This window comes from Panthera pardus, unplaced genomic scaffold, assembly GCF_024362965.1.
Source record: "Panthera pardus isolate Hobbes unplaced genomic scaffold, ASM2436296v1 HiC_scaffold_8, whole genome shotgun sequence".
Taxonomy (NCBI): Eukaryota; Metazoa; Chordata; class Mammalia; order Carnivora; family Felidae; genus Panthera; species Panthera pardus.
The window spans coordinates 96,758,615-96,902,793 of NW_026527013.1; the positions used below are offsets into that span (position 1 = coordinate 96,758,615).

A 144,179-nucleotide genomic window follows, 5' to 3' on the forward strand; every position below is an offset into this window, starting at 1 on the left:
TGGTATTTAACTAAACAACTGACTTTCATAATCTGACCAAGTGGATATGTATTCCAATTTTTTTTAGCACCATTTGCTGAAAGATTATCCATTCTTCATTGAATTGCCTTTGTACCTTTGTCAAAAATTAGTTGACAATATTTTCAGAGGCTATTTATGGTCTTCCTATTCAGATGGGTTTCACTGATCTATGTATTACACTTTTAGTAATACTACACTGTTGTATTACTGTTGCTTACAGAAGTCTTGAGATTACTCAAAAGAAATCCTCCCATATTGTTCTTTTCAAAATTATTTAGACTATTCTAGTGTCTTTGTTTTCCACATAAGTTTTAAAATTGATTGATATCAACAAAAAAGCTTGCTAGGATTTTATTGGGATTGGATTGAATATGTAGATCAAATTGGGAAGAATTGACATCTTAACCATATTGACTTTTCCAATCTATGTACATTTATTCTGAATTTATTTTGATATTCTTGGATTTCTTTAATCAGTATCTTACAGCTCTGCATACAGAACTTGTATATTCTTGGATAGATTTATACATAATTCATTTTTGGTGACATTATAATTTTGTTTTATTTTAGATTACTAATATTAGTATATAGAAAATCAACTGACTTTTGTATACTGACTTTGTTTCCTGAGCCCTAGCTTAACTCACTTATTACTAGTTTCATCCAGTAAGTTTTTTAATATATTCCTTGGGGTTTCCCACATAGGCAATCCAGTCTTCTGCCAACAGAGAGTTATATGTCTTTTTTGTGATAGGTGTAACTTTTCTTTCTTTTTCTTACCCGAATGAACTAGCCAAGTCTTCCAGTACGGTGCTGGCTATGAGTGGTAAGAAAGGATATCCATGCCTTGAGTCTGATAGTGAGGGTAAAGTATTCAGTCTTTGGGCATTAAGTATGATGCTAGGTTTTCTATATGTATCCTTTGTTAGGTTGAAGGAGTTTCACTGCTCCAAATTGGGGAGGTTTTCATCATGAATGGGTTTTGAAGTGTATCATATGATTTTTTATACTCATTGATATGATAATACAGTTTTCTTTCTCACTCTATTAATATGAATTGCATTGGTTGATTTATGAGAATTAAACTAGCATTGTATTCCTAGGATGAACCCCATGTAGACATGATGTATTATTCTGTTTATATATTAATGAGTTTTATTTCATATGTGTTGTTAGAGATCTTTGCTTCTATGTTCATGAGTGATATTGGTCTTTAGTTTTCTTTTGTTGTAATGTTTTAGTCTGGTTTTGATATCAGGGTAACTATGACCTCAGAAAATAAATTGGAAAATATTCCCTTCTTTTCTATGTTCTGAAAGATACTGTGGAATTTATATTATGTTTTCCTGAAGTATTTGAACAAATTCACCAGTGAAACAATCTGGGCTTGGTGTTTCTTCTTTCTTATGTTTATGGAATATTTTTAATTAATAAATTAATTTCTTTAATAGATATAGGGATATTCAGGTTATCTGTTTTCCTTGAGGGAATTTTGATAGTTTGTATTTTTCAAAGAATTATTCAATTTCATCTAAATTTTTGAATTTATAGTTATAGGATTGTTCTTAACATTTCTTTATTATCAATTTAATGTCTATGGATAAGTAGTGATAGCCCCTTTTATCATTCTTCACATTGGTAATTTTTGTCTTTCTTTTTCTTTCCTTCTTAGCATAGCTAAAAATTTGTCAGTTTTATTATTCTTTGCAAATAATCAGATTTTGGCTTCACTGATCTTCTCTATTGTTTTCCTGTTTTTAACTTAATTGATTTTGTTCTCATTTTTACTGTTTCCCTTTTTCTGCTTGTATATGTTTAGTTTGCATTTCTTTCTTTAACTTGAATTTTCTTTCCTAGATGGAAACCTAGGACATTGATTTATTGGTAGGTCTTTCTTCTTTTAAAATATATTCATTTTATGCTATAACTAGCCTCTTGGCACTGCTTTTGCTGCATCCTACAACTCAAAAAAAAATTTAATATTTATTTATTTTTGAGAGAGAGAGAGAGCGCGTGCGTGCATGCATGAGTAGGGGAGGGGCAGAGAGAGGGAGACAAAATCTGAAGCAGGCTCCAGGCTCTGAGCTGTCAGCACAGAGCCCAGGGGAGGGCTTGAACTCACAAACCATGAGATCAGGCCCTGAGCCAAAAAGGGATACTTAACCAACTGAGCCACCCAGGTGCCCCATCCTACAAATTTTGATAAGTGTATTTGCATTATAATTAAGTTCAAAATATTTAAAACTTCCTTGATTTCCTTTTAACCCACTGATTATTTAGAAAGGTATTGTTTATTTTCCAAGTATTTGGGTACTTTTTTTTTTTTTTTTAGCTTTAGTACTGACTTTTAGTTTAATTCCATTATGGTATCAGAGTATCCTTTGCATAATTTGTATTCTTTTATATTTGTTAAGGTTTACTTTATGAACTGGAATGTGGTCTAGCTTTGTGAATGTTTCATGTGCAATTGAGAAAAGTGTGTATTTTGACGTAGGTGTTTAGAGTGTTCTATAAATATCAATTATGCCAAGTTGGTTTATAGTGGTGTTCAAGTGTATATTTATCCTTACTAAATTTTTGCCTGCTTGTTTGTGGTGGTGAAGTCTCCAACAATAAAAATGGATTTATCTGTTTCTCCTTTTAGTTTCATCAGTGTTTGTCTCATGCATTTTGATGTCATATTGTTAGGTGCATACATGTTTAGGGTAGTTATGTCCTCTTGGAGAGTTGACCCTTTGTTATTGTGTAATGTTGCTTTTTATTCTTGAAAATTTTCCTTGTTCTGAAGTTGGCTTGGTCTAAAATTAATATAGTTACTTCAGCTTTCTTTGATTTGTGGTATAACTTTTTCTATCCCTATACTTTAACATTTTTTGTTGAAATAAATTTCATATGACATAAAATCTAGCATTTCAAAGTGTCCAATGGAATGGTTTCCATTATACTCAGTGCTGTGTGACCATCAGTATTATCTAATTCTGGAATATTTCCATTACCCCAAAATAACTTCTAAGCTGTTGACAACCAATCCTGATTCCCCACTGCCTCCAATGCCTGGCAGTCCCTAACGTACTTTCAGTCTCTATGGTTTTGCCCATTCTGGCTATTACACATAAATGGAATCATATACTATGTGACATTTTGTGTCTGACTTCTTTCATTTAGCCTAATGTTTGCAGGGTTTTCCACTTGCAACATATTTCAGTACTCCATTGCTTTTTATGGCTGATTAATATTTCATTGTATGAACATATCACATGTTGTTTTTCCATTCATTAGTTGCTGGGCATTAGGATATTTCAATTTTTAGGCTATTATAAATTATGCTGTTATGAACATTTGCGTACAAGTTTTTGACTGAACATGTGCTTTCAATTGTCTTGGATATATCTATAAGAAGAATTTCTTGGTCATATAGTAATTCTTTGTTTAACTTTTTGAGGAACTGCCAAACTGTTTTCCATAGCAGGTCCACCCCTTTGCTTTAGTCCATATGATTCTATATTTGATGCGGGTTTCTTGTAGATGACATGGATTCAGGTCTTGCTTTTTTTTTAATATATTTTTTTAATATTTATTTATTTTTGAGAGAGACAGAGACAGAATGCGAGTGGGTTAGGGGCAGAGAGAGAGGGAGACACAGAATCTGAAGCAGGCTCCAGCTTCGAGCCGTCAGCACAGAGCCCGATGTGGGGCTCGAACCCACAGAGCTGTGAGATAGATCATGACCTGAGCCGAAGTCAGGCGCTCAACCGACTGAGCCACCCAGGCGCCCCTAGGTCTTACTTTTTTATCCAATATGAAAATCTCTTTTAACAAAGTGCATTTAGACCATTCACATTTATAGTGATTATTGATTGTTGGATTAGAATGTACCATCTTGCTGTTTTCTATTTGTTGCATTTGTCTTTGTCTCTTCATTTTCTGACTTCTCTCATTTCACTTGAATATTTTTTGTGATTCCATTTTATCTCATCTATTCATTTATCATTCATACTTCATTTTAAACTTTTAAAGTGCTTTGTAAATATAAACCATGGATTTACAATATATATTTTCAAATAATCCAACTGTCTTCAAATAATGCTGTACCTTTTCATATGTAGTAACTTAGAATATTTCCAATCAGTCTCCATTTTCAGTAAAAATAAACTCTTTCTGTAAAAATAAGCTCTTCCTCACATTTGCCAAGACCCATCATCTGATACAACCACAATGAAATGTAGTAAGCTCATATAAAGTAGCTTACAAAACTACTCCTTCAATTAAGTGGTTCATTTTATGTAAGTTGCTATTCATAATGAAGATGGAGAAAATAGGTTATAGATAATTACACCATATTTGAAATCTCATTTTCATGAGTGACTGCAATTAAGAAAAATATTGTACAATTTTATCTAATAAATCATAGTGCAAAAAATCAAGATGATCCTGTTTTTGTAGTGATGGCTCCTTAATTGTTCCCTATTTAGCTTTGTATTTGCCAATGTCCATACAAGTGCCAGTCTCCATTGAAATGGGATTTGTTTTTTTGTTTTTTGTTTTTTTTCTGGTATTAGGAATAAATGAAGTTCTTACCTGGAATATAAACCAAAACAATAAACATAGGTAAACCTAACAAAAGTTGTTGCAGTATAAAGTAGTTTAGTCACATTGTAGGAGAGTTTAGCAGTATTTCTTTTTTTAAATTTTTTAATCGTTATTTATTCTTAGAGAGTGAGAGAGAGAGAGCGTGAGCAAGCGTGGGAGGGGCAGAGAGAGAGGGAGACACAGAATCCGAAGCAGGCTCCAGGCTCCGAGCTGTCAGCACAGAGCCTGATGTGGGGCTTGAACCCACAAACTGTGAGATCATGACCTAAACTGAAGTCTAGGCTTAACCGACTGAGCCGCCCAGGCGACCCAGCAGTATTTCTTAAAACTGAAAATGTGTACACCCTGCGACCCAGATGTCCTGCTTCCATGTGTATACAAGGAGATATGTAGAATGCTGTTTTGTTATTATAGTGGTATGAAATAAAACACAGCCTAAATGTCTATCAACAGATAAATGAGCACTGCATATGCATGGTAATCAAAATAGAATAGATAAAAGTGGCATATTCATATGACATGATACTGTGTAGCAGTTAAAAGGAATGCATTAGCTCTCCATGTGTGAACAGAAATATATGTAAGTATTTTTTATGAGACTAAGAAAGCTGCCCATTACACATGGATAGAGAAGTAGGACAAATGCTAAGAAGACTCAAAGTTATAACCATTGTTAAATGGTTCCAGAGACAGACTGGGATAGACAGAGTGGGAGAAAGCTGGAATTGTGTTTCATATTCCAATAAAAATTTAATTTTTATTACAATGTTTTATTTTTTATAAGCCATATCAGTAAGATGAGTCTAAAATATACTGACACACATGCCCCCACACACCCCCCCCCCCCAAATATCACTTATTTAAAATAACAAAGGTTTATTTCATACTCATTTTGCTTGTTTATCATGGTTTGGCAGAGGTGACTATTCATTTAATTTACTCAGGGACTTCTGATGGAACAGCCACTATGTCAAAAGCTAGAGGATAAAGGAAATGCTAGTGGCTTTTGCACTGACAATTAGAACCATGAACCTGGGGGGCGCTGGGGTGGCTCACTTGGTTAAGCATCCAACTTCGGCGCAAGTCAAGATCTCATGGTTTGTGGGTTCAAGCCCTGCATCGGGCTCTGTGCTGACAGCTTGCTCAGAGCCAGGAGCCTGCTTCGGTTTCTGTGTTTCCTTCTCTCTCTGCCATTCTCCTTCTCACCCTCTGTCTCTCTCTCTGTCTCTCAAAAATAAATAAATGTTAAAAAAATTTTTTTTTAAATATTAAAAAAAATGTTGAGCCTGGAAGTAGTATTTAACAGTTCTACTCACAAGTAATAGGCCAGAAATAATCATATGGTGCCACTAACCCATAATTGGTTGAGAGAGTGCCATAATAAAAGAATATGAAGAAACAGAAATATTCAGCGTGAAAAATTAATGCCCACCACACAGCAGAGTTTATTTTTCCTACAAGTGATTATCTAAAAATTGAATGAAACAGTAATTTAGTTCATGAAAAACGTATGGCAAGTGTAAATGCACAGGCTAATATGACAATTATGTGAATTTATAGCATAAAAAACTTTGAGTAATGGATTAATGTAACTTTTGAAAGAGTATTCTCACCGACAAGTTACAAAGTTTTGTCCCTGGTCTTGAACCTTGCAGCATTTTTATGAGGGAAATGCATGAAAATAAATGATGCAGATGACATTCCCTTAATGGTGAATAATATTTACTACATCTTACAGTCACTAGTCGTGAGAAAGGAGCATAGGCCCATTTGCTTCTAGCCAAAATGGAATATTAGAGAACAGATTTTTTTTTTTAATTGAGGATAGTTGACACACTATGTTACATTAGTTTCAGGTGTACATCAGTGATTCAATGTCTATATGTTATGCTCACCACAAATGTAACTACTATCTCTCACCTTACAGTATTATGACAATAACTGATTAAATCCCCTGTGCTATGCCGTTTAGTCCTGTGACTTATTTATTCCATAACTGGAAGCCCATATCTCCCGTTCTCCTTCATCCATTTTACCCAATCCCCCACAGTCTTCCCCTCTGGCAACTGTCAGTTTGTTCTCTGTTTTTATAGGTCTGATTCTGCTTTTTTGATTGTTTATTAATTTGCTTTATTTTTAAAATTCCACATATAAATGAAATCATACAGTGTTTGTCTTTCTCAGTCTGACTTATTTCACTTAGCATAATACCCTTTAGTATTTGTGACATTTGTGACATCCATGTTGTCACAAATGGCACTATCTCATTCTTTTTTTATGGCTGATTAATATTGCAGTGCATATATATATATATATATATATATATATATATATGCTGCATCTTCTTGATCCATTTTTCTATTGATGGACACTTACATTCCTTCCATATCTTGGCTATTGCAAATAATGCTGCAGTAAACATACAGGTGCATATGTCTTTTCAAATTAGTGTTTTTGTTTTCTTTGAGTAGATACCCAGTAGTGGAATTATTGGATTATGTGGTATTTCTATTTTTAATTTTTTGAGGAACCTCCAACTGTTTTCCACAGGGGCTACACCAGTTTGCATACCCACCAACAGTACATCAGGGTTTCCTTTACCCCACATCCTACCAACACTTATTACTTCTTGTCATTTTGATTTTAGCCATTCTAACAGGTATAAGGTAATATCTCACTATGATTTTGATTTGCATTTCCTAGAATATTAGTGATATTGAGCATTTTTCGTATGTCTGTTGACCTTTAATATGTCTTCATTGAAAAAATGTCTATTGAAGTCCACTGCCCATTTTTTAATTAGATTGTTGTTTTTGTGTTTTGTTTTTTGTTTTTTGGGTTTTTTTTGGTATTGAGTTGTAGAAGTTCTTTACATATTTTGGATATTAACCCCTTATCAGATATATCATTTGAAAATATCTTTTGCTTTTTTGTTTTGTTTATGGTTTCTTTTGTGTTGCAAAAGTTTTTATTTTGATATACTCACAATAGTTTATTTTTGCTTTTGTTTCCCTTGCCTTAGCAGACATATCTAGAAAAATGTTTGCTCAGCCGATGTCAGAGAAATCACTGCCTGTGTTCTTTTCTAGGATTTATATGGCTTCAGGTCTCACATTTAGATCTTCAAAACATTTTGAGTTTATTTTTGTGCATGGTGTAAGAAAGTGGTCCAGTTTCACTCTTTTGTGTGTAGCTGTCCAGTTTTCCCAACACCATTTGTTGAAGAGATTGTGTTTTTCCCATCGCGTATTCTTGACTCTTTTGTTGAAGAGTATTGACCATATAATTGTGGGTTTGTTTCTAGACTTTCTATCCTGTTCCATTTATCTATGCATCTATTCTTGTGCTAGTACCATTCTGTTTTGATTATTACAACTTTGTAGAATATCTTTAAATCTGGCATTGTGATACATCCAGCTTTCATTTTCCTTCTCAAGATTGCTTTGGCTATTTGAGGTTTTCTGTGATTCCATACAATTTTTAGTATTATTTTTTCTAATTCTGTGAAAAATGTTATTGGTATTTTGATAGGAGTTGCATTGAATCTGCAGATTGCTTTGGGTATTGTGAACATTTCAACAATATTAATTCATCCAATCCATGAGCATAGAATATCTTTCCATTTTGGATTGCATTATTTTCAGTTTCTTTCATCGGTGTTTTATGGTTTTCAGAGTACAGGTCTTTCATCTCCTTGGTTAAATTTATTACTAGGTATTTTTTTCTTTTTGATGAAATTGTAAATGGAATTGTTTTCTTAATTTCTCTTTCTGCTACTTTGTTATTATTGTATAGAAATGCTACTGGTTTCTGGGTAGTAATTTTGCACACTGCAACTTTACTGAATTCATTTATTAACTCTAGTAGTTTTCACTGGAGTCTTTTGGGTTTTCTATGTACAGTAACATATCATCTGCAAATAGTGACAGTTAAACTTGTTCTCTTCTTTATTTCTTCCTTTTTCTTGTCTGAATGCTGTGGCTAGGACTTCTAGTACTATGTTGAATAAAAGTGGCAAGAGTGGACATCCTTGTCTTGTTTCTGATCTTAGAGGAAAAGCATCAAAGAACAGATTTACATTCCCACCTAAAACAAGTAAAAAACTATATGTAATAAAATAAACAATAATATTCAAGACTTTAGAGGTAAGACTACAAAGGATGGTAACACATGAAACATGAAAAATAAATAGAATGAGTCCTGTGATTAACCCAGCCTACAGCCTTGTGAAATTTACCAAGCTGTGGTTCAAAAAGAAGAAATCTAGGTAGGGCTCAGCAGTTTCACTGGTTAAGGAAAAGAATCTCAGAATTTTCAGAGATCAAGGGAACTAGAGTTCATTGGAAAAGTACTAGAAAGTAGCACGTTGAATAGAGAGAAATATCTGGATAATATTTGGAAGATTACTGGTAGGTAGATGTATACAAGTACTCTTCCCAAGACTAGAAAAGAACTACTAAAAATGATTAGAGGGAACAGTACTCAGAGACCACTGCAGACAGGAATGGTGCCTTTTTCCATCAGCCAGACTAAGGAAACTCATAAGTCACAGCACATTGGGTAGAGCACTAAGAAGGATCTTGCCTTAGTAATGCAGAATAATTAGCTCTAGACCAATCTTGATTTCATCGTAAAAGCAAAATGTAAAGTAACCAAACTATTTCCAAATAGCTACATCTCAGAAGAAAGCTCAAGAATGGAAATAGTAATATATTCAGCATCCAATAAGGTAAAATGCATAATGTTTGACACCCAATCAAAAACTACCAGGCATGCCCAAAAGCAGGAAAACTCATTCTATAATGAAGAGAAACCTCAATCAATTGAAACCAACCCAAAACTGACACAAATGTCAGGTATAACAAAGATATTAAAACAGTTATTAGAACTGGGTTCCATATGTTCAGAAAGCTAAAGGAAAGATTGAACATGTTAGATACAGGCATGGTTTACATACAAAGACCCAAATCAAACTTCTAGAGGTAAAAAGTGCAAAGTCTGAGATGATAAATATTCTCGATGACTTTAAAGGATGATTATACATTGTAAAGGAAAGATTACTGAACTTGAAGACATAACAGAAATGATCTGAAATAAAACATACAGAGGGGGAAAAAACCCTCAAAAGACTCAAAATAGATTAACAGAACACCTGAAGCTGTAGGATAACTATATGCAGCGTAATATATATTTCATTAAAGTATCCAAAGAAGCATCAAGTGCAAGCAGGATAGAAAAAAAAATTTAAAGAAATAATGGTCAATTTTTTTCAAATTTGATGAAAATTATATATCAACAAATTTAAAAGGCTGAAGAAATTCTCAGGCATACTGTGATTTTTCATCAAAAACAATAGAAGCTAAAATACAGAGGAGCAACATCTCTAAAGTAACGAAAGAGAAAAAAAAAACAACCAAAAATTCTATATTCGTCAAACACATCTTTCAAAAACAAATATAAAATAAAGAGATTTCCAGACACACAAAGCAAAATAATTCGTCACCAGAAGACCCACACAATGACCAAGGAATTCTTTTAGTTAGATGAAAAATAATACCAGATGAACATATGGATCTACAAAAAGGACCAAAGAACATAGTAAATGGTAACTGTGAATATACATAATATCTTTCTTATTATTTAAATTGATATAAAAGACTATTTATTGTTTAAAGAAGAATAAATACAAATGTAGTATGGAGTTTATAACATATACAAGAAAAGAAATCAGGCCTGATTTACAGAGTCCCTATGGTAGAGTAGCACTACCTCGAAGTTAAGATTTCCAACAGTATAGCACTCCATGGTTGGCCTAAAGGAGTATAGGAAAGGGAAATTGCCATAGCTAGAATCTTATATTGACGTTTTGAGATTTGACATGGAAGGAGCAAAATTTGAAAATTTAGATCAGTTGATAGATAGATGATAGATGGATAATTATATCTAATATATGAGTGGGTTTCTCAAGATGAACAGAGTATGAAGATATTTATATTTAATATGCATGCTCACCAGTCATCCCATTCGGAGGAGGTTCTAAATAATTAGGTGGACATAATAATATCTTTTCTCTGCTCTTCCAGAGGGCAAGTTCTAGGCTAGCTTGTTAGTGGTAACTTTGCTGACCTTTACTCTCCCATTCTTCCAATTTAATGTAAATCTACAATTCCCTTTATTATAATGATTTATACATGGAATGCAAAGAGTGGTTTCTTTTTTGATGACTAAAGCCTGGCAGATACAGCATGCCATAAAGATAATAAGCATGAAATATTACACTTTTTTTTAATGTTTATTTATTTTTGAGAGGGCATGCACACATGAGCTGGGGAGGGGCAGAGAGACAGGGAGACAAAGAATCCCAGGCAGGCTCCCCGCTGTCAGCACAGAGCTTGATGCAGTACTTGAACCCATGAACCACAAGATCATGACCTGAGCTGAAATCAAGAGTTGGATGCTTAACTGACTGAGTCACATGGGCTGCCCCAAAATATTTAGAGGCATAACTCCAATTACAAATTTATAGAATTAGAAAGATAGGGCTTAGCAGCATGTTTGAATGACACAATTTTTTCATTAATAAAACTTCAAGTTGCATGAATAGTGCAGTATCTCTATTAGAGACATTTTTGCTCCCCTTTATACTTTTTAAGAACAATACCTAGAGTAAACCATTCTGTTTTAGAGGCTGCAATTGAGTAGACACAGATGCAGGTTAAGAGAATGCAAGCTATGCCATGAACTGAGCTATTTAAAGTCTTTTGAATTTTAGCCTGGGATAGAGAAGATCAGGTAGGGTGGAAAACGTAGTGGGCTAGAGGATACAAGGCTATATATTTGTAGTATTATTATATGGAAGAAGTTTTAATTTTGAATTTTAATATCATAAAGGTACAGGACTAACCAACCAAAAATTTTATTGTTTTTGAGGCAATTAGTAAGATGTCATATATGCATTTACAAATCAGTGATCTCAAATAATCCTCTTCCATTTCATTTATTCTTTCATTGAACAATCACGTATACACTAAGTTCTGTGTTTCTTCTTCCAAAATATAGCTTTTCTGTGTCTGCTTTTTACCACCTCTGCATTCTGCTCTCTACCCCAAGCCACCATTCTGGAAAATGGCTATAGCTCCTGGCTGGCTTCCTCATCTCCATTCTCAGTTTCTTATTTATTCTTATCAGACCGACCAGAAAGATAGTTTAAAATGGGAATTGTGGAGCACGTGGTTGGCACAGTTGGAAGAGCATGTGACTTGATCTTGGGGTCGTGAGTTTGAGTTCCACACTGGGTGTAGAAATTACTTAAAGTAAATAAATAAAATTTAAAAAATAAATAAAATTTTTAAAAAATATGAGTTAAGAATTGCATCTTTTGATCTTACCACTTTCCCACTGAAAACTTTCCTGTAGCTTCCTGTTTCTCCTAGGATAAATTCTAAAACTCCTTGACAATAGGTAAAAGACCCTTCTTTTAACCTTTTGTCTGCCTTCTTTTTTTTTTTTTTTTTTTTTTTTTTTTGCCCTACTGTGCACTGATCTTTTTCTCTTTCAATATACTCCTGACATGCTGGCCTCCTTTAGTTATTTAAATGTTCTTTTCTGCCCACTGGACTTCCCATGATGTTTCCTCTTCCTGGAATAATGTTCTTCTGACCTTTTTTCTCCTTCTTACTTCTAACCTATGTATTTCATCTCAGTTTAATTTAATGGCTCTCTACCAGCAGTGATTTGGCAATATCTTGAGACATTTTGGGTTGTTACAACTGGAATGGTCCTTATGACATCTAGTAGGTAGAGGTCAGGAAACTGCTAAACATTGTACAATGTAGAGGACAGCTCTCTACAACAAAGAATTGTCCAGCCTAAAATGTCAATAATGCTGGAGTTGAGAAACTCTTGTTTATTTGTGACTTCCTGAAAGTTTTCAGTTAATATAAAATTAATTCACTTTCTTTATCTCTTACCATGCTGTTCTTTTGCTCAGCAATTCATCTAAATTTTTAATTATGTATTCAGTTCTTTATCTATTTGTTTCATGCCTGTTTTCCTCACTGGACTGTGAATTCTATGAGAACAGAAAACCTATCTGTTTGTTTCCCTGTTGTATAGTCAGTGTATGGCACAATATCTGGCACACAGAAATAATCAATAGTAATTGTTCAAAGAATTATTAAATGAGGTTTATTATTGCGTAGGACACTATTTTAGAAATCAGGTGTAAACAGTCATTCAACACAGTGTCATTCAAGTCCAGGAAAAATGTAGCAGAGGACTAAGACATACAAATAACCAATTACAGTACAGACAAGATGAAAATAACATCCTAAATGGAGTTTAAAGTAATGAGATAGATAAATTCAGAGGAAGGAAGGCATAATTACCATGAATTTGGGCTTAGGGAAGACATTATCATTGTCCTCACTATCGTTTTTTGGATGATAACCAATTGACTGGCAGAATAGAATTATCTTTTCTGATCTGTGAGGTGACACATGGCTTAACTCACCACATTACCAAATGGTAATTTCTTAGAGACTTTGCAGTATTAATTTTCTCCACAATTGTAAATGAGAAACTGGAGCTTCATGGGCTTAAAATAATAATTCTATTTTGTGATGGTCATTTGAATATATTTCCAAAACTAATTATGGTGTTCTGAGAAGCCCAGAACTCTATTTATCCTGGATCCCAATTCCTAGATACTGATAGGATGCAATCCCAGATCATTCTAAATGTGAAAAGATTTATAATTAGCTAGTTAATATCACTTCCATTTTGGAAATTTAAGATTGTCTGGGTCAAAATTGAGTTAGGGTTAGGGGTGCCTGGGTGGCTCAGTTGGTTAAGCGTCTGACTTTGGCTCAGATCATGATCTCGCAGTCTGTGAGTTCAAGCCCCACGTTAGGCTCTGTGCTGTCAGCTCAGAGCCTGGAGCCTCTTTCAGATTCTGTGTCTCCCTCTTTCTCTCTCTTCCCCCGCTCATGCTCTGTGTCTCTCTTCTCAAAAATAAATACACGTTAAAAAAAATTGAGTTAGGGTTAAACTTTCTGTGTGTGTGTGTGTGTGTGTGAGTGAAAGAGAGAGAGATACACACACAGGCATATACATGTGCATATGTATATACATACACACCCACGTAAATACACAGGAACATCTCCGACTACAGATATGCACCAAGCCCTATGTACTTGATGCTCAGTTAAACAATTTTTTGGCTCTTCAGGATTTTGGGGTTCTGCACTTCTGTTTTCTTTAAGGTACTAGCTATTTTGAATTTTGGTCCCCAGTTTAAACTGGGCACTGAACATTACCTGGCAATGCAGTTTCTCTCATTATTTCCCACTCTCCACACAAGACATTCAAATAGTTTTTTGCTCACTTTAAAGCCCTGATACCGTGTGTGTATGTGTGTGTGTGTGTGTGTGTGTGTGTGTGTGTGTGTGTACGCACGCTTTAACTCAGTTTATACTTTGCAAAGAAAGCAGAAGCCATTGGTAGTGGTCCCAGAGCCACCACCAATGCAACTTCTCAAGCCAAATCTACCAACTGACGGGTACCTCCCTCATTCCTTTCCACCCAACCCAGTGGAGGAATTATTTTTCCCTTTTCCTAAGCCAAATTTCCTGTATGCTCAGAATGTCCTTCCTTCCCTCTTTTTCACTCTCCTGGTGATCTTATATTGCTTATGTATATTTAGAACCTCCCTCTGTACTAGATACTTTTCATCCTTCTTTAAATCTTTGGACCTCATATTCTTCTCTGGTGTGTTTTTGTCTTGCTCACTTCATAGTCACAGTTTTCTTGGCATTCCTACACCTTCATCCCCTATTCATCGAGTCAGTCCAAGAAGACTGCTGGACACACCTAGACACACCTGTAGAACATCCTCCATGTCACAGGATATAATGGACACTCCTTCTGGCCTCTCAGCAGCCTTAGACAGAACTAAACATTCAGTCTACATTAAAAAACTAGATTCTCTTCACTCTATGCCACTCCTACAGCTTTGTTTCTACCTCTGTGTCTAGTTTTTTTTTTCTTATTAAACTTTTGTCTATAGGAGTCCTGATAGTTTCACCTCAGTCCTTTTCTTCTCTCTTTGTTTGTTCTTTCTTATTGGTATTTACCACTTTGGTGACTTCAGTTCCATCTAGATAGTGATTATTCTCAACTTTATGTCTTCAGCTCAAATGTATCTATTCTAAAGTTATTCTAAATCTCCACCCATATGATCCATATGGGTCCTTCAAAAATACCATGTCCCAAACTAAAGTTTTGATTCCTCCTAGACCTCCCATGCTCCTTATAACTCAAAAAGGCACCCACAACGAACCATACGGGAGTCAATGAATCATCCTTGATGTTTTCTGTATATCATCTTCCATATATAATCACACGTTATATATTATGAATCCCACCTCCATAGTGTCTCCTAAAAGCTTCCACTTCTCTTTATTACTTTTCTTCTACCTTAATCCAAGCTATTATCATCTTTTGCCTGGAACAATGCATTTTCTTCCCATGACAGTCTTGTTTTCACTCTCATCACCTCTGGTCCATCCTCTAGAGCAGGACCTCCTGCTATCTGGTATAGGACCTTCTATGAATGGTGAATGGTGAAAGTGAATGGTGCCTCCCTGAGTTGCATGCATCATGGCTCTGATCTGAAGTAATCTTCTGAAAATAGACATCAGCTTCCGCTCAGTTCTTGGATAAGAAAGCTAGCGGCATGGGCCCGGGCAGTGGTCCTGGTGGGTTTCTTAGCAGTTGGTGGTCTGAGGCCAGGACTCAAGTAGCAGTGGCATTACTATGATGAGCAGGCGGCCAGGGAAAGTGCCCTTATAGTTTCTGCCGCATGAGGCCTAGAGTCTTCCCCAGCCCAAGCTGACCGACCTGTGGCTTGTCCACTTCTGCTTCTTGGGTGACTGCTTTGGCCTGATTGATAATGCGATCTGGCAGATGCTGGTGGTGTTGGCCGGTTTGCATTGCCAGCTTCTATATGTTACTTCCTTTGTTTTTATTGGATATGATCTTTTAAAACATCAAGACTACAAATATGCTGTGAAGGACCATGGTATGTTTACATATGTAAAATAACATCCTGAGGATTTTCCTGAAAAAGATAAGAAAACTTATGGTGAATTTCTTGAAGAATTCCATCAGTGCATTGAAGTCTTTAAAATGCATACTTTGGTTTCACTGATGCCAGTGGTTTCTGAATTTTGTGGAACATGTTTCCATGATATTTGAAGTTTATGTTAATCTGTCTGTTAACACCTTGTGATTGAAATGGTTCATCATGAAAAAAATTACATAAAAATCAACCATGATTCTCTCCACTTAATTTTTTCAGCGGCGTTCACCTTCTTTTAAATTTTAAAATACTAAACTTGCCTGTAAATTGCTTTATGATCTGACCCTGCCCTCCCTCCTTACTGTGCTCTGCCATACAGAGTTTTTTTCATGTTTTGAATGTCTTGAATTCCCCTTATTTCCAGCCAGAGCCTTTTCAGATGCCATTCTTTCTTGCTGGGAATATCTTTCTCTGACTAGTCACCTGGATAAAATCTATTTAGTTTTCATGTCTTTGCTTAAAGATCATTTCTTTGTGGAAGCATTCCCTGACATGTCATATCAGTTGAGGTATACTCATTAGAAACTCCCATAGACACTGTTTTTCCTTCTAACCTTTATTGCAGTTGTAAGCTTCAGAGGACAGAGACTGTCTGCTTCATTTATCTATACATCTTCAGTGGAAAACAATAGACACTCAAAAAATATTTGTTTAAATGAATGAAATATTTGGACTCTCAATGAAAACCGCAACTAAATTATTTATATAAGGAATTTACTTTCTGTCATGAATTGTACTGGCTGCTTACATAGTCAAAAGTAATCATTTAATTGCAAAACTGTATTTTATCCTATGTCCTGTTAGCAAATAGACTTATCTAAAGATGATTCTAAGTGGCATTTCAAACATACTCATATTAGTTTCAGAAAATGTGGTTGGACCGACTTATTGTATGTCTTAGGTCTTTGTTAAGTGACAGTGTGATGTAAAAGAATGTTTTTAAGGAGATCTCCATAAAAGATTTGCAACTAATCCAGCAGGCAGTTTTGAAATTATATCTTTATTTTCAGCAAGTTGCATGGCTTTAAAAATAACATCATCTAGACTATACACCAGTGCAATTTGATATCCTCGTAGTTAGAATTACTGAGTCTTTACCAACTGTGAAAGCAAGTAAGACAGTGAGTAATAGGCAAGCAATAAATATGTCAGAGGATCTTATTGAACACAGCCTTGGGATTCTGTTTTGCTGGAGGCACAGGAATTTTAGAAGCAGTGAAATGTTTTTGATTTAAGTAATTGTTCTATTGGATTTATCTCATTTATCTCAAATGTGAAAATGCCAGTGTATAACTTCTCCAAAGAAGTTGCTTGAAGTTAAAAAACAAAACAAAACAAAACCATATCATATGATAGACTATAAATCAGGAAAACCGAATTTTTATCCCAGATCTGACAATTACAGTGATGATAACGTAGAGTAGCTTAATATCTCAAAGCTTTTGTTTTCTAACACATGAAATAGACATATAAATGTAAACCTCACTTAATATACAGTGTTGTTATTTCAACTAAATAAAAAAAATTACTTGGCACGGTGGATGATGCTCTTTTCAACCTGACTGAAACAGCCTTCTTGCATGTCATCTAGTTAGCCTTCTTACTCATCTCCCTTCTTCCCTGACTGCCCCCTGCACTCACACACACACACACACACACACACACACACACACACACACATCAATCAATTCTACACATGTAACACCAAATTAATCACTGTTTCCTACGTTCTGAACCCTTTAATACTTATGGAGAAAAGGAGAATAATATTTTTGAAATGGTGCGTGTGCTTTTGTTATTTTCTTCTTACTAGTTTTCAAGAGGCATTATTTGTCATAAATGTGGCTAAGACTGTTACGATGTCAAGAAAATAAAGAGAAGCATTTTTATTGAGCCTTTGATATTCAAACTAGAATTTTGGAAGTCCATGGTAAGACAATGGTTCCGAAAGGCAGACTTTGGGATGAAAACATTCTTAAGAAAATACTTTAGTATTTAGTATTTTAGCCAGTTCTGGAAATTTTGAACATAAAATTTTACTCCATGCCATACAGAGGTCTCAGTTTATGACACAGGAAAAAGGAAGATAAAAAGGAAGAATTGTCTATGCCTTCTGGCTCTGGGTCTTATAGGAAGGAAAGACAAAGGTAGTCAGATGTGCAACATGTTCTTAAATCACTTCTCTGAGGCTAAATCCCAAGAAAAGAGGATTTTTTTTTTGTTGTTTTAGGTTGAAGAAAAATTCAAATCATTTGGAGACTGCCATGAAGGGTGAGTGCATGCTAACATGATAGGGGCAGTAGCTGTATCATAAAGGTGCAGCTCTGTAGGAGACCAGAAGCAGTGTCCCTGGCTCCCAGTGCCTTGTATACAACAGAGAAAAGACCAATAAGTTTCTACATGCCTCAAAGGGGAGTGAATAACTAATAGCAATAGTGAACATGCGCTGACTTTATAAATATACCAGGCACCCTTCTCATTACATTATATTTATTTACTCTTTTTAAAAATGTTTATTTATTTATTTATGAGAGAGAGAGAGAGAGAGAGAGAGTGCAAGCAGAGGAGGGGCAGGTGGAGAGAGAGGGAAAGAGAGAGAATCCCAAGCAGGCTCTGTGCTGTCAGTGCAGAGCCTGAACCTTGAGATCATGACCTGAGCTGAAATCAAGAATCGGATTTTAACTTATCTGACTGAGCCACCCATGCACCCCTATTTATTTACAACCACACACTTAGGAAGGTACTCTCATTATCCTCACTTAATAAATGAGAAAATTGAGATGCATAGCATTTAAGTAATTTTATCAAAGAGATGTAGTCATTGAGTGTTAGAGCTTCTTTGCAGAAGGGTTCACTAGTGGCTGTTAGCTGGCACCATTTTAGCTGAGGACTTTAGGGTAGACTGCTTGGTTCAGCAATAGAAAACAAGGAAAGTCAAAATTTAAGGAGTATCCAGACTACCATGAGAAAAAAATTATCAAGGAGGACCACTAGATCCTGATAAAGCCAAGAAAACATACCACAGACAGAGCAAACTGAGAGCTTCCCCTACCTCAGTTGATAGCAGCAATGATGAGAATATGCCCTGCTGTAGAACCAGAATAAAGGTCACCAAAATGCTTTTCCCCCAGCGGCATTCATTCAGACAGCTTTCCTTATGCTCAGCCACCATCCTGTTAGGGAAGGGAGAAATGGTTCTGAAATGGACTTGAACTTGGAACTCTTGATTATTTATCCATTGGAAACTGTTTTAAATTAAAAAAAAAAAACTAGATTAGAGAATGCTGATTCTATTAATTGACAATATTTTTTGGCAACTTCTTCACTGTTCAATGATTATGGTTATCAACTTTTTATAGAAAATAAAGAAGCTAGATGGTCTTTGCTTAGCTGTATTATAGTATGGGTGAAATTCTACTCTTCTGCATTTGTGTATCCGTACCTGCTATTATGTCTGCTGTAACACCCTTTTCCTCTACCTGCAAAGTCTAACTCATACCTGAAGCCCTAATTTAAGTGTCATTTTCTTTGTGAAAAACTCCCAGAAACCCAGGAAGTTAGTGACTTTGTCCTTGTGCTTCTAAAGTGCGTAGTTCATACATTTCTATTATATTGTATGGCGCTCATTTCTTGGTCTGTCTCTTCTTCTAGACCTTGAATACTTTCATATGGCAGCCCTCAATAACTGTTTATCAAATGAATGAACAACCAAATGGGAATGTTTGTGGTAATGTAATGGAATGTCTGCAACTATAAAAAAATATTTCACATTGAACACAGTGTTAGAGCTCCATGGGGATGAGAAAATAACAGCTGATGTGGGTATAGAATATTTAATTCAAGACCTTTCCATGTGTGAGTTATTTTTACAAGGATAAGATATGAGGGAAAAAATCAGCAATTTCCTCAGCTCTGTTTCCCCAAACTAAAATTAAATGGATAAGACCATCACAAGCCTCCTTTACATTGTATTATTAATTTATTTTCATATATAGTTGCCCTAATTTTGTCAGAACCACCTGAAACATAGATCTTTTCTCCTTAGACCCTATAGTTCCATAGCTGAGGGCACTCAGAAAATATTTGTAAAATAAGTAAATGGGTGGATATTTTGCTTGAGTCTTGATGTTCTTGCCTTAGACAGTCAGTACTCAAATGTTAGAGTTCCTCAGAATCATCAAAAAAGCTTGATAAATGCCATACTCCCAGGATACATGCCCAGGGGTTCTGATTCACCAGCTGTGGGTTTAGAGTGAGGAGTCTGCATTTTAATATGTACCTTAGGTGACTCCAGTTGCAGGTCAGATCCAGACTTTCAGGCTAGCCTAGAGAGTCAGTTTCTTTTTACTCCCTATACTGGCTACATGTCAAGCCATCATCGAATCTATTCCTAGTGTGTATAGAGAGGTAATTTGCCGCTAACATTCACACAGTACCCAGTTCCATATAGGCATTATTCACTGCTTTTAGTGAGGCTTTCACATACTACCTAGTTTAAAATTTGCAGGACTTCACAACCCTCCACCACCTTCTCTGCTTTATTTTTCTGTAGTTCATTTATCACACATAAGTAGATTATGTAATTTACTTATTTATTTTATTTCTTTTCTGTTTTCCCCCAATACAGTATCAATGCCATGAGAAGAGGGAATTTTTTCTGTTCCCTTTATCCGTGTATCTCCAGTGCCTAGAACTGTGCCAGTTACTTTTAAAGTAGACAAAATAATTCTTGGCTTGAAAAAAATGAATGACCAGTTACTGGAAACTCTACCTGCAGATAGAGAAATCACAGGGAGTGCAGCTGGTTTGTGCTCCATCGATTCTTCCCTTTCAGCTATGTACCCGTTGCTAAATAGAAACAGGAAGCTACCTTTTATTGCCATTTCTTTTAAAATCACTAGTAATACAATTTCTCTGAAAATTGCCTATAACAACTGCAATAGCTAGAGAGAATGCTGTCTCTTTCCAGTCATAATTTCATGAATAGCAGTGCTTCCAGCCAGTTATCTTTCTGCATAACTTTTATTGAAATCTGTTTAGTCTAGATCCCTCCTTCGCTCTGTCAAGTTAAAACTCCCATATCCATGATGCTGCTTTTGAAACAGCCATTTAGCTTATAATAGAGGCCATTGGCTGGCTGTTGACTCCAGGGTAAGGTGGTGCTACTTCACATTCTCATAGAAAGCTGTACCGGGCCAGAGGTCTTTATAGACCGCGGTCCAGACTGCATTCTAACAGAATTTGATAATTATTTTTTAGAATTCCATTTTTAAGTGAATGGTGGCTGAAGTATTATGCTTTTTACTGATTCATTGATGTTACAAATGAAAAAATTGAGCTGGAAACTGAAAAACATCTGAGAAAGGTATTACAGAAGAAAATTACATTTATAACTGTATCTGCTTGAACATTTTAAAATTATAAATGAGATATAAACCTTTTAAGAGAGATATATCTACAACTGTATTTGATCACTTATTACTAAAAGTAGCTTTGGTTTCCTGATTTTTTCCACTTTATGCATGAGTTTGATATAGAATGCCATACTAAAATCATCTTGGTACACAAACTTTGAGGCATATTCAGCCATAATGCCCCTAGTTCTAAATACTTTGAATCTAACAGAAAATAGGGTACTAAAAATATAGAAGATCAGATGTTAGAAGCAAAATCTGACTTTTTTGTGTCCATTTAATATAAAAGCTGTCATCCATTAGGCAGGTAGTATAGTGCTTTCCAGTTTCACATACACCTTCTCATTTGTTATTATGATAAGCTTCTAGTTAGAATGACCACAGCATAGTGTCCTGGGCTGTAAATAGTGCTTACTTTAACTCTCAAAAGTGTGCCAGCTTGATGAAGAATTATATGGTCAGTTTTCTTATAATATAATATAGGGAGATTTTGTCATCTCTGTGTTGGATATGAGAACTCAAACTCAGATTTTTGAATTGTTTTTGCTTAATTAGTCTTGATTTCTTTTATTGCTATGATAAAAATGAAACCAGGGTGCCTAGGTGGCTCTGTTGGTTAAGTGCCCAACTTTTGATTTGGGCTCAGGTCATGATCTCAGGATTATGAGGCTCACACAGGCTCACACTGGGCATGGAGTCTTAAGACTTTCTCTCTCCCTCTCTATCTACCCCCACCCCACCCATGCACCCATATATGTGTGTACTCTCTCTCTATAAAAAAAACAAAAACAAAAACCAAAAACAAAATAAAACAAAAACAAAGAAACCAAAACTTTGGTTAAAAAAGGAAACCCCCATTTAAAAGAAAAGTTGAAAGTCAAAAAGTATTATCCACAGAGGTAAATAAAAAATAAACATATCCATGAACACATCCCCTATCTACATAATAGGTATAATATAGGGAGAGTGCTCCAGAATCTGGTTAAATTTCATTCTTTCAGTAGGGTTGCATCTTAAGATGTGGCATTCGTAAATATTTCTCCAGTGGTATGGCTTTCTTTCCCCATGCCTCCTATTCCCTTTGTAAATTGTGACATCAACAAATAAGATGTGGAGGGAGAGAAGTGGAAGTGTAAAGTTTTTGTGTGAGATTAAAATTAAGTTGTTATCAGCTTAAAATAAACTGTTATAACTATAAGTTGTCTTATTTAAGCCTGATGGTAACCACAAAGAAAATGCCTGTAGAAAACACACAAAAGTAAATGAAAGAGGAGTCAAAGCATACCAATAGAAAAAAAAAAATCAGTGAAACACAGAGGAAGACAGCAAGAGAGGAAACAATGGACAAAAGAACTAAGGATAGAAAATAACAGAATGGCAGTACTAAGTCCTTCCACCCCATAATTACTTTAAATATAAACTATCTGATCAAAATAATAGCATGTCTAAATTGATATACAAATAATTTCCACCTATATAATGTGTACAAGAGACTCACTTCAGATTTAAGGACATATATAAGCTGAAAGTGAAGGGATGGAAAAGATATTCCACGTAAATGGTACCCAAATGAGAACAGTGGTGATCATATTCATATCAGGAACAAAATGGACTTGGAAAATTCATCAATTATATGGAAATTTACAACATGCTCCTGACAACCAGTGGGCCAGATAGGAAACTAAAGGGGAAATTAGAAATTATCTTGGCAAAAATGGTAAATGAAGACACAGCATATCAAAATTTATGGGAAACAGTGAAAGCAGTACTAAGAGGAAAATTTATAGCAATAAATGCCCAGAACCGTGGTTGCCTGTGAGGACTAGAATTGAGTGGAAGAAGACACAAAGCAATTTGCTGCCATTATGTAAATATTTTATCTTTTAGATTATTTGTTTTATAGTACTTCCACTGAACTGTACACATAAAATTTGTACATTTCACTGTATGTCAACTTTAACTCAACCAAAAAAACCTTAGTGGTGGGCTGACTCAGCTCAGCAGAGAGGCTTTTATGCTTTGTCTTGCCTGTTCTTCCTGGCAACCATTATGTGACTTTGAGAATGAAAGTCATAAATAGGGATAGCAGAATAAAAAGATAGAGTGTGGAAAGTAATACATACAAGTGAATAATAATACATACAAGTGAATAAAAAGAAAAAAAAGACATCAAATCAACAACCTAACTCTACATCTCAAGGAACTACAAAAAGAAAAAAAAATTGAGACAAAGAGATGGTTATTTGAAAAGGACAATAGTATTGACAAACCATTACTTATATTAAATAAGAAAAAGAGAGGACTCAAATAACAAAACCATAAATAAAAGAGGACTCAAATAACAAAACCATAAAATAAAACCATAAATAAAAACGATGCCACAGAAATAAAAAGGATCATAAGGATCTCTTGTGAATAATTATACACCAATAAAATAATGGATGTATTTCGAGGAACATACAGCCTATCAAGACTGAAAATAAGAAATATAAAATCTGACTTGTAACTAGTAAGGAGATTGAATAATCAAAACCTTTCAACAAAGAAAAGCCCAGGGCTAGACTGCTTCACCTGTGAGTCCTACCAAACATTTAAAGAACTAACACCAGCCTTTCTCAAATTCTTCCAAAAAAGTGAAGAGGATGGAATACTTCTAGACTCATTTTATGAGACTACCATTGCCCTGATACCAAAGGGCAAAGAAGCTACAAGAAAACTACAGACCCATGTCCTTGATGAAAAGAGATGCAAAAATCCTGGACAAAATACTAACAAACTGAATTCAACTGTACATTGAAAGGATTAGATACCATGATAAAGTGGGATTTATCCCTGGGATTCACAAGTAAGTCAACTACAAAAATCAATAAATGTGATACACTGCATTAAGAGAATAAAGGATAAAAATTACATGATCACATCAATAGATGTAGACAAAATTCAATACCCGTTCATAAGAAAACTTTTCAACAAACCAGGAAGGAAATTACCTCAACACTGTAAAGACTGCATGTGACAAGCACACAGCTAAACATCATACTCAATGATGAAAAATGAAAGCTATCCTCTAAGATAAGGAATAAGGCAAGGATATCCATTTTCATCCCTTATATTTAACATGGTACTATAAGTCCTAGCCTCAGCAATTAGATAAGAAAAATACATAAATGGTATTCAAATAAGAAAGTTAGAAATAAAATTATCTTTGCTTGCAGATGACATGATATGTAGAAGACACTATGCTAAAACTTTTAGAACTAGTAAACAAATTCAATAAAGTGGCAGTGTACAAAAATCAATAAACAAAAATCAGTTACATTTCTATACATTAACAATGAACTATCCTAAAATGAAATTAAGAAAGCAATATTGTTTACTATAGCATCACAGAGAATAAAATACTTAGGAATGAACTTAACCAATGACGTGAAAGACTTGTACACTGAAAACTACAAAACATTGATGAAAGAAGTTAAAGAAGAAACAAATAACTGGAAAGACATCCTGTCCTGTGTTCATGGATTAGAAGATAATGTTTAAATGTCAATACTATCCAAAGTGATCTACAGATTGAATGCAATCCTTATCAAAATCCTAGTATTATTTTTTACAGAAATAGAAAAAAATCCTAAAATTCATGTGGAATCACAAAAAGTCCCAAATAGCTAAAATAATCTTCAGAAATAAGAACAAAGTTGGAAGTATAATTAATACTTCCCGATTTCAAAATATATTAGAAAGCTGTAATAATTATAGCAGTGTGGTATTGTCATTAAAACAGACATACAGCCCAATAGAACAAAACAGAGAACCCAGAATAGACCCATGCATGTTTGTTCAGCTGATTATCAACAAAGATCCCATGAATACACAATAGAGACAGGATTGTCTCTTCGACAAGTACTGGGTACTGGGGAAACTGGAATATCCATTTGCAAAAGAATGAAATTAGACCCTTATATTATTTTTTTTTAATTTTTTTTTAACATTTATTTATTTTTGAGACAGGGAGAGACAGCATGAACGGGGGAGGGTCAGAGAGAGAGGGAGACACAGAATCTGACACAAGCTCCAGGCTCTGAGCTGTTAGCACAGAGCCTGATGCGGGGCTCGAACTCACGGACCGCGAGATCATGACCTGAGCCGAAGTCGGATGCTTAACCGACTGAGCCACCCAGGCGCCCCTAGACCCTTATATTAAACCATACACAGAAATCGACTCAAAATGAATTAAATACTTAAATGTAAGACCTGAAACTATAAAACTCCTAAAAGAAAACATAGGGGAAAAGGTTTATAGCATTGATCTTGGCACTGGTTTCTTGGATATGATACCAAAAGCACAGGAAACAAAAGCAAAAATAAACAAGTGGGACTACATCAAACTAAAAAGCTTCTGCACAGCAAAGCACACAACAACAGAGTGAAAAGGCAACCCACTGAGTAGGAGAAAATATTTGCAAACCATATATCTAATAAGGGACTAATATCCAAAATATGTAAGGAAGGCATAAAACTCAATAGCAACAACAGAACAAGTGATTGTAAAACAGAAAGACAACTTTAAATAGGCACTTCTCCAAAGAAGACATATAAATAACAAAAAAGAATAACAAAAGATACTTAATATTAATAATCATCAGGGAAATGCAAATTAAAAACCATAATATATCACCTCACAACTATTAGCATGGCCACAATAAAAAAAAAAGATCAGAATAGTGCTGACAAGGATGTGAGTAGTGGAACCTCATGCACTATTGATAGGAATATAAAATGGTGCAGCTACAATGGAAAACAGTATGGAGATTCTGTTAAAAAAAACAGAGGTACCATATTCCAGAGGTAGCAATTCCACTTTGAGGTGTATATGCAGAAGAATTGAAATCAGGATCTTGAAGAGATATGTGCATTCTCATGTTCACTACAAAATTATTCACAGTAGCCAAGGGGTGGGAGCAACCTAATTTTCCATTGATGGGTAGAGAGATGGATAAAGAAAACATGGCATATTCATACTGGAGTATTATTTGGCCTTTAAAAAAGAAGGAAATCCTGCCGTATGTGACAATATGGATGAAACTTGAGGACATCATGTTAAATGAAATAAACCAGTGATAGAAGAAGAAATACTGCACAATTCCACTTATATGGGGTATTTGAAACAGTCAAACTCTGAAGAAGAGAATGGAATGATGGTTGTCAGGAGATAGGTGAGAGGAGAGAGAAATGGGAACTTGCTATTCAATGGGTATAAGGTTTCAGTTATACTAGATGAATAAGTTTGAGAGATCTGCTGTACAACATCATGCCTGTAGTCAATAATACTATGTTGTAAAATAAAGACTTTGTTGAGAGGAAAGATCTATTGTTAAATGTTCTATCACAATGGAAAAAAAAAAAAGAACTCATCAAATTCACCAGTCAAGCTTGGAAAATATATGGTGACAGGCTGTGAACAAAATATGGAACACACTATTCTTTTTTTTAAAAATATAATTTATTGTCAAATTGGGTAACATACAGTACACACTGATTATTCTATGTCATGATGACTTTCTTCATTTTAAAGAAAGGACCAATTAACACAATTTATGTCTTTCTCAGGAAATAGGATTTTTGTGGTAGACAATGAGAATATTACGGTTTAGGATCACTTTGCAAAAACTTACTAACAGTATATTGCTCAATTTGATGCTTATTGTTAGTTAGAGGAAGGAGAAGAGCCAAAAATATTTGATGCCAGGTTTTTAAAGGAAAGTTTAGATGGTGAATCTAGAATAATTGCTGTTGCATAAGAGAATAATCACAACATGAACAGAAGCATCACATTAAACAATGCAGTCTTGTTATTAGGAGCTGTATAATTATAAGCAAAGAGTCCAAACAAACATATTTTGAGTTTTTACTTGATTTTTAATCCCATTGCTTTGTTTGTGTCTTTGGGCAATGTTTTATTAAATTAAATAAGAAAAAGAGAGAATGCTCAAATAACAAAATGATGAATAAAAGAGGAGATTTTACAAATGATGCCATAGAAATGAAAAGGATCATATATGGATCTCCCATGAACAATTGTACACCAACAAACTGATAACTTAAAATAATGAATATATTTCTATAGCCAAGAAAAGACTATCTACCCATTTGTTGTATTTACCCATGAATAAATCTACGGCATTAACTTTTCACTCCTTCACCACCTCACCCTCACTCCCTTACTCTATCGCTAAACAACAGAGACTTCCCTTTTCTTTCTCTTGCCACCAAAGCTTACTCAGAGAGCTTTTGATATGAATAACATGTGTTACAAGTTGCCTTATTTGCTTATTTTGTTTTCAGATTGTTATTTTCATTTATTAGGTATTTAATCATATTTTTCATTATTTACTTGCATTGTGTTATGTGTGAGAAAAAGGAGGAATAGGTGATTTGTATACAGTGCTGTGCTTTATCATTGCACATTGAGCACAATTTTATAGTACCAAGTAAGAATTGTTTTAAATGCTTTTTCTTATACAGAGATAGTTATAATATTGTTATACAAAGGTATTTATGCATTATAGAACATTTGGGGGAATTAGATGGGCTTGTCAGTGAGTTGTGGGTGCATGGTAATTGTATTTAAACAAAAAGAGAGGAATCCTATACGCAAAAGCAAAATTTTTATGACCTATTAGTATGAGAGGTCAGAAAAACTGTTCACATTTGTGATATTTGTTATTCCTTGTTTATGTTCCCAAAGTGATTATAAGTAAACTCCTTACAATGAAAAGGATCAATGGCTTGCTGAGTGAGAAGAAAGACTTAGAGGTAAAAGAGAAGTTTTACACAGGGTTATTCTAAGGAACAAATGAACAATTTCTCATGAGAGTACTATGTGAGTATAAATTATAAAATATAATTTTTTCTACTGAATTTTGACAATTCTCTAATTAACAAGAGGAAATTTGAAATGAAGGAGAAGTGCTTTGACTTACTTAAGTTAGAATTGTTTGTGATTAAAACATTGTCAGTACAGGTCATGATTCTCTCTATAAGCCAAGTTCACTGAGTTGACAAACTACACACATGGCCAAATTAAGTCCACCACCATTTTTATAAACAAAGTTTTATTGGAAAACAGCTATACTTATTCATTCAGGAATTACGTATGGCCTCTTTTGTACTGTACTCCAAAAGAAGAGTTGGTTGGTAGTTGCAACAGAATACTTATGACTCACAAACCTGAAACATTACTATCCAGTCCTTTACAGAAAATGTTTGTCTAGACCTAAGTTAGAGAATGGAGATGTTGTTATATATTAAATACTTTATTATACTTGGAAATCATCTTTAAAAAGAGTAAATTAAAGAAAGACGTCATCAGAACATATGAATGCAGTATATTCCAGACACAGCTTGAATAGCATATACAAATTTTAACATGGAACAGCTTTGCCATTCATTAAGTTCAAGATTACTTAATTTAGGGGCAGCTGGGTGGCTCAGTTGGTTAAGCGTCCGACTTTAGCTCAGGTCATGATCTTGCAGTTCGTGAGTTCGAGCCCCGCCTTGGGATCTGTGCTGAAAGCTTGGAGCCTGGAGTCTGCTTGGAATTCTGTGTCTCCCTCTCTCTCTGCTCTTCCCCCACTCATGCTCTGTCTCTCTCTGTCTCTGTCTCTGTCTCTCTCCTTCAAAAATAAATAAAAACATTAAAAAAAATTTTTTAAAGAGTACTTAATTTTTAAAGAGTACTTAAGTCTCTGTTATAATACTGATTTCTCTGTAATAATGATTTATGACTAGAAGCTGATGATGTATTGAGGAATGTTTCCATATATAGGCTGTTTTCTTTGCATATGCATAATATTTATAATTAACCTACCTTATTGATTATAAGCAAACATAAATCTGAATATGTAAACTTCAGTGATTCAATAGACTTCTATTTCTATTTGACTGTGTAAAACACTTCTTTTGGGAAGTGCCTTTTCTCTGCAACTTGTGATTCTCTTGGGACAGTTAATCATATACCTCAACTCACTGATGACAAAAGTGAGTATGTAGCTCAAGCAAGTTCCCATCAAAGTTTTTGTCAGGAATTGATAGGGATGTTGGATGTAGATACAATTGCCTCTTTTCTATGGGATCACAGGTTGTAAGGACATTATAAACCTGGGGATTCCTATGCTTATCTTTGTCTGAGATTGCAGCTAACCACATAGTAAGCAGAACAGAGAGACGAAAGGAACAGAACCTTAATGCTATTACATAAATCTATGGATACAACCATGTCCAAAGCAACCTTGAACTTACTACTGACATTAGTCAATAATTTCCACTATTTGATTAATATTATTTGACTTGGATTTCTGTCTTTGCAATTTAAAGATACCTGATTAATTTAGATGTAGTTATCAGAGTTCAAGGAAAATATTCTCATTGTGTTTTCTATATTATTTCTCATATGTATTACTTTGCAAAATATGTCAAATCCTAGACCTTTATTTTGTCTTTCCAATGATAGGCAATATCTTCCCATCAGAAAAACAGAGAATAATTTAATGACATGATGCATATGATGAGGCTTATCACAATATCTTAAATAGCATACGACCCCAAAATACAAATTTAGGCAGATAATTTAAAAATGTGCTCATTCAGGGCACCTGGGTGACTCAGTCAGTTGAATATCTGACTTGATCTCTGCTCAGGTCATGATCTCACAGTTAGTGGGCTCCATGGTGACAGGGTGGCGCCTACTTGCAATTCTCTCTCTCCCTTTTTGTCTGTCCCTCCCCTGTTTGTGCTCTCTCTCTCTAAATAAATAAACAAAAAAATGTGCTCATGACAATAGTTCTTAATGACTTAGAATTGGAAACGTGCCTGAAAACTCAAAATGACATTAACAAAAAAGGGATGTGATTGAAGTTTCCTGGTCCCCACAATATAGCAAGGAATAAGATCTGGATTTGAAGTTGTATTTATTCAGTCATGTGTATAATAATTTCAAATACTGTTATGGTACAGTATTTTTGAATCTAATGTTATGAATAACTATGTGAGGGTATTCTTAGTTCTTTCTTTAAAAAGGCTCCAAAGAAGTATCTTCAAATGGCTGAAGGAGTTTATCTTCATTTTGGAGAGAAGATGTTCATACACAATAACTATATGAAGTAGGCAAAGTGTGAAGTTGTCTACACAATGTAATTTTAGTTTCGCTTAAGAACATTTCTGGTTATGGATAGAATAAGTCACGAGAATGAAAGGCACAGCATAGGGAACATAGTCATGGTAGCCACACTAGTGGTAAGCACAGAGTAATGGATAGTTCTCAAATTACCATGTTGTACACCTGAAACTAATGTAACATTGTGTATCAATTATACTTCAGTTTAAAAAAAGAAAAAAGGAAAAATTCCGGCTACAAACAAAATGCTTACAAACTTGGACAAACTTTTCCTTAACAGCTTTATTTCTACACAGTTAAGGCTTTAAATGCCAAGGATGTGTTACATTTAAATTGCCAAATGTGGAGACTCACCTACTCATTGAGACATAAGAGATTGATGAGAAATTCTTTCCTTAATGAAATTTCAAAGGGGCAAAACAAAAACAAGGATGATGTTACAAACAATTAGTTCAAATCACATTTTTGTCCAACGAAGACCCAATAACTATAATACAAGGCTACATGCCAGTCAGATTATGAAATCAGGACTCTACTAGCCATTTGTATTAGAAAAAGAGATGAAAATATCTAACATACATGGCAACTAAGGAAAATTTGGTGAAAAATAGTAAATAAAACTGCAATATTGCTCGTTAAGGGAAAGCAAAACAATAAAACCAGAAACTGTAACCTCTTTCCCCCAAAGCTAATCTCTCTCCAAAAGGACCACATTTCTCTGAAATGTAATTAGAAGTCCTAGAAAAATATCCTGAAGATCTGAGGCTCATTGGAGGAATTACAGAGCAGGGTTTCATTGAAGGGTGAATCTCCCCAGTGTGTCCATATTGGTGGCTTTATGGGTTTGAGAGGAAGCCCAGCCTAGTAAGGTAAAGCCCACAGTTCCCCTACCTTCTCTGTCTGCAGAAAGCTGAAGTTGCCTCCTTCTCCAAGCCTGGTAACTCACTGTCATGTGATTCACACTTCCAGGTCAACTAAGTCAGACTCTGAAAATTTCACAGGATGCTTAAAATTTTTGATCCCTTTGTAGGAAGGAAATCTGTAGGAAATTTATAGGAAGGAAAATTCTGTAGGAAGGAAATCTGTAATACAAACTATTACTGCTAGTCTCACTTGGTGTGTATGGGAAAATCAAGACTTGCCCAAGGTTATGTGGTAAAAGCTAAAAATACAAACAAACCACTATTATAAATCTCCCCTGGGTCTCTATAAGAAAATGCTCTTTAAATAGACCATACTAAAAAAAACTCTTGAGTTTTGGTCTCAAAAGAACTTTCCATCAACTTTTTCTGTTTCTTATAGTTGCCATTATATAGAAAGAGGTATATTTGTACCATGTTGGATTTTTAATGACATATTCTAATCATTTCAAGAAATAAAAATTCCAGAAAGAAAAACTCCCAAACACATATGTATAGATTGTTTTGACCTCTTTCTTTTGAAATGACTTGTGTGTAGTAGATACTAAAACATAAACATAATTTATTAATATATTCCCATGACTTGATATATAGTTGTATTTTTATGGAAATAGAATGTTGATAACAGAGCATTAAAGCTTTAAATAGGCAGAGTTAGGGGGAATATGAGGAATGCTTTCTATTTAATATTGGGTAATTAATCATTCAAAGACTGAAGAATTGGAAAGTAAAATAGAGAAATGAAATGAACATCAGACAAGTGTGCTAGAAGGTGTTTTTTGTATATAAATACACAGGTCTATTTAGATGAATGTTTTTAACTCCAACTATAAATATTCAATAATAATGACTAGTATCACCACTAGGAGAATTTCCACCTAATAATTTCTACTTCCCTGGTACCCATCTCATCTCTTACATTAAGAATTTTGTGGTAACTGTTTGAAATTTACTGTAAAAAAACAAATTCCTGTGACTCCCTTTTCTTAATGTCTATTTTTTGAGCGAGAGAGAGAGGTTGAGAGTGCGAGCAGGGGTGGGGCAGAGAGAGAAGAAGACATATAATCTGAAGCAGCTCCAGGCTCTGAGGTGTCAGCACAGAGCCTGACACAGGGCTTAAACCCACGGACTGTGAGATCATGACCTGAACTGAAGTTGAAGGCTTAACTGACTGAGCCACTCAGGTACCCCTGTGTGACTCTCTTTTTAATCAGCCATACTGACTTTGCTATCCTGACATGTTTTAATTGTTTGTTTTTTGAATTACTGATGAATTTGACATTGTATCTCTCTGGTACTGTGGAGAATTCCTTAGCAATTTTTTTAAGTTTATTTATTGAGATAGAGAGAGAGAGAGAGAGAGAGAGAGAGAGAGAGAGAGAGAGAATGCGTGTGTGCTTGAGTGGGAGAGAGCAGAGAGAGAGGGAGAGAGAGAATCCCAAGCAGGCTCCATGCTGTCAGCATGGAGCCCAAGGAGAGGCTTGATGCGGGGCTCAATCTCACAATCCATGAGATCATGACTTGAGCCAAAATCAAGAGTTGGATGTTTAACTGACTGAGCCACCCAGGCACCCTTCATTGAGCAATTTTAATTCCTTCTTTTTCCACAATTGCAAGGACCAGATGCTTGTATCAAAATTAGCTTTACTTTACAACTGAAATTAATTCAATCAAACGGTAATACCGAACAACTTTCTAAATGAGACAAGGAATAGCTGAGGGATTCCAGCTATCTTTCCTCATTTCATTCTTCAATATTCATCAAATATTCTACCTTACATGTACAAAGATCATGATATTAAATTAACCCACTATGATTACGAACAAAATTATTGCTTATTTTCCTACAATAACAAGTCAAAATAAGCCAAATTCATGTTTTTTGTTTACTCACTCATGGCTTCTAGCATATCTGAAATGTAGCCACATGGCTCTTTTGTTTGCTAGGAATGTGTTAACTAACATTTCTTGAACACTATGCCATGTATTGTGTTAAGAGTGGTTTTATGCTACTTATTTCATTTAAAATCCTAGATATATACCCTATGAGTTGAGTTAAGGTTTACTATTATCCCTCTTTCACAGATGAAAAAATTGAGGGTTATCCAGAGTACTGGATTCATTTTGTGTTTCACTAACATCTGAGCATTTGCCTTGCACTGCTCCTACTCTCATGAAGACAAGTCTCTTTGTAGTAGATTCAATTATTGGTCCTAATTCATCACTCAGCTGTAAAAGAATGATTCTTCCACACCTTTGCTTATGACTTCATGATAGGAGGTACATACTTTCTCATCATTTCAGTTTGGTTTTGGATACATGAGTTGATTTGGCCATTGGGATGTTAGCAGATGTGAAGCAAGCAGAGTCTTGAATTATTTCCAGAGGTAAGATTTGTATTTTTGTGTTCTGGAGATCTCCTATGAGAACATGTGCTAGATAGTTTCTCCACTTGAGCCTAGGGCCAATTCATGACTCTGTAGCCTGGAGCCAAATCCAGCAGACTGGCATCTTTAAACAAAGCTTCCCAGCTGAACCCAACCTGTATAAGCTGAATAGCTTATTGTTTTAAGCCATTAGGTTTCAGGTGATTTGTTTGGCAGCACTATTATGACAATAGCTGACTGATACAATACTACCACTATAAGTTGACTAGAGTGGTTGCTTCACAACCATTCTACAGATTATGGACACAACATGATAGTGCATTGCCTTAAGCTCAAAGTTTATTTTATGTACCTTGTCATGAGTCTTCCCTGTTGCTTCTGAGGCATAAAATGCCTTTGAAACTGTTGGGTCCCCATGTTATGCAACACTCCATGAAGATAAACCTTGACCAATGGAAAATAGAAATGACAAGATAAGTTCTTGCCCTTTCTCCTATGGATAGATTGTTTAGAGAGAGTATTAGTGTAAGATATGACTTTTCTGAAGATGTCTTAGGAAATCAATCTGTCAACATGCCTGTGACCAACTCAATGATACATTTTGTCTTTGTTTATTTTCTAAGGATTCTTGGCTGAAAAAGAAAGATTAGGTAAATTTTCCCAGTTCAGAGAATGAGCAAATGGGATAGTTAGTACTCAAACTCAGGTTTTTTGATTCCAAAGTCAAACACTTAGTCATTGTGTTATATTGCACCATTTTAAATTATTTTAACAATTTAAAAATAAAATAAAAATTACTTTTAGGTAATTTGGTTAATCATTATCTAATGAGCAACTATTGGATGTAAGGACTTTGAAAGTAAGTCTAGGTAGACATTTTTCTTTTTATTTAGAATACTTAAATATCAGAGTTAAGATGATTTTGAAGTTAAACAGTAAGTTCATAGGCTATCCACACTCGTTACCCCATATTCTTTTAAAAAAAGAAACTTTAGTTGAACAAATTTGATACCTTCTTCTATGGTTAGTAAAGTTCTGTTATTTTTGGTTTCTCAAATTTAATTATCATTTGAGAAAATGGGGATTATAGGCTTCTAACTATCTTTCTGCTTTTATTGAAATTCAGAAAGCCAAAAGACCAATCTTTAGATAAGTGTTTTGTACAAAATGTATTTCCTTTTTGGTTCTAACAAATATTGAGCAAACTTTGTTTTGGTTTGTTTTTATTTTGTTTTTACAGTGTCAACTTCTCAGCTCTGCTGAGGGAAACAAGGAAAAGGATTTAGGCTCATGATTTCACAGATAAGTCAGCATATTCCTAGAGGACTAAGCTTGGTAGGATGAGGTCATATTTAATATTTCTTAGAATGAAAGTAAAACTGTCAGATTTGCATATTAATTGCCAGGTACTCTGCTAAGCATTGTATAAGTGTAAGCTCAACATAAATATTTTGTAGCTATTTACAGATAAGAAGGTTGAGGGTCAGCCAGGCTAAATAATTTACCAAAGATCATATAACATCTAAGAAAGCAAAGAGTCTAAACTTAGGTCAGTTTTACATTTCACAGGAGCTCTTAAATACTAATTGTATTATTTCAAAATGAAAAGCACTCCAAAGGACAAATATGACAAAACAAAAATATTGGGGATTCTTTTTAGAATTCATGTATGGTCAAATTATAGCAGAAGTTTTTATTTTAATGAGGAAAACTAGCGGGCCTTCTTTGACTGTGAAACCTGTACAACTGATTCCTGTAACTTGATTATTTTTAAAATAACCTATAATTACATAATTTAATAACTGCCTGATTCATTTATTGAAATCTGCCTTCACATTTACATATCAAAGGAAATATTTACATTTTATTTTATTTATAAATTAGTACTTTTTAAGAGGGTGTTGCTAATAGTAATGTAATGGTCCATTTTATTCTTGGAGAGATATGCCATTGTAAACCTTTCACTAGAAAATTTTCCATCCTAGGGGCTCCTGGGTGGCTCAGTCAGTTGAGGGTCCAACTTCAGCTCGGGTCATGATCTTGCGGTCTGTGAGTCCGAGCCCCGCGTCAGGCTCTGTGCTGACAGCTCAGAGCCTGGAGCCTGCTTCGGATTCTGTGTCTCCCTCTCTCTCTGCCCCTCCCCCACTCATGCTCTGTCTCTCTTTCTCTCTGTCAAAAATAAACATTAAAAAAAATTTTTAAAAAGATAATTTTCCATCCTCTATCACTGATTATCTGGTGCATGTTACACATGGTGTTCCATTTCACAGTGATTTTTTGGGGTGAATATATAAGCTACTTGTTAATTTTATATTACAGTTAAGAAAACAAATGAAAAGCTACTCTTATGTGTCTGGTGCCATTTCCAAATTAGATGATAAATGAATAAACTAAACATTTCAAACCTATTCTCTGCAATAACATTGCATTTAGAGACAGTTTGAAATATTGTACAGAAAATTTCCATGGACTATCAGCAAGAAGAATAGTTGTATACATTTTGCATCAAATTTTGGTGATATTCCACGGTAGTCAAGAAACTTTCCAAATCAGACACTAATGTCCCTTTTCTGTTCCATATGTAATAAAGTTTTTTTAAAAAGTTTAACTTAATATTATACTTTAATTTCAGTAGCTTTATTTAGGAAAGTCACTGTTACTATTTTGAAGTGACTTTGATTTCCCAGTGATACACATATGATTACATTTTGATGAAATATGCCTTGCCATATGTTCTACTTTTACAATGACTTAATATTACCTAATTTTCTGACTCATACACTCAAAATGAGATTTGTTTTCTTCATGAAACATGTACTTTGCAAACTTTTATTGAAATGTACAACTTATAAGAAAAGTGTACAAATTATAATAAATGTATAGCTCTATGAATTCTCAACAGGTGAATACGTACCATTTATAACCAGTGTCCATATCAAGAAACAGCACGTTACCTGCATCCCAGAAACTCATTTGAGCCATTACCAATCACTATGATGAGTTTTATCCTGATTCCTTAATTCTTTTTAATTTTTAAAAAAATGTTTACTTATTTATTTTGAGAGAGAGAGGGTGAGAGAGAGCTTGAGTGAGGGAGGAGAAGATCAAACTGTGAGATCGTGACCTGAGCCAAAGTCAAGAGTCAGATGCCTAACCTACTGAGCCACCCAGGGGGCCCCTGATTCCTAACACTTTAGATTCTGTCTTACTGTTTTTGAAATTTGTGAGTGGAAATATACATTAAGTACTGTTACTTCTGGCCTTTTTCATTCAACATTGTTTGTGAGTTTCATCCATGCTACTTTTGTAGCAATAGCTTTTTCATCTGTATTTCTTTTTTTTTTTTTTTTTTGCTTTTTCATCTGTATTTCTTAATATTCAATTGGACAGATATATCATTTTATTAATTTCATAGTCGTCAGGCATTAAATTCTTTCTAGGTTTTAGCTGCTTTTTAAAATAATGCTATGAAGATTATTGTACATATTCTTTGGTTTACATTTGTACTTATTTCTGTTGTATTCATACCTAGAGTGAATTTGCTAGGTCCCAGGTTTAGCATAAATCCAGCTGTAGTAGATATTATCAACCTGATTTCCAAAGCAGTTTTTATCAATTTCACCACCATAAGCAGACAATGAATTTTAATTATTCCTCATCTTTGTCAACACCTGATATTATCTGTCATTTTCAGCTTAGCCATTTTGGTAAAAGTGTATAAATAGAAAATTGTGGTTTTAGGTTGCATTTCCTTGATAATTAATGAAGTTGAGTGCCTTGTCATGTGTACTAGTCATTTGCATATAATTTTTTGTAATGTACTACTATCTTTTGTTCAATTTTTACTGGTTTGCCTAAATTGAAAATTGTCTTCTAAGGGTTCTTTATAAATTCTGGACATAAATCCTTTTTTCAGCATAAGTCTTCAAAACTCTTCTCCAACCTATAGCCTGCCATTATACTCTCTTATTGGTATATTTGGATGAAGAGAAGTTTATAATTTTAATGTAGTATAATTTGCCACATTTTCTCTTTATGACTGGTGTTCTTTGTATTGTTGAAGAACTCTTGGGCCATCCCAAGATCATAAACACATATTTATATGTTTTCTTTTAAAAGTGTTATAGTTTTGGGGCGCCTGGGTGGCTCGGTCGGTTGAGCGTCCGAATTAGGCTCAGGTCATGATCTTGTGGTTCGTGAGTTCAAGCACCCCGTTGGGCTCTGTGCTGACAGCTCGGAGCCTGGAGCCTGTTTCCAATTCTGTGTCTCCCTCTCTGTCTCTGACCCTCCCCCATTCATGCTCTGTCTCTCTCGGTCTCAAAAATAAATAAACGTTTAAAAAAAAAAATAAATAAAAGTGTTATAGTTTTACTTTTCATATTTACATCTATAATCCATGTCAAAATGATTTTTATGTGTAGTATGAAGAATGGGTCATTTTTAAAAATAGATATCCAGTTGATTTAGCATCATTTTTGAAAAGACTGTTCCCGGGGCACTTGGGTGGCTCAGTCAGTTAGGCCTTGAACTTTCCCTCAGATCATGATCTCACAGTTCATGAGTTCAAGCCCCACATCAGGCTCTCTGCTGTCAGTGTGGAGCCCACTTCAGATCCTCTGTCCCCCTCTCTTTTTGCACCTTTCCCATGCTCGCTCTCTCCCTCTTTCAAAAATATAATAAACATTAAAAACAAGCAACAAGGGGTGCCTGGGTAACTCTGTCAGTTGAGCGTCCAACTTCGGCTCAGGTCATGATCTGATTCATGAGTCCAAGCCCCATGTCAGGCTCTGTGCTGACAGCTCAGAGCCTGGAACCTGCTTCAGATTCTGTGTCTCCTTCTCTCTCTCTGCCCTTGCCCTGCTTGTGTTTGGTGTCTCTGTCTCTCAAAAATAAATAAACATTAAAAAAACTTAAAAAAAAATAAAAACAAGCAACAAAAACGAAAAGACCATTCTCTTTCCATTGCACTGACAGGTCAACTTTACCGTATATTAGAGAATTGTGAATCCTTTTCCATACTGGCATTTTCATTTCTCTATGCACCAGGCCAACACTATCTTAAATATTAGAGCATTATTAGGGCTCCTGGGTGGTTCAGTTGGTTGAACATCCAACTCATGATTTTGGCTCAGGTCATTAGCTCACAGTTCATGGAATCAAGTCCTGCTGGGCTCTGCACTATCAGCATGGAGACTGCTTGGGATTCTCTCTCTTCCCTCTCTCTGCCCCTACCCCCACTCTCACGCACTCTCTCTCAAAATAAATCAATAAACTTTCAAAAATATATTAGAGCATTGTAATGGTTCTTCTCTGCTTTTCCTGCTTTTCTATGTTTGCCTTGGTTATTGTCGGCCTTTGAATTTCTATATAAAGTTTAGAATTGGCAGTTGATTTTTAAAAAATATATCAACTGGAATTTTGATTGGGATTACAATGTATCTGTAATTTAAGGAGGCTTTACATGCATCCCGCCATTTAAAGACCTCTTTAAATTTTGTACTTTTCAATATGATTGTTATACAATTTTTTCCATTGGATTTATTACTAGGTGTTTGATGTTTTTGTGTTAAAATTATGAAGGTAATTTTTAAAATAACTTATTTTATTAATGTTTTCTGTATTAGACTTGCTATGTTCACTTATTATTTTTAATAACTATAGATTCCTTTGGATTTTCTACACACACATTCATGTCATCTGAAAATAATAGTAGTTTATTTCTTCTATTCCAATCTTAATGTCTTATAGCATTGGATACAACTTCTTGTCTAATTTTGAATAGATACAGTGACAGAGAACATCTTTGTGTCTTTCCTATCTCAAGGGAAAGTTGCCATCATTTAGTGTCATGTTTGCTGGATGTTCTTTTGCATATGCTTATTTTTCAGATTGAGGAAGTTCCTTCCAATTCTTAACTTTCCAAGAATTTCATTGTGAATGTTATCTGTGTTCTCCGCACTTTTCCCAGCTCTCTAGCAGGTCTTTGCCTTTTCAGCACCCTAACATTGGAAAAAGTATTCTTCCCTTCAGGTGAACTTTATTTTCTTCAGTTCTTACTGCTTCTACAGTTCTCCAATATCTTTGTAAACATGACACTTTAAATTTATTCCACTTTATCTAATGCAGAAGGATCATTGGCTAGCTGTAACTTAATCCATCCTGCCCAGAAGCGGACTCCATCTTAATATTTCAAAACTTTGTCACTTTGTTCAATCATTCTCTATTTTAAGTTCCACGTGGCCAAATTTTTACTTCTTTACCATGGAGAGTAGGGTTTACTCTTTTATTGGGGGAATTTTAAGACAAATACTTTTGTGACATTTATTTTTGTAATTTTTTTGCTTTCTTTTTTTACTTCTTTTTAAAAAATCTTTTATTTATTTATTTAAAAATTTTTTGATTAATTTATTTTTGAGAGAGAGAGAGAGAGAGTGTGAGCAGGGGAGAGGCAGAGAGAGAGGGAGAGAGAGAATCCCAAGCAGGCTTCACACCGTCAGCACAGAGCCTGATGTGAGGCGAGAACCCATGAAACCATGATATCATGACCTGAGCCGAAAAGCAAGAGTCTGATGCTTAACCGACTGAGCTACCCAGGTGCTCCTTAAAAAATCTTTTATTATGTGAGTCATGTTTTCTTGCCTAATACTGAAGGACAATATAGAATACTGGCTTTCGATCTTTTTCTTCTGCTGTTACACACATGAAGGATGACATTCGTTTGTATATCACATTCTGTTAGCATACCTAAAGCATAATATAATTCTCATGCCAGAAGTATTAGTTTGGCTCTAATTTTATATTTCTTATTTCTGTCCTTTTAACACTTCAGTTAGTAGAAAGTATCTGTATATGGTTAAACTATTATTCTTGTTTTTAGGATTTTCTTGAATTACCACTTTTGTCAGTGTAAGTTGTATTTTGATAGAAACATGAGCTCTCTTGCCATAGCGTTTAATATACCAAATGAGCAAAAGTCAAAGTTTTTCTTCTTTTCTTAAAAATTTGTTTAATGTTTATTTATTTTTGAGACAGAGAGAGACAGAGTGTGAGCAGGGGAGGGGTGGAGAGAAGGGGAAGACACAGAATTCTAAGCAGGCTTCAGGCACTGAGCTGTCAGCAGAGAGCCCTACGTGGGGCTGGAGCTCACTGACTGCAAGATCATGACCTGAGCCAAAGTCGGACACTTAACTGACTGAGCCACCCAGGCACCCCAAGTTTTTCTTGTCACAGAAATGAAAACACCTAAATATGTTTATGTCAGTGCAGACTGTCATTTCATTCCCAAATTTAAGTCACTTATAGAGGCATCTGCTGCAAGGACCATCTGTACTTACTGGAGTCAAGGTGAACAGATTAGAAAGAATGATTTGTCCATCAAATACACTTATGATAAAATAAATGAAAATTTTATGCTAAATAAATGCATGCTGAATTAAAATGATTCTTACTGATTCTAAAACTTTAGACTATTCCTCAGGGTTTAGTCTATTTTTTCAAAAGTTACTGAAAATGTTAAATACTAGAGCTCAATTTTTCTCTGAGAGTTCTTTTTCATAAATTTAATTGTTAATAAAAATGAATATCATGCTTGATTAAAAGATACTGATCTGGCTTGAAATAGCCATGTCTCAAAATGATATTTTTCAGATTAATTTTTAAAACAATAAGTTATATAGCTCCATATATGTAGTAGGGTAAATACAATGGTAACCTCCTTTTAAACTATATTCTCATCTGTGGCAGGCACGGATGTCTTGTGATTATTGCACTATTGTTTGTGTGTGTGTGTGTGTGTGTGTGTGTGTGTACATAATATCTGAGTTAGGCCTAGGCATATGCACTTTATACAGTTTATCACTTGTTTTGCTATACATAGAAAACTTGAGGACCACTGGTAAGGCAGTAAAAAGCTTGGAATCAGACCACGTAAAATTTAAGATTATCGCATCTTAGTTAAATGTTTGATGTTCAGAAAGTTATTTAGCCTTTCTCTATCTCTTTCTCTTATATGTAAAATGGGGATAATATCTGCAGATGGGATACTTAGATGTAATGTATGTATGCTGACCCATATGCAGCATGTCAAATAGTAATTGCTCAGTAAATGCTATTATTAACATGCTTTAAAGAAATAGCCAGGAGGGGCGCCTGAGTGGCTCAGTCGGTTAAGCGTCCGACATCAGCTCAGGTCACGATCTCACGGTCCATGAGTTTGAGCCCCGCGTCGGGCTCTGGGCTGATGGCTCAGAGCGTGGAGCCTGCTTCCGATTCTGTGTCTCCCTCTCTCTCTGCCCCTCCCCCGTTCATGCTCTGTCTCTCTCTGTCTCAAAAATAAATAAAAAAATGTTAAAAAAAAAACTGAAAAAAAAAGAAATAGCCAGGAATTATTTTAGAAACTCAGAAGTGGCTCACAGAGGCTTTCCACTGCTGATTAGGATGGAGTAGCTTGCAGCAAACTTGTCCCCACCAAACATCTAGAAAACTGTTAAATGTAAAAAGAAAAGTCACCAAAGTAAAGGCATTAGAGAGCTCCTGAAACAATTATGACTTACAGAGTCAAAGATTCTAGAAAGAGAGGAATAGAGGTTAGGTGATTTTTACAAGTAGTATTTCCAAGCATTTTGCAAGAAGTATTGCCTCTTCTGAGTGAGGGAATCCTGGGGCATTCGTCTTCAAACTCTTATTTTGTCATTGATTGGCAGCTGTCCTTGCTGGAGTGTGGGGAACGAGGGGAGTTGATTTCTTGACAATTCCAGACTACCATGTGCAAGGGCAGATGTAGCTTGGGAGAATGCCCTGGGACAATGAGGTGCAGATACTAGCAACAAAAAGAACTGGAAGTCAACTGGAGTCCACTGAAGTGATTAAGCCAGAGTGAGATGAACCAGATGAACAAAACTGGTTGAGCTCCACACTAATATTCTGATTTACACATTTCCTATGTTAAAGTGATTCTGTCTTTTCATTATTTCTCTAATGTAGTAGTCAGTAACAATTTGTAAAACAGGGTAACCAGTGGGACTAGTTATTTCAGAACCCACAACTGATATTCATCATCTCCCTCAACTACTCCTAGATTCATTTCAACTTAAGCCAGTACTTTTGCTGGGCTGGTGGAGACCTAGACCTTCATCACTCAAAGATCTGAGCTCCTGTGGTTATTATGCCCTTTTTAGGCTGTGGTTGCTATAAATGCCCATTCCTAGCTATTACTGAACATGGAAGCAAAACAAACACCCCAGTGAATCACTCGAGTTTCAGACATATCTGCTTCCGTTATGCAGCAGAAACTCTATTTCCTCATAATAATCAGGGTCAGAGTGGCTAGTACAGTAACCCCATTCTTTGGTGCTTTCAAGCACATCATATGATCAGGTGGTGATTCACAAGTTACTGGATCCTCTGGTGAAAGGATCCTTTCTCACCCCAGGCCATAGATGACCAAAGAACAAGGACTTCTAGTAAAGCAGAGCCTAAATTTATATGGATAGAAAACAAAAACTTCTCATGTTAATCACTTGCAATGATAGAGCAGTCACTCTTACTTCCATGCTTTGGGTTTGAGAACTCAATATTCTGTCTATAACAGCACCATAAATATGCCCTGACCCTGCAAGTCGTCCCTGTGCTAGTGCTTGAGCTGTTCCTGTAAAAGACCATGAGAAGTATTCCATTCTATGGAAGACCAGTGGATCCTTTGGTATGAAGCAGTAGGATGCAGTATTACACTATAATTAATCAGACGTCCTGTGAGTTCTGCAGCCCAGCTGGCTAAGAGTCTGTGGGTAGAAAAGTAAACCCATAATTGGAATATGCGTCAGTCCTAATTAGGACAAATTGCTCCCTCCTCTAGGGAAGAAGGGTTCAGATGTATTCAACTGGCCATCAAGGAGCTGGGTGGGGTCATAAGGGGTGGTACCATATTGAGGATTTTATGACAGTTTTTGCTACTATTCAGTTAGACTCTCAGCAGCAGGAATAGATGATCATCTTAGTGAGATAGACTGTATATACTTTTAGGTGTATGTGTTGCCTCCATCCTGGCCACCATGGGTATTCGGCTCATGTGCGCATTGTATAAGCACTGAGATGACTGATAAGGTAATCTGGTTAATCTCTACCAGATGAGTCATGTTATCCATCTGATTGCACATGGCCTCTGCTGCAATGAATATTCTGGGGTGGGCGTTGATACGAGATACCAAACATATACTTTCCTTATGGTTGCCTCTAGTAATTTGTTGAGAACTCTGTGAAATGGCAGTTTTGGTGCTTGAAAACTTGAGAGAGAAGTGATATGTAACTTTCAGAGCACAGGGAATTGACAAAGAAAGAAAAGGTAGAGCAGGTAGGAAAACCAAAGAAATTGAATAAACCCTAAAGAATGCCCTGAAGAAATTTAATAAACAATCAGATCCTCTCAAGTACTTTCACAACAGGCACATGAATGGAATAGCTATGGTGGCAAGAATGGAGGCAATGGGTACAACACTATGTGTCCTGTCTTCTGATCAGCCAGAGAAAGGCAGAAGAGCAATCCTGAGTTTGAAGAATTTTGTGCCAAGAGGTGGTAGAAAATTATAAAATAAGACATAATACCTTCCCTTCTCTGACAACATAGCCCAGAGCCAGGGCTAAATATGAGAGAACTACAATGTTATCACAAACTCATCATTCTAATATCATGAAGCCATTTAAGTAGCATGAATGGTACAACAATTTCCTGCATTAAATCAACAACTAAATCACTTAGCCCTTTGTTATCAAATGCCCTTTCAAATGTATTTCCACATATATTTATTCCCATGGCCCTGAGGAAAATTGCAAGTTTTGGAGCCAGCAAACCAGGTTCAGATTTTATCTCTGTAATTTGACAAGTCTGTTTAAATTATCTTAGACACCTAATACATATCCAGCCACACAGGTAAATACTAATGAATATTATTATCAGTTTTATTATTTATCATAGCCCTAAAGAAATTTAATAAATAATTAATTCCAAAATTGCCACTGTATACTCTAGAGGAAAAAAAAAAACTTCAACCTTTATAAAATAAATTTTACTTTTTTTGTAAAGACATAGATTAAATGTCACTATTTACATGTTTTGTACTGACATTTCCAAAGGAGGCATATTTGGCCTGAAGGTTCCCAGAAAACAAGACCTTTACATTATTTATTTTATAGTTTTCTATTCCTTCGGTCAAATCAGGTGCATATCAGTTGCTGCTACTTCCTCAAGGGTGGTTTATTTATCAGGCCAGCTAGACGGAGCTCAATACTGACTTAAAATTAAGAAGGAAAGTTAATGTTCTTTCCAGAGTAATACCTACATCAGTATTTCAGTCATTCACCCAGGTCATGTAAAGCTGCAGTTTAAAATTCCCAACACACCATGGCTTAGACATTTTATGACCCCAAGCATTCAGGGCAGTTGGCTTATTAACCAAAAGATAGTGTTTAACCTCTTGTGGTTTTCACCAGGCAAGTGCATTCTGGCTTGTCAAATTTACCTCTCTATGCATTCGTAGGGGATGAGAAATAATTAAAAAATAAAGCGATTTTCCCAAGCTTTATTATTAACTGCTCCACCATTCTGTCAAGATGAGGATTACTTTAGTATACATATAATATATATTACTATATATGGACAGTTTCTGCTAAATGCAAACAAAATCAGCAACAGTTGTTTTTATATGTATGCCATTTGACTCTAATGCTTTTAAGATCATGAAACATAATATATAGTCAAGTCACAAAATATTAGTTAAAATTCTTTGATCAGGGTTCATTTACAGAGCATTTAATGGAGTAGGTTTGAACAGAGATAGATTTATAATTGGGTATTTGAAGGCTTACAAAATCTTTGGAGTTACTGAAGGAATAGTCTACTGTAAATCAATACTTTCGGCCAACTTTTCTACCATGGACTGTGGACAAGCAGACCAACCGGAAAGATTTCTTTCATTGCTGTCATTCAGGGCCAGCCCTGAGGAGATCTGATATGTAGTGGTTATCAACTTTTTGCTGGTGCCAGAATATCATGCAGAAAAAACACTTTTATTCCTCTGCTAACTATAAAACAGAGCACATTTTCACCTCTTTGGGTAACTGGCCTTAGGGAACTTCCTGTAAGACCAAACATGCAGTTAAGGCTAAGTCAACTAAGTAGTAAGAACCGGGACCCTGAGGACCCTGTTTATACAAGTTATTTATCCTTTCTCATCTGCTAGTGCCCATCCCATGTTCAGCCTTCATTGAACAATGACATGCTCTATGCACATGGTTCAATCGATCAAATAACACTTCATTCACGATGAGCAGTTTGAGTGCTATAATCCCTTTGTATTCTGTGGTTCAATATTCAATCTTTACTGAGGTTCAGTAGTAAACTAGAAACTGACTTTTCAAAGCAAAACTAGTCATCATCAGAAGAAAACACTGTCTTACTCCAAACCTTTAAGGTAGTTCTGCACCATGATTCTTCTTTGGGACTGAGGCACCATATGATATTTTTATGAGTCACACACTCATTATCACTGAGACTGCTTTGTTATAAGGCTCAAGTGGTAGAAAAGCTTATGCCATACTTTGGACCTGCTACAGATCATTCTTTTTCATTGGGCCAGATTTAAATTTGGCAACCTTATGTGTTTCCTAGTAAATGGGTAGGGTTGTGAATTCAAGTATGATCTATGTGGCTTATCAAATCTAAAATATTTAAAGAAGCACAGTATGTACATGGTAATGTGCAGCAACTTTTCTCTCATTTTAGAGGGAAATTTTGACATGCCTCAGACCAATGGACTCCTAGATATTTTACTGATGTGTAAGCTCCTGAATATTTATGTGATTTATTGTCTATCCTCTCTCATGCTGTGTTTTTATGCAATTGTGATTTCTCCCATTTTATGCTCATCCAATCCATCTAACATAATATCAGTATAATGGATGGTGTGATGTTCTGTAGGATATCAAAATAATACTTCTTTGGGCTATCTACTAGAGCAAAAGAATTGACCTAGCCCTGAGGTAGTCAGTGAAAATATGCTGTTCTTCCTGCCATCCTCACACTATTTTGATTATTTTTAATTACTAGGATAAGGAAAAAGCATATTTTAAGTCCATAGCTACATATCAGGTACCAAGGATATATTAATTTGCTACCGAAAAGATAGTTATAATAAAAACTTGAATACTCCAAGGTATGTGGAATTACTTTTAATTTCTGCATGTGGTATTTTTCTATCAAATAAATCTATCGCTTGATCATTATAAGCCCTAGAATTAACTGGTAAATCACATTAGTGTTTTGGAATTCTGGGGATTAGTATTAGGTCATATCTAGTATCTAATTATCTTCATATTTCTCTTTTCCCAGTGCATAATCATAGTGGAAAATACTGACAGGTAATACCGGGTAAGACTTGGAAAAAGACTCATGTTGTGGGGTCCCTCTCAATCAATGAGTTCCAAGTCTAGCACCTGGCCTATATCTGTGAATTAAGAAGCTATGAAGTTGGGTTTCTGCCCACTAGATCTGGAATTGTATGCCTTATATATGTTATTCAACAATAACCATTTATTACATTCCTAGGAACTGCACAATTAATCTGACTCCACCACAAATGCATGTGGGTCTGTAACACCCTGATTACCACTCAGTCTCAGCCTTATTATGGGAATTGACTCACCTATTTCTTACATTAAAGTACTCAAACCCTGTCCCTTGCTTCTAATTCAGGAGAATCCATCTATTTTGATTATAAATAATAGAAAAGAAATTTGGTCATCCTCATCTAAAGACAATACAAGAAATAGGGAAAAAAAATCAATATAACATTCTGGCAGATGACAAAAACTCACCAGAAATGTTGTCAAAACTAAACTATAGTCTACCAAAATTATCGAAATGTAATTATAAAAAAAGTATTCCGTGAGCATTCAGGCAAATATACTGAATCTTTTGTGAGCCAAAGAAAACAGTTTCATGTTAGATATCTTTTTATGACAAAATTCTGCATCAGAAAAAAGATATTCAAGATACATAGGAAAAAATGTATGAACTAAGGAAATTTCCATCCTCCTCAGCTGTCTAGTGTAAAGACAATTGACAATATTGAATACACAGAAAATTAGGGAATATTGTGTTCATGAACCCTTCCTGAAAAATCTACTACAGCACAATTTCATACATACAAAGAGTTACAGAAAAAAATCAGTAAAAGGGGTGGTAATGAATAATGAATACCCTTGACAAAATTTCAACTAAAAAAAAAACCTTGAAATAAAAGCAGCAGAATGGTTTGCAAATGTTAAATGTTCTGATAACATAGAAATGACAGCTAACAAAACAGGCGTAATGAGGGGAGAAAAGGTGGAAAGTCAAAGCATATTCTTTAAAGCTGACAAATTAAGTAGTAGAAGGTGAACCATACAGCCATATGTATAAAAGAGTGCAAAGGTAAACACAGAGAAAGATAGTGTTATTGAACAAGGTTGTAAGGTAGAAGAAATGAAGAAACAAGATGCATACCACATAGTTTTCCCCTCCATATGAAGGTAAGAGTATAAAGTTAAACCCTTGCTTTATAAATACAAATTAATTACCAGTAAAACAGCAATAAAAAAGAGACAGAAATGGTCCACATAGTGAAAAAGTACCTGAAACTAGATAAATGCCACAGCAGGAACCAAATTTACTGTCATACCAATAAACATTCTTTGGCTTAATTCAATTAGAAGAAAAATATCTTACTTTTTAAAAACTTTTTAATGTTTATTTTTGAGAGAGACAGAGTGTGAGTGGGGGAGGGGCAGAGAGAGAGGGAGACACAGAAGCAGGCTCCAGGCTCTGAGCTATCAGCATAGAGCCCGACACGGGGCTTGAACCCACAAACCGTGAGATCATGACCTGAGTTGAAGTCGGAGGCTTAACCAAGTGAGCCACCCAGGCGCCCCTAAAAGAGAAATATTTTAAATTGTTTTCCAAAACAAGATCCCATTCTATGTTGTATGAAAGAGACATATCTTAACTGATTTAGAAATATTGAAAAATACAAAAATAGGCAAAGTAAACTAGAAAAAGATAGATGAAAAATAGCAGATATCTTTCAATTTTCCACAATATGATGGACATTGCTAAACTTTTAATGTGTCCACACATCCTCTAGCAAAGCACATAAGAAACAAGAAAATAAAATACATGTCACTTACGTACCATAAATAGAGGATGGCTAGGATAACTAGATGACCAAAAACTACAGTGTTTATGGAAATGAACAATAATTAGTGAAGACCAGAAGAATTCTCTCTAGAACCCACTCCAGAGCTTAAAGTCAGGTGGGCACTGTACAGAAAAGAGGACAGTGTGCCTGGTTCCTGGACTGGTGAAAAACAGATTACATCAATTGTCACCACTTTAATTGGGAAATACTGAGCATGAACTTTAAAACTTGTGGCTACTAGGAGTCGAAAGGGAAGGGGCTTAGAAATGAATGGGATCAAATGTGACAGTCTTGGGAAGTCACCACCTCTGGAGAAGAAGGGGACACCTTAGAAAGGGAGATGTCTTTTGGAGACTGGATGGTGATGAGAAAGATGGATGAAGAAAGGGCTATACTAAAACAAAATATATAGCAAAAAATTAAGAGACAGAAAAAAGTACTGTTTATTTAAGACACTTATCTCACTGTATTAAAGTAGATGGTACAAAGGTATACCATGTAAAAACAAAAATAATGAAGGGATTGTTACCTTGAAGACTGACCAGGCAGGATTAAGATTTTTAGAATAAAAGTACTAAATGAGAAGCAATAGTATACTTGTGATGCTAAAGTTTACTATTTATAAGAATTACATACAATTATGCCTACCTGTATTCCAAATAGCACAGCATAACCTTAATAAAGTAGAACCTCTATGTGTAAAGCACAAGACATCAATACCCTAGTAGAAGATTTTAACATATACTTCTCAGTCTCACAACTTAGTGAAGGCAATAATTATTGACAGACCCAAATTAATCAAGCCACATACTTTTATTAATGCAAGTACTGTGAGTATATTTTGCTTCAAAAAGTGTTTTTTTTTGAAACTTCAAAAAATAATAATGAATACAAATTGAAAGGGACAACATTGAATGTTTGAAGAGACTTTCACAGGCAAAGTATGGGAGAATTTGATAATTTTTTTAAAGTAATAATGTTAAGGGATTTCCACTTCAGCTGCTGGTAGCCATGCTATCCAACCAGCCTGATGGCAGGGCCCATCAGGCGGTGGACGGATCGGCCCACCAACAGTGAAGCTTCTTGTACTCCTGCTTTTATGTAATTTGGCCTTAATAGAAGTACCTGGGGAATTGTCTGTTGGGGAATTGCCCTCGACAGGCCCCCCTGGGAAAATAACCATTGGGGAAAGAAAATAAGGTTCTGCAAGGAAATTGTGAAGCCATACATCTAGCCCTTGCCACCCCCTATAAAGACTCCTCTACCTAAAGGAAGGATAGCCCCATATATTTCCCAGCCAAGGAGGGACAAATGGATTTGAAAGTCCCACTCCGGCAACAAAGGAGTGTATCTATGGGCACAAGTTACTCCAACGCCTAGGCCCACTTGGCTCCCCAGGAGGCATTCCAGATGATGACTGAACCTAGTCAGTTAAGGTACAGAATGGTTCATTAATTCCTAGGTGCGTTGTCTCTCTGGGAATGCATAAGGCATGGGCTCCCAAGGCCCTCTTGGCTCCCTCCTGGCACCGCAGACCGAGGCGAATACTTTTGTTCCTCAAACCGCAAATGGTTTGGGGAAACAACTAAGAGGTCATGTCCCTGTAACTGTTCCACTTGAGATGTTGAGAGATAGATGACCTTTCATGAAAATAGCAAAGCAAATGCTCTATGGATTATAAATGTAGATACATAATGAAAATAATGAAAGAAATTAATGCATAAGCAGAGGGCAAAAGGGGATGTTACAAGAAAATACCCATGTTGTTCCCTAATGGGTGATTACACAAAGGAACATTTTTAGACTTAGGTAATGCTAGAAAACATAGATGATGCACACTACAAAGAAATTGCTAACAAATATAATGCCACGTTTGCCACAATAAAGCGGCCAGTCCAACACACTGCTGTTGTCTTGTCCATTTTATTTTTGTTTTATTTTATTTTCACTTTTTTGCCAATGCCGTTCATCCTTTGGGAACCCCTGGACCTGCTGGAGCTGGACTCCGGCATCCAGCCATGACAGAGTAACTAGTTCTGAACCTACCCTTCTAATGTAAAAAATGAGAGTATTGGACAGTATATGTGTTTTAAGACACTGGACAACAGGCAGCACAGGAGACTATTATCTCCAAGAAAAGGGGATACATATGAAGTGGGAACAAATGAAGTGATCCCTATGATTGCCTTGACTTTCTACTGTAGGCATAATAGAAAAAGAAGGAACCCCAAAAAGAGCATGGAAGATATGCCAATTTGAGAAGACAGAAATGACCTGACTTTCAGAAACTTGCCCAAATACATACCACAAGAAAATGGTAGGTCCAGCTGTAAGCACTCAAACTTCAGATTTCTTGCCCTTTACTGCTACTGTATCCAGCATATATTGCCCTCTGATATATAGGATCCAAGGCTATTAATTAGAATCTAAAATTTCAAAGCTTGGCTGAATTTTATTTTGGAACCTGATTAAGATAGTAAATTCAACCCCCCCCCCCAAATAAATAAATAATGACGGGCCTTGGAATTCTCGTGGTTACGGACGCATGGTTGTTATTAGAAGCCAGTTTTGTACTACTGAACTGGAATATGCCCTATAGTGTATCAATAGCATAATTAAAGAGCTTTTATTGAAAGATAGTTTCATGTGTCATGAATAATTTTATTAAGCTTCCACAATCTGAGAATAGTGTGTTGATCAATCAAGTTTATAGCACAATGGGCTAACAGACCATATAGAGTAGGCTAATGTACTTCGAACAGCTTGGTTGGGAAATTGGCTGTGCACTTGTATGCAGGCATTCTTTCACTTTTGCTTTCTCAGGAAAAGTTCTAATATCAAACTTGGACAGGGTTCTGATACTGAAGTTGACAAAATCTACAGCAAAATTAAATGAAAGCCTAAAATAACAAGCCAGTAAAACATCGGTGAAAATTGTGGAGTAAGGACCTTCAAAAATCCTCTCATTCACGAAAGCGACAAGAACAACGGCAAAACTTGTTAGAATCAACTTTATAAGAACTCTGAGAATTGAACAAAGGCTCAGAGCAATCCAGGGAGCATTTGTACAAGAAAAACGGCTGAATCTCCATAAGAACAGTGATTTTGTGGCATTTTAGGTTACTCTGTTTCCATCTTCTATTCCTTAACTCTACAATAGCCTTAAAAACCAACAACCCCCAATCACAGTGAAAACAGATCAAATTGAGTCACTGCAGAGGGTAGAATGGCATTGAAGTTCCTTCAAATCTCCAATCCCAGAGAACTGTCATTATTTGACATGTCTGGTGGTTCAAAGGAAGACCCCATTTTCAAGGCTGTCTTTTTTTTTTTTGAACTGATTCAGAGCTTGCCTATTGTTAAAAGCCTTGTACCTTGGGCTGTTTGTCAAAGAATATCACAGGCAATTCATTAACATCATGAATGCCTGAGACACTGGAAAACAGTTGGGGAAACAACAGACTGATCAAGAAACTTTAAATGGAAATCAGGAAAATGTGATGACTATACACGGTTTTGAAAATGTCCTACATAGTCCTAGGATTTCAGAAGGCCATACATATGCATAATGCTGTGCTCATGCCAAGGGCTGTACGCGTGCTTATTAAAGTACTGAGAAGACCATAAATTCTCACCTCAGACTCTCATTTCACTCTTACACCTCAGCTTCTGAATAAAAAGGAAATAAAGGCTAAAGTAGAATTGTAAGCTGCCTGGCTGAGTGTTAAAGGGGTGCCCAAATACACACACAGAGTCCCTTAAACAAACTGTGGAGATGTATTTATTGTAGGCATTTATGGAAATTTCTGTCCAACCATTAGGTGAGTACTAGGCTAAGCAAGTAGGGATGTTAGTGGTCACACATGATAAAGAATACAGATCACAGGATTATTTCAAACCTGTCACTAGATGACAACAACTAACATCCACAAAAATAAACTCTTGGGAGGGAGAAGATCTAAGTTACAATGTTATCATATTAATTATTTAAGATGTCCAGGTTTGAAGACACTGGGTGGCTCAATCGGTAAAGGGTCCAACTCTTGATCTCAGCTCAGGTCTTGATCTCAAGGTCATGAGTTCATGCCCTGCATTAGACTCTGCACTGGGCATGAAGCCTACATGAATGAATGAATGCATGAATGAATGAATGAATAAATATCCAGGAATCATGAAACATGGAAAGTAACAAGAAAGAAAAATCCAAGCAACAAGAAAAAAAAAGCTATCAATGGAAACTATCTCTGAGGAAACCTGGACATTGGAGTTACTGGACAAAGACTTCAAAGCAGCTGTTTAAAATATCAGAGAACTAAAGAAAATCATGTAAAAAGAACTAAATGATAAATAAGAACATTATCTCACCAAGTAGATAATATCAATAAAGAGAATTATATATATTATATTAAATATATTATATTAAATATATATTTTATATATTATATAAAATATAAATATATAAATAGATATTCATATATATTGCATTAAATATATATTTTAAAATATATATCTTATATAAATCATATATAATTCTCTTTATTGATATTATATATAATTCTCTTTATTGATATATATATTCTTTATTGATATTATATATATTTTATATATAATATGTAATACAACTGAAAAGAATTGTGCAGTTTAAAAATATAATAACTGAAATGAAAAATTCACTAGAAGGCTTAGCAGTAGAACTGAGATAGAAGAAAGAACATAGTTCAATTGAAATTACCCATTCTGAGGGGCAGAAGGGAAAAAAAATAATAAAGAAAAATGGACAGAATTTCAGAGAGTTAAAGAGATTCTGGGCCAAGAGGCATGAAGAGAGGCTGATGAATCAGTTTGAGAAATGTTTTGGAATGAGACACACTTGGGAAGGGGCTCATTTCCTCACCAGTTTCTACCCAGAAGCCAGCCACATTCTGGCATTCTGAGAACCAGCAACCTTGGCATGAATGCTGGCATCATAATGAGAAACTTTGTTGTGGCTCCCCTCCCTAAATTGCTTCACAAGCTTCAGATAACTGGAGCAACTGGGAGATTGAGCAGGAGAGGGAGGGATGGATGCTGCCATGGTTTACAAAACACACATGTCTGGGAACCATCAGAAATCACTTATTATTATTTTATTTCTGTAAATCAATTTGATATGACCTCATGCTATAATGCACTTAAGAAGAAATTGCTTTATTTAGTAGTCACATACTCATGATGATACCCAAATGTAACATTTGGGTTACATTTAGAGAATAATTCTACAGAAACTATTTTTTTTTTTCCAACTTTTTTTTTTTTTTTTTTTTTTTTTTTTATTTTTGGGACAGAGAGAGACAGAGCATGAACGGGGGAGGGGCAGAGAGAGAGGGAGACACAGAATCGGAAACAGGCTCCAGGCTCCGAGCCATCAGCCCAGAGCCTGACGCGGGGCTCGAACTCACGGACCGCGAGATCGTGACCTGGCTGAAGTCGGACGCTTAACCGACTGCGCCACCCAGGCGCCCCCAGAAACTATTTTTTAATGTTGAGAAAATATCTGTACTGACATTGCAGATGAAAAATCTCTGGTCAGCCTTACTATTTTCATTATAGTAATTTATTGGGAAGGGAATATAAGTGTTCCATGTTTTACAGGTATCTGCTACATTCTGAATAAAAATTATTTTTTTAGGAAACATAAGGAAGTATGTTTCTTTAAAGTAATGTGCCAAGAAATGTGTCCTGTGTGTGTGTGTGTGTGTGTGTGTGTGTGTGTGTTATATCTCTTGGAAATGCTTCAGCCATTCACTCTAGTTTTGTTACTACCAATAACTTTTAAGGAATTTTAGCTTTCATTGTTTTTTTATTACCAGAAATATTCTGCTGAAAAGAATACTTTGCAAACTGCTGCAAAACACTGCCAATTATGAATGCTCCAGAACAACAATGTGATGTTATTTTCCATGTTCCATTCAAAACCTAAACTTCAAAATATAAGTTACTGAAAACATAGAGAGGACCATGTTTTTTATGATGTGAATTTATATGACCCAAGATATCAAGTTACTAGATACTTTATAGCACACATAACAGTGTTGAAACTGTTCCCTTGAAGGAGTAGATTATACTGCTACTGCTACCAACAACAACAATAAAACCATGACAACAGTACTTAACATTCATCAAGCATGTGCTTTGTGGCAAGTACTAGGCTAAGCACTTTTCCTGAATATTCTCATTTCATCCTAATAACAATCCTATAAGGTAGGGACTGTTATTGTCCCCATCTTATAAATGTCTTAACCTAGTTATTTAGAAAACAAAATGGAAGAAAATGCTTATATTAACTAGCACTCTATTGGGGAATTCAAGCGAGAAAGCAGGAGTTGGTGAAAAGAATAAGGGAGGAAAAAGAGGGAGAATAAATATAAGGGATATGTTAGTGAACTAGTCAGAGTTTCATGGCAAAAAAAATCCTGTAGGTCATCTTCAGAGAAGCTCTGTGAAGCTGCTCTGTCTCCAAACAGTGAGAAAGAGAAGAATGTGAGAAGAAATAATCCACCTGATCCTATCTTCAGTTGATCAAAGTTTCGAATATTAACTCCTGCACACATCTAGGTTTTGCATACTTGGGCACCAGCTGGATTCTGTGATATCTCACATGTAAGAGTCCACTGGAAAGCCCCACTGGGAAACAAGAGGCATGTCACATTGGCATAAGGTGAGGCATTGTTGTATATGCCCACAAGTAAAGTTCCCTAGTCTTCAAATGCATGTTAGGGATAGATATACTTAACCACTATTCAAGCTCTCATATTAATTCTCAGAAATGTGGTGTAAGGGTGACTGGTAGGAAGTACCAAGTAGAAGATTCTGAAATTGTCTCTCTGCCAGTCAAGATAGCAAATCAGAAGCAATACCAGAGTTAGAGGCACTTTGGTGGCTCATTGATTAAGCACTCAACTCTTGATTTTGGCCCAGGTCATGATCCCAGGGTCATGGGATTGAGTCCCTCGTTGGGCTCCACGCTGAGCATGGACCTGGCTTAAGATTCTCTTTCTCTGTCCCTCTGACCCTCTCCCCTACTTGCTCTCTCTCTTAAAAAAAATCTTTTAAAAAATACCAGAGTTAATGGCACCATTATGGAGCTAAAAGATGCAAGACAGTTTCCTGTTGTATTCCATTCACTTCATCAGATTGGCCACAGGGGGAAAATATGGATCATGATAGATGATAGTGGACTCTAGTAACCAAGTGGTAGTACCAATCACAAATACCTTGACATATTTACTAAGATGATCTAAATAGACTCTGGCGTGCGGTTTATAACTATTAATGTATTCCTCTCGATTTATATCCATAAGAAAGTGCAAAATCAATTCACTTATGTGGTATCTTTTATTTGTCTCAGATATTATGAAAACTCATGCAGTTCTCTGGCTAACAGTAAACCAATGATATGGTGTATCGGGGTCCATAGTTATTGGGTATCATGTATTCTTTTTTTATTTTTTAATTTTTTATATGTAATTTATTGTGAAATTGGTTTCCATACAACACCCAGTGCTCATCCCAACAGGTTATTCTTTTTTTTTAAATGTTTATTATTTTTGAGAGAGCGAGAGCGAGCGTGTGCAGGGAGGGGCAGAGAGAGGTGGGGGACAGAAGGTCTGAAGTGGGCATAACACTAGAGAGCCCAATGCGGGGATTGAATTCACAAACCATGAGATCATGACCTGAGCCAAAATCAGACGCTTAACCAACTGAGCCATCCAGGTGCCCCCTGTATTCTTTTTTGAATGGCCATGCTGGAAGCAGTGATCTCAGCCAGGGCACTGGCACTTCCTAATCACTACACTTCACATTGAAGTTTAGGAGGTTGAATATAGACTGAATCATCTGTTCCTCCATCTGGGCTTCAGCATTCTTACCCCTACTACAGCAGAAGAGGCTAGGTGTGTGAGCAAAATGCCTTGAACAACACATGGCTCTAAGAAAAGGATTGCTCTAAGATTCGAGGGCAGCTGGGTATCCACTTCACATTGTGATTTTGAGGAAGCATAGGTCTTGGTTTTGGGGTGTCTTTCCACCATTCTACTCTTACCAAATCACACAGAGTCTATAGGTAAGCCATTTCTCTCCCCTCTCCTCCCAAGCCCCACCAAGGGTCATGGGAGCTTTCCCTTCTCTCCAATATTCTTCACAACAAAAATCTCACTTTTGCTACTTAGGAGAATGTGATATCATAGGAATGAAAGAAATAATTGTTTTAGGGAGTGAGTAATGAGGAAGCCCAATATTTCTTAGGGGTCAAGTAAGATAAAGGCAAAAATTTTCCTTATATTTATCATAAACTATGTAGCCATATCTTTGGTAAGAGCAGTTTTAAGGAAATTTTAGAAAGAGAAGACAGATGAGAGTGAGTTGAGAAGTGATGGTGAAGAAGTAAATACTGAGTTCAGCTGTGAAGCCAAAGAAAGGATTAAGAACTAGTGAATATGGAGTCAAGGGAGTATTTTATTCACTGGCAAAAGACTTCACTTTAAAATATTTATGTAATGATAATAAAAACAAGAGATGACAAATGCATGAAAGATTAGGGCCCATGAGTAGAGTGAATTATTTGCATTCTTCAATTCATCTTCACAGAGTAATAGAGCAGTAAGTGATCGCTGAAGTAAAACTTGAGTCTGACATTTTTAAGTTATTCTTTCAAACACATTCTTTGGGATGTATCAACTTAGAAAAGAAATACCCCTCAGATCTATATGTGCATAGAAGGTATTTTTTAACATGTCTGCCAAAAATCAGGCATTTCAGTTTGACCATTCATACATGGGTTTTGCCTTCAGCAGCTCTGCTTTACTACAGTACCCCTTCCTTCTGCCACAGGTGATTGGTCTAGAATGGGCAAATGAGCTGAGCTAGATTAATAAGGATGGCTGTCCTAGAGATTTGGAATTGTGATTCAAAACAGTACAGTAGAAGTTGACCTTTGAAGAGAGGAAATACAACTTAGGAGCTGTGGACAAGAAGCAGAGTAACCTAGTCTGCAGAGAGAAAAGAAACAGATTCACCAGGTGTCTAGTGATTGATAAGAGAAGGGACTTGTCTATGTGTTCTATTGTGTTCCTGGCATCTGGTGCTATATTTGGAATACTGTAGTAGTTTTTATGTCATCTCTGTGTGCACATGTGGCCACAGTGCAACCAATTCCTTTTAATTAAAAAATTTTTTTGATCAGGGACTTTAACTTGTTAATTTAATCCAACTGAACCCTTACTTGGCCATATGTTGTGTCAGGTACTGCACGTATACAAAGATAAATGGAGAAATTTTGGCCCATAGGGAGCTCACATTTTCATGTTAGAGATAAAACAAACAAGTTATTTCAAAGATTATAAAATAGACAAACAACAACAAGCAAACAAATAGATAGAGAGTATAGTGGGAATACTAAGGAAGGAGCTGTTAACTTTTGAAGGACTTGATGTATGACTGATTTCTAAAGGAACAACAAAAAATTTCAGGCAGAAAAGCAGACATAGACATTCCCAGCAGAGGAAGCTCTGTGTATTTGGAAAATTAAAGGCCAATGAGACAACATGTTATTTTTTAAGAACCATAGACAGTTCAGTATAATCTAGCAGAAGGTGTTGAGGAAGAAGCATGAAGAATGGCTGGATACGTACACAAAGTCCAAATAATGAAGGACCTTCTGTTCCAGAGACTTCTATGCCTCGTGTGGCCCTAGGACATTTTATATTTGTAGCTAAGGGGTCAATGAAGGTTTTAATCGGGATGAAATATAACCCTATTTTCTTTATTAAACATTTCATAGATTTATGTTAAATAAATACTTACTGAAATTTTTGTCCAATGAAATGTAAATGAAAAAATTAAACTTTCTCATAATTTCATGATTTCCTATTGACATTTAAAAATATACCCGTGGAAAATGGAAATAGTATAAGATGTAAAAATTAAACCCTCTCATCCCCTACCATTTTCACTCACTCCCAGTACCTTCCCAAAGTTAATTGTTGTCAACAGTTTTTGTAAGTGCTCCCAGAAAATAAAACACACACACACAAACCTACCCCATCGTCTATCTGTATATAAAGATATCTACATATTTACTCACCTGTTACTAACTTATCAGCTATCTGTCCACAGCTTCATCTAACCTCAAGCTATGGACCTATGCATCCATCTATGATTATTAGTAATCTGTCTGACCTGCTTAATGATGTTTTTGACTCTTGCAGAATTGTGAAGATTATATGTTACTTATTAAGATAGAGAATAATCATTTGGAATTTATTCTTGGGTAAAAATGGGTAAGGATTCAGTTTATCTTTTTCCATATGGATATCCAGTTGAACCAACACCATTTAATGAAAACACCATAATTTTCCCAGTGAATTTTAATGGCATGTTTATCTTAAATCAGGTGATTACATACATGTGATATACATATACTTCACATACATATAGTTCTGTTCCTGTATCTTCTATTCTATTCTATAGTTTATATTTTCCCCCAAACTGTACTACCTTTGTAATAGTCTTGGTATCTGGTAATATAAGTCTTCTGAGTCTTCTTAGCTGGTCTTCACTGTTGTTGATGTATATATTTGGAATCAACTTGTCAAATTCCAACAAAAAAAATCTTTCTATAATTTTTATTTTCACTGTATATTACATTGACTATATATTTAGAGAAGGGGATATTGATATCTTTACAATATTGACTCTTTCAAGTCTTAAAATTTGCCTTGTATCCGGTGACCATGGTGAACTTTTCTTAATTTAAAGAAAAATTTTAATGTTTATTCATTTTTGAGAAAGAGAGTGTGAGTGGGGGAGGGGCAGAGAGAGAGGGAGACACAGAATCTGAAGCAGGCTCTAGGCTTGAGCTGACAGCACAGAGCCTGATGTGGGGCTCAAACCCACAAACCGTGAGGTCATGATCTAAGCCGAAGTCAGAGGCACCCTATTAACTTTTCTTATTAATTCTAATAGTAGCTATATGCAAATTATATTGTCTTTTAATAACTTTTATGTATGTACAAATTATATTGTCTTTTAATAATGATGGTGATGCCTTTTTAATCTTTAAGTCTTTTCTTTCTTTTTCTCTTGCCTTATTGAACTTCCTGGGACATTCAATACAATGTTTAGAAAGATGGTAATAGAAGATATTATTGTTACTTTGCCAATATTAGAAAGAAAGCTATCAGTATTTTACCATTACACATGATATTTCCTGTATTTTTTGTAGATGCACATTATCACATTAAGCAAATTTTCTAAGACTTTATTTTGAAATCACTATTGTTGTGGTTTAGAGAGTCATTATGGAGAGATGGTGTGTGTTCATAGATTAAAAGACACAATATTGTTAAGATGTCAGTTATTACCATTTTGGGGGCACCTGGGTGGCCCAGTTGGCTAAGTGTCCGACTTCAGCTCAGGGTATGATCTCATGGTTCGCGGTGAGTTCAAACCCTGCACAAGGCTCTAAGCTGACAGTGCAGACCCTGCCTGGGATTCTCTCTCTCTCCCTCTGTCCCCCTCCTCCAATCTCTCTCTCTCTCTCTCTCTTTCTCAAAATAAATAAACTTTAAAAAATGACATTATTCCCACTTTGACATACATATTCAATGCAATTCTTTTTTAGTGTTTATTTATTTCTTTTTGAGAGAGAGAGAGAGAGAGAGAGAATCCCAAGCAGGCTGCATACTGTCAGTGCAGGGCCTGATGTAAGGCTCAAACTCATGAACTGTGAGATCTTGACCTGAGCTGAAATCAAGAGTTGGACGATTAACCGACTGAGCCTCCCAGGTGCCCCAGATTCAATGCAATTCTAATCAGAATTCCAGCAAGCAATTTTGTAGATATCAACAAAATGATTCTAAAGTTTGTATGGAAGGGCAAAACACCAGACTGGCCAACACAACACCGGAGAACAGTTGAAGGACTGACGACAACTGACTTCAAGACTTACTGTGAAACTACATTAACCAACTTATGGTAAAGGCAAAAGAATAGATAGTAAATCAGTTGAGTAAAATTGAAATAGATATAGGCTAACACAAATATAATCCACCAGTTTCCAAAAAGGGAGTAAATATTCAATGGAGAAGGGATCAACTTTTCAACAAATGGACATCAGTATGCAAAAAATAAATAAAAGAGTCTAGACTTATACCTTACATCTGTCAAAAAAAAGTTAAAATAGATAATAGATCTAAATGTAAAGTGAAAAGAAAAAAACTTTTAATCATATACACATTTTAGAGGAAAGCAAGATAAAATCTATATGATCTTGGATTTGGTCATGAGTTTGTAGATATGACACCAACAGCATTATCCTTGAAAGAAAAATTGATAAATTAGGCTTTATGACAATTAAAAAATACTTTGTGAAAGAAACTTTAAACAGAATGCAAAGACAAGCCACAGACTCAAAGTATTTGTACAACGTATATCTGATGAAGGACTTGAATCCAAAATATACCAAGAAGTCTAAAATTTCAGCAATTTCTTAGTGAGTCAACAAACAACCCAACTTAAAATGGGCAAAATACCTGAATGGACACTTCACCAAAAAAGATATACAGATAATAAATAAATATATAAATACGTTCAACATCATTTGTCATTAGGAAATTACTTATTAATACAACAATGAGATGCCACTAAACTTTGAAGGTTGGCTAAAGTCCAAAAGCTAATAAAACAAATTGCTGGTGAGTATGCAGAGTAAAAGAAACTCATTCAGTCATTCAGTACTGGTGGGAATGAAGCAGTTTGACAGTTTCCCACAAAGCTAAACATGGTCTTACCATACAGGCGAGCAAATGTGCTCTTAGGTATCACCCATTTGATTTGAAAACTTATGGCCTCACAAAAACTTGTATAGAAGTGTTTTTAGCAGCTTTGTTTCATAATTTCCCTAAGCTGGAAGTAACCAAGATGTCCTTCAATAAGTAAATGAATGAACAAATTGACATATCCATACAATGGAGTATTTTACAGAAATAAAAAAGAAATGAGCTATTATCAAGCCATGAAAAGACACAGACAAAATTAAAATGCATATTTCTAAGTGGAAAAAAAGCCAGCCTAATAAGTCTACATACTGTATGATTCCAATTATATGACATCTAGGAAAGGGAAAACTGTAGAGCCGCATTAAAAAGCTTCCAATGGCCAAAGATGGGATGATTTGAACAACAACAAAAAAGTGGCATGGAATTATAACCCAAAGTATAAAATAAATACCCGCCAAGTCCAACCTAATGTAAATAAATGATTGAATAAGTTAGTTGGGGGAGAAATGACAAATCTCCCATGCTTAAGAAATCCAAGTAATTTACATAGAGACTCTGCCCTGATGGGGTTGGAACACAACTCCCTACTCCTTAAATGTGCATTACTCATAGTTACTTCCTTCCAAAGATTACAGTTTGGAAAGGGGAGAAAAAGAGTAATTTTACAATAGAGAAACCTAAGAAAAGCAACCTCAGCCAGGTGATCAAGTTTCATATCAACATTGATATATAATGGATATGTATATCAATGGTACACTGATATGTGATGAAATGACATTGTATTTCTGTGGTCTTCCTCCCCAAAACCCATAAGTCCAGTCTAGTCATGAGAAAACATGAGGCAAATCTCTGCTGAGGGACATTCTACAAAGTACCTGACTAGTGCTGCCCAAAGTGTCTGGGTTATCAAAGACCTAGACCTTTCTGGTGTGTCTTCTTCTTTACTGCATTACCATACTTCCAAGAGACCATTTGTTTTTGAAATGAAGAACTGCTTTTAGTATTTCTTCTAGTGTCCATTTGCTAACAGTAAATCTTTTGGTTTTTGCTTTATTTGAAAACCTTTATTTTCCCTTCATTTTTGAAAGATGTTTTGCTGGACAGTATTTTCTTTAATCTTTTTGTCTTTTATCATGTTGAATATTGAGCTAATCAGTCTCATTTTTAAAAAATACTGTGTCATTTCCTCTGGCTACTCCTATGATGTTCTCTTTCTCCTTTTTTCCCCAATGGTTTTACTATGCATGCTAAAATGTGGTTGTTTTTTAATTTGTCCTACCTTAAGTTTATATCAATGTTTGCATCTGTAGCTTAATTTTTTTTTATTAGTTTAGGAAAATTCTCTAGTAAGTTTCCTAATGTTGCTTCTGTTCTATTTTCTCATCCCTCTCCTTCTGGAATTCTAATTATATATATGTTAATCTTATTCACCATGCCTCATGTATCTGTATGCTCTTTTCAGTATTTCCTGTATATTTTTTTTCATTTTAATTTTAACTGGCTTAACTTCTACTTTGCCAGTCCTTTTTTTTTTTTTTTTTGCAGTCTAATATGTTTCAGAACTCCTATATTGAGTTATTTTTTTCAATTCTTCAATTTTCATTATTTTTCACAAGTTTCTGTTTTCCTATGAGACACTCTATGCTTTCTTTTCTTTCCTTTTAAAAAACATTTGAATCGAGTATCTGTTTATATTGTCTGTTTTTTCCCAGGCTTTTATTTATCCTGTTTCTTGGCATGTCTACTAATTTTTTATTGAATCCCAGACACCATATCTGAAAAAATGGTTGAGACTCTCATCAGTGCTATTTTCCTTCAGAGAGTATATAATTTTCTTCTGATAGGCAGAGTACAGGTAGATGAACTTGATTCATTCAAACCTAGCCTATTTCAAGTTTGCCTTAATTCAAAGGACTTACCCTCTCTGGTGTCTCAAATAAATCTTAAGCGTCCCTGCTTTTTAATGCATATTCATTTCAGTTTTTATTTTCTCAGGACTTTGAAATAAATGAAAACACTACTTAGCTTTTTAGCTCCTTTTAATAACTGCATGGTGATTTTTGTTTGTCGGAGTGTCACATTTCATACACTCAGCCTGGAAGTCAGTGAATGCTTTAACAGGAGATTGTATACAGGATGCTAGGTTTAATTACCTGTAGTTTCTTTTACTATAGAACATTGGCCTCTCAAGTTATGACTGCCTTGGTAACCCTGAAGTCCAATTTTGCCTCTTTAGCCCAGTGAGGCATCTCCAAACTCAAGATTTCTGCTTTCTGTTCAGGCTCCATGGCCTACAATATGAAAGAGCAAATATTCTGAGGAGAAAATAGCTATAGATATAGGGCTCCGTTTACTGAGATTCCCTTCTCTTTGGAATATCAGCCCTTATGTCCTGATTGCCTTTATAGTTCATGTATTTTTTCAAACAGCAATTCTTTTGAATTTTATCTACCTTTCGTATTTTTTTACTGGGATATTTGATTTGATATCTGCTTTTCCCATCATAGCCAGAAAGCCAACAACAATACTCAAACTCAACAGATCGGCAGATGTATTAGTTATTTACATAGAAAAATTACCAACTTAAATTGAAAAATAAATAGTAATATCCTCAAATTGTTTTTGTGTTTAGGGATATAGAAGGGGGTTAGCTGGATGTTTCTGGTAAAGGTATCATATGAGTTTATAGTTAAGAAATGTGATGAGCTTCAATAATCTGCAGACTTGACTGTAGCGAAGGATATATTTCTAAGTGACTATGTGTATGACAAGTTGGTACTGACTATAGACAGGATACCTCAGTGTCTTGCCAACTGGTAGTCCCCAAAGGGCTTTTTTAGCATCCTAAAAACATAGCACCTAGCTTCCCCAAAGCAAGCAATTCCAGAGAATAAGGTGGAAGCTACAATGTCATAAAAATGACTTAGGAGAAGTCACACATAGCCGTTTGTGCAATATCCCATGGAGCTGAATAAATAGGTCAGCCCTACTAAGTGGGGAAGGTACAATACAATACAAATACCAGAAGTCAAGGACCACTGATGACTATCTCAGAGACGGTCTGGCATAGCAGAAGAAAAGGAGTCATCAAAAGAGGGAGAAGGAAAAAGAGTCAGAAATTTAGGGAAGAGTGGAAAAATTAGTGTTTCAGAAATAAAAGAAGGTATTTTTTAAGACCGTGTTGTAAGCATCAAATGTACAAATAAGACAAGAACTAAGAAGTATTCATTAGGTTAGACATTTAGGTGCTCAATGGTACATTTTGCTAGCATATCAATTTCAAGGAAGTCTGAGGAAAGAGGATATATATGGTCCAGGTAATTGTAGCATGCTTTGGTACCTGAGAGGAATAGGATTCTAGAATTAAGGCTGTGTCATTTGCAAATATTGATGAAGCCCAGACTTTGATTTGTGCAAGAAATTAAATTGGAAGAATAGATAATCCAATTGAATAGCTATTACTGGAGCATATTAATGAGAAGTTACATTAAAAACAGGCTGTACTAATATGAAATGAAGCTCAAAAATATATCAAAACCTAATTGATATGTAGCATTACCAACAAAAATTTTGGCTCGAGAATGTGTTAGCAAGTTTCCAGCTACCAAACTGGAACACTGGGGTAGACCTAATACATTTTGGGTTGTAAAATAAAAAGATAATAGGAACAAGGATGATTAAGAGCTAGGCAGAATAGTAACAAAGATAAAGAAGTCAACAACCCAGGCCAAGATACAAAGACAAAGCCTATTTACTAAAATTGTTTTCATCATACCAGGATTGAAATCCCCAAATAATACCATTAGTGAAATGTGTTGGTCAAGAGACATTTCATCCTTATGACTTCTAGGCCTGTTAGAAGCTTTTCAAGTTGCTCTATCTGACAGTTCTTTCAGGTATGATAATGGATTTTGAACAGGAATGATCTTTGATTCTATTTCAGTATAAGGTTTATAAAAATTCACTTGTCAGCAGTTACTTTTGTTTAAAAAAATTTTTTTAACGTTTATTTATTTTTGAGACAGGGAGTGACAGAGCATGAACAGGGGAGGGTCAGAGAGAGGGAGACACAGAATCTGAAGCAGGCCCCAGGCTCTGATCTGTCAGCACAGAGCCCGACGCGGGGCTAAATTCATGGACTGCGAGATCATGACCTGAGCCGAAGTCGGCCGCTTAACCGACGGAGCCACCCAGGCGCCCCAGTTACTTTTGTTTTAAATACACTCATTCGTACATACATATATACACACATACATACATACATATGAAGGAGTCACACAAAAATATTTCAGCTAGTAAAAAGTTCATTAAAGTCACTAGGACAAATAAAGATGCAAAAACATTATACCATAATAGCCAGTCCCAGCCCACAAGAGGTAGAGGACACAAGAAATAAATATATTGTCAACATTATTCAGTTGATCCCCCTAAAATTTTGGCCATTCTGAAACTTTAGTTCTATATTTCTTTTCATCCACTATCAGTGTCCATAATCAATTTCTCATCTTCTTTCTTATTGGATTTATTCCTAGCTATGATCTCTGTTTTGGATATATTCTCTTTGCACCTCCAGATTCATTCCCCACCCTTGTCTACCCAACACTGTGCTCCTGGGGTCTGACCAGTATGGTTTCAACAGTTCTCTTACCTGCTGGCTTCTGTTTAGATTTGGCTAGAGGAAATTAACAACAAGAGATCAGTAATTGGGAGGGAAGTGATTTTGAATATTTGCTTCATTAACATCCTCTCTATCTCATGTCCCTGCAAGTTGGCTGTGGCCATTATTAAAAGTCACACAGTTCCCTTCAGTCAGCCCTCATCAGGTTTTAGAAACTCCCCATTCCCTTTGCCATTTCAAGCTTAGAGAGCAGGAACAGCTCACAGTTGGTGCTGGTGTGGGAAATTTATCTAATACTGTTTCCTATACCTTCATGCAATTCTGTAAATGAAACTTTATTACATTTACCCAGTTTGATCATGTCAACTGATTCCTTCCAAGATCCTGAAATAACATCTGTTGTTGGTTCTTCCAGGATATAAATTTATTATCTTTGATATCTTTAAAAAATCCTTATTTTAAAAATAATGCCCATGACTTTGCTTATGCTGTTGCTTCTATCTGACCCTCACTATATTTCATTTTCTTCAGCTCCTAGCCATTTTTCAACTCTTAGATGAAATGCCATCTCTTCCCAAGATCCTCACTCCAAGGTAACTCAAATGCACAATGCTGGCTAATAGCTGTTTTTGTAGTATAATTGTCAATTGCTCTCATTTCATTCTTAAAAATGTGCAATCTCAGATGATAAATTATATAGTCACCTTATCTATGAATCCTTCAACCAGAAGTAATATCTTCCGATTCTGATCTCCATATAATTTTATTTGCATTCCTTATACAGAGCATTCTGTTTATTGTTATCATGGTCCTTTATGTTTATCTCCAATCCTTTCATGACCTATATACTCCTTGAAAGCAACAACCATGTGTCTTACTTCCCTGCCCCTCTTAATCCCTAGCACACTGGAAACTATATATAGAGAGAAACTATATATATATATATATATATATATATATATATATATAATATAAATTTAAATTATATATATAAACTATGTATTTATATTGCATACATGTAAACTATGTAAACATGTAAAAGCTATATGTAGAAACTGTATATATATATATGTGTGTGTGTATATATATATATATATATACACATAATGTGTGTGCGTGCGCGCGTGTGTGTGTGTGTACACATATCCACGTGCGTATAAGTACAGAGAGAGAAAGAGAATGAATGGCAGGATTCTGCTATGTATCTCTTTCACAATGTAAAACTTTCCAAATTAATCATAATCCTTGAACTAAAGTTAGGTGATACTGAAATTTTAAGAGGGAAAAAGTTTGATCAGGCAAATATTTACCTGACTTTGAGCATTGTTACCCTTCTCAGAGAAGCCGTGAGCAGCTGAATGCCAGGCTCAGGAAGGTAACCAGTAGCATGACACAACAAATAGGTAAGAACAATATAAGCTGAAGGTTTTGCTCCAAAACACGTGTGGCTTGGAAACTCTCCAAAAATTGGGGTACCTTGATAGGGCTAATTTCACACAAATAGGTCACAATAATCTATACAAAAATTTAAACTCTTTAGGTTCAGTTTTGCAAGGCTGGGAACATGTAGATTACTTTTTAAAAATCTTCCCAATGATGTGGCATACATCTTGATGACAAGGAACATACCTAATTCATCTTTGTTCCTCTAATATCATTTACCCTACTATCAATATATTGCTGAACTGATAATGGTGGCTTCAAACATAGATCTTTTATCTTAGAGTAAAAGTATAATCATATATATATATATATATATATATATATATGTAATTTCATATGTATACAAATATAAACAATTTTAAGTGCTAAATTACATCTCCATTTCTCCATTTAAGGGGCTCTTGGGTGGCTCAGTTGGTTGAAGCATCTGACTCTTGATTTCGGCTCAGGTCACATATCACGGTTTCTGAGTTTGAGCCCTACATTGGGCTCTGTGCTGACAGTGTGGAGCCTGCTTGGGATTCTCTCCCTCTCTCTCTCACTTGCTCCCTCTTTCCGCCCATCCCCTTCTCTCTCTCAAAATAAATAAATTTCTGAAAAATTAAAAAAAAATAAAATTTGCATACTCATTTAATTGTAAGAAACACAGTTTAGTGCCAAATTAATGTTATAGAAAAGAATGCTATTTAAGATCCATATACATCACACTATGCTACAAATAATACATAGCAATTCAAATCAAGCCTGTTCTCTGGCTTTGCTTAAGCTGACAAGCATGAAACTAAAATTTGGAAAAGGTAGAAAGAGCCCACCTCTTTTGTCAGTGGTTTGATTTGCCTACCATGCATCTTCCACATTCGCTATACAGAAGTATCCTCCACTTTAAACCAATTTCACATATTATTAAGAAATTAAATGTGTACTCTTGAGGTTTCCCCTAGCTCAATGTTCAGAATATTCACCAGCTTTAGAATTGTAAGAGATCAGTGCGTTCATTGAGACCTTCTCTCCTCATCAGTGGCTGTCAGTGTGGTGACATGAGAGAAACAACTGTGTACCTTTGATTATATTACCTGCCCAGGCTGTACTTCTGAGCTATTATCAATAAGGTCACTTATAGCTTGAACACACTAGAGAATGTATGACCGAAGAGGAGCTAAACCAAAAGAGTAACAGCTGTGTCGCTCGATGCCAAGAGGGTGGGGATGCTTTGCTGCATCAGACTGAGCTTCTAGGCCTCCAAGTTTTACATTATTTCTTCTCTCTTTGCTGTTTCTTCCTATTGGCAGAAGACGTTAGGTTAACTGAAATGACCCCACAGTCCTCTCTTCCTCCCCTCTGGGGTGATGTATCTTGGCAGGTAGCTATTACTTTACCATACACATATTCCTATATATGGAGAGATGAGAGGGGGAGTCAGAAAATAAATAAAAGTAGTATTGTGATAATCTATGGTTACTAATAATAGTTCAGAAATCTGAACATTTCTATCAGCCACAACCCAACAATGCATGTTAGGGATGAGAGGATACAGAATATAATTTAATTTATCCACACTGGATGTAGAACTAAATAAGAACATTTTCCCCGATTCACTGTGGAGCTTCTAACTTTAGTTTAAGAGGCAAATTTTCCCCAAATAAGTCTGAAAACCACATCACTGTGGTTCTCTCCATAGTTCTTTTATTTGAAGTACCCATGATATTTTAGACTAGGTAACCTCACAAATACTACAGATTTACAATACAATAGAATATCAAACTGTTTTCTGCCCTGCCACATTTTCAGCGGTTCCATAGTGAACATAAAATTACATCAAAGCATAGAATCGTACAGAGAGTGAGCAGTAGGTTCCATTTTACCATTTTAAAAATAAATTCTAGCTGTTCTTTTGTAACCATAAAAGCTGATAGCGCAGTTTGCTGGCTCACAGATAGAAATGTCATATTTTATGTTAGAAGAAATGTTAGGCATCATTTCGAAGAGGGTTCTTCACTGACAGCTCGTGAACCAGATGATCTGTTTTGGAGGAATGGCTCTGCAGTAACTCTGCCCTTCATATTATCTTTGGCATTAGTCATATATACATGTACGTGTATTCTTTTACTTCCTCAAATTCCTTTTAGAAGACATTAGAATATTAACTATTCAAATAAATAATCATGTCCTCTTCTCTCAGCAACAATTATTTCAGTATCACGGAACAATCCAACTGGTCAGCTTTACTAAAATGCTTCTTTTAGCTTCATTCTGGAGTATGTGGCTTTAAATCTACACCTCTACTGTGACCAACTTGAGATAGGTTTGTTTTCTTCTACATGATCATTCAGTAGCAAAATTTGTAATTCAGCTACCTTTAGGAGCTACTCAAAGCAATGGGATCTAATCTGATCGCATAAGTATGTTTTAGGAAAGTTGTCTCAAGAACAGAGATTAGAGAAACACCCTGCTGTGATTGGAGTGCAGTTAGACCTTCAAAGTTGGAAGCTATCAGCAAGGGTTGTCTCTTGAAGGAAGTCTAACATGCGATTAGCTATTGCAGTTCAAGTGGAAAGCAGATAATTGGCATATTGGAATTTTTTTTTTAAATTTTTTTAACGTTTATTTATTTTTGAGACAGAGAGAGAGCATGAACGGGGGAGGGTCAGAGAGAGGGAGACACAGAATCTGAAACAGGCTCCAGGCTCTGAGCTGTCAGCACAGAGCCCGACGTGGGGCTTGAACTCACTGACCGCGAGATCATGACCTGAGCCGAAGTCGGCCACTCAACCGACTGAGGCACCCAGGCGCCCCTATTGGAATTTGTTTTGAATTTGGCCTCAAGAAGTCTGTGGTCAAATACTTAATACTGTTTTTTATGTGCTTGATTTTAGAAACCATCACACCATGAACATACTTGAAAACACCAAAAGCCTCGACTAATTTAATATTCCTTAGGAATTAATATAAATAATAATATATCAAGTACTCAATATGTGCTGTCAACTTTGCATGGATTATTTCATCCAATATTAAGATATTCCTACAAAGAGGGGCGCCTGGATGGCTCAGTCGGTTAAGTGACTGACTTCGGCTCAGGTCATGATCTCACGTTCGTGAGTCTGAGCCCTTCCTTGGGCTCTGTGCTTACAGCGCAGAGCCTGGAGCCTGCTTCGGATTCTGTGTCTCCCTCTCTCTCTGTCCCTCGCCCGCTTGCCCTCTGTCTCTCTCTCTCAAAATAAATAAACATTGAAAAATTAAAAAAAAAAGATATTCCTATAAAGAAAAGTACTACACCATCCCCATGTTATGGAAGAATACTAGAGGTTCTTTAAACTCTCTTAAGTTTTATAACTTGCTAATGGTCACAGCTACAATGTGGTGGAGTCAGGATTTTGCCTAAGCAGTTTGACTCCACCACCTTACAATCTTAGACATAAGACAATTACCCCAGTACTGTGTACTGTGATTACGAACTGCAGAGTTCAATATGGATTGAGGTCTGATTCTGTCAGTTTCTAAGGGAGTGATTTCAGGGAAACTAACCTTTCAGAGTTTCTTCATCTGCAAAATGAGGTAGTAATATCTATTTCATAGGTTTATTATAAGAGTTAAGCAAAAATAACATAAAGGGAGCCAGTAAAAGACTTTCTTTTCCATTTATAGAAAGGGAGGGGTTACTTAAATTTCACACATCTTTTAAAATAAAACCATAGAGGGGCGCCTGGGTGGCTCAGTTTGTTGGGCGTCCAGCTTCGGCTCAGGTCATGATCTCGCAGTCTGTGAGTTCGAGCCCTGTGTGGGGCTCTGTGCTGACAGTGCAGAGCCTGGAGCCTGCTTCAGATTCTCTTTCTTTCTTTCTCTCTCTCTCTCTCTCTCTCTCTCTGTCCCTCCCCTGCTTCCTCTCTCTCTCTCTTTCTCTGTCTCTCAAATAACCATTAAAAAAATTTAAAATAAAACCATAGAAATCAAAACAGGGATCAAGTAAAACTACCCACAGCTATTCCTACAGCACAGCTGGGAGATAGGTGATAATACAATCTTAAGTTGCCCTTAGGTAGGGAACGAAACAGCTGAAACCAGCAGAGTTGTCTCAGGATCACATAAAAGCAGAGAGTCAGGCAAGAAATGAGCAGAAGAGAGAACAGGAGTGATGGGATACAGACCACACACTAAGGCTCAAGCCCAGAGGAAGTGGTTTCCATCCTGAGTTGAGAAATGCTAAAAACAGGTCCAAGTTTGATTAGAATCCTTGGCTACTTGGCTACTAGACAGTGAACATTAAGAGGTTGGAAAGTGCGTAGTCCAAAAGCAACAATCTTGAGAAGGCGTGGTTCTGGTGAGGAACACCTGAAAAAGAGAGGTGTCCCTGGAGGCATGATGATAAGAGGAAAAGGAAGTGGCAGAAAGAGGGCTCTAAGGAAATGAAATATTTTCCAAAAAATTAAATAACAATAGAAAAAAGACCCCACATGCCCTTTATTACAGAAACTGCATTTTACTGTGGAAACAGAAGTTAAAGCTAGTGAAGTTAGAATTTGGTAAATTTCAGGAGGAAATTCAGGAAACCTTGCAAATACTCCTTCCATCCCCTTAGGATCACCTGCTGTTGCCTTTTCAAATTCATCAGACATGCTCATGAACAGAATAAAGAATCCAGAATCCGTTGAAAGACATCATAAGAAGAAAACAGGAACTAAGTATCAACATTTTTCATCAAATGAAACATACACAAACACTTGAGGCAGATAATATAATGTAGCACAACATTCAACTATGAATTAAACAATCAAGTTGGAAGTATGAAAGAACACCATGAATTAAAGATGATAAACTGAATAGGAATCTTAAAAACAATAGGAACTTCTAGTTTTGACCTTCATATAAGAGCTTAGAAGTCATCACTCCTGTCCTTACAATAAGTAAAAGCTGAACAGACTGAAAATTGATGATTTTTCTTGGTCTCATTAGAGAAATGGGGTTACAAGACGCATAGCCTCCCTGAAATCTAGAGAGACAAATGAATCCAGAGTCATAATTGAAGTGAGGAAAGCCAGTTCCTCCAAATATTAAATATGATAGATATGATATGATAGATAGATAGATATGATAGAGCAAACTGATAACAGAGTATCTAGTAAATAAATACTAAACTGTGAACAGATACAAAATAAACAACTACCTGAGGGCTCTAGAAAGTGAACAAAAGCAGGTAGATTTTGGAGTGTAGTTAAAATATGGAGAGAAATTGCCATTATCTTATTTTAAGAGAATGTGAGATTTTATGACTGGCCTGAGAATGAGCCACAGCTGAAAAGCAAAGTAGGCAAAGTAACTCATAAAATTTCCTCCATCTTTATAAGATAAGGAACCAGGAGACAGAACTCAGACAACAATAGATCTCAGGAAGAAAGGAAGGAAGGAAGGCAGAAAATCCTGCAGTGTAGAGAAACTGAGCCAGAAAACTCACATTCTGGGTGTAGACTGCTTAAAATTTTGTCTTTCCTTTGAATCATATATATGTAAGCAGTGCAGTTAGGGCTCACAGTGAGTTACGGCTCAAGTCTCATGACTTGAGACTTGAAAATGCTCCCTACTGAGGCACCTACCTGGGTGGCTCAGTTGGTTAAGCATCAAACTTCAGCTCAGGTCATGATCTCATGGTTCCTAAGTTCAAGTCCCGCCATCAGGCTCTGTGTTGACAGCTCAGAGCCTGGAGCCTGCTTTGGATTCTGTGTCTTCTTGTCTCTTGCCCCTCCTCCTCTCGTGCACGTGCTCTCTCTAAAATAAACATTAAAAAGTTTTTTTGAACAGAAAATGCTCCCTACCTAAGTCAAGTCAGAGATTGTAGTTTGAACCTATGTAAATTATTTGCCTGCTAAAATAAAAACACCAAACACTCTTTGGAGCAATGTAACAGAATTTAGGGGCTCCACAGTTAACATTCACAATGTTTAAGATACTGTCAAAGTTTATAATCCTTGACATACAAACAATTTTGCTAATAGGAGAAGATGATTAATAGAGTGCAAATTTGAGGTTACCTAGATGTAGGAGTTTTCAGTCAAGAACTTTGAAGTTGCTATGACAGCCATGTTCCATGAGGTAAAAGACAATATTCTTAATGAATGGAAATATAGGATATTTCAGCAAAAAATAGAAAACATAAAAGAGAGGCAAAGGGATATTTTACAAATGTAAAATATATACTTGAGGTAAGCAGTTCATAAAATGAGCTTATTTGGAAGATGGAGAGGAAAAAAGAAATAGTCTCCAAATTTGAATATAGATCAATAAAAATTATCCAATCTAAAGTAGAAAAAAGTATGAGAAAAAAATTAACAGTACTAAGGGATGCATGTAAAAAGTAATTTTAGTCCCAGTAGGAGAGGAAAATTGGGCCAGACAAAATAATAATATAATGGCTGAAATTTTTCCAAATTTGGTGAAAGACATACATTTGTAGATAGAAACTTAGCAAACCCTAAACAGAAAAAAATGCAAAGAAAATCATGCTTAAGCACATCTCAAATTACTGCAAATCTAAAAAAAAAGAGGTAAAAATGAAAATAGAAGACATGATGTAGGTATTTGAGTGACTATAGATTTCTCAGTAGAAAACACTAAAGGTGGTGGACAGTAGAACAACATCTTTAAAGTGATGAGAGAGGAAATAATGATCACCTCAAATTCTATATCCTTCAAGAATGAAAATTAAGTAGGCTTTTCCAGATAAAGGCAAACCAAGAGAATTTATTGCAAGGAAATGATAAAGTAAATTTTTCAGTCTAAAAAGAAATTATAGGGGCCCTTGGGTGGCTCAGTCAGTTAAGCATCTGACTTTGGCTCAGGTCATGATCTCACAGTTCATGGGTTTGAGCCCTGCATGAGGCTCTTGGTTCTGGGGTTGAGCTCCCACATAGGGCTCTGTGCTGACAGGGCAGAGCCTGCTTCAGGTACTCTGTCCCCCCCTCCCTCTTTGTCCCTTTCCCACTTGCACTCTCTCTCTCAAACACAAATAAGTAAACATTAAAAAAAGAAATGATATCATATGGAAAGTCAAATATTCCAGACATAATGAAGAACATTTGACATGGAAATATCATGTTAAATATAGAAGACTATGTATTTCTCTTAATTTATTTATAATATATGTGACTATGTAAAACAAAAATAAAACATTTTCAAGTGAGGTTTGTAATATATGTAGATACAAAAAATATAAGTAGATACAATGTGGAAACTATCATAAGGGATGATGTCAGAGAGAAAGAGAATAAATGAACTAATACAATTTCAAAGGTTTTAAATTTTGTGTTAAATGCTAACAAATTAACTCTGTGTAGAATGTAAAAAGTTAAGTATGTACTATAATCTGAGCAACTACCAAAAATAGCACAGAAAGGTATAGCTAACATAAAGATAACTGAAATGAAGTTCTAAAAACTGTATCAAAATTTAAAAGTGGACAAGATAGGAGAAACAAAACAACAAAGCAGAGATGACAAACTGAAAAAACAAAACAAAACAAAATGGTCATTCTATACCCAACCATATAAATAATTCGATTAAAAACTAATGGGCTAAACATTCCAATTAAGAGTATTATTGGAATAAAGAATGATAATTTGGACAATACTAACAACCACCATGACTTACTGATACTTATATAGAGTCATATTCAGCAATAGCAGAATACATATTCTTTTCAGATATAGATAGACATGCATCAAGCTAGACAATATGCTGGGCTTTGAAACAAACCTCAATAAATTTAGAAAGATTAAAATCATAGAGTATGTTCTCTGAAAATATTGAAATTAAATTAGAACTCAATAACAATATGATACCTAAGAAAACTACAAATATTTGAAATTAACCATTTCAATATTTTTAACTGAATGATAATGGAAATGCAACATACCAAAATGTATGGGATGCAACTAAAATAGCAAATATACCTGCTAAACATATGTTTAATTTCTAATAATTGAAAATGTTCAGTTTATAAAATATCAGCAATAGAAGAATGGAAGATAGCTCTTAGATTTCATAATAATGGATTTTGACTTCTAAATCTATTGTCAAGATATAGGCAGTAACACTGCCAACATTTAAATGAAGTTTCTCTTGTAAAGTTTCCCAGAGTTCACAGTCCATAAATTTGCTTTTTCCCTGTAGCCAGGGTCTTTGATCCCCAAAGGCTGCTTGGAAAATAGTTGTAGGAATGAGATCCATAACTACAAAAAATTCTGTGATCAATGGACATGCCCACTCTGCTTTCTGAGTCTTTAAATAGGCAAATTAAGGGAAAGGGGTTGATTGAGATAGAGACATCACTTTGTTCAATCACTGACAGCCTCCCTGCGTTCTTGGCTCTTTTGATCCCTGTGCAAACCATATCAAATTCTGAGTTTTTGTCCTTCCGTTTTCATGGTTATGGCAATATTCACCTTCCCAGTTGAAACACTTCTAGATTTTTAAATTATCACTCCAAGTCTTACTGCCTCTAATTCTTACAAATAAACTTAGGCATGACCTATTTGGTTAATGACATTACTCCAATTCCATTTTAATACTGCTATAATAACACACCATTTCAATACATGCCTTGGGAAAAACTCCTCCCAGGAGAAAGGGAATGCTTACTTCCCAGTTTACTACATCCTACAAGCAGTAGGACAGAATGTTTTGATATCAATGGAAAGCAGTAAACACTCTACTTGACACTTGAAATGAAAAAAAAAAAAATTAGGCAGGAGCATCAACCTGTATTTATATCCTTGCAGAACTCACTGATCTTCCTCAGTGAAAGAACCCAACTTAATTCTTCCAAGGGTTAAATGGTCTGAATACAAACTTTATTTATGCCACTGAAAAATGATCTTAACCTTCTTTAGCCTTTCTATATGCTTGAGCACAGAACCCAGGCCCTTGCTTACCTTTCCATACTCTTTCTTTATCCTCCTGCACACATTTTCACTGTGTTCCAGACATATTTCATAGTTTTCCCTCAACTTAACTTTAATAACTCTTACTTACCCTTCAGATCTGAGCTTAAGGATCACATCTGGGAAACTTTCTCTTCTGTCTGTCACGTGAGTCCATATCACCATCTACCTTGACCACCATAGCATATCATTTTTGCTTACTGATTTGTTTGTATCCTACAACTACTTTGTACCTGTTATGTGTGAAACCTTAATTTTTTAAAGTTTATTTATTTTGAGAGAGAGACAGAGAGAGAGCATGCTTGAGCAGGGAAGGGTCAGAGAGGGAGGGAGGGAGAGAGAGAATCCCAAGCAGGTTCCACACTGTCAGGGCAGAACCTAATGTGGGGCTCGAACCCATAAACCTTGAGATCATGACCTGAGCTGAAACTAAGAGTCAGATGCTTAACTGACTGAGCCATCCAGGTGCCCCCAAACCTTAATTATTTTAAGTTAGTTCCTAGATAGGATAGATAGATGGATGAGTGAATGAATAACTCTGCCTATACCAGAGAGAGTCTCCTGATTGGTCTTTGCCTCTGACTGTACTTTTGCCTCTAGAATATTTCATAAAAGGATAATGATTAGTCAGAATATACTAGATCAATGCTTCCTAAACTTTTATATGAACATAAATCTCCTTGGGATTCAGTAGGTGTAGGATGAGGCCTGAGAGTCTGCATTTCTAACAAACCCCCAGGTAATATAAATCCTTTGAGTCTGTGGGCTCACTTTGAATAACAGAGTTCTAGACTGCAGGATTAACAACAACACAATGAAACCTTAGTCGTTTAACCCAACAAAATTTTCTTTCTTCTCATATAAACTTAGCAAGAGACATTCTCTAGAACACCTCTCCTTTATTTAGTAACTCAGGGTTCCAGATTGCTTCCATTTTGTGGCTTTTCTTTATAAATGGAGTTTCCAAAGTTGTCATCAAAAAATGAGATAGCTGGAGAGTCAAGCAGCTTTTTGCTAACTGAACTCAGAAGAATCCCATTTACAGTCCATTGGCCCAAGCTTGTGACATGGACCCACTTAATATAAGAGAGTAGGAGGTGCCAAGAAATAAGAATAGAGCTGGAATAAGTAAATGTCCACGAGTGTCATCTAAAGCAGTGGTTCCCATTCTTGGATCCACAAAAGAATTACTCAAAGAGATATTAAAAACTATCAATCGTCAGGCTCTACCTCTAACCAAATTCTTATTTAATTAGCTTGAGATACAATCCAAGAATTGCTATTTTATAAACATTTCCCTGGTGAGTGAGTCTAATGTGTAGTCAGGGATTGAAAACCACTGATTTAGCAAGTATAGTCAGCCTAAGCTCTTCTACAGAATTTCTGCCTGGCAAGTACAAATGGAACAAGGCACAAAATGGGGCAAGAAAACTTAGGGCATCTTTCTTTTTTTTAATTTTTGAAATGTTCATTATTATTTTTGAGAGAGACAGAGACAGAGAGCAAGAAGGGAAAGAGCAGAGACAGAGGGAGACACTGAATCCGAAGCAGACTCCAGGCTCTGAGCTGTCAGCACAGAGCCCGATGCAGGCTCAAACCCACGAACTGTGAGATCATGACCTGACCCAAAGTCAGATGCTCAACCGACTAAGCCACCCAGGTACCACTGGGGCATCTTGCTGAAGATCCAGGGGTGACTGCAGATGTCTGTACTTCCTTCAGAATTGGAGCAAGTAGGATATATGCTCTTCCTATTTAATGTATCTTCATCCTATTAAAACTTGAGGGTAGCCAGGTCTGGTCAAATTTTTTTCATTTTAAACTAATCCAAAACATCTTCAACTTTTCAGTTTTTGTGACCTATACCAGTTAATTAGAGAAAACCAACTTCATGATATCTTAGGGACAGGGGAAAAATGTCTATGAATAGATACTTAGTTTTTAGGAAAAAAATAATTTTTTAGGAAAAAAATTATATTTCTTGAGTTTTCAGGTATGCATGTTTTGAGATATTTATATAAAGGAAGAGTCAACCTATGTATTATTAGAAATTGAATCAAATTACACCCTTTTAATGGAAAGTTGTAATATTCTCCTAAATAGAGAAAAGCAAAAATATCTGCCTAACATTTCTGTAAAGACATGAGGTCAATTGACATTACTTTGGAGAAGAAACACCAAGAGACTATGAATATTTCACTAACAGAATTGGAATATCATCAGGGACTGCAAATGTCTGTAATACTAAAATGTTAAATTAATCTAGTCCAAGAGAAAGTTTAATAATCTAATTAATTCATGGAATTATGGTATGTCTTTGGTAACTACCAACAATGTTTACAGCAATTGAATTGCTTTATTGCCAATTAATTGCCAATTCCTGGTATTCTTCCATAACTTCCCATGAGGGAAAAAATAAAAAAATAAAAAAGCTCAAATTGTGATCTTGGAAGTTTTTCACATCACAGTTATATCAATCCCTTCAGTGGAGCTCACGCTGACCTAAATAGACAGGAGATGTGCATGTATTTTGGAGTTCTTCCTCCTTATCATCAACTTACCAGTGTATACAAAATGTATTGGTAAGCTTCATTATTTTCCATAATTTTATCTTCTATATCACTTATTCATTCCTCTGCTCCTTCAATCCTTGTGGTAATTACATCCAGTTGGTTTCACATCTCGGGTATGGCATTTTTTATTTTGGCCCGACTAGTTTTTAGGTCTTTTATCTCTGTGGTAAGGGGCTCCCTGGTGTCGTCTATGGTTTTCTCAAGCCCAGCTAGTATCCTTGATTGCTGTTTTACATTCTGGATCAGGCATATTACTTTAATCTGTTTGATTAGATCCCTGGCTGTGAACTTTTCTTGTTCTTTCTTTTGGGACAAATTCCTCCATCTTGGCATTTTGTCTACGTCTCTGTCTTCTTCTTTGTGTTAGGAAGGCCTGTTATGTATATTGCTCCTGAGTGTAATGGCTATATTAAGAAGAAGTCATATACCCTCCAGGGCCTGGCACTTCAGGAAGTGTTTCTGGTGTGTGCTGTATGCACTCTGCTGCTGTGTTTTGGCTGCTCTTTCCCTCAAGTCAGTCCTCTGAAGAACTTCTTTCCTGCACTGGGGAATGTTTGGACACTGACCAGAATGTGGCAAGTTTTAACTAAGTGTGCTCTGGTCTGCTTGTTAAAAGAGACCTGATCCTAGATAAAGAATATATATATATATATATATATATATATATATATATATATATATATGCATGTATACACACACACACACACACACACACACACACACAGTGGAATATTATTCGGCCATCAAAAAGAATGAAATCTTGCCATTTGCAACAACATGGATTGAGCTAGAACATATTATGCTAAGTGAAATAAAGACAGAGAAAGACAAATACCATATGATTTCATTCATATGTGGAATTTAAGAAACCAAACAGGTGAACATAGGGGAAAGAAAAAAGGCAGACAGAGAGAGAGAGAAGCAAACTGTAAGAGACTCTTAACTATAGAGACAAACTGGGAGTTGCTGGAGGGGAGGTGGGTAGAGGAATGAGCTAAATGGATGATGAGTATTAAGGAAGTCACTTGTGATGAACACTGGGTGTTATATGTAAGTGATGAATCATTAAATTCTACTCCTGAAACTAATATCACACTATATGTTAACTAAGAATTTAAATAAAAACTTGAAATACTAACAGAAAAGCAAAAATGTATTGGTAAGGACCTGCAAAAATTCCATTGTTATAAGCCTAAGTATCCATCAACAGATGAATGGATTAAAAAATGTGAGGGGCGTCTGGGAGGCTCAGTCAGTTAAGCATCTGACTTTGGCTCAGGTCATGATCTTGCAGTTTGTGAGTTTAAGCCCTTCGTCAGGCTCTGTGTTGACAGCTCAGAGCCTGGATCCTGCTTCAGATTCTGTTTCTCCCTCTCTCTCTGCCCCTCCCATGCTAGCACTCTATCTCTCTTTCTCAAAAATAAATGCACATTAAAAATAAATAAATAAATAAATAAATAAATAAATAAATAAAATGTGAAAAAAGACCATAATGGAATATTATTTAGTCTTTACAAAGAAGGAATCCCTGCCATTTGTGACAAAAATGGGTTAACTCAGAGAATGTTTTGCTAAGCGAAATAAGCCAGACACAGAAAGGAAAATACTGCATGATCTCACTCATATGTGGAACCTAAAAAAGGAGAACTCAAAAATAGAGAAGATAGTAGTGGTTGCCAGAGGGTAAAGGGTGGGGAAATAGGAACATGTTGGTCAAAGGGTAAAATTTTACTTGTACAGGTTGAAAGAGTTCTTGAGATATAATGTACAGCATGGTGACTATAGTTAATAATACTACATTGTATATTTGAACTTTGCTAAGAGTACATCTTAACAAATTTAAATTAATACACACAAAAAGTAACCATGTGAGGAGATGGATATGTTAATTAGTTTGTGGTGATAATTTCACAATGTATACATATATCAAAACATCATATTATACACCTGAAATAGATACAATTTTTATTTGTCAATTATACCTCATAAAACTGGGAAACCATTCAACTCTTGTATCACTGGCTTCCTATATTTTCTCAAGTAAATCTTGCTATGGTTAGTCTGCCCTCACAGTTTTTTAAAAGTGCTATTTATTTGTATATCAATCCTTAAAAAGATCACTTTTAAAGTTAGTTTTGAAGGACAAAGTGGATTTCACTCAGATATAAATGTATGTTACTTACATGTACTTATTCTAGGACTTTGAACAGAAAGAGTCCTTCCAGAAATAATTGTTATTGTGTCAATTGATAAAACAGATAATTGCTTCCATCACTGAACCAGATACATCATAGAGAACAGACCCTAAATCCTGTCTTGGTGACAGGTGTGACTGTAAAAGACATTCCCCAGGCTTAAGGGTTTTAAAATTCTTAAGGGTTTTAAAATTCTCATCTGAAAATATGCCTACAGCTGGAAAGTTCATCTAAAATGAAAATAGCTTTTTTTAAATTTTATTTTTTCAACCAGTACCTATTGGAACCTACCATATGCTGGGCTTATGGTGATAGATATTAAAAACAGTCAAACAAAAAAAAACCCAGATGTGGTCTCTGATATAATATGTGTGTTATCACAAATTGATATTAGTATATGAATTTTTAAAATGCAACCTAAGTGCACTTTGCTCTTATGTATACTTCACACATTATAGCACACTATGACAAATATATGCTTTGCCTCTGGCAACTATTCCTTAGAATATTTTGTATAAACTTAGAAGCAGTGCTTTTCTAAATGTTTTAGGTTGTCAGTACTAACAACTTCATGCTGCCACATATGATAAAGTTGGATTATTGAAGTATAGCAACAATCTTACCTTGAAGTTAGGATTTTGGGTGTCCACCACCAGGGCTCAGGCATTTCTGAGCCTATCTGAAGAAATGGTACAACAGCCCAATGGTCAATGATGTTTATTTTCTTCGAAAGGTTGTCCTGCAACAAAGCAGTAATCACCAGAGGAGAAGATGATTATGAATATTGCATAGAGTCTACCATTCAGACTTGTCTCTCAGTCCAGCTCCCTACTACCTCCATGCATGAGTCTTATGGAGAATAAGGAAGCTATTAATATGAATGAACAAATCCTCCCCAATTCTATAAAACATTTAGGGTACAAGCAGAATTCTCCTACTTTGATGAGTTTGATAAAACTATAGCAGAGAGCATGGGTGGCAACATAAGAAGTTATGATACTTGGAAAGGATGATATGTCAAACAGAGTCCTGGCATAGTCCAGAAATAACCCTAGTGCAGCAATGATCAGGAACAGAGACAAGTGCCTAGAAGAGTAACACTGACCCTCACTATAACTGTGGAGCCCAGCAATGCACTGATTATGCTTATTCATAAGCACACATGAGACATTCTCAGCCTATTATATAAATACAGGGGAACTGGGAGGGAGACTTTGCAAAAAGTTAGTCATTTTATGCATGTGAGAATAGCCAAACCCAGACTTTGTAAACTCTTTTCTGTTACCAAGTTTCTATTCTAGAGCTTATAGGATATGTGTGCATATGAGAAGAGCAAGAAAGTAAAATTGGAGTTATCACTTTGAATTTGGATCTATTCTTAGTCACCACCTATTAGAATCCAGAAATTTTTTAGTGGTGATATGCAAAGTTTTCTGCATTTATAAAAAAAATGGATCTGGAACATATTTTATCACACATAATCATTATTTTGCTACATCATAATTAAGTATAAATGGCAACTAGTTCACAAAAATGACAGTAATTAGCATTAATTTTATGCAGACAAGCCAATTAAAAAATATCCTTAGTTCATTCTGCCACTTTTCCTGTATGCATTATAAGTATCAATATCAAAAATTTTAATCACTATCATATTCTTCCATAGGCAGGCACATACCGACATTTAACCTGATGCCCAGACAAGTTTCTGAACCTTACTGTCAACATCAGCAAGGACTGTATGCTATATGCTTAGTTGCTGAAGAGTGCTGGTTAGGTAGTTTTACAGTAATCCCAAATGTCATTTTTGTGTGAAGAGTTAGGCACAGATAATAAGAGGAGAGATTAAGGTGGGTGGTGGCAAGTGGAAGAGAGGAACAAGATGCAAATGTATCACTCCACACTTCTGGGGTGTAAATAAGGAGGAAAATTAGAACTGAGAGAAAAGAGGAAGACTATATGGAAGAGACTTGGTCAAGACTAGACTTGCTGTTAACGCTTTTGGTACCAAATCTCCAGTAGATACCCTAAGACAATTCTGTCAGTTATGAGAGGTTTGAAAAGTTCTTCCATGTGTGAAGATGTCATATGCTTTATTTGTGTAGTTAAAATTAAGTCTCGGGGCACCTGGATGGCTCAGTTGGTTGAGCATCTTACTCTTGGTTTTGGCTCAGGTCGTAATTTCACAGTTCATGGGTTTGAGCCCCGTGTCAGGCTCTGTGCTGCCAGTGTGGAGATTGCTTGGGATTCTCTCTCTCTCTCCCTCTCTCTCTCTCTCTGTCTCTGTCTCTGTCTCTGTCTCTCTCTCTCTCTCTCTCTCTCTCCCCCTCTCTGCTTGTGCGCTCTCTCTCCCTCTCAAAATAAATAAATAAACATTAAAAAATAATAAATAAAATTAAATTAAGTCTTGGCTGAGTAACAACCTATCAGTATAGATAAGAGTCTGCTATCAAGTAATAATTGTGATTTTATTCACAATAATTTCTATGCGTTTGTGCCAGAACCCTGAAATTATATGTACCAGATATCAAATAAATGTGGTTCTACTTCTGGTAATGGCAGATTTTGTCATTTGTGCTAGTCCTTCCCAAAGACTGAGAACAATTTATTGAAAAGCTGAGAAAAGACTGAGAACAAATTATTGAAAAGCATCCTATTTGAAGATATCAGAGGGCTGCTAAGGCAAGGAAGAATTATGGAGCAAATATCAGGGCAAAGAAGGAAACCCAGAGAGGTGAACTTGGCCCTGAGGAACACTTCCCAAAGGAGCATCATTTGATTGTAGTAGAAATGCAGAGAAGTCAGAGAAACTGAGAAGTACTTTCAACAGAACTTACTAAGCTAAGAAAAAAATATGGAATTCAGGATCACTGAATTAAGGAGGAACCTTAAACCTCCAGATTTAGATGGGTACCTAGAGTCCTCTAGCCTGGAAATAAGAGTGAAAGCAAAAAAACACCTTCCTCTTCAAGTGGAAAACCTAGCTACAAATCATATGTAATTGTTAAGGAATTCTAGGATAGCTAGTGTTTGTAAATATCTGCCCAAAACTAACATATCTGGGCAAAATGTAATATCATATCAAGTTCCAAATTATCTTAAAAATTTTTCATTTGTATCTGGCACCCAGTAAAAACTAACCCACCATATAAGAATGTAATTTTTGAAAATACCAGATAAATAAAAGACGATAGAAACAAAATCAGAAGAGATACAGATAAGAGTTATCAGGCACCATCCAAAGAAACTATGCCTAATATATTAAGTAAATAAAACACAAAATTGAGAATTTATATATAAAATTGGAAACTCTAGAAAGAACCACATGGCAATTCTAAAACTGAAAAATTTCAAACATAAAATTAAGAACTTGATAGAAATTTAATAGTATATTAGACACAACTAGAGATAAAGAAATTGCAATATATGTGCAAAGAGAACATTGTATGCAATTGATTGCAATCTATATTTTTACTAATACTCCTTTGCCTATTTAAGTAATAGTCCAGCAATGGTCCCTTTCTCATTTGAGCAATGTTATTCTCAGTGATACCCTCAGTGCCTCAGTAATTTTGCATTAGCTTCCATCAGTATTCTGTAGCCATCTCTCCAGCCTCTCCTCTTTCAACAACTATTCCAAGAATATTCTTCCTCAGTACCACGGCCACAGTGTCAATACATCTCTATCCTGCTTTAGTTACTCAGTTGCTAGTTGTTTACCTGTAACTAAAAAAAAAAGGGGGGGGGTGGTAGTGTTCTAGGTGACATATATACCTTCTTTTTTTGACCCTAACAATCAACATCACCAACAAAAACAAATATATATTGCATATTCCAGACACTGTTGTAGGTGCTGGGAGATGGGTGCATAAGTGGAAACAAAAGGGAAACAAGCAAACAAATACTAAAAAATTTCAGTCCTTGGAATCTGTTCAGACTAACCTTATAGAACAGCATATGCTGAATTTTTTAAATGCCCTTTTATACTGGGAAAGAATGAGCATTCTGTGAGATATTCTTTACATTCTTTAATGTTTAAAATTTAATGTTTTTACTAATTTTTTGCCTACTCAATCAATCTCTGATAAAGTGTGCAAATTTGGACCATCATTATTGTGCATGTCTCTCTTTTTACTTTTGGTAAATTTTGCTTTACAATTAATGAGGCTATATAAGGTAGGTGCATGAAAAGTTGGAGTTACTTTATCTTCTTTGAGAATTATTTTATTTTTTTAATTAATAAAAATTTATTTTATTATGATACACCTCACTTTATCTCTGGTTATACTTTTTGCCTTAAAGTCTTTTTTTGTTTGATGTTTGATATAGCAGCACGAACTTGTTTTTGGTTAATATTTGTGTTAAATAGTTTCTCTGCAGCATTTTTTGACTCCAGATCTCCCATATGGCTGCAATCAATGTGTTGGTTGCAGCTGCAGTCATCACAAGGTTCTACTAGGGGAGTAACCTTCTGAGAGTTCTTCGCAGACTGCTGGCCAGAGACATTAGTTCCTTGCCATATGGGTTTTTCCATTAGGGCAGCTTGAAATATGGCATCTGAGCTGTCCTCTCATGCCCTCTTGCTTGATTGTTCTGGGGGAAGTCACCTGCTATGCTGTGAGCTTTCCCAGAGGAATGAAGCCTTCTAACTGCCACTTGAGTGAGCTGGGAAATAAGCCTTATGATGACTGTCACCCTGGCCAGCACCTTGATTGCAGCCTTCTGAGAAATCCTGAGTCAGAGGCACCCAGCCAAGCTGTGCCAGGATTCCTGACATAATAATGTTTGTTGTTTTAGGCTGCTAAATTTTAGGAGTAATTTGTACTATGCAGAAATAGATAATGCAACTACCAAACGTTAAGAAGATATTCCAACTTGTAGAAACCACATAAGTTCTTTCCTTATAGGAACAATCTTATTTAAATTAATACCATTTGTTTCCCCCCCCAATTTTATTGATATATAATTGACATACAATACTGCATAAGTTTAAGGTATATAGCATAATGACATATGTATATATTTTGAAATGATTTAATTACCATCTATCACCTCATATAGTTAGAAAAATATTTTTTTCCTTGTGGTGAGAACTTTTAGAATTTGCTCTCTCTTTTCTTTTTTTCTTAATTTTTTTAAATTTATTTTTGAGAGCGAGAGAGCATGAGGATGTGAGTGGGGGAGGGGCAGAGAGAGAGGTACACACACACACACACACACACACACGCACGCACAAATTCCGAAGCAGGCTCCAGTCCAGGCTCTGAGCTGTAAGTACAGAACCCAATGCAGGGCTCAAACCTGTGAACCATGAGATCATGACCTGAGCCAAAGTCGGATAATTAATCAACTGAGCCACCCAGGCACCACTGCTCTCCCTTCTTAAATACACCATACAGCATTGTTAACTACTGTCATCATATTGTACATTACATCTTTAGAACTTATTTATCTTATAACTGTCAGTTTGTACCTTTTGACCACCTTCATCAAATTCCCCAACCCATGCTTCTTTTTTTAACTGGTTAAAATCAATATGGAAATTTATCATATGGCTACATGGATATCACACAGATCTCAAGGACTATAGCTGGGCCTAATAAGTGACTGGAGCAAAAAGTATACTCTTTTATTAATCAAGATGACCCTTTTCATTTTTACGTCATAGTTTTTCTGTTTCAGTCTGTAGTCTTCTTTCTCTGCACGAATATAGATAGATACTCTTTTGCCTCTCTCATTAATATGTGTCTACTTTGGTAGATCTTTCTGGATACAGTTATGTGTAATAACAAGTTCTAATTTTTGGCATATTTGTAGTTGTATGCCAATACATTTATTAACTTATATTTAAAAAGTTAATCCATTTCAACTACGATTGTCCCATTTGGCTTGGTTTAAAATCCAAAATCAAGTGCTAAAAAGAGATCAGTTAGAGTCCCTGTGTCCCAGTCCAGATTCCCCAGAGATGGCATCTGTGTGCTTCAGGGTGATTATCTTCATCCCTTCTCCCATATGGATTTCAACTAAACTGAGAAATAGGCACAAAAGTCAGAGTGATCAAAATACCTATTCTGTTTCTGGTAAAGGTAATTTGCATGAGAAGGAACAGCGTTTTCTTCTAAGACAGCTGGTCCTCCAAGCTTTCCAGTGATATATAAAGCTATTAATTGACAGTGACTGTGCATGAAATAAGAAGGAATTGGAAGTTGCCCAAAACCATCACTTGCACTGACCAGTAGGAGCATAGTGGAGGGGAATGCCTTACCCTATAGGCCTTTTGAGAGCTGAAGAATCATCAGCTAGTCTGGCATGGGACTCAAAGATCTGCTTTTTTACAAGTACTGGGTGACTTTAAGAAACAGCCAAAAAGAAGAGCAACTATAGAGATGAAGCAAGGAAATTGCACAGAGGGAGAGAAAGGAAAACAAAATACGCAATGTGGGTGACAGGGAATAACAAGTAAATTACGATAGGTATAAAGAAGTATGTGTACATTTGATCTCATTTTGAGATACAAAACTATTATATCTTTCAGGAGTTTGTGAACTATTTCAAAATGCTTTCTTATTAAATTGTACAATATTTTCATTATCAGCAGTTTTTTCCTGTAAAGAGCCAGATAGTCAATATTTTAGACTTCATAAGCCATACAGCATCTTTTACAACCACTCAATTCTGCCATTGTGGAATAAAAATAGGCATTGATGATATGTAACTGAATTGTATGGTTATGTTTCAATAAAACTTTATTTACAAAAACTGGCACTGGCTGGTGGTATTTGGCCCATGAGCTGTAGTTTGCCAATCTCTTGTATAGTTGATTAGCATGTATTATCTACTATTTGAGGAAGACATGAAAGTTAATTGGATTTCTAAACATTACATAGAAATTCAACAGGAAAATTAAAATCTTGGTTAAATTCTAATACGGATTTTAAAAAAACCTAAATTGTAAAAGAAATTGATAAATAAAAATTCGGAATTAGAGTCTCTTTGGTAAGTTCCAGAGATCTAACATACAGTAATGTGATTCCAGTTAACAATACTGAATTGTATACTTGAAATTTGTTAAGAGGGCAGATCTTAAGTGTTCTTGACATAAAGAAGAAAAGAAAAAAAAATGGCAACTATATGACGGATATGCTAAATAGCTTTATTTTATAATGTATATGTATATCAAATCATCAAGTTGTATGCCTTAATATATATAATTTAATTACCATTTATACCTCAATACAGCTTGGGGGAGGTGTGTGAAGTCTATTTGGTAAGTAGACTGCTGAGTAAACAATAGTTAAAAATAATAAACTACTCATGGTCCTGGAAAGAAAAGGTATTTCATCTGAACAACTTTATAGTAGTTACTAAGATTATAGCATAATGCTAAGGAAATCATAATAGAGGAAAAATCATATTTTTAACTTGCATGTAAAGAATATTAATTGGAAATCTTCACATATGGGAAGTGTCTTATTAAAATATGGAGAGGACATCTCTATCCCTTTCATTGACTCTAAAACGTGGCTTACTTCTTAGGAAAGGATTTCTGATATTGCAGGTTCAGATATATGATCAGTGCCCAAATGTCAAGGGTTAAGAGATGTTCAATGAAATGTGGTTAGTGAAATGTCATGTGGCAGAATTCCAATCATGAAATGCTACAAAATGAAGGGTCATGGCAACCTATGGTGTGAAAGAAAATGTCAGTAATGGAATGGAACAGTAAATAACACTATCCTGCTTGTTATCTAAATGGACACTTGGCAATTCATTTCATCTTCACTTGATCACTTTACTTTCTCTCTGTGATCTATGCACATTGGGTGCCCCCTTTTGCTCACTCACTCTCTCTCTCCCCAACATACATTTTAAGCAGGCACTGTTTAAACACTCTTAAAAGATAAAAATGGTATAAAAGAGAAACCCCATGGGGCTCAAAGGTAGCTATTATTTCTCACAATATACTCAAACAAAATATAGTGAGCTTACGATATTACACTGTGATAGAAACTCGTTCTTGAGCCAGTTAGATTTTGGGAAATTACTCATAGTTTTACAGTCTTATACTCTTATCAAGTAAAATCAATCTGAGCTCTGCTTTCCTCAGAGGAAAAGTGTTCTCTCCAGCACACTTTATGTGCAGTACTGTATAGTGTCTGCCCCTATGGAATTGTGCTACACACAAATACTGCAGCCAAACACACCAAATTTGCCAGGAATTAAGACAGTTTGTGTGAGGTTGGTAGTAGCTTTGGAAGTAGATATTACTCTGGAGGTTGGTAGACTATTACTTTGGTTACCAGCCAAGTAACCAATCTCTGAGTACTCTCATTCTTGTATAGTCTCCCCTATAAATCTGGGCTGACCCTGAAATATGTTTTAACCAATAAAATGCAGCAGGAGTGACATTGTGTCAGTTCTTGGCTGAAGCCTTAGGGAAACCCAGAAAATTTTGCTTATGTACTTTACATTTTTGCATTTTGGGTAGAGCCAGCTGCCATGTAAGAAGTCCAACTACCTTGAGAACACTATGCACATGGCCAAATTGACCATATGAAGAGTACACATGGTTGAGAAATGAAGTGTCCAGGCAGTAGCAAAAACAGAGGCCCCAGGCATATGACCCCAGTGGAATCGATGTAGCCAGCCCCCAGTCACTTGAGCCACACCAGATGGCCCTATGTGCTGCAAAGATGAGCTGAGCCAGTTCCACCATCCTCTGTCCAAAGTCTTGTCCTACAGAATTGTGAGCAAATAAAAGGTGGTTGTTTTAAGCCACTGAGTTTTGGGATAGTTACGCAGAAACAATATATAACTGAAGTCGGAGAAGAGAGGCAATCATAGGCAAAGCCAGGAAAAAATAAAGACCCTGGTAACCAACAATGTTCTTGAGGAAAATCCAGGGAATGTCATTATATACAACCAAATATACTCTGCCATAGGTGCCCTCAGACAAATTATGTACCATTACACCAGATAGTCTTTCAATAATGAGAGGAGATAATATGGTCTCATCAAATGACAAGGGGACATATACTGTTTAGTTTTGGGGATATAGGTCCTGGGGGCAGAGAACAGAAACATTTCTTCTGCAGGTTACTTTTAATAGAAGGGTCAAGAAAGAGAGCAGAATTTGTTAAGGTTTGCATTTCTATATTTACATTGGTAAAGAAAAATTTTGATAAAGGCAAGGTGTTATGATCATCCTATAGAAACAAAATGGACACTCACTCAAAATTTGGTTTGGCTGTTGAGACTGAAGACACCACAGGTTTTCTGGGAGAGCAGGGCAGGATTCTCAAGCTGGTTCAAAAATGGCTTGAAAGAGTACAGAAAGGAAGCTAGTTTGAGATTTTCATGGTGGAGAGAAGGAGTGGGGCAGGAGTAAAGTTTCCCTTACAGAAAAGGGTATGCCTGGTTTGAATTTTCTATCAGTGCCAAAGAGAGGAGCATCTGGCCTTTCTTATTAGTTTGTCCAGACATAAGGCAAAGGAGAAAAAACAGTGGTGAGGCTCAAAAGCTTTCAGAAGTCAAACATCCAAAAATGGAGTCAAACTCTTTGTTATAATCCATTAGTGTTTGATGACTAAAATGTGCCACAATGGCATACAGTTCATTTCATTGAATTTGAACTTTAAGTAGGCCATTATAGCATTCCATGAGGCCTGTTATATGACTGGCAAGGGAAAAAAACAGGTCATTGAATGTCTTCTTCAAGAGCCCAGTAAAATGAGCGCCTTGGTCACTGTCAATAACATCTGGAACTCTGAAGAGGATAAGGAGTGTCTTGGTGAGGCTATAGATTTTAGATTTAGTGTGTATAGAAACCTATGTGACCTTGATCTATGTTTTGGATGTTTATGAGGCAAGAAATTACCAGAGTTCTTTACCCTTAAGGGGGCAATAATGGAGAGGGAATTGTTGCTGCCACTGAGTGGATCAGACATCCAGACGATTTGCAGTGGTTCAAGAGACTAAAATTGTGCAGATAGGGCTGATTGTTGGCCAAGACATCACATGCTAAGATGCCTGACATCCGGTGTTTCAGTGTCTAAAGTTCAACCAATTATGCTGACCTATGTGTCCTGTCCTTTATCAAAGACATTCTGGTTTAGGGATGGAAAGCAGCTGCTCTCCAGGGATTTTCATCATTTGTGATTGTTGTAAATAATTTCATCCATAAAGTTTACAAACGTGTTTTGCTGTTCATTTAGTTGATCCCAAGGGGCTTAGGTAGCCAGAGGTGCTTGGAGAAGGGGTTGTCTTCTTTCATATTCTGGCATATAGCAGGAGACTAAGGACAGAGGATGTAACCCCTCCTGTAGGAAGGATATGTCAGACGGCCTAGGTTTGTCTCTATACTGTAGCAAGGCACCTCAGCAGTCATGCTGAGTTTGAGGATTGCTGCTTCCATGATCAAGACTAGATAGGCAGCTGGTATGAAAGTCACATGTCCAGTGTGTGGTCAAAAAATGCCACTAAAATGGCATACAGCATTGGGTAGGTAGGGGCGGTTTTTTGCATCAGAAGCCTGTGGGCAACTTATAATCATTATAGGTGGTGAAGAGACTCCAAAAGACATGAAAAGAAGTTACAAAAGCCTCTACAACAAAGGAGTGTCTGAAGATACTAACAGGAGAGACTGTTGTACACATTTTGAACAGATTCTAGAGAATTTTGTTATAAACTATAGTAGCAAAATATTTACCAGTTGCTGTTTGTATAGAGTCAGAAATTTCAAGAATATTGATATGGAAACCTTAATACGTGAGACCAAGGCATCAAGGTTGCAGTAATATACTGTGTGGGTACCATTTATTTTTTGTAAGTGTAAGAAGAGGGCATATTAGACTATTAAGTGGAGAAGAAGTGGGAATAATTACTTCCTCTCTAAGTAGGACTTTTACAATGTGGTTCAATCTTTGAAGGCCCCAATTCTAATTTGAGCTTTATTAACTATTTTAACTAGCGAGAAAGACCATGTAATCCTATTTTGTCAAGCTACTTTGTAAGCGCAAAGACTTAATTTAATTTTTAATTTACTATTCATTAGGTCAAGGCAATTATTGCTTATCATAGGATATTTTTGGGCAATAGGTGCTATGAATATGGGGAATCTAGGCAAGACAGTAGTTCCAATGTTTAAAATGAGACATGTGTCCTCTACTTTATGTTCAGTATCTCCCCTAAGATCATGGGGTGGAGGGGTGCTTTGTTTCAGTTTAGTGGGATTCCCCAGTGTAACTATAATTTGAGCCCCCATGTTGATTAAGGCCATAAAGGTTTGCCAATTTGTGCATTTTAGCAGATATAAAAAGTTAATTAACAACCTATACTGTAGGGACACAAAAACCAATCAGCACCTTTTTTTTCTCTCCCTTTTCTGTGTAAATTACTTTAGTAACTTTTGGGTTTCCAATTGGGTCAGATTTTTTCATTTATACCTTTTGTATGTTTCATTCCTCTGGATCCAGATTTCTTTCCTCTCTCCCTTTCCCTTCCCTTCCTGCCTCTCTCTGTTCTTTCTTTCTTCCTGCTTTCTTTCTTGTTTTTGTGTATGTGTGTGGAGTGGGGAGGGTTACTGGGTATACTTGAGTGGGTTCCTCTCTACCCTGCTCATATTATAGGCTTCTTCCTCCAGAGAGCCTCAAATCAGTATCATCAGGGTTAGGGACTTCATCTCTGGCAATGGTTGAATTAATCCTTGATTGTGCTACAGGAATGCCATGGATGTTTTTCCCTATATCTCTGATGATAAGTATCTGTTTTTGGCAACAGAGATGTGAGTACAACAGCACTAGCACCAGCACCAGCAAAGGCATTTTGTAGTGTCCCAGTGAGCCCTCTGCCTTTAGGAGGGTGGAATTCAGCAATTCAAATTTTCAAATAATTGCTGCTATTCAAATAGTGATCATTTTTCCTCCATTGAGTTACCACCCAATGTGCCCATGTATCACACAGGGTGTAATTTTTTCCCTTGAACTCTGTGTGAATGAGGGCATACATGTGGATGAAACACCTCAGGTCACAATTGGTCACAGAGCAGGAGTCATTCTCTGAACCTAGTGTCAGTCACAGTTTTTCCTGGAATTGGGACACATGATTTAATATAAGGCATGCAGATGGGTTCGAGCTGAGACTCATGACCCAGGGCTGCTTGAATAAGGGCCTGAATCCCATACTTCTTTTCCTGAAAGCCAATTAATTATTAAAACTTCTGACTTAGGTTGGTTAAATCTATAGCAGGCGCCCAGTAGAACTCAGAAAATACAGCACAAAGCAGCACAGCTCAAAATGCAGGCTAGCCAGCAAGCGGCAGCTCGAAGTTCATGCTAGCCATCAGACAGTAGCACCTGTTTGTTAGTAAGCCAGAGAAAGAGAAGAAAGACCCCTAGTGATGGTGCTAATTGTCTAGGGATTCCATTCCCAGAGTCTGCCGTGACATTCTGCAGAGACAGGGATCATACACAGAAACTGAATGGGACCTCCAACCAAAATTTGGTCAAGTCTGAAGACTCCAGGCACACACCAACAAGGTCTGAAAAAGGTTTATTATTTACATAATGGGGCTTTCTGGGGAGAGGAGAGCAGACTTCCCAAGCAGGTCCAAAAATGGCCTGAGAGAACAGAGAAAAGGGACTGGTTTGGGGTTTTGATAATGATTAAGGGACAGTGGGAAGTGATAATGATTAAGGGATAATGATTAAGGGACTGCCAAGATGGGGGGCAGAAAAAAAAGAGGAGAGGCGGGTGTAAAAACTCTCAGCAGTCACACATCGAAAATAGAGTCAGACTTTATCACCAAGGGATTTCTGGATACAACTGTTCACAGTGGAGTGAACTGCCAATGAAAATTGACTGTATGAGCTTAGAGGAGTTAAGACGACATGCTGTGGTAGGTGGTGGATCACTGGAGCACCCCTAGGCATCTATAATCCTTTCCAAAGGGGAACAGAAGGATGAGGGCAAAGGTTTAAAATGACAACTTGCCCTGAAAAGTGAGCCTTTTATTTTTCTGATATTGTGGGATTTTAGCAAGTCAACTTTAAAAGATAATAGCTTACATAATCAGCATTCACCACTGTATTCCATATGGAGAAATACATGGTACCTAGTACAGCCTGTGACAGGGGGTAGGTACTGTGCAAACATTGGCTAAATAAATATATGAATTTTATGGAGTTTTAGACTTTAAAAACTACTTCCTCATACTTTATCTCGTTTGATATTTAAATGCCTTCTCTGAGAAAGACACTATTATCTACATTTTACAGGCAAGGGAGCTGAAGTTCAAGAAAGATAATGCCTTTGCTCAAATTCAGGCAGTGAAAGAGCTAAGGTTCAAGCCCTATTATTTCTAAAGACTTGTGTTTCTTACCAAAGCACACTGTCCCTGCTAGAGATAGAGATAGGAGATCTCTATTTGGAGATAAATGAATTCCTCTCTCAGAGTACTTTCTGGTTCTTTCATCTTTCTGATCTTCGAAACTCTACTTCATAATTTAAAAGGCTGTTTCAATGAATGGTGAAAAAAATCTGTTAGACACATTTAATTCTAATAACACTTAATTCCAGTGATTCACATATGCTGTTCAAATACTTCGTCTGGAATAATTCTCATTTCTTCCACTAAAGTCCAGATTCAGATACTCTAAGTGATTCATTTATTATACTTGATATCCTGAAATATTTTGAATATTTTTTGAAGATTCAAATAAAAAGAAACAATCAGATCTCTTTCCAAAGCCGTACTTCATTTCCTCCCAAATCAATGTAAAATTGTGTTCAGGAGATGAGTTCTAATTGACTATAACCCAAAGTGGAATTTGTTTTAAAGTCCTTATCACTCTGATTGCTCAATCTGTAATCAGCTTTCAAGTTCAGAAGCTACATGAAGTGTGTTCCTTAAGTGGGTGGGTCACATGAAAACTCACAACATGACAAATATTTTTTTAAGGAACAAAGCTTATCACAAGTGGTAGAAAGCTGAATTTATATTTATGGTCAATTTAGTCCTCTCAAGGAGACCATTTTCAAAACAATGCAGTGCAAAATTCCACCCACACTTTAATTCCTGAAGCATCTAACAATTGAATCCCTGCCATTGTTATTCCATCTATTAATGTCCTAGATGTCTATCTCAGATAACATTTCCAGATGTCCTGAAAGCATTTCTCTCTTGGATGGAAAGCACTGTCACTGACCAAATTTGCTCCTCTTAATGCCTCTCTTTTCCTTAGATTCCTGATAGACTTGTCCATCAGATCATAGTTCATACAAGGGCAGAACTATCTGAATCCTAAGGTAAAAACTGTTTAGATTCTCACCCTGAAACCCGGAAAGAAGTGTGGGTGATGAGCTTCCATATATACATTTTACTTCAGAGAAATGTGATTTACCTATTACAAAAGCATTGTTTTTTGTAGTTAGCCCCCCTGCTAATTCCTAGAAGGTACATTTCTGAGATCTAAAGAGATGTAGTGACATCACTATCCATGAACCCCTCTGTTAGTCTGTGATAACAAACACAAGGCATTCCTTTTACTTATTTCGTTGAGTGGGGCAGGGAGTGATTTTTCACAGTACTTACTATACTTTATTATGACAATTCAATTCCCTGTCATCTTCCTCAACAAAATAGTAGGATTCATGCATACACTTTAGGTCTTATAGTACTAGCACTGGACTTTAGTAAATATTTGTTGAGCTAAATTCTAAAATAAAAGTGATATTTCCCCCCTCTATTGTACCTTCTCTGTGGAGCCTTGAGCAATTCAAAATATATGGGCAGATATTTTTCCTGTGTCAACACCTTCCATTTGAAGGAGGATTGATTTGTGTAATAGTAAATTGTACTGTGAATTTTTATTCCATATGTTATTGTTTGTGTCCTGAGTCAATATTAAGGTTTCAAAGGGAAAAATATATTTTTAGACTCACATTAACAATAGTGTCATTACATCCTGTTTCGAATGCTGAGTGCTTCTATTTAATGTGACCAATTAGCACTCAAATAATGGTGTGATCATTTTTATTTTTGTTGTTCTAGGATATGGTGCTTTGGAAAATAAAAACTCTTCAGCAGGAGTGATAAATACATCCCCCATGCGACACTACTAGTTCCTAAACCTGCATCATAAGTCTCTCTTTTCTCAGAACTCCAGAACTTTTGCCTAGACATAAATAAGCAATCTTTGTTCTCAAATAATGCCTAAGACACATCTTATAAAATCCATTATGAGTTTGGCCAAGTTTTGGTCCTGTAATCACTCAAGAAAGAGTAGTTTCATTGAAATCACCTAGGATTGTGATGAGTTCCTAAGTCATTGTAGATCCTCAGTTCTATCCCCTGCTGTTGGAACAGCTTCAGCCCCTATGTCAGCAACAACTCGGTTTGTCACATGATCTAATGCATCCCTGTGGTTAGTTAGCAAGAGACACGTGTTTCAGTATAGGTAGAAGTGGAACATGATTTTCCCAGTCCTTTAATTCCCTGATGAACAGGATTTACTCACAGTTTTATCTTCTCTCACTTGGAATTAATATATTAACATCCTAAGAGGATCTTGGCTGCCAGTCCCAACTCTTCCCTCTTAAATATTTTAATCACTGAGCATGAATAATATAGGAATGTCATTCCCAAGCATTCAGCCATTTCCTACAGAGTAAATAAAATTTTCTTAGTAAATAGAAGCATTTTATGGTTTCACCCCATCTCACCACTTTTCACCTAACACCTTAAACCCTAATAATGCCAAAATGCTTCCAGTAACCCTACAGAAATTTCACAATTCAAAGAACACTGTCTTGGGTGCACTTCCTACCTTACTTCATCTGGCTTTCAGTCCTTCATCTCTGCCAATAGTTCCTTCAGGAAGCCCAAGGTGCAAGTAGGAACCTTTCCATTGTGTTCCCTGAAAACCTCAACATACTTCTAATCTATCAATCAAAACGTATTTATTGGGTGCCTATTATAACCTAATTAGGCATTATAATATACTATAATTTTAAACAGTATCTTCTCTGCAACTGTTGCCTGGAAATTCTTCAGACAGGAGTCATATATAATGTGCCTTTGGCCTCCTCTGCCCATAGTACAAACGGTTCATAATAGAGGCTAAGTAATTACTGGTTAAACTGAAGTGAAACAGAAATTAAAAGGGAAATCTAAAGTTATTTTCCTGAATACCTTATTTTAGAAGGACAAAGCTAATAGTTGTGATTCACATATGGCTCTCCTAAGGGAGGGGGAGAGCAAATCAACTGGCCATTGCTAGATTCTTTTTAAAAAACTCAAAACCAGGGGTTCCTGGGTTGCTCAGTCAATTAAGCATCTGACTCTTGGTTTTGGCTCATGTCATGAACTCATGATTCCTGAGTTCGAGCCCTACATTGGGCTCTGTGCTGCCAGCACAGAACCTGTTTGGGATTGTCTGTCTCCCTCTCTCTTTGCCCCTCCCCCCACTCATGCTGTCTTTGTGTCTCTTAAAATAAATAAATAAACTTTAAAAAACCCCTCAAAACCAATCCTTTACACAATCAGGGGAGATCAACTCTAATATAAATTTCTATACAGCATTATTGTTATTGTTATTATTATTATTATTTTATTATTTTAGAGAGAGAGAGCATCAGTAGGAGGGGGCAGAGGGAGAGACATCTTAAGCAGAATCCACACTCAACACAGGGCCTGACACGGGCTGGATCTCACCACCACAAGATCATGACTGGAGCCGAAATCAAGAATTGGACGCTCAACCAACTGAGCCACCCAGGTGCCCCTGTATGCAACATTATTGAAAACAATTTTTATTTGGACTGGAATAACTTTATGGTATACCGTAATTAGAATAAAATTCAGGAGCAGCAGTATCTTATTCACAGGTGATTTTCATTAGCAGAACACTAAAATATAAACCTGTCTTCAATGTCCTCTTGTTGCAATGTTTATCAAAGGTAAATTATATATATACAGTAAGGTTTACAGTCATGTATATCTTCCTCCAAGTTTCACAGTTTATAATTTCCATGATGATTCTTTGGAACAATGTGGACCAGCATAAACCAGAAGTAGAATAAAATTGGTTAAATTAGCAGATCACAGCTGAGCCAGGAAGACAAAATTAAGGGTCAAGTTTGAGGGAGGAGCATTAGATACAAATTTTATTCAGAGTCATGGTGATCTGCACACACCATAAAAGCTTCTTGGACCACTCATTCAGACAGAAATGATCCAACACTTTGTAGACACCAAAAGACAGAGTTGTTCTAACAAATTTTCATGTTGACAGTGAGGGTTTTTTGCTTGTTTTTTTTTTTAATCCATAACTCTAGGGTTGCCTGTTTGATTCTATTAGATGAAACACTGATTATTAATATAAAATCGTGCATCTAGAAAGTTGAGAAATTGGCCTGTGCTCTTAGTGTCTGTTTTATGTGGGGGCATTGCATTTTTTTAATTGACCTGGAAAGCTGGGTATAAATTTTGTCAATATGGTCAAATGGGGAGTGCCTAGACTTTGATCCTTTTGAACCATGAATCCCTTCTTCCCCCTCTAGTTACCTCTCAACTCAATTTAGGGGGTCCAAACCTTCCTTTTCGAGCAATTCTCCTACATTTCTATCATAAAGATCTATTCCTCTCTATCAAAGGTTACTCCCAGGAATATTTGCAGTTTATCATCATCTTTTCTACTAATAGTTTTTCTTTTCAGTATCAAATTAATATATAGAATCATTCTTAACCAAATTTCACCCAAATCATTGGATTAACTAATGCCTCTGTAAAATGATCAGATTGCTCTTACTGCACACCGAATTTATGGCTAGTAGCTTATTCTCCCCTAAGTATAAACACATCTGCTTATACCAGGTAAGCTGGATCTTACCACAACTCAGGTGTTTCTGCCTCTAAATCTGTTCATGCCAGTTTTCTTTGCAGTGGTAGCTTCCAAAGTTTGCTGTCATCATTTTTCCCCACCCTGCGTGAACATGCCACTCCTCCCTCTCAGAAGAGGGTCTGATTCTGCTCCCCTTGAATCTGGGCTGGCTCTGTGACTTTTTTTGACCAACAAAATGTGGCAGAAGTGTTGCTGTGCTAGTTCCAGGTTTGGGCTTTAAGGGAATTGGTACCTGCTTATTCTGTCTTAAAAATCAGCCATCACATAAGAAGTTTGATTACTGTGAGACCACCATGCTATAAGGAAACCCAAGATAGCCCTGTGGAGAAGCCACATGGAAAGAGATGTCCAGTCACCTCCTAGCTATTTTTGCCACCCAGCTGAGGCAGTAGACATGCCAATCCTAGAAAATACCACATAGGATGGAAGAACCATCCACCTGAGCCCTGTTCAGATTGCAGAATTGTAAAAAATAAAAAATCACATTGTTGTTTTAAGTCTCTAAGTTTTTGTTATACGCCATAGATAGCTTAAGCACTTGTAGTAATCACATAATTTAGTCAAATAAGTAAACCCATGAGGCTTGAATGTTGGATGAATGAGAATTGTTTCTATTAAAAATAAAATGAAAGCTTTGGAAAGTCTTAAAAAAGCTTTCAAAAAATAGCTGAAAGAAGAGAAATGTTGCTATCAAAATAAGGATTGGGGGAGAAAACAAAAACCTAGGAATAGTCTGCATTCAGATTGCTTTATAACATCTTGATGTATATTTTTTATAGTTCTCATTTGCTTTGCTTTGTTCTTGCTTGCTTATCCTTGAATGTGAAATGTTCTACTAGCCAGAATTACCTGCAACCACAGTGGCTATGTTAATTGAATTGGCCCCCACTGTCCACTTCATTGCAGTAGAATATCTTTCTCTGATCTGTTAGCTAAGGAAGCAGGCTTAAGAGTCCAATATGCTAACCACTTTTCTGCACTTATTAGCTACCCAACTAATAGAACTCCAATATAGTCTGATAAAATTTGCATCTTTGCTGCCAACCTGTATTTTATACATAGAAGAGAGTGTCTGAGGCAATCTCTAGTGCTTGGTCCAGATGAACACACATAAATGACACATGCTAAAGAGGGCATCCTAGAAAACAAGGTTCCCACCTGTCTATTTATGTGTTAGCTGAGTTTAAGACTTGTAACCATAGACAAAATAGAGGGAGAAAATAGAAGATAATTATGACTGCCTAATGAAATAATACCTATAAAATAATGAAAAAAAAAAAACCCTTCTGGTTAGTGAAATCTCATCATCCTTGAGCTAGGGACATATGTGGAAGTTGAGCAAGTATCCCCTCCCAGATCCCTCTGCTGACACAGAACCAAGGCATACAAAAACTGTGCTTCTCTGCCGAAACCTTTTGACTTCTCTAGTGTTATAAATCTCTTCCAGTCTCTAGTATATAGCTAGATAACATTCTTAGCTTCTAAGTGCTATTGTATAGTTTTTATTGTTATAGATATTTATCAGGAAGTTGGAAAGGCAGAGTCATTTTAATTTGAAAATCATTTGAATGTCTTTGAAAGAATTGTTTCCCAAACAGAGCAATTTGATTCTTCTCTTTCTCAACTCTACACCAGCTATTGAATTCAGGCATTTTTCTCACTTGGAAGGTGGTAGAGAAATGTGATTATATTACTTACCAATATTATATTTCCCATATTTGAACATTTTATATTCCATTATGAGAATATTGTCTTCAACCATGTGGCAGAAACAGTAATGCACACCTAGTAGCCCATTTGTTTCTCCATATTTCCCATCCCTCTGCAGTTATGGGGCCATGTGATTAGTTCTGGCCAATGAAAATAAAATACAAGTAGAAGTGTGATAGTTCATTTCTAGACTGAAGAATTAAAAAGCCATGTGTGATTCTCTGGTTTCTTATTCCTCTGCCAGGATAACTGACAAAGCCTTAAGTTACAGATGATTTCACCTATAAGACAGAACCTTAGATCAGCCTGTGTCCCTAGTTGAGTAGATGAAAGAGAGCTCCTCGTCTATGCATGTAGAAGATATAGCATGAGCAATTCATAAACTTTTGCTGAACTTATCTAAAATTTTGGAACTGTTTTGTCACTGCAGCACAACCTAGTGTACCGTAATAATACATTATGGTACGATAACAAAAATAAATAATCAGTTAATAAATTCACCCAATGTGTAGTGGGCATCCACTAGTGCCAAGTACTATTACAAGACACTAGGGTTAGGTTTGTGCAAAAATATACAGTGTATGTCCTCCGTGAGCTTATAGTCTAATGAGGAAAATGGAAAATAAACCTTCAACAAGGAGCATTGGCAAGCCCACATTATATGCTGCAACTATACCAGGCACTTGGCAGAAAAATATGAATGAGGAATTTTTTAATGTGATACAGTATAGTTCAGTGTAATAGCATCATGATTATAGATTATTAAAATATAATATGGCTTTGGGATGAGCACTGGGTGTTGTATGGAAACCAATTTGACAATAAATTTCATATATTAAAAAATATATATATATAATATGGCAAGCATTTCAAGAAAGCCTGTATAAAATATTGGACAGTAGAGATAAAAAAGCAAATAATTATCCTGAGATGTCATGGAAGGCTTCTCAGAGGAGGTGACATTTGTTTGGATCGTGAAAAGTGAGTAAAACGTCACCTACTGGAGAGGTTGATGAGGTAGTCATTAACACTGTTCAACAAAATTACCTCACTTTCTTTCTTCCATTGGTAGGATTGCACTTCTAATCCCCTTTCAATTTAAAAATAGCCAAGTGCTTTCCTTTGGCCAACGAAATGTCAATAGAATGGGTGATTGACACTTTGAGGCAAAAAAAAATTTAAGAGCCAATGCGTTATTTGCCATGGTCCATTCTCACTTCTGATCATGGGAGTGCAGTCTGAGATTAAGTTTCCAGCAGCCTTGTGTCAGAGGGACTATGATAAGATGAGCCCCCAGCAATCCACATTGCATAAGTAAAAATAAATTTTTATTGTGTTGAGACACTGATAAGTGAAGAGTCATATGTTATTGCAGCATAACTACTTCTGACTGATAACAGTATATTCCAGTTAAGAGAATAGCTAGCGCTAAAAGATCTAGAGATGTGAAAGATTATTGTGCGTTTCTGAAACAATGAATTCAGCAAGGCTTAAGTTCAAGGTATGTGGTGAAAAAGGTTGAAATAAAATGAGGTAAGACAGATATGTAAGTGATGAATCCCTAAATTCTACTGAAACCGATATTATGCTATATGTTAACTAACTAGAATTTAAATAAAAACTTGAAAGAAAACGAACACGCAAAAAAGATGAGGTAAGAAAGGGTAAGGTGTGAGTGGTCTTCTATTGCTGTTAAAGGACTACTTTATTCTTGAAGCAAGAAAAATAATTCTGGAATAGAATAGTGATAGTGATAGTCAAGGTATGAGCACATGTCTACCTTCACTCATGTCTATCTAACACTGTGCTAGAGAATGCTTTGTAAAAAGCCCTTAGAGAAAGATTTTAAATAATAAGTTGTCCTGTTGAGGCAATTAGGTGTGCTGATGAAGTCACGCTGACAACTTCTTGTTTCGTATCATGTAAAGCAGGATGTTGTCAAAGCCTTGAATCTATTGTCTGTCATTGCTACCATATTTTATTTGGAGAATGTTAATATCTCCTAAAAGGTAAAGCTGAGAATCTTTTTTTATTGTTGTTAGATTTGCTTGAGAGATGGAGTAACATGCCGATTGTCTGTGGCGGTGGGGAAATGAAACTGTCACATCAATTACAAAAGCTGCTAAGTTGCCAGCAGGAAAAGCATTGATTCTCAGTGAGCTCAGATCTGTAATTTCAGATACCTTTGTCATCTCATTGAATGGAAAACTTTGAAAAGAAAATCACTTCTTCCATTCATAACAATACCCATCATTGGAGTCTTTGGAGGAACTGATAAGATGAAAATTTATTTTTGAAATGCCCTCAGTTGTTAATTTTTACTTATAATTTAATTTTCATTTTTCCTTTCTTTGAGGTATCAGTTTATCAGCTCTCTAGATTCCTAGCAGGACTCAATATGACCACACAGTAGTTTGCAAGTTTATTTCAATATGCAACTAAATAAGAGTGATTCAGAATTGTGTACATTAGTATCTCAAAAAAAATTTTTTTAAAAAAGCATTTATTTCTATTAGCAGTTTAAATTCTGGCCATAGTTTGTTTCTTCCCTCCTGTTGCCTCCATGTCTGGTCTCTTCACAAAATAGAAATCAAGATATTTAGAAAATTTAGAAAGTCTTTGCTCTCTACGAACCAGATCAAATTGTTCTAAAGTAGTCCAAGGAGACTTTTGGGGAGGGATGGCTGGCGGGGATGACAGAAGGAAAAATGAGAGACACTATGGCAGGAAGGGATTGGCTGCTGTTATTTATCAAACATCTTTATGTGTCCTGCCTGATACATTTATCCATTCCCAGCATCTCCCCCTTCTACCACTAATGACCAGGTTTCAAGGGTTCTGATGACAATCTGAAAAGTTTAGGAGTTGCATATTTTGTTTAGGGATTGTGACAGAATCATCATCTTCTTCTCCTTCTCCTTCTCCTTCTCCTTCTCCTTCTCCTTCTCCTTCTCCTTCTCCTTCTCCTCCTTCTTCTTCCTGAACACAGAGGGAAGGCTGTATTTCTGAGTCTCCCTTGAAGTTAGATTATGGCAACATAACTGGATTCTGGGTAATGAGTTGTGGGTAGAGCTGTTGTATTGATTTTGAAGCCTGCCCTAAAAATCTTCTGTGTGCTTTTCCATACTCTTCCTTCTGTGGTTACCATGGAGGCCATGTTTTTAAGATGGCAGTGTTATACAATGGAAGGAGCATAGATTCCTGAGACATTCTTGAAGGAGTACTAGCTAACGTGTAGCCAATGGCAACTTGAGAAAAATTTTTATCAAGCCACTGAGATTTGGTAGTTGCTTTTCACAGTGGGTGATATACTTCTTGTTCTAATACAAGATACTTTTGAAAATGAGAAAAGGTATCCTAATATGTTCAAAGTTTAGAATAATATGGGAGAAACAATAGAAATCCCTTCAAGTAGGGCTTCTAGACTCCAAAATGATACTTAAAATTGTTAATACTACATCATGACTTGCATAAACTATAGCTGTCACATGGGTTGAACCAATATTTAAGAATCCTTTCTAGAGAACTGTGGTCATCACTTTCCATCTTAGCTTAGGGATAGAGGCAAAGCTGTAGCATGTTTATTACATAAAAGTAATATACAAATCCAACGAGTCAAAGAATAAGTTATAGCAAGTGAAAGAAAAACTCCATAAAAGGAATCGTGACTTTTACTGACTCGTACTAAAGAAATATTTTTGCAGAGTTGACTTAATTCAAGGAATGAAATGAAGAAATCAGTTCTGCTTTTAAATTCATTACAACCAAGTAGCAATTTTGCATCACTAAATGTAGGTTCATTGAAATGGAAATGGTTTGTAGTATTTTACTTCTCAGTTTCAGATAGATTTTCATGCATTCCCAACATCTCATATATTTACTCACCTAGGAAGTCTGTCTTTTAGCCTTTTGTGTATAACTTAGGTGCTGAGGGGCTTGACAGTTGATTTGAGCAGCATGTTGGTATGACACATGCACAATTTTGAGCTGGTTGCATTGGTTTGTGTTTAGCCTTTTGATGAAAAGAAAAACAACCTCCTCATAATGCTGTATCAGTTCAATAAAAAAAATCCCATTAGGCTGCTAAACATCACTTTTTTGACCTTTTTGCTTCTGTAAGCTATAATTAGAGTTTTAAAAATTTCTTCCTTAAAAGCCAAGTTTTAGCACAGAGACGAATGGGTAGTGATTCATTATTGGAAAATGTAGTATTTTTGGCATTTCATTTCCCAAACTATTTCACGTGTGGCCCACATGACAGACATATTTTAAAAGCCATTAGTTACTTTCTTTAACTTTAAAATCTTAAGTGGGTCTATGTGTTCGCACATTGAGTCACTCTTAGGGAATGGAAATGAACAATTTTTAAAATTAAGTTACCAAGCTAAGAAAGCTTATCAATTGTGGCTCTTGCATCTTTCAGTCTCATATACTTATAAGTAAGGGCTGTGCCATAGAAAAAGCCCTAGTCTACAAAACTGAAGCCTGACTTTTCTTCTAGCTCCCCACTTAGTGTGACCTTGACAAGGTCTTTCATAATGATAAGTAACATTTGGATGATACTTGAAAAGCCTCAAAGTATTTGTGCATATATTTCACCCTATTTATGAATCAGTTAGGATCATAATTTTAGTTTACTAGAGATTCATCAGAACCATCTAATTTTAGAGGAGAGCAGGTACTATCCCTACTCAGGTAAAATGTCATGTCACCATGAACTTATGTGACAGATCATGCTCATAAGCTATAGTATCTTTCTATAAACAGGATAATACTACCCATAATATAAGGAACCATCTAGTTATAAAGTCAAAGATCTCTTTTATAAAATTTTGCTACATTCAGTTGTTATGTTAAATGAGAACTCTGGCTAATTTCATAATTTGTTGTATCAGGTTTTTTTCTTATTATTTATGAGTAATTTATTAAGCCAAACCATGAAAGCCAAGCTTGTCTCACAGAAATTTATGGTAATAAATTCAACCCTTGGAAATATTTGATTACCAAAGAGATAAAACCTGGTCATACCTTTCTTAAAGTTCAATTTCACAAATAAAATCTAGAGAAATACACTGAAGAAGATTCAGACTTGATTGCCTTATGGTCTTTAGAATATAAATTCCATAAGAATAAAGACCTTTCTGTCTTTTTTTTTACTACTTTATCCTTAGTGCTTAAAATATAATAGATGCTCAGTAAATATTTGTTGAATGAGACAAATTATCTTTCTTCTGTTGGGTTCCTATCACTGATTTCAAAGAAATAGAAAATCGGGTGAGTATAGGATGTGAAGGGAGATGAATGAGGAAAATGAGCATATTATAGTGCAGCATGGGAGAGGGTGGGAGATGAATGACCATGTACCCATGTCTTTCCTCCAATATTTTGCTTTAAAATTTCTTAATGTTTATTCATTTTTGAGAGAAAGAGACAGAGTATGAGCAGGGGAGGGGCAGAGAAAGAGGGAGACAGAATCTAAAGCAGGCTCCAGGCTCCCAGCTGTCAACACAGAGGCCGACACCACAAATCATGAGATTATGACCTGAGTCAAAGTGGGACATTTAACTGACTGAGCCACCCAGACACCCCACTGAGCCACCCAGCTGCCTATTTCAACTACCTGTCAGTGAAGATGTTAACAGATGAAGTTGAGTCTCGCTTACCATGACTTTGATATAAATAAGGGACAATTGCAAATCTGAAATTCTTTACATCCCAACAGTGATAGGATGGATGGACATTTTGATCCAATTTTGCTGGTTTGTAAAAGTGAAAATTATTTATTTGAAAATATACAAGACATCGAAGATGGAACATTCTGCTTGTCACTATAATCTTATTTCTTTCCTATGATTGGAAGAGGAATTCATTTGAATTTCCTCTCCCTTCCCCCTTTGCCCTCTTCCTAGAGAAACCTCTAATCCATAGCATGCAACAACTAATGAAACAATAGAAGGGGTGGTTAGGAAGAATCTGAATTTAGAAATTAAGAGAACAGGCTCAGGAACTCTGGTTTTGAATATAACCTTTGTCTTGTAAGAGCTGTAAGATTTCTAGAAAAATGAATTCACTTTTGTAAGCCTGAATTTCATCTGTAAAAGTAGATAATAATGGTCCACAACTCACAGGATTAAATGACCTAGGAAAAGAAATGCTCTTAGCCCAGCAAGAATAAATAATAGTTATTATTTTAACAGTGAACAGAATTCTCAAATCTTGAATTATAAGAGAAGGCTTTATATTAATTGCAAGTGCTAACTAACTAAAATGCATTCAGTACTATCTGTAGGTTGAGATGGCTACTATTGGGGTCTGTTTTATACAAATACCCAAGTATCAGCAGAGTAATGAGCCTAAAGTAGGATTTAGTCCTCTGCACAAACTGTAAAATGGCAGGCTAGGGAGTGATCCAACGGTTTGCAGAAGAAGAGCAAGAATATCTTCACTACCAATTGAGCAATTAATGTTTCCATATGAATGTCAGTCTGAGGGCAAATGTTTGTGCTGTTGACATAGCTGGAAAACAAGGGTAACAGCACAGCAGGACACTGAAGTAGCAATAGGAGGTAGTTCTCCTTTAAGTTCAGACACATTACAGTTAATTGATTGGCAAAAGCAGATTCCTTCTATCCAAAATAAAAGAAGAAATTAAGCCAAAATGACTGTATGTAAACTTTTTGAGGTTCACACAATCCATCCAATCAACTCCAGCTCGTAAAGAAGGGACCAAATTCTTTTCTGTGTTTTATCATATGTCTGAAGAGTAAAATTTCTTCTCTAGAAAATAGTTATATCTTTTTTTGTTGTTATCAATACTTCATAAATACTTCAGTATACTTTTACCCATCACAAATTGTGCTAATTCATTTCATACTTGAAATAATGCCTACATATCTTAAAACCAATCCCAAATGGAGAAATAATAAGTCTTGCAGGTAATTTTTAGAAATCATATGATTTAAATTATTCTAATTCAATTTGTATTTTGGCATTGGCTACATCTAAGTTGACTTGGACATTTAGGTTTGTTTTTTTGTTTTTGTTTTTGTTTTTTGGTTTGATTTGGTTTGGTTTTGGTTTCTCTTTTACTTTTTGCTAGCCACCATCTGATCCCCCTTCCTGGGTTTGCAAACTCCCAAAATGAAAATTCCAGATACTTACTTTTTCAGAATCTCAGCAGCTGGTAGCCTCAGCTCAGGCACATGAAATGATAGTGAGGTAGAAAATACATATTTATTTATTGGGGCACCTGGGTGGCTCAGTCGGTTAAGCGGCCGACTTCGGCTCAGGTCATGATCTCGCAGTCCGTGACTTCAAGCCCCGCGTCGGGCTCTGTGCTGACAGCCCAGAGCCTGGAGCCTGTTTCAGATTCTGTGTCTCCCTCTCTCTGACCCTCCCCCATTCATGCTCTGTCTCTCTCTGTCTCAAAAATAAAATAAATGTTAAAAAAATAATAATAATAAAAAAGAAAATACATATTTATCTTCTAAGATCATGAAAGACAATTGATGCAATCCAGACATTTCCTTAATGAGATACTATATAAAATACCAATATTATTTGACCTATGTCTATATGTCTCTGTTACCTTGAGTCAGATTTTAAAACTCATGGTGAAATAATTCCCATTATAGTCAAGAATAAGAAGTTTATATTCTGTGACTGCTATTACTCATCAATGTTTAGGAGAAATTTACAGCTGTGATATAGGTATAAAAATTTTCTATATTAAAAAATAAGAAAGTTGTTAAATTAGTGATCTAACTTACACTTCAAGAAACTAAAAGAAGGGGCACCTGGGTGGCTCAATCAGTTAACTGTCCGACTTTGGCTCAGCTCATGATCTCACAGTTCATGTGTTTGGGCCCCACATCTGGCTTTGTGCAGACAGTGTGGAGCCTGCTTTAGATTCTCTGTCTCCCTCTCTGTCTCTCTGCCCTCCCTCACTCCTACTGTCTCTCAAAAATAAACATTTAAAAAAAATTTAACAGCAACAACAAAAAACTAAAGGAAAAAAGAAAAAAAAGCAAACTGAATCCAAAGCAAACAAAAGGAAGAAAATAATAAAAATCAGAGTGGAATTGAATGACATAAAAAATACAAAAACAATAGAGAAAAATCAATGAAACCATGTTAGTTCTTTGAAAAGATCAACAGAATTGACAAAACCCTAGCTAACAAATTTGTATGCTAACAAATTATATAACTCAAATGAAATAGAAAAATTTCTAGAGATTCCTAGAAAGAAAAGTGAAATGGAAAAATCAAATAAGACAAACTATGGAGGAGCACCTGGCTGGCTCAGTCTATGGAGCATATGACTCTTGATCTCAGGGTTGTAAGTTCGAGTCCCATACTGGGTGTAGAGATTACCTAAAAACAAAATCTTAAAAAAAGAGAAAGTATGGAAACTGACTGGAGAAGAAATAGAGTATCTGAAAAGACCTGTAACAAGTGAAGTGACTGAATTAGTAATTTAAAAACTTCACTTAAAGAAAAGCCTGGATATACAAGACTTTACTGGAGAATTCCACTGAACAGTTAAAGAAAATTTAATACCATTCTTTCATAATTATTCAAAAAAAAAATGAAAGAGAAAGGAAAACTTACCAACTCTTTCTTTGAGGCCAGTATTACTCTGATACCAAAACCAGACAAAGTCAGTATGAAAAGAAAAACTCTAAACTAATGTCTCTTAAGAATCTTGATGCAAAAATCAACAACAAATTCAACAGCACATAAAAAGAATTATACACCATGTCCAGGTGAGATTTACATATGAAAATCAATTAATGCAATTCACCACATTAATAAAATAAAGGACAGAAATCACATGGCAATAATCTGAATATATGCAGAAAAAGCATTTAGTAAAACTATCACTTGGTAAAATCACTCAACACATTAGGAATAGAAGGGGTATGAGAGGGACTGTTAATGAGTGTTGGATTTCTTTTTGGGGTGATGAAAATGTTCTAAAATTAGGGTGTGGTGATGGTTTCACAATTTTGAAAATATACTAAAAACTACTGAATTATGTACTTAAATGAGTGAATTTTATGGCATGTAAATTATATTTCAATAAAGCTGTTAAATATCCATGTCTAAGTAGCAATCTATGTCTAAATAGCAATCATTAGGTAAATATAATGTAATAAAAAGGTTTCCATATACAAAATATGTAAGAATAAGCTGTAGCAAAAATGGACAAAATATATATGAAGAAAGATTTAAATGGCTACTGAGAGACATAAAAAAGATAATCCTTTTGTATAATAAAATCCACTATTATGAATTTGTTATTTTGCCCAAATTAACATTTGAGGCTACCAATAGAAAATACTAACATGGCATGTAGGCAAGAAGTTAATTTGATTCTCAGATTTATTTTAAAATTTAAAATGTGGCCAAAATATCAGAAAAAAAGTATAAGACAGAATTAACCTACTAGCTCTCAAACGATATCATAGAACTATAACAGTACCATTGTTTATATGGAACATATTAGGGTCCAAATAGCCTCAAAAGCCTCAAAAACATATGGAACTTTGGTTTCTACATTGGTTTACTAAGCAAGCTGAAATCAGAATGAGAAAGCAGGAGGGAAATTTATTTTTATCCTATTACTGTCTTTAACTCATTCCATCAGATTTTTCTCCCACTCCTGAATTCATTTATTCAGTATTTTATAAATATATACTGTGGCTCCACCATGAGCCAAACACATTCCTAAGTTCTGGGTGATAGCACTGAACAAAACAGGCAAAATAACCTCCATTCCTAAGATTTATATTCTACTTTAGGGACACAGACACTAAACAAAACAAATAAGAAAGTTTATAGAAGGTTAAACGTGATAAGTATAGTGGAATAAGATAAAAGAAATGAAGAGGATAGGGAGAGCTAAAATAGAAAGGTTTTAAATATGTGGTCTAAAAGAGGATATTTAAACAGACACTTGAAGAAAGTATAAAGATAAGCCCTGTGGATATCTGGGGAAGCTTCTCCCAGGCACAGCAACCAGCAAGTGCAGAGCCTGAGATGGATGTTTGCCGGAGGCATTTGAAACTAGAACAAACTGGGGGAAGAGGGATTGATAGGAGATGAGGTCAGAGAAACAACAATAATCCACTGAAGCATAAGGGCTCCAGCTCACACAAACACCCCTCATCTCCTATATCCTACCTTATATAGCACATAGCTGCTTTCTCTTGGGGTCACCTGGCCCCGACAAATAGATGTCTTTCAAAAGAGCTCTAGCCCAGTTGCCTTCTATGGCATTCACTTGGTTCATGAGAAAACTCAGGACCTCCGCCCTGTCAAACTCAGGTAATACAGACTGCACCTACTCTTGTCACCTACTGTCTTGTCACCTAGTTTTGCTCCTACTCTCTTGTCACCACCAGCTGCAGCCAGCTTTTCTTATGTGCTGTGTTCAAGTCAAGAGTCCAGCACCTTTACCATTCCTCACACTCTCCATGGACTTAGGTCAAAATCTCCCAAGAGCCATCACACCACACTTTATTCTGCTCTCCTGACAACACAAATGTCCATGAAATTCTGTAACTTGGCAAGTAGCCGAACAGGTATAAGATTTCCGTTTCCCCTGCTGGCTGACATTCTGCTCTTTATGAGTGGCTCTCTTTCTCAAAGAGGACACTAGAAACACAAACAATTTTGACAGTTCAGTTCAAAGAAACCCTTGTTGAACAAGTCCCTGATCACTCATTACCTTACTCTTATTATGATCTTGGGATGATGATGAGCTAAGGATTGCAGAGTTGGTCTGACAACAACTATTACGAAGACTTGCATAGGTGGCTTAACATGGGTGGCCGTTATTTGAATATGGAGATATGTGCCCTACACCATTTGCAGATATAACTTCTCAGCTGAGACTGGGTAGAATTTTATGTAACATCCTATTACAGTTAGCAAAGGCAGCAATTTAAATCAGTGGTTAAAAGATAGATTATTTAATAAATGGTATAAAGACATCTGGCTAGTTCTCTCTCTCTCCCTTTCTCTCCTGCTCCCCCCAAACACACACACACACACACACACACACACACACACACACTTCTAAGATACCCAAAGATTTACATGTTAAAAAATGAAACAGCAAAGTACTAGAAAATGGATACATGTTACAACATGGAGGAACCTCAAAAACAGTGTACTAAGCAAAAGAAACCAACCACAAAATACCACATGTTGCCGGATTCCATTTATATGAAAAATCCAGACAAGGAAAATCTGTGGAGACAGAAAGGTGAGTAGTGGTTGACAAAACTACAGGGAGTAGTGTCTACAAATAGGCATAAGGTTTCTTTTTGGGGTGATACAAATGTTCCAAAATTAGGTTGTAAGGATGGTTGTCCAACTCTGTAAATTTTTAAAAAGTCATTGAATTATACACATAAAATAAATAGATTTTTGGTATGTACTTCCATAAAGCAGTTTTTTAAAAGTATTAGAAAAAAAACTTGAAGAAGTATGCCTTCCTAAGTATGACACAGCACCAGAAGTTATTTTTAAAAGTTACAAATTTAACTACACAATAATCTAAAATTCTTCTTTGACAAAAATTATAAAATGTCAAAAGATAAATGAAAAACTGGAAAAGAGAATCCAGTCAGGATTCAGGGCAAGAAACAGAAACTGTTTGAGGAATATTAAGAAGAAAGCAACTTGGTGAAGTAAAGTATGTATTTACAATGGCATTAGAAGGTGAAGGAATGACGGGGCGCCTGGGTGGCTCAGTCAGTTAAGCTTTCGGCTCTTGATTTCGGCTCTAGGTCATGATCTCTCAGTGTGAAAGTGAAATAGAGCCCCATGTTGGGCTCTACACTAACAGCGTGGAGCCTTCTTGGGATTCTCTGTCTCCACCCCCACCCTGTCCCTTCTGTGCTATCACTCTCTCTCACTCTCACTCTCACTCAAAAATAAATAAATAAAAATTTAAAAAAAGAAGGTGGAGGAATGAGCCAGAGGCTGGAATCATCAGCAGTCATCCCAAGAACACTGTTCCATTGTCCCACCAGAGATAGTTTTACCTCCAAAACTACCACTGTGAACAACCAAGAGCACACCCATGTAGCTGGAACTCAGGGATCAGGGAGATAGGGTCAGGAAGCTGCAACAACTATTTCTTAAAGACACAAAGCTGGCACACCGACACTGGAACATGAAGTTTACCTGTTAATCCTAGCACAAGTGCCTCTCACCACCCACAAAATTGGCAAATAGGCCTGGAAATACGGGATTCCACTGTGTCTGCCACCAAAACAGCCCCTTTTCATTGAGAAGATAAGGAATAGCCAATACTGTGTATAAACCTCACATTTCCATAATTTTACTTAAAAGCAAAATCCAGTCAAAATGTCAGGAGACTGAGTACAGATTCACTGTTAACTGTTTCCCCCAAATCTCATCAAACACCCCTAACTGCAATACCAATTTACTATAGAAGCACGGCTATAAGGTGCTCTGGAAACATAGCTATTAGTTTTCTTATAGTTGCAGAAAAGAAGGCATCCTAGAGAGAGGGGGAATAGAAGTAAGTAAACCAGTCCACATTATCACTTGTAAACATGTATAACAACCAGTGGCTCATCCTTCAGTGTGTAAAGAGATCTTATGAGTCAATAAACAAAAGATGAAAATAAATACAAAGTTCCCAAGAAAACAGATAGAGATCTTTTATAAACATGTAAAACAGCACTCAGGATCACTCATAATAAATAAATGCAAATTAAAAATATAGCATTCTACCTCTCAGATTTTAAAATATCAACATAATTGAATTGAAGAGAGGTTATGGAAAAAACTATCTCTGGAGGGCAATTGGTGATATCTAATAGAATTCAAAGTGCACTTATGCCATGGTTATCAATTCTAGGAATTATTACTGGGTACATATAAGTGTGTTTGCAAAGACGTATGTACAAGGCTGTTTACTGAAGTACTATTTATAATATCAAATACTGAAAACAAACCTAACATCCATAAAATGAAGTGTAGTAAGTCCTAACATGGAATGCCTGGAAAATATATTGTTAAATTAAAGAAGCAAGAAAGCAGAATGGTATGTGTAGCTAGTCATCATTCACACACATAGAAAATGGACAGATAATTATATATATATGATTGTATAGGAAGAAAACATTTTTTAATAATAGTTATTGCCTCTACGTAAAGCAACTATAGGCCTGTATATAAGGGGTGGGACAGAACTTATTAATTGTATCATATGATATTTGAATTGTTTCCATGTGCATTTATTATCTGTGCAAAAATACAGAAAATTTAAAATATAAGACACAGGTACCCATAAAATTAGTGCAAAAAAGGAAAGCTATAGCACATTATAAATTTCTCATTATATGTTTTTTTTTAGTGAACTCCTGTCAGCCACGCCAAAATATTATGAGATTGACAGTTACTTTTGCTTATGCCTCCTGGTACTGATACACAGTTTGTAGAAGTATTGTCTGTTAAATAAAACACTAAGATAAAAGATTGTATTCTTGGGATCATTTGGGATCACTTAACAATTTTTTTAAACTACAAAGGTAATTTATAGGCTCATTTGCTAAAAACTCTAGAGGTACTGCTAGATTCACCTGAGTTTGATCAGAATTCTGTTTCCTTTCTCTGCTGTTTTCTTGACTCTTCTAGTTTTCTATTACCTTCTCTATTATCTTTATTCTCAAGTCTCCATTCCTTAAATTAGCTAACAGGCTTCATTCAGCTCCAGGTAATACCATCCAGAAGACAAAAGAATTTGCTGTGCTCAACGTGTAGGCACAAGTCCTGGACTTTAAGATGAGTGGGGTAACATAAGTCATACATCCCTCCTTGAGCCAATCACTGTAGCAAAAAGATGACATTCTACTAATTAACTTCAGGCAATCAGTGCTCATCCATAGATTTTCAAAATGGTGTCAACCTAACCAAAAGCACATTCCTGTTTTTATAATCCAAATACACAATAAATACTAAGTAAATACTTTGTTGTTGTGAGGGAAGGGTAGGAAAGGAGCCACAATATTCACTAATGTATTATTTATTTATTTTTAGGTTGCTTCCAGTGAAACACTTTTTTTGGAAAATATAGGATTTTAATACAGGTGGTGTGCTTATTTTCCATTGCTGGAAATTTATGTAGTCACCTTCTTTCTTTCCAACCTAGGGCAGAACACCAAGTCAAAGCCTGAGAGTTAGAGGGAAGAGGGTTTTCTCACCTGGACTATAATAATGGTAATAATACCTACCTCACAGATCTGCTCTAGGAATAAACCAATACATATAAAATGTTAGACTAGTTTCTAGTATATTACAACTACTGAAAAATAGCTACCAATATCTTTTTATTTTTATTTATTTATTTTTTTAATGTTTATTTTTGAGAGAGACAGAGACAGAATGCAAGTGGGTTAGGGGAAGAGAGAGAGGGAGACACAGAATCCAAAGCAGGCTCCAGGCTCTGAGCTGTCAGCACAGATCGCGATGCGGGACTTGTACTCACGAACGGCAAGATCATGACCTGAGCCGAAGTCAGAAGCTCAACCGACTGAGCCACCCAGGTGCCCCAGCTACCAATATCTTTTTAAACATGATTATTCATCCACAAACATGGCAGAAATGTTAGGCTTGTCTGACTTACCTAACAAAGATTTTCAAGTAGCCTTGACAAAGATGCTTCAACAAGCAATTACAAACACACTTGAAACAAATGAAAGAATTAGAAACTTTCAGCAAAAAAGCCTAAGATATAAAAAAGACCCAAATAAATATTTTAGAACTAAAATAAAAATACAAAAGCTGAAGTAAAAAATTTAATGGATGTATTTAACAGCAGAATTGGTAGAAAAAAAGGAAAGAATCAGTTAACTGGAAGACGAAAGAATACAAATCAATCAATGTTAATAACAGAGAGACAATAAATTGAAAAATAAAAGTGAACAGAGCCTCAGGCCTGTGGGATTATAATAAAAACTGTAACATGTCTTCAGAGTGTAGGAAGGAGAGAAGAGAGAGGTCAAGATTTAAAAAGTACAGGAGAGATAATGGCTGAAAACTTCCCAAATTCAGCAAGAGAAATAACTCTACAGAATTAAGAATCTGAGAATATTACCAACAGGATAAATTCAAGGAATTCCATGCCAAGATACATTACAATTATACATCTGAAAACTAAAGACAAAGAAAAAATGTTGAAAGCAGCAAGAAGAACATTTCCCACAGGGGAAAGACAATTGGAATAGCAGCAAATTTCTCACCAGCAAATGGAAGCCATAAAAAAGTGGCACAGTATTTTTCAAGTGCTAAAAGGAAAAGACAATAAATTTATAATCCTATACCTAGTGAAAATATCCTTCAATAGTGGAGGGGAAATCAGGACATGTTTAATTTTTTTTTTAATTGTTTAACGTTTGTTCATTTTTGAGAGACAGAGGGTGTGCAGGGGAGGGACAGAGAGAGAGGGAGACACAGAATGTGAAGCAGGCTCCAGGCTCTGAGCTGCCAGCACAAATCCCTACTCGGGGCTCGAATTCACCAACCCTGAGATCATGACCTGTGCCAAAGTTGGATGCTTAACCAACTGAGCCACCCAAGTGCCCCTAATTTTTTTTTAATGTTTATTTATTTTTGAGAGAGAGAGAGAGAGAGAGAGAGCGCAAGCAGGGGAGGAGCACAGAGAGGGGGAGACACAGAATCCGAAGCAGCTCCAGGCTCTGAGCTGTCAGCATAGAGCCTGATACAGGGCTCAAATTCACTGACCATGAGATCATGACCTGAGCTGAAGAAGGGCGCTTTATTGACTGAGCCACCCTGGCACCCCCAGTACATCTTTAGATGAGGTTAAAGTACAAAAATTTGTTACAAGTAAATCTACCCTAAATTAATGGCTAAAGGAAGTGATCTATACAGAAATAGAATAATAAATGAGGGAACCTTATAAAATCAGAAAGGAAGAAACAAATGATAAGCAATATGAATAAATGCAATAGGCTTTTCCTCTCCTCTTGAATTTCTTAAAGTATGTTTGATATGAACCAAAGTTATAACACTGCATGATGTGGTTCTAAATGTATGTAAAATAAATTTTTTTAACGTTTATTTATTTTTGAGACAGAGAGAGAGCATGAATGGGGGAGGGTCAGAGAGAGAGGGAGACACAGAATCCGAAGCAGGCTCCAGGCTCTGAGGAGTCAGCACAGAGCCCGACGTGGGGCTCAAACTCACGGACCGCGAGATCGTGACCTGAACCGAAGTCGGACGCTTAACTGACTGAGCCACCCAGGCGCCCCTGAATTTTTAAGATCGTTATATTATAAATGAGTGAAGGTCAAGGTATAAAAAGGTTTTTTGTACTTCAATCAAACTGGTAAAATGATGACACCATTATACTGGGATAAATGATATATACATAATGTAATATCCAGAGCAACCACTCAACACCATACAAAGAGAGAATTTCAAAAATACTCTCTTCAAAGGAGATTCTAAAAAATGTTAAAGTAACTCTTAAAGAAGCATTAAAAAAACAAAAAATAGAACAAACAAAACAAAAATTTAAATGGCAGACTGAAGCCCTAATATATAAATACATGACATTTTAAAAGTTGAAATACACCAGTTAAAAGACAGATTGTCAGAGTGGATTATACACATTGCTAGTTGGAATGTAAAATGGTCACTCCGCCAAAATAGTTTGAGAATTCCTTTACAAACTAAGTATGTAGTTTTCAAAAGACCAAGAATATTCACTCCTGGGCTATGAATGCTTGTAGTAGTTTTATTTAGAACAGCCCAAAATTGGTGACTTTCTAGAAACCATCAAGATGTCCTTGAACGGGTGAATGGTTAAACAGTGGTACATCAATAACATGGAATACTACAGGGCAATAAAAAAGGGAGAAAGCTGTTGATACATTCAAAACCCTGAATGAATCCTCAGAAAAAATATGCTGAGATTAAAAAATCCAGTTCCAAAAGGTACATACGACATGATTTCATATATGTATAGCATTCTTAAAATGAGGAAGATAGAGAATATTAGCGGTTGCCAATGGTTGAAGGAGTAGGGGTGGAGCTTTAACAAGACAACATGTAAGTGGTACCCTGGTTGTAATATAGTACTATAGTTTTACAAAATATTACCACTTTTGGATTTTTCAAATCTGATAGATGAGAAGTGGGTATCTCAGAACAATTTAAATTCTTATTTCTTTTATTATATATAGAGCTGGCAAGTTTATCATATGCCTGAGAATTAAAAAATATTTTTTTCTTGTATGCTCTACTCATATTCCTTGCGCATTTTCTTAGACAGGTTCTGGTCTTTTTCCCCTTTGATTTGTGGATTTCATGGTATATGATATAAATGGAAACATCTGTTAAAAAAATTTTTATGTGTCCTTCGATTTTTCTTTCTTTTTTTGTTGTTTACAATGAGAAAAATTTTGAGTGTAGTCAAATTTATTAATCATTTCTTGTTCTATATATTGAGTAATTATTAGAAAATATCTTCTATACTCGTTACAAAAGAATTAATCTACGCTTTCTTCTAGTTTATGTGTGGTCTTCATTTTATTATAGTTAGAACTGATCTATTGTGGAATTTATTGTAGTGTGAAAGTGAGGTACCAATATGATTTTATCTTTTCTTAAATGGCCAACCAGTTATACCAACAACAATTGCAGGCAGTCTCATTATTCATGGTTCAAATATGTATGGATTTCACCACAGTTCAGTTAAATAACACTTTTCCTCAATAACATAGTTCAAATTTCATTTATCACATTATATTAGCGGTGGATGATTATATACAGTACAAACTTTGCTGCAAACTCTTCATTTTGCAAATGACTATGTAAATAACAGATGCACATCGTGATTAGTGACAAATCACGCTCCTTCTTTCAGAGGCTATTGGTAATAAGGTCACTGTGTATCTATTATTCTGCTTATGGACAGACAGTAAAGCATGTAGTTGTGTTGCCTTCTTATCTCCCAGTGATAAATTCATGTGGCACTTTACAAAAATAGACAATCAAGAGAGAGTTGCTCAACAAGGATAAAAGTATGCTAAAGAAATAAAAATGATAACACTACAAGTAAATTTGAATCAAACATAAATGCATTTATAGAAGAAACAGTTGACTGGGAATGGTAACACTTCTGCTCTCTGAGAGACTGTATATGCAGCCACATGTTCCTGGTGATGGACATGAGGAACGGAGTTCTGATGAAAACATGAAGATGTCTCTGAGGAAGTCATGCTAGCAAAAGAAGACAAAAAATCATACTAGAACTCTCAAGGATTTCTCATAACATAGAAAGTGCAAAGGATAAAATTGTGGAAGCTGATCCAAGCTTAGAAAGGAGTAGCTCAAGTTTCCAAGACCTAAAAAAGGCACAATCTCTGTTTCATAAATCATATGACAACAAGAAGAAGACAAACACTGTTAAAACTACTCTTGGGGAGCCTGGGTGGCTCAGTTGGTTAAGTGTCCGGCTTTGACTCAGGTCACAGTTTGTGGGTTCAAGCCCCACGTCGGGGTCTGTTCTGACAGCTCAGAGCCTGGAGCCTGTTTCAGATTCTGTGTCTCCCCCAACCCCCCTCTGCCATTCTCCTGCTTGTGCTGTCTCTCAAAAATAAACAAATAAACATTTTTTAAAAAGTTCTTGATAAATTTTTATAAAGAAATAAAAAATTTTCATTCTTTTTTAAAGAAATATTTATTTATTTGGGGTGAGAGGGAGAGGGCAGAGAAAGGGAGAGAGAGAATCCCAAATGAGCTTCGGGCTGTCAGTGTGGAGCCCAGTGGGGGCTCAGTCTCATGACACTGAGGTCATAACCTGAGCTGAAATCAGGAGTCAGGCACTTAACTGACTGAGCCACCCAGGTGCCCTAGAATACTTTCATTCTCAATGTCTCTAATGTATTTTTAATTTTATTTATTTATTTTGAGAGATAGAGAGAGAGAGAGAAGGGGAGGGGCAGAGAGATAGGGGGACAGAGGATCTGAAGTGGGCTGTGTGCAGTCAGCAGAAAGCCTGATCTGGGCCTCAAACTCAGGAACTGTGAAATCATGACATGAGCAGAAGTAGATCGCTTAACTGACCGAGCTACCCAGGCGCACCCCTAAATGTCTCTAATGTTTTTTTAAATGTTTATTTATTATTGAGAGAGAGACAGACAGAGCATGAGCATGGGAGGGGCAGAGAGAGGGGGAGATACAGAATCTGAAGCAGGTTCCAGGCTCCGAGCTGTCAGCACAGAGCTTGACGCGGAGCTTGAAATCACAAACTGCGAGATCATGACCAGAGCCGAAGTTGGATGCTTTATGGACTGAGCCACCCAAACACCCCTCTAATGTTTTAAATTAGAGTGTACTAATTAGAGTGTACACTAAATTAGAGTGTAATAAACATTAGTCTTACCATTTCTAAATTTTCCTATACATTTATGATCTACATGGAAGGAAGTTATGGTGCTTTAACAAGAATGTTGAAAGACCATAGAACAATTATAATTTTCTCATTAACTATTAAGATTGTTTTACATGATGTCAGCTTGCATAGTCATTTTCTATGTTCTTATACCATCATGCAGTGTTAGATCCACCTGTAATTTCCCTGTATTTTCCCCAGGGATTTGAGAAGCCCCCTTATATCATACACTACATTTCTGCATGTACTTGGGTCTATTATTGGAATTCCTATTCTATTCCATTTGATCTGTCCCTTCATGCATCAACACACATTTTAAATTATAGAGGCAAGTTCATTGGTGTTGTTAATTTCTTTCCCAAGGTTTTCTGGCTTTTATAAGCAATCCTGCTTCAGAATACAGAAACATTTTTACTTCTTCCTTTCAGTCCACATGTCTTTTAATTCCTCTCCTTGCCTTATTATAATGGCTGGGACTTTCAGTACAATTTTTCATCATCAAATTGATAAGAGTAAGCATTATTGCCTTGTTCAATATTAGAGAGAAGAAATTCAGTATTTGAATGTTAAGTATGATGTTAGCTGTAGGGATCCCCTCCACCCTTCATACATGCTCTTTATCAGATTAAGGAAGTTTCCATCTTTACTGAGGTTGCTGAGAATTTGTATTATGAATTTATATTTTCTTGACTATTCTTGCTGGGGTTTTTTTCCATATCAATTAAATAATCTAGTTCAAAACATTTTTTGAATTTTATTATAATTGTGTTACTTTATAAATTAACTGAGAACTGATACTTTTATGATGTTAAGTCTTTCTGTTCAAAAACTTAATGATTCAGTCTTTATTCAAGTAAAGTTTGTAATTTTAGTAATGTTTTAAAAGTTCTGTTAAGGTATTTTTATATTATGGCTTTGCCTAGATATTTTAACTATTTTTCTTCCTATTCTGAATGGGGCCTTTCTTATATTTCTAACAGATTATTGTTTATATACATGGAGACCCTATTAATTTCCTATTAATTTTAAACTCTTCTATTTTGCTAAATTCTTGTACATTTTAACACTTTTTTTCTCATAGACTCTTCTGGATTTTCCAAAAATCCAATCCTATCTTATTACCTACTAATAATACTAGTTTTACCTTTTGCTTTCTGCTTTTTGCCCTGTAATTGTTTTTTTCTTTTCTTTTTTTTTTCCCCTAACTGCATTAGCTAATATTTTCAATATGGTGTCTACTAGTGGTGCTGATAGTAGATGTCCTTGTATTATTCTTTAATTTTGTTGGGAGGTCTCTAGTGTCTCCCCATAAAGTAAAATGCTGGATTTTGGATTGTGATATAAAATTTGTTGAAAATGTCATCTGATGCAGCTGCTCTCGAAAACAGTGTGGAGGTTCCTCAAAAAATTAAAACTAGATCTACCCTATGACCCAGCAATAGCACTGCTAGGAATTTACCCAAGGGATACAGGAGTGCTGATGCATAGGGGCACTTGTACCCCAATGTTTATAGCAGCACTCTCAACAATAGCCAAATTATGGAAAGAGCCTAAATGTCCATCAACTGATGAATGGATAATTGTGGTTTATATACACAATGGAATACTACTTGGCAATGAGAAAGAATGAAATATGGCCTTTTGTAGCAACGTGGATGGAACTGGAGAGTGTTATGCTAAGTGAAATAAGTCATACAGAGAAAGACAGATATCATATGTGTTTACTCTTATGTGGATCCTGAGACACTTAACAGAAGTCCGTGGGGGAGGGGAAGAAAAAAAAAAAAGAGGTTAGAGAGGGAGGGAGCCAAAACATAAGAGACTCTTAAAAACTGAGAACAAACTGAGGGTTGTTGGGGTGTGGGAAGGAGGGGAAGGATGGGTGATGGGTACTGAGGAGAGCACCTGTTGGGATGAGCACTGGGAGTTATATGGAAACCAATTTGACAATAAATTTCATATTAAAAAAAAACCACTTCTGGTGGTATTAAGTATCATCTGATAGTTAAAACAAATCAATAAAAAAATGTCATCTGGGTTCTTTTTTCTTTTATAATTAATCAGTTTGGTTTTAAGGTGAGTTTCAGGGAGACTTTTTAAACCACTGCTACCATGATGATATCACAGAAAGTTCCTCAACGTTTACATTTTATTTAGTAAGAGAACAGAGAAAGAGAGAAACAGAGAGTGGGAGAGACCAGGCAGAGATGTATTTCCTCTGTGACTAGAGACAAATGACTCTAGTGAGGAGAATGCTTGCCTGAAGGAGACAGAAGTCTTGTTCAATCTGTTAATAGAAGATAAACCACTAGAGTGCTGTTAATGTGTGCAGCAAGTTAGCTCTGGAAGATGCAACATGACAGGAAAATCCCTATAAGCAAATATGAAGTACATCACTGGGAAATTGACCAAGAGCTAATATTAAAAATTCTGTCTGTAGATCACTCTAAGAGCTCATTTGATGCACTAGGTAGCCTCGGGATTAAATTGACCACATGTGAAAGAATTCGAGTCCTTTATCTTTGGAGTCATACTCCAGGCTCAATTGAGGCTCAGTGATAAGTAAGTAAGTTATTTTAAATCAACTAAAAAGCATTCAGTGAGATTAATTTTTCATTTCTTCAAACTCTGTACCTGTTCACTCCAGACAATTTTGACTTCTTACATGTTAGTACTTCAACCTAGTGGAAATACTTTCTTATCAGAACTAAAATTCCTAGTTCTAATGCTCTTTCGTTGGGAACATTTTCAGAGGATACATAACTTATGCAATACTATACTAACCATCAAAACTCCAACTTTTAAAAGGATGGCAAATATCTCAAAGGCAAATGTAAGAAATAAACCTCCAGAAAATACTATAGTTAGTGGGAAGAAGAGATTGAGGAAGAAATAACATTTGTTTTCAAAACAAAAGGGTTACTTACTATTCAGATAGACATTTGCAGTTTTTCATTAATTCCTACTGAGTTAATAAACCCAAAAAACCAAGATGTTGAATCACAGAAAAAATTTATTTTGGCTTCAGCACCCACCCAGGTCATTCTGAGATTCCAACTGCACCATACCTCATGCAGGCAGATTGCTGTTCATCCACTTAGATAAAGGGATGTACCCACAAAGGAGAAAAACCTATCTCTTCTGCATCACACGATAACAAATGTATTTTCAGTGCCTTCTGTATTTACCTAAATTCAAAGTTGAATTATAGTTCCTGTTAACCTGTTGAAGTTCAATCAGTTCTTTATAATTTTCAGATAAGTTTTAGAAATGCTGATTTTGAGAATTGAGTTTTTATTTTTATGTATGTTTTTATTTTATATTTATATCTTATATTTTTATATGTTTATTTTTATTCTATATTTTTATATATGTTTTTATTTTATATTTTTATTGAGTTTTTATTTTTTATATATAGGCATGGTATTGATTCAACCATCCAATTAATTAGCTTTTCTTGAGGAAAATAATAGTATAAGTCTATAAAGTTCTAATAACAATTTCAACACTAGGAATTTTTCTCTGAATATCATACAGCCCAGTTTATCAAACATGAAAATACATAAGAACTAAAATATATGGTTATCTTTATTGCTTGGATATTAAATAAAGCCTCTGCCAATTAGAATGAAGGTTGATTGAGGGGTGACTACTAGATATTTGGAGAGGTCCAAGGAAGTATGCAGGGAAACTCCATTTTGACCTGGTAAGCCATGCAAACCAGGAAAATGGCTCCTTCCAGGATTGTCATCTCAGGGACCACTTTGCAAATGCAAGAGAGTTTGCCAGACAGCTGTTCCTGAAAGCTAAGTTTTTATTTTACTGTTTCCTATTTTTGTTTTGTGGAAAAATCTCCTAGACAATCAAATATTTGTGCTGGAATTTTTTCTTGTTCTGGCTCTGCCAGACACAAAAGCTGAGACAACATTTTATTTGTTTGCTCCACAGGAGCCATTATAGATGGCTAAATGGCAACACTGAACTATATGAAAAAACAAAAGCAGAAAGCATAATTAGTTTATGAGATAAAGGAAAGGGAGAAGGAGAGAAAGAAAGTGAGAAAGAAAAAAATGAAAATAAATAAATCTTTGTTTCAGGTAGTTCATCATTGTGTAACTTGAGGACAGTCACATATTCAAAAAAATTTATCTAGTTAGTTATTCTTTTTCAAGTTTTTATTAAATTCCAGTCAATTAACATACAGTGGTATATTAGTTTCAGGTGTACAATACAGTGACTCAAAATTCCATACATCACCCAGTACTTATCACAACAAATGCCCTCCTTAATACCCATCACCCATTTAACACCCACCCCTGTCTACCTCCCCTCCAGCAACCCCCAGTTTGTTCTCTATAGTTAAAAGTCTGTTTTACGGTTTTCAGATCTTTTTTTCCCTATGTATCCATATGGTTTCTTTCTTAAATTCTCCATATGAGTGAAATTACCTGGTATTTGTCTTTACAAAAGACTAAATTTCATTCTTTTCTCTTTTTTTTTTTGGCTGAATACTATTAATACTATTCATATATATATGTGAATATACATATAGCACATCTTCTTTATCCATTCATCAATTAATGGACACTTGGACTGCTTCCATAATTTGGGTATTGTAAATAATGCTGCTATAAACATAGAGGTGTATGTTTTGTATTCTTTGGGTAAATACCCAGTGATGCAATTGCTTCATCATAGGGTAGATCTATTGTTAACTTTTTGAGGAACCTCCATGCTGTTTTCCAGAGTGGTTGCGCCTGTTTGCATTCCTACCAATAGTGCAATAGTGCACATCCTTACCAACAACCTGTTGTTTCTTGTGTTTTTGATTTTAGCCATTCTGACAGGTGTGAAGGGATATCTTACTGTAGTTTTGATTTGCGTTTCCCTGATCATAAGTGATGATGAACATCTCTTCGTGTATCTGTTGACCAACTGTAGGTCTTCTTTGGAAAAATGTCTGTTCATGTCTGCTTCTCAGTTTTAAATTGGATTATTTGGGTTTTGGGTGTTGAGTTTTACAAGTTCCTCATATATTTTGGCTACTAACCCTCTGTCAGATATGTCATTTGCAAATATCTTCTCCCATTCGTAGGTTGCCCTTTAGTTTTGTTGATTGTTTTCTTTTCTGTTGTATTTTTATTTGTTGTAGTCCCAATAGTTTATTTTTGCTTTTGTTTCCCTTGCCCCAGGAGACATATCTAGAAAAAAGTTGCTACAGCCAATGTCAAAGAAGTTACTGCCTGTGTTCTCTTCTGGAATTTTTATGGTTTAGGATTTCACATTTAGGTTTTTAATCCCTTTTGAATTTACTTTAGTGTATGGTTAAGAAAGTGGTCCAGTGTCATTTTCTTTGTATGTTGCTGTACAGTTTTCCCGAAAGAAAGAAATATAAACGTATCACTAAAGGAAATCAGCAAACCATAAAAGCAAGAAGGACAAAAAAGGATCAGAGAAAATCTTTAGAAACAACCACAAACAAATAACAAAATGACAATAAATACATATCTATCAATGATTCCTTTGAATGTAAATGGACTAAACATTTTAATCAAAAGATATAGGGTGTCAGAATGGATTAAAAAAAAACAAGACCCATCTATAGGCTGCCTACAAGAGACTCATTTTAAACCCAAAGACACCTGTAGATTGCAAGTGAGGGGATGGAAAAATATCATGCAAATGGATATCAAAAGAAAGCTGGAGTAACAATACTTATATCAGACAAAATAGACTTACTACAAAAACTACAACAGAAGACAGAGGGGTGCTGTGTAATAATAAAGGGCACAAGCCAACAAGAAGATACAATTGTAAATACTTGTACGCCTAACATGGAAGAACTAAAATACACAAAGAGGTAAAAACAAACATAAAAGAAGTAATTTATAATAATACAATAATAGGGGCCTTTAACACCCCACTTACATCAGTGGACAGATCATCCAAACAGAAAATCAACAAGGAAACAGTGTGAAGGAAACTGATCAGACTGGATCAGATGGATCTAACAGATATATTCACAATATTCCATCCTAAAACAGAAGAATACACATTCTTTTTCAAGTGCACACAGAACATCCTCCAGAATAGATCACATATTAGGCCACAAAACAAGTCTCAACATAAGAAGATCAAAGTGATACCATGCATTTTTCTGACCACAATGCAATGAAACTAGATGTTAACCACAAGAAAAAATCTGCAAAGACCCCATGGTCTCCAAGACTACATGGAGGTTAAATAACATGCTACTAAACAATGAATGGGTCAACCAAGAAATAAAAGAAGAGATTAAAAAGTACATAGAAACAAATATTCAAAAATTTAAAATCTTATTAAGTAGTCACCTTTGCAAGAAAATGTTTTTTTTCTCATTGTGCTCTTATTTTTTTTTTTTTAATTTTAAAAATTTTATTTAATTCCAGTATGGTTAACATATATTGTGCCTATCTGTAATAGATTCCTACTTTGGATTGAGACAGTAGAAAATATAACCATGTGTTAGTAAAACATATACACACACAACAGCAACAACAAAGAAACAGTCTCTTCTTTGAGCCTGAGTGGCTCAGTCAGTTAAGCATCTGATTTCAGCTCAGGACATGATCTCACAGTTCGTGGGTTCAAGCCCTGAATCGGGCTCTGTGCTGACACCTCAGAGCTTGGAGCCTGCTTCAGATTCTGTGTCTCCCTCTCTCCCTGCTCCTCTCCTGCTTATGCTTTCTCTCTCAAAAATAAATAAGTAAACCTTAAAAAAAAACAGTTTCTCATATACGCAATTCTCAAAATTGTTAGATAAATATTCTGAGGCTCTAAGTATATGATGTTATTATCATCTGGTATAGAAAATTAATATTTTTCTAAACTGTATTATTTCAAGAAGAGTACAGTTTTGTGTCTACATCATTCTACACTATTTGATAGGAAGAAAAATAGTTTGTGTTAGGATTTTTAAAAATCTATATATCAAGTTTGGAGCCTTTTTTTTGGAAGTATTCCATTAAATAAAATAGAAACCCCTGAGATCTGGGGAATAATGCATGTGGGAGTGGGGAAGGAGACTCCTAGGAGTTGCCAATGAGTATTACTCATCAAGAGTACTCTCCTAATTTGAAAGTTGCCAAAAGAAGTCTATTGGAAGAATATCTCCACCCATGTGCTTAGAATTTTAAACAGAGGGTTAGTGTGAGGAAATGTGAAAGGGGTCTCCCAGATAAAATGAAAAATAGAGGAACACCTTTAGGAAAATCATGGAAAGATAGTGCAATGAAAGATGGAACATAAAAGAAATCTCTTCCTTTCTCTACAGACCTATGGGATTATGACAAAGGAGTTCCATGTAGGATTTCATTTGAGAAAAAGGAATATCAGCTACTATGATTGAGAAAACATTGGATTAAACAGAATTCATGGTCTCTTTCAATTATAAAATATGTAAGAGTAGCATGTTTATTGTAATAATATTCATTGTAGTGAAAAATGTTGTGCCCTGGGCAAAACTTCATGGGAGAGAGAGAGAGACAGAAAGAGAGAGATATCAGGAAAATGGGAACACATCAATACTTATCTCCTAGGCTTTTCAAAAAGTTAGACACACATGTCCTCTTCAACAGCTCTTGTCAAGCCTCAGTTTCTCTGCCTGGTGGGTATCTGGCTTTGTTTATGGCCCATCAGTTGGCCAATGGGAAACTACCCTCTGAGACTAGCTGCTCCCCTATTCATATAATCAAGTCTGTATCATTGTGCAAATCTTTCAGGAACATTGTTTCAGCAACAAATCTGCAGGAAGTTGAGAAGTTAGAGAAACAAATAGAGTAATAATACCATAATTTTTTAAACCCCACAGAAAAAGGAAAAGACTAACCAAGAAAATACTATGATGGTTTTCTTGGAGACTGAAGGGAAGTCTGACATTCTGATGTTCTAACCCAGATAAAGCAGCAAGTAGTTAATAGTTGTCAGTTGAAGGGAAAAACCCAACAACAGTGTTATCTATTTTAATGGACACCTTCCGTTTCCTTTTTTCACCCAGGCATGGTTCCTGTCTTTTAAAGGAGGAAATTTGGTCATCCATGGACTAATACATCATGAAATTCTTCCTGTCAGACTTTATGTGGAAATAGGGTCTGCCAATTTGGCTTGTGGTTTTATGCTTACATAGAATCTTCTGCAGAAACTCATTCTTTGCTTATCAAAGACAAATTCTAACAGGCATTGTTGTCCTGTCAAACCTTTTATTCCCCTCATGACTGCTTAAGAGATACCTCTAAACTCAAATTTGAAGACTCAAAATTTATCATCTATTTTTTCTACCCTCTTGTATCCCTGCCCCACAGGTATTCAGGTTCCTTTATGAGGGAGGTATTCTGATTCTAGATTTTCTAGGATCCTATGTCTAAGATCCTATGTCTTTCTATTGATTCACCTTCTCATAGGCATTTTAAAGTTGCTGTGCTTTCTATCTCTGTGGTCAAACATCTTTTGTTGCCCTTTTCTTTTACAACCCTGATTATGATATCCTAAGTGGCATCCTTCTAATAGTAGTTAATTCTTTATAAAATATTAATGTCTTCATCCTTCCAGATTGTGAACTCCTTCTGTCCTAGAATATTGACATTAATTATGTGAATGATAGCGCATTCAGGTAGGAAAATATCTTTAAAATATACAACTCTCAAAAAGTCACTCAAAGTATTCACCAAATGCTATGATGGATCTTACTAAGATTATACCTGAGTTTTACTGATAGGAATCCATTGTGGTGGATTAACTTTGTTCTAAGTTATCTCTAATAACTTAGTGTTTCTGACCAAACTAAAGGAATTATCTGGCAAATATTCAGCTTATATAGAGACTATAAAATTTTAATTTGAGTGACTTCCTTCCCCAAATGCACTCTTGTCCAAAATTAGCCAATTTAGTTGTCCTCATAATTTAATTTTTCATTCAAAGTGCAGGAGTTTTATTTACTTTACTAGTATAAAAATCTAGTTGATGTATTTTTGTTTTATTTTTTCTGGAATTTAAGCTTCTATATATTTGCTAAGGTACCATAGGAATGGCATCAGGAAAGGTATTAAGGAAAGGTATTAAGCCAAGTGAAAGATTTCCAGATTTCCACGGGCAAGATATATTACCTATGTATATACACAGGCAGATGGGCTTGGCCTAATCTCCCCAAATCCACTCTAGAAAGAGGGGTTATTGCATTACTTAGTCACCCTCAATTCTCATCAAAGACTCACTAGTAACAGTTGTTGGCATAAGAAATCACCCAAAGCAAAAAGTCCATCCTGTAAGTGTGACTTCATCGGGGATTTACATATATAGCAACAAAGTCAGAACTTACTTCTTATTTACTCACATTCATTTAGTTCATTTCATCCAAGTAGTTCAAAGTGATTAAACAGTTAAAAAATTGCTAGAAGTCAAATCTCCTTTAAGAAATTAATTTTGATATAAGGATAAGTTTGATATGTTTGCTAGGAAACTAATTTATAGTATTTACAAGTTAATTGATCTTAAATGTGTTGTATATATTATCACTTCAAAGGTAAATTGAGAATAAATAAAACTTGATACCTAACTACTTCAACTGTGCATCTTCAGATAATTTCTTCTCTAGTCTCTGACTGAAAAATAATTTATTTGCATATTTCCTCACAGTCTGTTGATTAAGGGACCTAATACTCCCACAAAGTAATTTACTTAACATGAGCAATTATGTACATCTCAAGCATTCCCATTCACAATACGTGTTCTGGGACTTCCAAAAAGATGACTTAATTTCATGTTAATTAGTTTGAAATTAAAAATCCCACCAGAAACATAAGGTCGTGTTCCCAAGATTTACCTCATTTCCCTTCTCTGAGTAAATATATGGGAAGATTTACCATTCTTCTACATGCAGCAAGGAAACTTTTAAACAAACTAATCTTTGGTAGCTAGGATTTTGTGTGAAAAATATTAGACTGTTTTGGTGGACTCAGTAATGTTTTAATCATTCCTGAGGCTTAATGTGGATATAACTCTGTTGTGTGTGTGTGTGTGTGTGTGTGTGTGTGTACACTTGTGACTTATTGCTTCATCAAAAAATACAAAAGATCATTATGTTGCTTTGTAGGAAGTTAGGTGAGAAGCAGCTGTGCTGGCTTCCGACAGAGGATAATGATCTCTGGAGATATTTATAATGGACTCCCTTCTGATATTATGTAACAATTTGTGCCTCTTTTCTTGGTATGCCATGTCATTTACACTGTAATTATGCCTTATAGGTTATTTAGTTGGACTGTTTGGTTTGTATACAATAGGTTGTTGTATGGTTTTCTTACTGACGTTTTGTTTTGGGTGTCTGTTTGGTAATTTTTTTGTAGGATTTGTATTATGTTGATCTAAGTTGACTCATACTTATCAAAATTCCTTAGGATAACATAATGACCTCCTTGATGCATTTTGTATTATTCTTATTTTATTTGGAGTCAGTGGCCCTTGAGAATAAATGAACACAATGCTTTTAGGTTTTCTCCATTTCTTTGTATTATCCTTAGCCTTGAGTTCATCCCAAATTTTACATTTGACTTGGTCTTTAAAATATTTTGCATTTTTGGGTTAGGAAGACTATGAAGGCTGGATGATGAACCACTTCTTATATCCAGATTCACAGAATTCCAACTGACCTGGACTTTGGTACCAAAAGGGTGCCTAACAGGATGATTTTTAGATCTCCGGATATTTTTTTAACCTCTGGATTGACTCACTATAACCATCTATAATGAACTAATTGGCCAGAATCAATTATAGTTACTGGATTAAACACAGAGGCTTTGGGGGATATGATATAAAGGCATAACTCTATGGGTATATCTTAGGGTCATGAGTAAATTTACCAGATTTGCCATTATGGCCATTACAGAAATCTCAACATTAGATCTCTGATGAGTTCCCTGTGCTCTGAATATATTCAAAGAAAAGTTATTTACTCCTTTGAGATGTTCTGGAGACTTTCTTGCACTTTACCAAAAGGTAACCATAATAGTTATTACAATTTTGTTGTTTCGTTTCTGTGACTGCCATACTTTGCTTTCCTAATACTGCCAGAAAAGCAGTTGGACTTATATTTCTTGCCTTTATGAGCTTGGTTTTAAAGCAGAATCAAGGAAGGAAATACAGGAAAAATTTCCTCCTATCCAGTAAGTCCTTCTCATCCAAAAATAAATAAATAATGCTGCTACTCTCTCTTTGACATGCTGTATAAATCAACTCTAGGAAATTATATTTTCATCTTGTACATGAAGTTATGAACAAAAACCGGGCCTCTTTTAAGGAAAAGGAGCCAATTATATGCAAGGATGTGCTTGAAAATAAGCAGCAATCATGGCGAGTTTTTTGTTTGCATGTTGCAATCTAATCCTTCTTGCTTTCAATAAACTTAGAGAGTTTATTGGCATCCACATAATTTACTCTGGAGATAATGACATAACAAGCAAACCATTTTATTTTCTCTAGCTTAGCCAAGAGAACATAATCAACAAAAAGATTTTATGTAACCGTGGAGTCTGAGGATACGATTTCTTTTTTTTTCCCAAAGATGTTCCAAATCCAAGGTGTCAAGAGAGAAAACTCCATTACTTCAAATTAGTTATTTCCCCAAAGTTAAATAAGTGGTGATGGTTGATCTAAGAATATACAAGATGGTGTATTCCAAAGATTAATCATTTTTGTCAGTTTTGCTATTTTTAGAAATGAAGATATCAGATTTGTTTGTTAGAAATGACTGGCACAATATTAAAGACCAGTTAATTTTATTAAATCTTATTATAATAATTCTTAATTTCACCAGAGACTCTCATGGACTCATTAAGAAATTATCTCACATGTATTATTAAACGCAATAATTATTCATCATAAAGTCCCTAACCATTAGCTGTAAATGCATTTTTTCTTCCTGGAATGTTGAAAACTGGATGGTATTAACAAGTGAAAAATATACACCGTATTTTATTTCTGAGAAATAGTCTCTCCTTTGGTATTTCTTTCTTAGTTTCTAGTCATATTAAATTTGCAGCCAAATGAATTCAAATAGTTGAAAATGCTTGAACATCACACAAGCAAAGTATAAGTAAAGATAGTATATATGATATGGACACGATGGTTTGTCAGTGGAACCTTTTTAAAGGCTATTAGAAAATGTGAGGAATAAAAGAAATACTTTATTTTCTAAGTTCACATGGATTTATATACTGTGGAAGCAGATATGATGGCATGATTTTAAAGTCAAACGTACCATTTACTTACATGCATCTGGGACTAGACCTTTCCAATACTTTACTGCTACTGTAGCTGTGTAAACTGGCTTCAGTGACTAAAACAGTCTGAATCAATACAGTTAAATATCCTTCACTTTGTTTACTTATCTATCCATAAGCTCCCTCATTCATTTGGCATACACTTATTTTTTAATGTTAATTTATTTTGAGAAAGAGAGAGAGAAAGAGAGAGAGATTGCACGTGCACACATGAGCAGGGGAAGGGCAGAGACAGGGAGAGAATCACAAGCAGGCTCCACACTGTCAGCACAGAGCCTGAGAAGGGGCTCAATCTCACCACCGTGAAATCATGACCTGAGCCAAAATCAAGAGCAGGATGCTCAAGCAACTGAGCCACCCAGGTGCCCCAATACACCTATTGAATATGAACCATATACCATATATTGTATTAGGCACTGGAGATACAAAGATAAATAAGACACAAACCTTGCCCTTCAGAAGCTCATAGAGTCCCAGAAGAAAAGTGATACGTTAATAGTATAACAAAAGCAAAAATGGAAGCATGTATATAAATCAGCAATTTTACAGGTTAGAGGTTGATTTGCTCTATATAGAAAAACCAGCAAATAATTCCTGGAAGAAGCAATACCTGAGTTGGACTTTGAAGCACCATTAAGGGGCACTGAGACCCAAATGGGTCTTGAAAGACTTATAAGAGTTTAGACACACAAAAAAGCAAGATGAATTATTATGAAAAATACACAGTCATGGAAATAAATTGGTTTATTCAAGGAGCAAGGAAAAACTAAGACGAAAATGGTGGTAAGTATAGGATGCTGGGAAACACCACTATTTCAGGAAAGAGGACAGAGCTAAGCAGATGAAGTCAGAGAGATAGCAGGAAACCTGGATAGAGCTGTGTTTCCAAATTCAAGGGAAGAGAAAATTTCAGAAAGAAGTAGACAGTCTATCAATGCTGAGGAAATGGCAAATAAGATAAAAGCTTTAAAAATGTACGGCAATTAGATCAGTGGCACTTTACCAAAAGCAGTTTCAGGAGTGAAGAGGGTAAAATTACCAACTATTTTTCCTGTTCTTGAGGAAAGCTGAAGATAAAGATAAAACTTTCACCAATAGAAAGCTCCCATTGTCCTTAGGGATGTAAAATATAAATGCATTTGTCGTAAGAGTTAGCCTTGTGCTACTGTGGAGTGAGCATGATGTGGTGCTAATTAGGGAAAGGATAAGTTTTGATGGAGGCTGGAAGAGGAATAAGGAAAGAAATCAAGCCTGGGGCTCTCTACAGATAAGGAACCCCAAGCCAGGGGAAGTGGTATCTGAAAACCCACAGGGACTCTGGGAATTGCATGAAGGAGTAAAAATATAAACTTTATAATTTCACTTGACAGGAATGAAGTATAAGTACAAGCTTCATAAATGAAAGTACTTGGGGATTACCTATTTAGAGAGTGACATCCTATCACCTCTAAATAGGGAGAATCATTTTCTACCAAGGCAGATCCATGAAAGCTGTAACAGCTGACATGACAGGAAGGGAAAAATTTGGGAAAACAATGCTGAGGATATTTAGATGCATTGAAATAATTAATACTCTGTGTGATTTACTTTTACCTCAATGCCTTACGAATTAAATTCATTTGGTAAAATGTCACCATATGATATCATTTGTAACTCTGTCACGCCATCAATTCTCTTCTCTAGATATTGGCAGGAATTAGTGACCTTATTAGTGATGTATCTTTACTTAAACTTCTAAAAGTGTTTCTGAGAAGATAGATATTATCAAGGAAACCTGATATTCTTGTATTCTTACTCTTGTATTCTAACTCATCCTTACTGAAGCCCTTGCATTATTTGACTTACCCCCGAAAATAAGTGTGTGCTTACAGGTTCTTTTCCATGATTTAAAATTCCCAACAAAAATTATATATTTATCTATTACAAGGCCACATGAGGTACTGTACATCAAATGTGAGCTTTGGATTAAAAATGTTTCTTAAAACACAAGTTCATGGGAAGAAAAAATAATGGGGAAAAGGGTGCTTCCTTGGTGGAAAGTTTAAGAAAACAGCATTTGGTGCTGTTTAAAATTCATGCTGACAAAAATCAATAGCTAAACAGACTCAAAAGTTCAAACCAACAGGAAAGATGATTTAAGCCACATCTATCTAGATTTAGGACATTTGGCAATTTAGCATCTGTGTTCCCAATAAAGGTCAATAAAATTCCTTTTCCAAACTGAAAAGCAGGATAAAGAAAGAGAATCTTAACTAAACTATGGTCTCAGGCTCATGTTTCCAAGAAATAAGGAATTATAATGATTAAAATTCCTTAAAGTCAAATGAAATATATTTGACAAGGGAAAATGCAGTGGCTCAATTACTTTTCCTCAATCTGCAAATGGAAATGAAATAATGTGGAGTATATAAATTGAAAAAAAGTAGGCTGAAATACTTTGAGAAGGTCATAGATTTAATTGTCTGAAGTATGCATTTCTCAAATTATTCATCATTATTCCTTGTTCTTCCACTGACAAGTGGGACAGAGAGATACAAATATAACGATATATTAATATGTTCTAACCATTATCAGTGCAAGTAACTAATAAATATCTGTCCTTGGACAAAAATAAATCTGGTTATACATCAAAGATAAGGTTTGTTGATCCAAGAGTGAGTCACTCAATCATTTGTATTCCATCCCATAACCAAGAGTGGGAAATTGTTAGATGGAAATAACTTTGTACCAGCTGAATTGGCTTATTCTTTTGTTCTTCCTTTAACATATTCTGCAAGTTATATCACTCACCACTGGAATAGCATAAGAAGATGCAAGTCAAGTTCAAAGGCAAATGAAAACAAAATCAGTAGTTCAGAAATGTATATAAACTGCTCTGTTTCCACTTTGTAATATTATTCATTGTTTCCACCTTTCCCCCATATCATTTGGCCTTCCGTTCTGGCTTCAAGTCTTCATCCACTTCCTATAAAAAGGTGACATAATTTAAAAATGTTTATCTTGCCTCTTATGATACATTCCTTGGAGATACTGCATTGGCTCTTTGCTTGTGGAAAATGGGTGTCTCAATTCTGAGGAATTCAGATGTGAAAGAAGATTGTTGACTAGGTGAATTACAGTCCTGTGAGTACCCACCCATAATTAGGGTGGGTTTCATTTATAAGAAGCAAATATCAAATTGGCTGTAACTCTTCCTTATTCAGTTTCAGAGACTCACAGGCATCAATCTAAGTCAACTTGCATCATTTGATAGCTAGTTTAGCATGAGCTGCTCAATCTTAAAAGTCATGTAGTATTCTGTTTATGGTAAAGGAGAAGTAGCTTGTACCATCATAACCATTCTTCAGGTATCAGTGATAAACTCTCAATAAGATATAAAAAAACAACTAATTTTGACTCTTCCTCTGAAGCCATTAAATGTTATGAGAGTGAGATAATACAGCCGGTGGCAGCCATAACAGCTGGAAAATGGGAGCAAAAACCTCAAAGTAAAGGAGCCACAAAGGAGAAAACACAAAAATATAGGTATAACTCAAACACCTAAACCATGTATGCACAGGGGAGACTGTACTGAGCCCTCTTGTAAACATCGGTTGGAATTCTAAAAGAACAGAGTGGAGATGTCAACTGCTGCCCCCTAAGGGGAACACAGAATCCAACACTAATATCAGTCAAGATGTCTGCCTGCAAGAATAAAAGGCAACACTCTTCAGAGGAAGATAACAGAAACTAGAGTCTCTATACCACATCATGCATATGGCTAACATAAAAAAGACTGACCATACCAAAGGTTGGTGAGGATGTGGCACAACTAGAACTCTCATTAGCTGATAACAGGGTTGCAAAATGGAGCAGCCACTTTGGGAAACAGTTTTTCAGTTTCCTAAAAAGTGAAACATACACCTAACGTAGATATAATCCAGGCCCTCCTTCACTATGTATTCACACAAGAGAAAGAGATATGTATGTGTATACAAAATGTTTACATGCTTGTCCATAGCAATTTTATTTGCAATGAAAAAAAGCTAGAATTGCCTCAAATGTTTATCAGTAGATGAATGGATAAACAAACTGTGGTATATTCATACAATGTAACAAAAAGGAATCAGCTGTATTTAAACAATGTCAAAATAATTATACTGAGTGAAAGAAGACAGGCAAAAAGTGTATGTACTGTATGATTCTATCTATACATATTCCATATATTTATACATATATTCCATATACTGCATATATTTATAGACAATACAGACTAATCTATAGTGATAGAAAGTAGATTAGTAGTAGCTTGGGAAAGAAAAATAGTGGATGGATGGATGAATGGATGGATGGATGGATGGATGACAAAAGGCCACAAGGAAAGGAAACTTTTGAGGATAGAGAATTTGTTCATTTCTTGACTGTGGTGATCGTTTCAAAGGTGTGTGTGTGTGTGTGTGTAAATAAAGATTTACACATTGCATAAAGATTGCAGTTTATTACATGTCAATTTCTCCTTGATAAAGTCCTGAAAAAATTCTTAGATAAGTAAAAATATAAGATATTAAAAAAGGATATAAAAATGGACTATTGATAGAAACAAACCCTGAGATATTGGAATTAACAGACCATGGTTATATGATCATCTTGAATGAACTTATCACAGATGGATAATACCAGTGGAGAAATGCAAACTATAAAAAAGAACTATTTCTAGAACTGAAAAGTATAACATCTGAAGTGAAGATTTCACTGGATAGACTTAACAACAGATTGGACATATCAGAAGACTTGGTCAGTGAGCTTGAAAGTAGATAAGCAGAAATTATATAATCTGAAAAAGAGAAAAAGGGCTAAAAAATTTTTAATGTTTATTTATTTTGAGAGAGAGAGACAGCAACCAGGGAAGGGACAGAGAGAGAGGGAGGGGACAACTCCAAGCAGGCCCCCCCAGTGTGGGGCTCAAACTCACGAACCATGTGATCATGACCTGAGCCTATATCAAGAGTCAGGCGCTTAACTGACTGAGTCACCCAGGCACCCCAGAAAGGCTAAATATTAACCTAGCCTCAGAGACCTTTGGGAACATATCAGCCAATCTAACATGTATGTAATTGGAGTCACAGAAAGAGAGGAAAGAGAAAAGAAGACAGAAATTTTTTTTGAAGAACTAACGGCCCAAATTTTGCCAAATTTGGTTAAAAAATTAGAACAAGAAGTCTCCATAAATCTTAAAGATAACTGCAAAGAAAACTACAGCGAAGCACATTTTAGTCAAACTTCTGAAAATCAAAGATTAAGAGAAAAGCTTTTTTTTTTTTTTTTTCAGAGAGAGAGAGAAAGAGACTGAGCGTGAGCAAGGGAGTGGCAGAGCGAGAGGGAGAGAATCTCTAGCAGGCTCTGTGTGGGGCTCAATCTCATGAATCTGTGAAATCGTGATGTGAGCTGAAGTCAAGAGTCAGATGCTCAACCGACTAAGCCAATCAGGTGCCGCTAATAAAAATCTTAAAAGCAGTCAGAGTAAAATGAACATTATATACTGGAAAACAACAGTACAAAAGAGAGCTAACTTCTCATCAGACACAATGTATTCCAGAAGACAGATAACCACATCTTTAAATTGTCAAAAGAAAAAGAAATCTGTAAGCAGAGTTCTCCTTATCTAAAATAGAAATGAAAAAGATGTTTTCAGAGAGCCAAAAACTGAGGGAATTCATCACCAAAACACTCGCATTATAATTAAGTAAAACGCAGTTCTCCAAGTGGAAGAGATCTGTCATCATATGGAAAAACCAGTCTGACAGAAATGATTGAAGAGAAATTCAGAAATTATAAATATGTGGGTTAATATAGAAGAGATTTTTTTCTTCTCTCACTCAAAAAATATATAAACTATTGTGGATTTCAAAATATAAACAGATGTAATATATGACAACAATAACATAAAGAATATAGGTTGCATACATGAAAAATATTTTTGCAAGATTCTTATATGAAGTAGTACAAAATTAACCCTGAGTAGGCAGTAATAAACTAAAGACACATAAATGCACCCCCTAAAGCAACCACTAGAAAAATAACCCAAGAATAACAGCTATAAAAGCTGATAGAAAAATAAAGTGAAATGCTAATGTCTATTTATTTAACCCAGAATTAAGGTAGGAAAGACCAAAAGAGGAAAAATAAAGATAGGAGACAGAAAAAAAATAGCAAAGGGTAGACTTCAAGATAATCATATCAATAATTGCATCAAGGTGGAGATTTTTAGATGGGATAAAATAGTAAAATCCCATTATGTGGATTCTGCAGAAGATGCACTTTAAAAGAAAGACACAGATAGATGGAAATAAAAGAATGGGAAAAGATAATTAAAGCAATCAGTATGCATAAGAAAGCTGGAGTGGTTATATTGATATCAGGCAAAAAATTCAAGGTTAAAGATACATTTTACAATGAAAAAGGATTTTGACCAAGAAGGCGGAGCAATCAGAAATTTATATGCATCTAATAAGAGAGTTTCAAAGTGCATGTAGCAAAAACAGACAAAATTAAAGAGAGAAATAGGCAAATCCACAATCATAGTCTTTAGGGGCCTGTCCCACACAGTGACAAACTGGAAGAGTGGGAAATTTTTCTCTCCAGCCTTCCTTCAGTCCCTGTCATCTCCAGTCATGCTGGCACGATAGCCCTTCTACCTGTGATAGATCTGCAATGGAAAGGGATCCATAGATTGATTACCTGTGTCCAAGTTATTCTGTGAAGGCTTGTCTCTTCCCCATCTCTAGTCTATTCTCTCTTCCAATAGCCAGAAGTGATGTTCAGCATGTTTTACATTTAAGTACCTGTGCATTGTGGAACTGTCAGAGAATTCTGTGGTTCAAGAGGTAAGCAATGGTCAGTCTGAACTGAGAAAAGCATCCCCTCCTGCTCTAGCTCGAGACTCACAAGGGGTCCCTCCTGACAGATACACTTCTCACATTTACCATTGCTCCCAGGGCAGTTTTCTTTTTGGCATTACTCTGCTTTGTGCTACCATAGACTCGTCTACATAAATACCTACAGCCCTCCGTCACCACTGGTTAACTGTTCTCACCATATTCACTCCACACTGTGGCTGCATCTAACCAAAAGTGGGGTCTGCATCTGTCCTTTGCCTCTGGAGAAGCAAGAGGATGCCCCAGAGGGGATGCATTCCAGACTCTCCTCATTTTATCAGATGATTCCTGTGCTGTCTATGGTGGACTCACCCAAGTAGTGGAGCAAGATAAAAGGCAATTCCTTCCCCTTACATGAGGACACAAGTTGATCCCTTCACCAGGAACTGGCTGAGAAAAAATTAATTCATGTTTATTCACACACATGTCATCAGCTTTAGTTGTCCCTGACTCTGAGCCATCACATCTCAAAGAAGCTTCTGCATTTATTTCTAAAGTACTGTCTTTAGCAGGAGGACATCTAGCCATTCCTATAAGAAAGTGCTCAATCCACCACCCCAGAACACTGGCAAGTCTTATTCCCAGGGCTTTTTAAAACAGAACTGCTCACTCTGCCTTAAAATGCTCTTTGCTATGCTCCCCAGAAGCATGGCACATCAGCCACTCACCTTCAGCCCTACCCATCCCAGCTTACTGTTTTGCAGCTGGGTAAAGCTTACTTACTGTCCCAGGGACCCTTGACCTTGTAAGCTAAGCAAACTGATCCAAGGTGATTATGCTACCACACCTCACTTAAATAGTGCACAAGTCATTCTCTACAAAACGCAATTCATGCACTAGGGAGTATAAATCTCAGCATTGAGCTATCCACATCTCTCTGTTTAATTATGCTTTGTATTACAAAGAACAAAAAGTTACTTTTTTCCTTCTCTTTTTAACATAGGAAGAAATGTGAAATTATTCTGAAGGGACAAAGTTGATTTTTTTTCTCCCATAACAAATGTAGTTTTGCAATTTCTATAGAAAATCAAAGTATCTATTTGTAATCATCTACTATTCATAGTCTAGGAAAAGCTTTACTAAGAAAAGGCAAAAAGTAACCACTATTGCATGCAATTTGTACTTCTTAATGTCCTTGATCCTTTACACCTTCATTCTGAAAGTAATAGACCTGAGCCCCATAGAACTTAGACTGATCTGTTCTTTCATTCTACGTGGTTGAAAGGCATGTTGCTTTCCATGAAGTTAGCATTTCGTGCTCTGGACTTCTCTAAGAAAGAAAAAAACGTTTGTAATATTTGATTTATAAGTTCCGCGGGGGAACAAGTGCTGTCTGTACAAGCCTCTGTGGTCCAGGTAGTGATTAATCTCCACGTAAGAATGGAAACATGGCAGGTAGAGGAAGCCACACTAGTCACTTCTTGCTCAAAATAGGTATCTGTGGCTATTAAGCAAGAAGCAACACAGTCTGACACAAATTAACTTCTGCTTTTTATTACCAGGGAAGGAAAAATTGGCCATTTATATCATCAGATAATTGCCCCCTACCCCCATGTGGTTTTAAAGTCCTTTTTACAAACCAGTGATTCCAACCTGAAGTGGAGGGGGGGGCATAATACAAGCATATGATGAAGCTTTGAAATGTGATTGTTTCCTGGAAATTCATTTATTCACTCATTCAAAGAACAGTTGTTGATTGCCAATAATTTGCAAGGCATTACGATAAACATTTAAACCTACAGGAGGAAAAAAAGAAACAAAAAACCTTACACTGAATATATCTGAAATTACTAAAACCCTCAGAAAAGATGACTGGGCTGTGGAACATAAAATCTGGGCACTGCTGGCCTGACCTTTATAGATTATTGAAGGTCATTTCCTTCATTTCTTTCACCATAAAATAGTTACATGATTTATTTAAGAGAGGCCTTCTAGGAATTCCTTTTTAAAAATAATTTACATTAGCAGTCTGTTTGGTGAAGTGGCTTTCAGGATATCAAGTACAGACAAAACAACTGAGCACCTGGCCCTCCTATGCTGCTAGTGTGCATGCATTTCGTTGCCAGCTCTTACAAAACAAATTGCAACTCTCTTCCAAAAGTGAACGTAAGCACACTTCACAACTTAGCAGAACTTAAGAACAGAACCACTGCAGATTTATGCTCCCTTTCCACAGTGTACGAGTAGTGCCACTGCTGCTCGCCTGGGACAGGGACGAGAAGCCCCTAGAGTCCTGGTACCTAGTGTTGATCGTATGCTTAGTTCTGGCCCACAGAATGTGAACAGAATCTGTGAGTGGCATTCCCAAACCAGAATGGTGATCTGTTGTCTTTCCCATGATCCTTTCTGAGGCCACTGTAGGGCCAAGGGTAGAAGACTGCAGCAGTACCACGCATAGCAATCTGCCCGTGAGAACCAACCAGCACTATTCACATGTAACTTGGAGTGAGTGAAACGTAATGTTGATAGTGTTCAGTCATTGAGATTTTGGAATGGTTTCTATCAGCAGCTAATCCACCCTTATGAATACCAAGTAATTCCATCTTAGGTTTGCTTTTGGGAACCTCTTTCATATGTGCATGAGGAGACATGTTAAGAAAGTTAATAGTAATATCATTTATAATGGCCAAAATCTGAAAATGATTCACATGCTCTCTGGAAAGAAAACGGATGAATAATTGCCATGTAGTCATATAATAGAATACTATACAGCAGTGAAAATGAATGAACTCAAGTGCCTCACCTTGGATGAAATGCAGAAACATAAATGTTGAACAAAAAACTTTACTGAAGAATAGATACAGTATGCTTACATTTATGTAAAATTCAAAAATATGAAAAACTAAAAATTTATTTAGGGATGTATATATATGTGGTAAAATTAAAAAGGAAAACAGTCAAATAATGAACACAGCCTTATAAAAGTAGTTACATTTGAGGGAAGAGGCACATGGGGACTTCAAAGTTAATGGCAATGTTTTCTTTTAACTTTATCTCCAACCATGCCATAAAAATGTAATCTCAGCAAATGAGAATTCACTTAAATTTCCCTGGGGTTATATCTAAGATTCTGAGGGCTCATGTAGTTCCAAAGCATCAGGAGGGGCACTTCTGACTTCCATGTTTATCAACAACCGTGTATATGCCTTCTGACACTTTCTTATTCTGGTCTCCAACTGCCAGCCACACAGATCCCTTTGAATCATCCTTCAGTCCTATCTGTAAGGTGTTGCCAGATTTTGCTCTGTTCCTGACATTTCAGTCTCATTCTTGGATGTACTGGAATCACCAAGCTGCTCCCATGTTATGGGAGACCATCTAAAGCCTTGTGTTTCTTCTAGGAGTAGGCAATCTAATGCTGCTTTACCACATCCTTTTTCTATGTTCCAAGTTATCTCAAGGCCCAGGCTTTTGAAATTACAAAACCTTTTCCCAATTTTCTGTTGTAAACTCCCATTCCTGAGGATTGCCACACAGTCTAGTTCCCTGAATGGAGGAAAAGATCAAGAAAAAAGAATAGCTTATATTTCCAAATAACATCCATTAGAAGTTTTGGGTATTGTGCATTATTTTGGTAGTCTCATATATAAATGAGAGTCTTCTCTTTGTGAGGGACAAACACTTATCCAAGCCACATTCTGGAGATGAAGGTTACAGAGGATGGGTGCTTAGTCTATGAACACATCAGTGGTAACTGGAAAGAAAAGATAATTAGTTTTCTAGGTAACTCTGCAGATGAACTTTTCCCAATCTCTGTCTCTCCCTGTATCTCTTTTCCTCTCTCCTCTCTTTCCATTTCTTTTCCCCTCCCTTCTACCCTCCCTTCCTCCTTCTCTCTCTCTCTCTCTCTCTCTCTCTCTCTCTGTCTCCTCATGATCTCCCTCATTGACTTTTCTTACTGCTATTTATACAGTTTTATACAAATAAATTGTTCAGAATTTTTGGATAAAAGCTAGTCTGATTGATTTAGGAAATTTCCATCACTGAGCAGTGCCCTTTCTTTTGGACCAATAAATAGTCAATCAATAGCATATAACTAGACTGTTCTTTCTTATATAATATGCTTGGTCTAACCAGTGGCCACCTCTACACAAAGAATCACCCAGCACTGCACATTTTCTAAATAAATAGGTAGTAGAGTTTGAACTATACTCAGGACTGATTATGTCAAGTACCATGTCAAGGGAAGTCTGTCAAGAAATCAAGAATAGATGAATGAGACTAATAAAATGGCATAGACTCATTTCTCCCTGCTCCTCTTTGATGAGGCACAAATACAATCCCTGGAAATAACGTAAGCAGTAACCAAATGAAAATTCTGAAAGGCGGTGAGAAGGAAAGTGGTTTGGGAATCCAGCACTAGTGGAATGATACAGCAACAGGGAATCTTATGTCCCTTGCATCAAACAAAAGACAAAGCAGACTCATTATTCTCTG

The 144,179-nt window shown here is 35.9% G+C and overlaps 1 pseudogene; it reads left to right on the forward strand.

Moving 5' to 3' along the window:
- The first annotated feature begins 15,426 nt into the window (after positions 1–15,426).
- LOC109263588 (NADH dehydrogenase [ubiquinone] 1 subunit C2-like) lies at positions 15,427–15,905 on the forward strand (annotated as a pseudogene).
- The last annotated feature ends 128,274 nt before the right edge of the window (positions 15,906–144,179 follow it).